Source organism: Oryx dammah, unplaced genomic scaffold, assembly GCF_014754425.2.
Source record: "Oryx dammah isolate SB20612 unplaced genomic scaffold, SCBI_Odam_1.1 HiC_scaffold_2, whole genome shotgun sequence".
Lineage (NCBI taxonomy): Eukaryota > Metazoa > Chordata > Mammalia > Artiodactyla > Bovidae > Oryx > Oryx dammah.
In genome coordinates, this window is record NW_024070186.1 from 40513755 (window position 1) to 40640671 (window position 126917).

The 126917-nt window shown below is 39.4% G+C and overlaps 3 protein-coding genes and 1 non-coding gene across 4 annotated transcripts; 1 reads left to right on the forward strand and 3 right to left on the reverse strand.

Moving 5' to 3' along the window:
- Positions 1-603: 603 nt before the first annotated feature.
- On the reverse strand, positions 604-50665 carry P2RY12 (purinergic receptor P2Y12). The gene is made up of 3 exons (XM_040234943.1): positions 50561-50665; positions 4302-4466; positions 604-2620 (listed from the first exon to the last, which is right to left on the reverse strand). Exon 3 carries the CDS (start codon positions 2596-2598, stop codon positions 1579-1581), a length of 1020 nt encoding a protein of 339 aa, XP_040090877.1. The 5' UTR covers positions 2599-2620; positions 4302-4466; positions 50561-50665; the 3' UTR covers positions 604-1578.
- Positions 11600-92430, forward strand: LOC120881491 (mediator of RNA polymerase II transcription subunit 12-like protein). Its single transcript, XM_040265207.1, has 29 exons — positions 11600-12135; positions 18621-18739; positions 19049-19192; positions 20028-20191; positions 23684-23815; positions 29500-29727; positions 30330-30471; positions 32095-32215; positions 32597-32698; positions 33419-33532; positions 37283-37482; positions 40382-40570; positions 41164-41238; positions 41356-41546; positions 42398-42559; positions 45528-45639; positions 48533-48622; positions 49665-49774; positions 49966-50101; positions 50896-51057; positions 53384-53746; positions 55876-56032; positions 60180-60391; positions 75653-75742; positions 77618-77847; positions 79485-79641; positions 82404-82517; positions 89124-89205; positions 90690-92430. The coding sequence occupies exons 3-29, from the start codon at positions 19145-19147 to the stop codon at positions 90740-90742; spliced, it is 3936 nt and encodes a 1311-aa protein (XP_040121141.1). The 5' UTR covers positions 11600-12135; positions 18621-18739; positions 19049-19144; the 3' UTR covers positions 90743-92430.
- On the reverse strand, positions 91091-121271 carry IGSF10 (immunoglobulin superfamily member 10). The gene is made up of 7 exons (XM_040234889.1): positions 120751-121271; positions 118347-118541; positions 116826-116955; positions 113876-114266; positions 103572-107882; positions 102213-103110; positions 91091-96565 (listed from the first exon to the last, which is right to left on the reverse strand). The coding sequence occupies exons 2-7, from the start codon at positions 118538-118540 to the stop codon at positions 94657-94659; spliced, it is 7833 nt and encodes a 2610-aa protein (XP_040090823.1). The 5' UTR covers position 118541; positions 120751-121271; the 3' UTR covers positions 91091-94656.
- Positions 101285-101356, reverse strand: TRNAC-ACA. Its single transcript has one exon. It is a non-coding gene; the product is annotated as a tRNA-Cys (tRNA).
- Positions 121272-126917: the final 5646 nt, after the last annotated feature.

Here is a 126917-nt window from a genome sequence, read left to right on the forward strand (position 1 = left end):
CCTGCCAATGCAGGCGAAGCAGGTTTGATCCCTCAGTTGGAAAGATCCTCTGGAGAAGGAAAAGGCAACCTACTCTAGTATTTTTGCCTGGGAAATCCCATGGACAGAGGAGCCTGGTGTGTTTTAGCCCACGGGATTTTAAAGGGTCAGACATGACTTAGCATCTAGACAACAATAACAACAATGAACTAATTGACATGAGATATCACCTTCAAAATAGATTTTGCCTAATCAGGTCAGTCGCTCAGTCGTGTCTGACTCTTTGCGACCCCATGAATCGCAGCACGCCAGGCCTCCCTGTCCATAACCAACTCCCGGAGTTCACTCAGACTCATGTCCATCGAGTCAGTGATGCCATCCAGCCATCTCATCCTCTGTCGTCCCCTTCTCCTCCTGCGCTCCCAGTCCCTCCCAGCATCAGAGTCTTTTCTAATGAGTCAACTCTTCGCATGAGGTGGCCAAAGTACTGGAGTTTCAGCATGTAATAAAAAGTATAGTATTGGTGACTATCCTTTCTTAAATAGATTCATTTGATATAGGAGTATAGAAAATATGAGTTATAGTATCTCATAACTTTGAACAAAGAAATTCCAACAAAGTATGTTTTAGAGTTTAATGTTATTTATTATATACACAAATGACAAACAGGTAATTCCCAACATTTTCATCACTTTCCTGTTAATGTTCATGCTGTTCAACTGCATAATCTTATTTAATTTGTTTTTCTCATAGGGGAAATGTTCACTAGCCCAAAACATAGGCAGTTTTTAGAAGCTAGTTAATAGAGATCAGTATCAATGATGGTACTCTATTTACTAAAGTTATCAAAATATGAGTAAACCAGTTCCTGTGCTGTTAAAGAAATATTCATAAGTTCCTGGTATTTGAATGTTGTAAAATAACTGTTTTAATAACTTTGCTATTTCTGCTGTTTTTCTTGAGTAGTTTTAAAACCTTTTAGTCTGATCAGTTACCATTTCAATTAGTTTAAATCCCTTAAGTTTTTCCTCATAATTGGAAGTTAGTAGTGACTGTTTTTACAGGTCTCAATTACTTAAATTTTTATAAAGAATATCACATAGGTCAGCATTTGGTTAAGGGACTGCAATATATACATATATATATATAAAAGCATGTATAAGTATATATACATATATTAGTATATAATAATTGGTGTGATTTTATCAGATTTATCATTCTTAGCTGATATAATAAATTCATAATAGGATGGTGATCAATGTATTTTTTTAAATTATAGTATACATTATTATGTGGTTACCCGTTTTGTCAAAACTCTACGTATCATAACCTGTGTGTAGTTTTGCATGTGGCAGGGTGATTGGATGCAGTTTGTTTTGCTACACAGCTACATGTTAGGTTACTTCTCTGCTTCTTAAGATTGCTTTCAGTATTGGACAAATAAATGAAAATTGCTTTCGTAGTCTTTTATTTATTACTTGTTTCAAGAGTTATTGTTACTAACTCAGCTACTTCTTAGTCAGTGTTAATATTTTCCACATAGTGCTTGCCTTTGGGGAGTTCTGTACGTGAATAGACTGAAATATTATCTCAGTTTATTTACATTGGTGTCTCCTCACTTGGGTCACTGCCGTCCTGTCCTTTTTTCCTATTGTCATGGGATGGAGATGATGCAGAATTGGAACATCTCAGCATACTCATCAGGGAATTTTTGAAGGATTTGCAAAGGAAAAAGTAGATGAATGGATCCAGGCATGCATTTAAGGACGTTAACCAGAGTGTGCTCTCTTTTACGTAGAACAGAGTATTCTCAGCAGTGCAGTCAAAGACGTCCCGGGTTTGACTCAGGGTGTAGGGAATTCGGGCAAAATGGAATGGAACAAAACATATAAAAAATACAGCAATGATAATGAAAACCTTGATGTTTACCTTTTTCTTGGGGACTTTGCCGGCGCCCCTTGTTCTCACATATGACTTGTACAGTTCTTTGGTAATGAGCGTATAGCATACGATGACAATTAGAAAATTAATCCAGAAAATGACTTGACAGACATAATTGACTATTTCATGCCAGACCAGACCAAACTCTGACTTCAGAAATGAGCATTTCTTCACAGTCTTGTCACTCGGCCTCCTGTTGGTCAGAATCATGTTAGGCAAGGAGATTAAGAACATGAACGCCCAGATGACAACCGAGAGAATCTTAGCCCCCAAGAGATTGTTGGGGTTGGCCGTCTTAAAGGGCCTGGTGGTCTTCTGGTAGCGATCAATAGTTATTAGTCCTAGGAATGAGATACTGATGTACATCGTGAAATAGAACACGACAGAGGTGACTTGGCACACAAAGGCCCTCAGATGTCCTGTTCCCAGTTTAGTATCGCTGAGGATTTTGAATGGAAAAGTCAGAATCATGAGGAGGTCGGAAATGACTGTGTTCTTAAGGAAAATAATAAAGTTGGATTTACTGCGGATTTGAAAGAAAATCCTCATTGCCAGGCTGTTTGTGATGAGTCCAACAAAAAACAGGACAGTGTAGAGGAGTGGGAAGAGCACCTGGGTAATCTTGTAGTCTCTGCTGCACTGGCTGCTGTTCCCAGCCACAGAGGTGAGGTTGTCCATGGCTCGTGTCTCTCTCTGCTACCTAGAGGGGGATGGAGGGAATGATTACTTTCAGGTCCCTGCTATCTGATTTTGCCCCCATCTCTGGGTAACGTTTTTGGAGAGACTTCTCTAAAAATTGAGGTGCCTGATCCTCATTGGGGCAGTTAGTAAAGAACAGAAAAACCAAATCAAAATATTTCATAGTGGCAGATATTCTATTTGCACAGTAGAATTGTCTGAAGAATATTTTATGAAGATGTAGTTGCTTTGTATTTCTTATTTTTTGAATGTTTGCCTCTTATAAAACATTTTTGATCTTAGGCAAAAGTGCATATACATAAAACCTAGAAGAGAAATACTTAGGCTATGCTTTATTCTCCAGTTTCATTTCCTTACCTTCTGACTTTGTTGTTTTTATTCATAGTCACTTTTCCTATAGCAATCCTTACTCCTGGACTCATTTTCTCTAGTACCTTCAAAGGGTTCTAAGGAGAAATGACTGATAATTGCGTATAGACTTTTAAACTAAAAAGTGAAAAGTTTGCATAAAATCACTTGTATAAAATTTACTGTTAAATAAAAAGCAGAAAACAAATTTTTCCCTTTATAATTGGAATGTATTTCTGCCTCTGTATTGCTCTGTCATCCATTTGAAAATCAGCCTCACAGAGTATTCTTTGCGTGCAAATATTTTAACCCATGTGCATCTCTTTTCCAGCTTTGCTTAGTAAATTTTAAGGTTTCACGTATGTTTTCTTGACTATCATTCAGGGAAGAAATTTTAAATGGTTAAAAAAAAAATGAGGAAATGATTTCTCTATGTAGTCATTAGATGGCATTCCTCAAAATACCCCAGGCCTACTTCCTAGGTTTATAGAGTGTATGATGGTTACGAAAATGAAATATCAAGATCATGTCCTTGCCTGGATCTGTAGGTTTTTTTACCACAGCAGGCAGCAATAAAGGAAATTAACACTTGACTTGAATATGTTAACTTGAATACATTATTTGGCATCTAAGTTTTGAAATATAAAATGAAATCTGTAAAATTTGAATTTATCAAAAAACCAATGGAATTGATTGTAAAGAAAATATTATTCCTAAATATAAGACATGGTGATATTAATGCACAGATACCTCAATAGCAAGAAAAAAATTCTAAGTTCCCCCAGATGTCAATGGAATTCTTTTTTCCATCCTTTTATTATTGAACGTTAAACAAATTAAGGTTTACGTCATACACCTCCTCACCAGTTTAACTTAAAAAAAAGACTAAATAAACTCTAGAATTTGATAGAAGATAACCGACTTAACCTTACTTGCAACTGCCATTTTTCTTTGTTTATGCCCTGATAGTTTTGGAAATTATACTTTGAGAATGCTCATTTTTCATAAACTGTTGCTTGTTTATCAAGTATTCTTGACATGAAGAGCTTCAGCTCCCCCTAACTATAGCAAATCTGATTTTATACTCAAGATAAAATAACTAAGACCATTTGAATATTTTTTCCATGTTCTGTATAATTTCTTTTTAATGAAGAAGTTAATGGTTATCTCCAGCATCATTAATGCAGCTTGTAGTTTAGTTTATATTCAATTTAAGTACTCATATTGATACTGCTATTAAAGGTTTCCAACTTAAGAAAACTTGAAATAAAAAGTACACACACATCATAGTGCAAATACATATGCTTGTCTAAAACTTTTAGATATAAAATTACCTGATTACTCTTGATTCTGAAGGATTTGAATGTGTCCAGTAAGTGGTAGTTATTACAGGCTGTAGAGTGGCATCTGTTATTTTCCTTTTAATGTCTTAGTTTAGCTGCTCACACTCTTTATGATAGAGAATCTGCTGAGGTTTCCTCAGTCAGGTCTTGAGTGTTCTGGAGAGAAATAGGGGGAGAGAGGAAGAAGACTTCACAGTCAGAAATTACCTTCAGATGCTGTGGACTCAGGGCTGTGCAGACACTGTATTTCCGTCTGGCCCGCTTTTAGGACTTCTTCTTTTATTTCCTTGGGAAATATGGGGCACGGAGGGTGAGAAGTCATCTTTGAAAAAGCAATTTAAAATCCTGTGGCTTTTTACTGAAACCTGCCATAGAGTTGATGCGTTGTGAGCTCTTTGGGTTATTTCCCATGCAAATGATAAGTCCAAGAGATCAAGGCTACTGATGTCTGCTTCCTGGAGAAGGCTGCAGACTTGCTTTGTCAGATGGTTATTTACCTGAAAACATATTGTGCCCAACACTGGAGATCTATTGCCTTTTAACAGGTAATCACATTAACTTGTAATGTGTGCTCATTAGGGATGTTAGGTCTCTTGCTCTTTGTTTTTTTTCCTGGTTAATAATGTCATTATTTTAAATCTGTATTTGATCAGCTCTTTGTAGGCGACACAATTTCCTCCCATTATAAAACTGAAGATTGTAAAATTACATTAAGAAAGAAAAAACCAGTTGTATCCATTGCTAGGCTTATTATATAGGACTTTTATGCCTATCTTGAATAGAGTTTAAACAAATTTCTTTTGACTTTGCCTTTGTTTTTTGGGGAAATATATCATTCAGTGAGGGCTTTCCAGGTGGCTCAGTGGTAAAGAATCTGCCTCTCAGGCAGGAGACATGGGTTCAATCCCTGAGTTGGGAAGATCCCCTGGAGAAGGAAATAGCTACCCATTCCAGTATTCTTGCCTAGGAACCTAAGAACCCCATGGGGTTGCAAAGGAGTCGGACATGACTTAGCGACTAACAACAAGAATCATTCAGTGAAGAGACTCACTATCACCTTTATATAAATATTGTGGATACTCATGCGTGTGTACACACTCACACACTGTTTCGAACTATAATGTCCTTCTGTTACCAGCAGATCCACTTGGGTAAGTGTCTTTGTTGTAAATATATCTTTTGGTTATTTATTTCTTCTGAGTTTTGAGTGTGTCTGTCTTAGTGTGGATTAGGTGATCTTCACGGACGGTTTTAAAAGTATAGAACAGCAGCGTCACCTGAGGAATCATAAGTGCACTTTCCTGGGCACCATTCTAGCCCCGGTGGTTCAGAAACTCAGGGATGCAGCCCTCATCTGTAGTTTCTTCACCTGTAGTTTCCTGTATGAGTGATGCTCATATTCCTTAAGGGTTGAAGGCCACTGATTTAAACTAGCTGAGAATTTTGTTGGCATTATGGATTTGAAATCAAGCTACAGATTTGGGTAATTTCAGTTGGAAATGTCAGTCACGTCATGGTCCCCATCTGTTAGTCATCTAGACGTCGGTTTGATGATATACTCTTGGAAAATTAATTTTATTTGTTGGTTTGGAGAAGAGATCATACTTTTTGCAAAAGCTTTTATGCCAAATACGCTTCAATAATAATAGCCCACTTTGGGTTTCTTACATTGTCATGAGTTAACTATTCTGTGAAGTAGGTAATCGTCTTATTTCTCTTCTCTGGATGAAAACAGAGGAGCAGAGCAGCAGAGTTAGAGACCCGATTCCAACTTATGCTCTCTAGTTCTAGAGCCTGCACCTGTGACCACTGTGTGCAAAAGTCTTCCCCATCTTACTGTCTCTACAACCCTTTGCCTGCACCGAGGCCCACCAGTGAGAGGTGAATGCCATGAATGGGATGGCTATACTCCTTTTAGGAAAATAGGAGTCATACTTGCCTTTACACCAGATTGATTGTCAGCTTTAAGGAATGTTTGTGAAGTGTGTCTAAGACCTTTGGATGAAACAAGGCTTGGGGGGTGGTGTGGGTGAAATCCTGACTATTTTCAACAAATTTAATATGCCACACAAAAGGAACACTAAACTCATTTATGTTTCCAGATTTCTATAGTGCTGTGACTAGGGAGTTGAGGGGTAAATGAAAGGCTCCAGATCTTGATCTAAATTAGCTTTATCTCTCCTCTGACTTTAACTCACAACCACACCTGTCTGTGAACCTTCTCTGATAATGTTTTGTCATTGGAAGATGACTGGAAAAGTGAACGAATTCTGTATACCCTAGAATTTTTATATACACATGGTTTAATTGGTTTCTTTTTTTTTTTTTAAATCTAGTCTACTAAAGGTAGTCTGTTTATCTGAAAATACATATTTGCTTCAAATAGGATTACAGAGAATGGAGAGGGCCATGCCCTGAAGTGGTAGGAACCTGTGGTCCTTGTGAAACTGGGTTGGGGAGGAGATGAAGAGGTAATGATGCCCTTGGATTAGCGCTTAATGCTATTTTAGTTTTTGTCTTATGGTTTTAAAATGCAGTTGTGTTGACATTAGTGAATGTCTGATGGAGCACATGGATTTTAACGCAGTTCTCATGTCATCTGGTTTGGCTTTACCTGTTAGAATGTAGAAATTTAGGTTAGATATTATAAGATACATTCAAAAAGTAAGGAGTATTGGGCATTGTGATGTTTAGCAAAAAAACAATAAAAGTATGCTATCTCTGGTGATCCAGTTTTGTCATCCTTGTCTTGCGTGTTTTGCTTGAAAGCAGAGGAGTGGCATCTATAATTAATCCGCTCGACAGCCATAATGCTCCTAGGATGCTCTGAGTTTGTTGGATAAAGGCCTCATTTTGGCCATACTGTTGACTATAAGCTATTATTGTACAAAGCTTTCCTTTAAATATCTAATTATAGGAGTCCCTGATTCTCTTGATTTAGAAAAAATTACTCCAGGTCAGGTGTCATACTACTGAGAAGCTGCTGCTAATTTCCTTCTTCTTTAGCAAAGCCTCCCTGCAGTGTGCACACCCATTCTCCTCCACCAGCCCAAGGCTTATTCCTGCTGTAACACTGATTTGAATATTCTATTCTATATAGAATAATATGGTCCATTGAATGCTTCAGCTGAAAGAAATAATGACTGGAGGTGAAAGAGTTCACAGCTCTAATCTCACCACCGTGGTCACATCCTTATGAACTCACACACAAGTTTTGGCAACATTTCTAGTCACTTACTTTAAAGAAATGAAGATGACTAACATCAGACTAGTTAATTCCAGTTTTCCCTTCTCAGAACGTTTGGCTTAAGGAACATTTTTCAATTGCTATAGTATCAATGCAACAAGCCTTCCAGAGTTTTTGGATGTGTATCCTCCTAATTGCTCTTAAAATCAATTAAGTCTTTGTGAGTTTGAGATATTATCTGAAGAAAGAAAACTGATTGATCAGGAGGATAAGATTTTCAGAACTCAGTTTATAGGGAGGTGACCTTCTTAACTCAAGGACAGCAGTGGGTAACCATGAAAGGGGATGGCTAGACTTCCATAGACTGTCCTGTGGATTTTTTTCTCCTGCCCAACAGATGTGTCCTTCAGGGTATCAACAAGAGAATAATCCTTTGATAATGATCTTTTGGGCTTCCCTGGTAGCTCAGACAGTAAAGAATCTGCCTGCAATGCAGGAGACATGGGTTTGATCCCTAGGGCTGGAAAAATCCCCTGGAGAAGGGAATGGCTACCCACTCCAGTATTCTTGCCTGGAGAATTCCATGGACAGAGGAGCCTGGAGGGCTGCAGTCCATGCAATCTCAAAGAGTTGGATATGAGTGAGCAACTAACACTTTCTTTGAGCTTTTACAGCCATGCAACTTCAGAGTGTTTTAATACTTAATTGAAAGAGCAGAACTTAACCAATATGTTTGGTAATATGTGGTCCATTTTCTGAGATTGACCTTATTCTCGTGTGTATGTTGCTATTTGAAGGCTTGTACATTTTCTACATGCACAAAAAATGGATGTAAACGAATCTTGTAGGCTATTGCAAGATGGTTTGCTTTTAAAAACGTTGCCTGTCTTCTTTGAAAGCTAGTAACAGCTATCATGATTTCCCCAGAAAATGTTAAATGTCAGAAAAGCTGTCTTCATGCCCCATGTAGAGAGTGACCAGTGCTTTGGGCTTTTTTCCCCCAGCTAGCTGCAGGCTTCTTTTTTTTTTTTTTTTAAATTCCATCCCCTGACTCTTACCTCATGACTTTGCCTCTGGCCCATTCCCTGAGCATAATAGGGCCAGTGAACTGATAAAAGCGTCTCACTTCTTCACCTCCAGATTTCCCTGTATTTTCACCAGTTTTCATTTCTGTCTGTGGTTAAGTAGAAAGATGTCCTCGTCTTTCTTCTGAAGTTAATCCAGACAAGAGATCACTGTTGCCTGTCTCCTTTGTCAGTATGATCTGCCTTCCAATCCGGACTTCCTTCCTGGAGACTCACTTGAAACATAGCTTTGAAATGAGAGTATGTCATTGGCCATCCTAATAAAGTGACCACTTTCCTCTCAAGCTATTTTTCTTTACACTTAGCTGCTAGTAAGTGTGGGCTACTTCCCTCACAGTCACCATTGCACCATCACTCTTACTCCAACCTCCTGTTTCCTCCTCTCTGCCCCTACCACTCTAGAGAAACTTCTCTTTTGAGGTTCACACAGTTTTTTGTTTGTTTTTTAAGAAACAAGTCAGGGAAGCCAGCATCCACTGTGATTTCTTAACTGTTTTCAACACTGTTGATGGCCCCTGTTATTAACTGTTGCTTCCCTCACTTTTGTGACCTTGACTTCTTTGGTTACTTTTTAATTATGGAGACTGTATATCCATCATTTGATGACTTATTTATCCCCTTCACTGTCTCAGCATTCTTCCCTCCCATACCCTTTCCAAAGAGAACATTTGAAACTTCCCAATCCTTTCCTAACTTCTTTCAGGTACCTCTTGATTTTGCTTCTTATTTTTTATTTCTACCATTAAGATCTAATTTATACCGTACAAACTTTTTTGGTCTTTCTCTCTGCCTCTCATTTCTCATCTTAAGTTTTTCAACACTTAGTTATCAAGCCAGCTTTTCTATAAAACCATGTTTTGTTCTTATCTTCACCCCTGCCCCATTCTTTTTGTTTTTTGGTTGATCTACTTAATTATTCCTTGTTTCACATATTTATCAAATATTAAGTGCCATTAAGGAGAATGCAACTGTGAATTAAATAAACCTGGGTTCTTTCTCACAAAGCTGACAGTCTAGTGGAGAAGATAGAGATTTAACAGATACTGAGAAAATAAGTGCTGTACACTGTGATAAATGCTCCAAAGTCTGTCCTCTCCACCCCTTCCCCTGTAGTGAGGGTTCTCACTAAACTCGGGTGACAGAAATGCTGTCATTGCACACAGCATTTCTACAAGTGCAGTTGAGGGTGTTGAGAGTATTTCAGGTGGCAAGAGGAGACCAGCAAAGGAAGGAAGTGCTCAGTGCCTTTGGGAAATACTGAGTGGTAATGTGGTTGTAGGGTGCTTACCGGGGGAGGTGCAGTAATATGAATGGGCAGCAGGGGGTGCTGTATCTGATATGCCACTAAGCATTTTTACAGACATATCTCAGTTCTCACCCAAACCTTGTAATAAAGGAGGTGTTATCAGTTTTTAGGGGAAGAATCTGAGGCTCAAAAAGACTCGTTATTCTGGACCATGGCATTGGCAAGGGCATACCTTGGGTGCAGTCAAAGCCTTCTCTTACCCTGATCTTGGGCTGTTACTTGATCAGTGTGGAGCCGTAGTACTCCGTGTCCATAGAACACATGGATCCTTCCTCTTCCCTGTTTGGGCCTCAAGCTCTGCAGATGCTGCTGGGATGACACTGAATCTGTACTCCTTAATCAGGGGACATTCATCCATGTATTTTTTCAGGGTTCATAGTACCTTGTCTTGCTGTAGGTAGGTACTCTCTAAACAGCTATTGCTAACATCTTTCCATCACCCCTCACACTCAAGGTTGCATCAGAACCACTTGACAGGTAACTTAACTGAAAACAATCACCAGGGCACATGACTGACATCTGAATTTTGTGCAGTTTCCTCATTGCCTTTCTGTTCCCTTTGTAGGGCTTATATTTACACATCCCACCAGACAAAAAGGAAGTATATCAGTAATGCTGTGGAGGAACAACAAAATCAGAGATTAGTGCAGTAGCTCAGGTCATAGAGCTATAGGAATCACTGTATATGTTGACTTCATGCTGGGATTAGGTCTGTCCGTTGAGACTTTGGAAGAGATTATGCAACTCAGGGTATTAAATAACAGCTTCTAGAAAACACTGCTAGCTTTTTTTTTTTAAAGAAGGGAAATTTGAGCACTTAAAATAACATTTGAGGCTGTGGTAGCAAGATAGATTGGCAGATTATGCAAATGTATGTTTCTGATAAAATGTTATAAAGAAGGAAGCGATGCAGGAAATGGTGCCTTGAATGCAGGCAGGTGAGAGAAAGACGGAAGGACAAAGAGAGACTGAGAGAACAGTCACTGAAACTGGGAGGAAACAGGGTCTCACTTCAAGACTGCAGGGGCAAAATGCTGCTTGTGCAGAGCACACACACGAGTGTACTCCATATTGAACATTAGTGTGCTTCAGGTCACAAGGACTCTGCTCTTTTTTGCAGCCACTGCTAATTTATATGCACAGAGTACAGTTTGTTTTTCCTGGGACAAATCTCCGTGAGCTTCTTAGGGATAGATACTAGTAGTGATAGTAAGTTCCTCACATGAGTAAATATGGGCAAATGGTAAGAAAAGGAGATGGGCTAAATGATAGAACTAGGAATTTTACCAAGAAAATTTAGTAATATAGGATCAAAGAGAAAAGATTACATAGAAAAATTCAAAACCAGGCATAAGAGAGGACATGTTTTGGATTATTTAACTTTGATTAAGGAATGTATTTTTGTGATGCTCTGCCTTAGTAATTTCCTCTCCTATGTAGGAAAAACAGTGATTGAATTCACTGTGTTTGGGATGGAGATGGGGCGGGGAGGGAGGTGGTGTCAGAGTGTGTTTTCATTTCCAACTATTTTTCTCACACCTAATAAGACCATGCTGTCTTTTGTTTGCAATTGGAAAGAAATACATTCTTGTGTCTTACACAGTCATGTTGGAAGTTAATGGAACTGTCTTTTTTTTTTTTTTTTTTTAAATAACAGTACTTGAGGATCCTAGCAAAAATATAAACTGTTTAAAAATGTTTAGTGAATATAGAAAACCGAGCTTACTAAGAAATAACATTTTCCATAAGGAAAAAAATAGAGCTAGTGTGTAATTAGGATGTGACATTAACACCATGTTAAATTTTAAACAATCAAGAGTCAAAACTTACTCTGTAAGGTACGCCCACATCAACTGCTTCTATTAAGACTTCAGGTCAGTTGACACTGTGGTTTTTTTTTTGTTTTTTGTTTTTTAAACTTTAGCAAGTTCCAAACTGGAAAAACAAGGGTGTTGCCAGTGGAGGTTGAGGTGGATTGAAAGGCGGGCCAGATGCCACCACCGCACGAGCCAGCATGGAGATGCTGTGGTTAGCGCATTTCATGTCCATGAACCCCACCCTTTAAACAGGGTTTTCAAAACGCGTTTTCTCTTTTTCAGGATGAATCTTCAAGTCATGAATGTAACCAGCGCACAATCCTTCTTTACGGAGTGGGAAAAGAGCGTGACGAAGCCAGACATCAGCTGAAGAAGATTACCAAAGATATTTTGAAAATCCTAAATAAGAAGAGCAACACTGAGACAGGGGGTAAAGAGCCCTCATGCATTTGCCCCCATTTGCTCTCTTTTGTCTTCTGCCTTAGCAGTCTTTATCAAAGTCATACGTGGCATGGTCAGCAGTGTTTCCTCCCCCAAATGACTGTTACATTGAAATATGAATAAGCACATTGAAATTGTAAGGCCTTGATTCCATTTATAGTTATATATTCCATTTATTTATAGGCACCATTTGAAATGGTGCCTTCCATGGATAGATAGAGGAAATTTTTACTTGCTCCTCTTTTTTTCATATTTCCCAAATTTTCTGCAATAGTCATACATGAAGTATTAAAAGAACTTCCCTGGTGGCTCTGAAGGTGAAGAATCCACCTGCGATGCAGGAGACACAGGATATGTAGGTTCAGTTTCTGTGTTGGAACGATCCCCTGGAGAAGGAAATGGCAACCACTCCTGTATTTTTGCCTGAAAAATCCCATGGACAGAGGAGCCTTGCAGGCTACAGTCAAAAGGTCACAAAGAGTCGGACATGACTGAGTACTAAGCATATGTGATAAAGTATTAAAAAATGGAAAACCCTTAGTCTAGAAGAGGTCTGTTCCCCTAATTCCATCCTTTCTCAAGCTTGCAGTTGGCTTATCATATTTTTGTTGTTGTTTCGTTGCTCAGTTGTGTCAGACTCTTGGCAACCCCGTGGACTTTAGCCCATGATGGTTCTTTGTCTGTGGGATTTTCCAGGCAAGCATACTGGAACAGGTTGACATGCCCTGCTCCAAGGGGGTCTTCTTGACCCAGGGATAGAACCCACATCTCCTGCATTGGCAGGTGTATTCTTTCCACTGAGTCACCAGGGAAGCCTCATCATATTTACATGATAATTTAAATTTGTGACAGTGTAGTGACTGATCTTTTCTTATGTTATTCAGAAGAATAGGTGCAATAGGTAGTGGAGGCTACCTGCATCTACAAACAATTTGTGTTAAGAATAAAATTGGGTCTTTGCTCCATAATGACTTTACTTGGAATGCTCTTTCCTCAATCTTTTTACATAGTTTTTACAGTGAAGTTATGCCTTTGTATTATGTCACCTTATTGCACAATTGGAATTTTGTAATTATCCGGTTCACATTGGCCTAATTACCCTTTCCAAAGTTTATTTTATTAGATAGTCATATGATTTAAAATGTGATATCATTTTGTGTACTCCACTACCACCAGTGGTGTTTATTTCTCTTTTACTTAGGTAACACAATGGGAAAAAAGTTTGGACTTTCCCTATGAAAATAGCACACTTCCCTCACATGGCATAAACCACCTCTAGGAATTCCACTTTGTTGTTCACTACAAAATAAATACTGTTTTATGAACCTTTTCCCAGAGGATCCATTCTTAGGACTTTAACTGAACAAAATACTGAAGCTTGTCCCCAGTAGATCTTTCCTACAGAAAATTTAGATATAACCAATGCAAATAGCTCTCTTTCCTCTCCGTCATTAAGGGTGCAGATGCAGAAACAAGGAAGGAGGGTGGCATGTTTTTCAGTCTTAAAGTGTGTTTTGGGCATCTGATGTATTAGAACTCAATGGGGCAGCTACCTTCATGTTATTTACATCAGATTCCCCAACTCTCTTCTGTGGCCACATAAGGAGCTAGTGCTGTAGGAGCTCCATGAGGTCGTGGAAGGGAAATGAAACCTGTTGCCATTATCGAGATTGTGAGGAGGGGGAAGAACTGCTCTAAAAAAACTGTCGATCTGCTATTTTTCTGTTTTCTCTATTAAAGAAAAGAGGAAATAGGCTGAATTTCGAAGCTCAGCAGCTGGCTAGCAAAATGTATCCGAAACTACTCTTTTGTATATTTGGGAATGGGATGGACACTTTCTCTTTAGGAGGTTCAGTAATACAGGCTTTTCCTAAATTAATTTTAACAAGTCTTTCCAGATCCTGTGGAATGTTTGGTGTTGGAAGGGTGAGGGGTAAGACAAGGAAGGAAGTGCTGTGGTGTCCTTTTCTGCTGAGTCCACTTCCTTTCTTTACAAAGAGTTTTTAAAAAATGTTTCACTATCGTCTGTCCTATCTTTGGATTAGTCTCTTAAATAGTCAGTTCTTGCTTGTGAACTCACCAGGAGATCATTGTTCTTCCATGCTAATTTTTGAGATATTTGGTACTAGAGGCACTGCTGAGGAGAGGGGCATCTTCATTGGTGATTTTGTCTTTCCCACATTCTAAATAAAACTCCTCATCAATCAGAGAAATATGTTTGTTAATTTGGGATAGCGAGCTGCCTTCTGCTAAGGAGTCTTAAGTTTAAGTCACTATGTAGACACTAGCATTGATATGCTGGTGAGGCCAAAAAACAGGTTGTGTTAGCATGTGTTTGATTTCTGGTTACAAATAAAAACATGAATTTGAGGAACTCATTAGGTATGCTCTCAGACCAACCAGACTTTGCCTGGGAGGGTGGGGTGGATTTATAATCTAATGTTGAAATGACATTTCAAGTCGAAGTAGGCAAGTCTCATTCTACATTTACATTGACAGGTCATCTTTGGATATGAATTTTCAAACCACTAATGAAGTTTATCATAACAACAAAAGCCCAAACTTCTAAGATTAGAGATTCAGTATATGTGCTGCTGAAGTGAGCACCAGGATTAGAATTGTTTTAAAAAATGGAAAACCAAAATTAAGCCACAGAAGAGCAATAATATATATTTTGAAAGCAAATGAACATAAAACAGACGAACATCTATGAATTACTATTATATTATTGCTTATGTAAATATCATTAAAATAAAATATTCCTTTGAGAACCAACAGTAATCTCTTAAATTTTTCTTCCACTTAGCTATGTGTAAGTAAATAGAGCCTATTAATATAGACGAACCAGTAAAGAGGCTCTTTTGAGTTCTCATACTGGGTCTTCATCCTCAATTCTGTTACTTTTCTTGATGACACACTTGGTTTTGGTCCCAAAAAAGACTGAATAAATATATTAACTTCACTTCCAAAGCTCATGGTATCCAAGACTATTGGTGTAAGCTTTCAGTCTTGGATCATTGATGTTAGTAAGTGAAAAATTCAAAACTTGAATATTTTAAACACACTTATGACCTGTGAGCAGTTATATTGAAGGCAAATATCACACTTAATTTCTACCTTTGAGAATAGATATTGAAAAACTAGTAGGTTTCATGGACTTCTTTATTCTTATTCTTTGCATTATATTTGGTGTTATTTGGCAAAAGTTACACATAATCTTGTACCTTATTTTACTCAGCACATTTTGATTCTCTGTTTGTTTGAGGAAATAAAACAGCCTGGGTTTTTTGCTTGTCTTTTGCCCCTAAACCATACTTGCTTGTTGTTGAAAGAGAAATCACCCAAACCCATGTCCATTGAGTTGGTGATGCCATCCAACCATCTCATCCTCTGTCGTCCCCTTCTCCTTCTGCCCTCAATCTTTCCCAGCATCAGAGTCTTTTCCAATGAGTCAGCTCTTCACATCAGGTGGCCAAAGTATTGGTGTTTCAGCTTCAACATCAGTCCTACCAATGAACACCCAGGACTGATCTCCTTTAGGATGGACTGGTTGGATCTCCTTTCAGTCCAAGAGTCTTCTCCAACATCACAGTTCAAAAGCATCAATTCTTTGGCACTCAGCTTTCTTCATAGTCCAACTCTCACATCCATACATGATCACTGGAGAAACCATAACCTTGGCTAGACAGACCTTTGCTGACAAAGTAATGTCTCTACTTTTTAATATACTGTCTAGGTTGGTCATAATTTTCCTTCCAAGGTGTAAGCATCTTCTAATTTCATGGCCACAATCACCATCTGCAGTGATTTTGGAGCCCCAAAATAAAGTCAGCCACTGTTTCCACTGTTTCCCCGTCTATTTGCCACGAAGTGATGGGAACAGATGCTGTGATTTTAGTTTTCTGAATGCTGAGCTTTAAGCCAACTTTTTCACACTCCTCTTTCACCTTCATCTTGGCTCTTTAGTTCTTCACTTTGTGCCATAATGGTGGTGTCATCTGCATATCTGAGGTCACTAATATTTCTCCCAGCAATCTTGATTCTAGCTTGTGCTTCCTCCAGCCCAGCGTTTCTCATAATGTACTCTGCATAGAAGTTAAATAAGCAGGGTGACAATATACAGCCTTGACGTACTCCTTTTCCTATTTGGAACCAGTCTGTTGTTCCATGTCCAGTTCTAACTGTTGCTTCCTGACCTGCATACAGGTTTCTCAAGAGGCAGGTCATTTGGTCTGGTATTCCCATCTCTCTCAGAATTTTCCACAGTTGATTGTGATCCACACAGTCAGAGGCTTTGGCATAATCAGTAAAGCGGAAATAGATGTTTCTCTGGAACTCTCTTGCTTTTTCGATGATCCAGCGTATGCTGGCAATTTGATCTCTGGTTCCTCTGCCTTTTATAAAACCAGCTTGAACATCTGGAAGTTCACGGTTCACATATTGCTGAAGCCTGGCTTGGAGAATTTTGAGCATTACTCTACTAGCGTGTGAGATGAGTGCAGTTGTATAGTAGTTTGAGCATTCTTTGGCATTGCCTTTCTGTGGGATTGGAATGAAAACTGACCTTTTCCAGTCCTGTGGCCAGTGCTGAGTTTTCCAAATGTGCTGGCATATTGAGTGCAGCACTTTCACAGCATCATCTTTCAGGATTTGAAACAGCTCAAGTGGAATTCCATCACCTCCACTAGCTTTGTTCATAGTGATGCTTCCTAAGGCCCACTTGACTTCACATTTCAGGATGTCTGGCTCTTGGTGAGTGATCATACCTTTGTGATTATCTGAGTTGTGAAGTTCTTTATTATACAGTTCTGTGTATTTGTGTCACCTGTTCTTAATATCTTCTGCTTCTGTTAGGTCCATACCATTTTTGTCCTTTATTGAGCCCATCTTTGCATGAAATGTTCCCTTGGTATCTCTAATTATCTTGAAGAGATCTCTAATCTTTCCCATTCTGTTGTTTTCCTTTTTTTCTTTGTATTGATCACTGAGGAAGGCTTTCTTATCTCTCCTTGCTATTCTTTGGAACTTTGAATTCAAATGGGTATATCTTTCCTTTTCTCCTTTGCTTCTCACTTCCCTTCTTTTCACAGATGGCTGTAAGGCCTCCTGAGACAGCCATGGTGCTTTTTTACGGTTCTTCTTCTTGGGTTTGATAGTCTTTTTCTTGATGGTTTTGATTCCTGTCTCCTATACAGTGTCATGAACCTCCATCCATAGTTCATCACGCTTCTGTCTGTTAGTTATAGTCCCTTAAATACGTTTCTCACTTCCACTGTATAGTCATAAGGGATTTGATTTAGGTCATACCTGAATGGTGTAGTGTTTTAGTTTAGTGAAATCTTTCTTAAATACAAAAATCTGTAAAACGACCTTTGTTCCCTGAAATTAAACTTTCCCATATAAGATGGTGTGTGAGGAGGCTTTTGTTTCAGTAGCATTTGACTACTTAGAATCACAGTGTTGGAAGAGAACCTTGAGATCATATAGTACAGCATTTTCTTGGTTTTAGATTTGTGTTTGTAAATACATATATTAAGAAGTATTTTTAAAAAGGACCTAATTATTTCTTGATCTTATCCTCAGAGCTGTCAATTACAAGAGCTCTTCTGGAATAAGCAATGTTCGTAGTATTTCTTACTGTTATTTTTTCCAAACTTCTCTATGTTAAATTGATAAAGTTAGCACTTTTCCAGTAATGTGGACAGATTTAATTCTTTCCTGTCCCCTAAAAAGTTAGGAATTGTGTAGGTTTCCCTTTTTACATATTAAGTTGTTAGACAGTCTCCTAACAAGATGCCAGTGGAGTTTTCTGTTATATTCATTTGAGCCTGGGTGATTTTTTTTCCCCATTCAATGTTGATATCATATTTTAAAAGTTAGTGAGTAAGAAATATTTAAGGAGGGATTTCTCATTAATCCTGGAGAAGGGAATGGCAACCCATCCAGTAAGTATTACTTGGAGAGTTACATGGAGAGAGAAGGTTGGTGGGGCTAGGGCTTTGGTTGCAAAAAGTCAGACACGACTGAGCAACTATCATTTCTCATTAATAGACAAAATTTAAGTATGTTACATAAATGAAAATAGTTAATGTTCAGAAAATAATTAGAATTACCTCCTCAATATGGATCCATCTCAGAAGAATTCTATTGAGTGAAAGATGACAGATATAAAAATATATATCATATGATTCCATTTGTATAAAGTGAGCAACACTAATCTGAGCCATTAGAGGGCAGGCTCTTGGTTCTCTGGGGCGAGGAGGTGACTGCCCGGAACCTGAGAGGGCTTCTAGGGTTTTGGTATGTGATTTTGTTATTTGAGTTTCATTACATTAATTAATTAATTTTGTGGAAATTCAGTGAGTCTGTATACTTTTCCGTATGTGTGTTACAGTTCAGTAAAAAAGTATCCCTGAAAAAGGTCAAGAGCTTCAATTAAATGAAAAATAATGTATCTGCTGTGTGTTTATTTAGTTGGAGATGAAGGACAGAAAGCCAGGAAGAACAAACAGGAAGCATTTCCAACCCTGGAGACTGTGTTCACAAAACTTCAACTCCTTTCATATTTTGATCAGCATCAAGTGACATCTCAGGTAGCCATTAAAGCTGATTTATTATTATTATTTATTAAGTAATATCTGGAAATTAATTAAGCATTTATAGTTCTACCTTTAGGAGAGTTAGGTCAAGATATTAATAACTGCTTATCTTATTTCTTAAAATTATATTTGTTTTAAGGATATTATTTGATTTGTACGTGATTTTCTTTTCTGCAGAAATATGTTTCAACTTCTAAGTAGAATCATGTATAAATTCACATTTCTTACCTTCCAAAATTAAAATAATACATAAAAGGTATTTGGAATATTGGTCTTCTAATTACTTTCACTTTTTTCACATAGATTTCTAACAATGTGCTAGAACAGATCACAAGCTTTGCATCAGGAACATCATACCATCTCCCATTGGCTCACCACATTCAGCTCATCTTTGATCTCATGGAGCCAGCACTAAATATCAATGGACTCATTGACTTTGCAATACAGGTATCAAAGGCATCTGCCTTTTAGCAAAGCAAACCTACTAGGCATTGTACAGTTTACAGTGAGCCACCCCATGCAGTTTTGTATAGTTGAGACATTCGATGTCAACGGTATCTAAGTAGCATTTTCAACTAGCGTCTGTGTCCATAATTTTCAAATAAATATAATTGGTGTTAAAATAGTAAAAATCATGAGAGTTTTGACTGTATTTCTTATTTGTCTTTTGTTGTTTTGCTTAGGGAAAGGTGAAAATTTGCTATTTATAATAGAGTATATTTTATGTAAGAGCAAAAAATATGAAACATGATTGATTTGATCCACTATTTTTCTTATACACATAGTTGAGTTCTTTTGTCAGTATATGTTGTTAGTGAGTAGAAATAAAACATATCTTTTACTTATTCTGTTGGAAGTGTTAGCTTTGTTAATAATAAGAAAATACCAATGAATAACTTCCATTTATTGAAAATGAGGTGTAAATGGAAGAAAATCAAGAGGCTAGGGGTGTTTTTTCCTGAAACTATCCAGTCCAGAACTTTGGGCCACCATAAAATTTTGGCAACTATTTCAGTATTGAATCCCTCTTGATGGCATGGACGGTGTTGCCCAGACAGAAGGAAAACTATAATTTTGATAAAGGATTAAAAGTAAAAGCCATTTAATTGCCTCAGGTACTGCGATGGTGGTTTTATTTTTTTTATTTTTCCTGCGGCAGAACAAGAAAGGGTATCAAGCAGTTTTCGGATGTCTCAGTATATCCAATGTGTGTAAAAATTAGCGTTTTTTTCCTGTTTGTTCTGGCAGCTACATGTTCATTCGATCGTTTTGCCTTTTGTAGCTCCTGAACGAACTGAGTGTTGTGGAGGCGGAACTGCTCCTGAAGTCCTCCAGCCTGGCAGGAAGCTACACGACAGGACTGTGTGTCTGCATTGTGGCTGTTCTCAGGCGCTACCACAGCTGTCTGATCCTGAATCCCGACCAGACAGCCCAGGTGTTTGAAGGGTTGGTATATCCTAAAATGTGTAAGGTGGCTTTTTTAAAGAAGCTTTATTTTGAAACAATAACTTAATATAAAGTTTGAAAGAAGAGCAAAGGCCTTCCTGTATACCCTGTTCACAGATTTAACAATAGAATGTGTATTTGTGATAAAGTTTTATAGTGTCTTTAAACGAAAATTAGTACTGTTTGTTTCATAAAAAGATGCATAGTTAAAGAAGGCTTCTGCCAGGAAGCGTTTATCAGAACGGTGATAAAAGCATAGAAAGCCTGCCTGCCTACTTCTCTCTCCCTGGTTACTGTCATCTCTGCTGACCAGAATCCTGAATTATTATGATTGGTGAATATGTACTTTTCAATTTCATTTCTTTTATAAATTAAAGGAAAATTTTGATGAGTTAATCTAGAATAAATGACTTTTTGATTCTTAGTCTTTTTCAGTTTGGGTGAATTGTAGGCTAAGGTTTTCTCTTCTACCATTAGAGAAGTTGGGCTAAGTAATTACATCACTACCATTAGAGGCTGAAATTACTGGGACCAGAGAAATATAATGAGCTGTCAAAACACTTATTCTCAGCTCTGTTTTGTCCACTGCAGACTTCTTTCTCCGGGCTTTATGTATATGTTCTTAAAAGAAAGGCTACCTCTTTTTCTTCCATTTTTCCCAATGGGCTCAAAAGACAAACGTGGAGTTCTTTGGTTTCACAGTGCTTTTTTATTGGTAATCCAGCACATGTAATCTATCTATTCTAGAGTGGCATCTATTTAACAGCAGCTTTTGGAGGGAAGAGGAAATGCTACCACATTAATTCTACACAGAGGTTTTTAAATTTGTAACTATTCTTTGAAGTCTTGAAGATGTTTCTGTAATAATGTATAAATTTAAAAAAAAACCCAGAACAAAGTAAATTCAATTATTGTTACATTCAGTTCATGTAAGAGGCTGTCTCTTAACTACATATGCTTTTCTTTAACTGCATTTCCCAAGATGAAACATTTTTACTTTAACATTGAAGTACATTTTGGACTAGATTTTAGGCTTAAGTAGAATTTTTGCTTTTAGACTTTTGCTAACATTGAACTTGATATAAGTATTTCTGTGCCTCTTCTCTATTTGCAGCCATCCTCACCTAACAAATACTGTCTTATCACTTGAAGACACCTCATTTAATATCTTCTTAATCTTTGCTTCAAGTTTGTGTCTCCTATTCTGGCCTCTTTCTTCAATTTTTAATCTGTGACCAGAGTCAGCAGATTTTTTTTTTCTCTGTTGAGCCAGTTAAATATTTTAGCCTTGATGAACCGTAAATTTTCTCTTCTTGTGAGAGAAAAGCCACAGATAATAAACACTTAGATTATTAATAAGTGGCATCTGAAACATCTCTGATATTCTCAAATGTAAGAAAATAGCTACCTTAGAATCCAGAAAATATAGAACTGTTTTACAGCCCTCAACTACCCTGTGGAGTTGAATAATTAGTACCATTTTACAAGTCAAGAAACTGACACTCAGGCCTGTTAATTGGAGTGGCTGGTGAAGTGTTGTACCCAGCATCTCATAGCTAATAAATCTGCCAGATTGCTGAAACAGTTAGCAATCATTTATGCAGCTCATTCATACTGTTTGATTTACACCATACTTTTTAAACTGTGAATGGAAATGCCCTAATTGGTCATGAAATGAAAAAAATTCTTTTTCACAAGTAATTTTTTTTCCCTTTATTTTGAAATTATGTCATTATCATTCATTTTGATATTTTAAATTTGTGTTCTATTAAATGTTTATAAAATCTTGTTTGATATTCACTTTGTATTTGTTTTTTATCATATATAGTAAAGATAAGTACTTTTCCCCATACTCTTATTCTGGGTTGGGGTTTTTTTTGGTACTTATATAAACATACTGGATCTCGATGTGAAATGTTTTGTTACTTCTAGGAAGTGGAGGGAACACTGACTTTGATAGAGTAAATGCCTGGCAATCTTTCAGTACATGTTTGTTTTCTTCAATCACAGAATAATTCTTTGCTTTTTCAAGGTATGCCTGGAGCTCTTTTGGTTTATATAGGTAACAAATGATTGAAGCACCTCCTTTTCTTCTTAACTTTGGGACACTTTTGATGTAACTGACAGCCATTTTCAGTAGTCTGCATCTGCTGCTGTCAGTTCACAAGCTTGGGATGCTACATGCTTATTTCTTTGCATGGTTTGCTAGTCCCACCTCTGATGTTGGGCTGGATTTCTTTCTGGATGTTGGCGCTTCTCTGTCTTATTTTGAAAGGCATTTCTCATTTACACCCACAAAGAAAAAGCCCACAGCCTGGCAGACCCATTTCAGGGAACACTGCTCTTCCTCTGCTATTGCCAGCTGAACAACAGAGCTATCAGGGTTCTGCTGCTCCCAGAGTGGGAATAACAAGTCCAAGTCTGTGTGAGCCTTCAAGTCACAGGTCTTGGGAAGGGTGCCCGGAGGTATTGCCTGTGATTCCAGTGTCCTTCTCAGCCTTGTCATCCCAGGCTTCCTCTCCTCTTCTAAACAGCAGAGAAGGCTCTAGACTGGGCCTCTGGAGACCCGAGTTCTCTTTTTGGATCTGCTATAAACTAGCTCTTTGCCTTGTTGGCAAATTCCATTACCTTTCTGAGCCTCAGAGCCCTCTTTGTAAGATAAAGAAGGTGAATCATGATTTCTGAAGCATGTTTCAGCTTTAATAATCTTGAGTCATATGTGACACTGTTGTAGTAGTATTGAACCCTGTAATCAAATGCAGCATGGCGGTGGAATCTGACTCTGATAGTTGGATGGACCACTGGGTGTCTATATGTGTCACGTGAAATTGTGTGCTGTATGAATTGTGGCCCGAGAGGCCATCTCTCTGATCTGGGAAATTGGAGTAGTAAACACTTCTTCTGAAGTGCAAGTGTCATATCACCAAAAAGAAGGAGTTGGGAATTCTTAATTAAGATTAACTAAAGTAAATTTGTTTCTAGTTTGGATAAACAAGGAGAATGTGACCTCAAACCATGAATTTGTCAGTTTCATGCCTGAACCAGCTTATGGTCTTAAAATTGAACTTATCAAACTTACTGATATGAAGAAATTGCTCCTTTATAAAGTGGACATGGGGTCCTTTGCATATTTCCTGAATTTATCAATCTTTTTACTCAAGAGAGATTCTCTGCTAAAAGTTTTATATCCTAGTACGGAAACTTTATTGATGGACTCCTCCCTATACATCTTCTGCATGGAGGAATTTCTTTCATTTCGTATTATTAATGGCATTTCTGAAGTTTGAAAAATACTTATTGTTTCAAGATCATAATAGAAAATGATATTTTATTCAGTTATTTACTTGCTATAATGATTAGTGTTAACCGTCTGATATATTTTTTTTCTTACTCAAAGTAATCAGGGACATATTCTCACTCTAAAAGATTCAAGCAATAACATATATATTGACAAAGTGTGTGTCTCATGTCCTCGTGTATTTTTCTCCTTAGATTGTGTGGTGTGGTAAAGCATGTTGTGAACCCCTCAGAATGTTCTTCCCCTGAAAGATGCATCTTAGCCTACCTCTACGATCTCTACGTGTCATGTAGCCACCTCAGAAGTAAATTTGGAGACCTCTTCAGGTGGGTAGAAGAAGGTCAAAAGAATAAGAATAGGTTTATGCACCGCCCCCTCCCCCCCGCCTTTTTTTTGTGTGTGTGGGCCAGCCAGTAGTGTCATCCTTTTTAATAATGAGAAATAATCCTAATTATATCTGCCAGAATTCCTGTTGAATTACATTTCATTGTACCTGTAACTTCCTATTCCAAATTACTATGCATGTTTAACTCTGATTGCAATTTTGGTAGAATAGAAAACATTCTGTATTTTGCAGTTGCTATTACCTCACTTAGAAAATTGTTTCCCCACCATTTGCATACTTCCTTTCTCCCTGCATTTGTTTCTTTGACTCCTTTTCCTTCCTACTTGAAATAGCATTTCTGGCTCCTTGTCATTCTTTGCAGTTTAGCACTTGTACCCCCAACAGATGGAGAGGTGCTGGAAACTCCTTACTTACTTAATGTTGTTTGAGGAAGTTTAGATGATTAATTATAAGTTTAGATGATTAATTATAAGGAAATGGTAATAGCTGACAAAATAAATTTGGAATCGAGAATCAGGCAAGGAAAGAATAGTCAGTTATGATTTTCTTCACTCTTTTGTACCTTGCATCCAGTTTGTTTGTAAATCTGAGAAACTCTGTCTTCCAGGTATATCTAGAATCTGATCACTCTTTATTGCTTTGCCACTCCCACCATGCTCATCTTTTGGTTGGACCATCACATTTTCCTTCTAACTGCTTTCTTGGCTTGCATCCTTGATTCTCTTAAGAGTATTCTCAACATGTCTTCAAAAGTCACCCTTTTGAAACAAGAATAACTTGACATATACTAGTGGCTTCTTATCTACTCAGAATAGAATTCAAAATCCTTCAGGATCTACTGGATCCAGCCCTGACTTATCTTTCTCTCTGTTCAGATTAACCACATGGAACTTCCTATTGGTTTCCAAACATTCTAAACACACTCCCATCTTGGAGGTTTTGCACTTGGCTGTTACCGCTCTTGTAAAGTTTTCCCACAGTTACTTGCTCACTCCTACAGTTCATTCAGGGCTCTGCCTCCCTGATCAGCCCCTTTGAAGTAGGACAGCCCTTGCTCCCACTCTCTGTCATTCACTGAGCTTAGCATGATTCCCCCTCCCCACTTCATACATTATACACTTATTTATGGCCTGGCTTCTTTCTAGAATATAAGCTTCTTGAGAGCAGAAGCTTTGTATTTTCTTCATTGCTCTATCCCAGTACCTTGAAGAGTATCTGGCTCATAGTAGGCACTGCAAAAAAAAAAAAAATCTGTTTAAAGAATGATGTATACCAAAAAGAAAATCTGTGATATTTTTAATGGTACTCATAGGGAAAAAAATGTGAAAGTATGTCTTTATGAAATGAATTAGGTTTAAAAATAATCCCTTATGAAATATTAATATTTTCCCCCAGAAATGATGTAAAAACAATGCCCCATGTTCTTCTGTTACTTTGCAGAGAGCTTTCAGTTTACAGTTTTCAGAGAGTTTTCTCATAGATAACTGGGTTCTTGCAACAGCCCTGTAAGTTTCTCAAGAAAGCCACAGTGTTTGACCGCTAATGCTCCTGCAGGGTAGTAAAGCATGTTAAGAGAGTTAATTCAAGTATTGCACTCTGGCTGTGCAGAAACTTAGGAGACCAACAATGAACTGAGGGGCTACTTAGCATTAGCAATTAAAGACATGGAAGAAAATTTCAATTCTCTTGGAAAACCTTCAAGTCAAGTGTTATTTATAGTCTAGGATTAAGAAAATGGTTGAAGAAAAGCTAGATATGCAGAGAGATGTCTATTAATATATTACTAAGCCAGTTTTAATGATTGGATCTGAAACATCATCTATAATGTGTATAAGTGTAATATTTGAATGAAATAGATCACTAATCACATCTACTTATGACTGAGCAGGCTTCCCTGGTGGCTCAGATGAGTAAAAAAAGTCTGCCTGCCAGTGCAGGAGACATTGGTTTGATCCTTGCATTGGGAAGATAACCTGGAGAAGGGCATGGCAACCCACTCCAGTTTCTTGCCTGGAGAATCCCATAAACAGAGGAGCCTGGTGGGCTACAGTCTGAGAGGTCAGAAAGAGTCAGACATGGACGGAGCAGGTAACATTCACTATGACTGAGCTGCTGCTGTGTGCCAAGGGCTTTGCTGGGTTGTTTTCATCAAGATCTTTAATCCTCCTAACAACCCCAGGAAGTAGAAATAATTTTTCCTATCAATAAATGATTGTTCTTCATCATAAGTTAATAAACGATGAAGCCTACATTTGAATATAAGTGATTTTGGCCTTGAGCTATGTGTTGCTTTCATTATTCTATCAGGTTTTTATGACGCATACAGCTTCAGAAGGAAATGAGAGTTTTTATTTGTTTGCTAACTGCATATACTCCTGAAACAGAGAGTGCTAAGACTTTGACAGTGACCTTGATGGCAGCTAATGTTTGATTAAAACCTAGAGCTCATCTGTAAAGAGTCTAAAGACAGACTTGGGTAGATTGTTAGAATTAAGTGGGAAGTTGAAAAAAGGTACTGCTTTGCTATTTGCAGAACTCTGTTTCCTTAACACTCAGAACACTGGGAGGTAGAGGAAACCAGGGACTGATAATAGGAAGGGGACCAGCAGGGAGAAAAATTGGTTTTTATTTCCTTTTTAGTTGAGAGGTAAAACAAATTTAGAACTATTGCTAAGTGAGAATGTATGAAAAGTTGAGTGGAAAGCATGGCAAGGGTTAAGACAGGGAAAAGAGAGATTTTAAAAGTGCTTGGAGGACTTGTCTAGTCCATTGGTTAAGAACCCACCTTCCAGTCCTGTGGACATGGGTTTGGTCCCTGGTCAGGAAAGATTCCACATGACGTGAGGCAACTAAGCCCATGTGAGCCACAGCTACTGAAGCCCACATGCCCAGAGCCTGTGCTCTGCAGCAAGAAAAGCTACCGCAAAGAGAAGCCTGAACATCACTACTAGAGAGTGGCCCTTGCTTGCCACAATTAGAGCAACCCTTCATGCAGCAATGCAGAGCCAGCATGGCCATAAATAAATACCATTTTAAAGTTAAAAGAAAATGAATAAAAGCACTGGGAACTATTTAAGATTTATCATTTTGAACAGGTCATGAATTCAGGTTGCAAACTTATATCCTTCAGCAACCACTGCCAAGCATTTATATAAGTTGTCTGCAAAGAAAAAGCATGTAGAAAGTTGTATTTGCTACCATTTAGTGGGTGGCTTTAGTCCTCCCTCTTGGCCCAATACTTTCCAAGTGTATCTGGGACTTAGTTTTACCTGTGACAGTTTTTTTTTTTTAAGCATACAGATTCTTTTTTTTTTCCATCTAAGCAGTTCCGCTTTATTTTTGTAATCTCTTGGTTTTTAAAGGAAGCAGGGAGGGGTTTGTGAGGGACTTTCCATAGTTGCACCAATCACATTAGAGGTCAAATCATCATGTGCCATCATTATAACAGGAGTCTATGGTGATCATGCGCTATCTATGTGCACAGAAGTCAAGAGAGCCAATCAAAAGTTTTGACAAACAACTTAGGCCGCGCCCTCATCTCTTCTGCCAGGCGCCATCTTAGCTCTAAACCGCAAAGCTAGCCCTTCTTTTTTAAGGTTTCCCATCTAGGGCCCTACATCTCCCCCTTTTTTATTTTATTTAAGCCCTCGAGACATTTATATTGATGTTTTGTAGAGCAAGGCATAAAGCTGTAAGCAGCCAACCTCCAGCCTCGCCAGCCCCTCTTGTGGCTGTGCCTGTCTTAGGTTACCCTCCTCTGAGGGTCTTACCCATCATTGGCTATCCAGCCACCCCTTGGGGGCTAGGCGGAATCTCTCTAGATGATGGGCATCTAGAACTCTTTTATTTATCTGTCTCGGTTAATCTCTTGAAGGGCTAAATTAATCCAGGGGTTTTGTGGGTGCCCAATGTGGGGCTCCTTGTCTATGACCTGGGCAAGCATAATTATTTTTTGCTGTAAGCGCCTATTGTGGGCTGTGAGATTTTTTACCTTTAACATTACAACAAGCAGGATAACAAAACAAGCAAATAGAAGGCATATTTAAACCAGGTAAATGGACTTTGTATCCAGTCCCATAGATCCATTGCTCCCTTTTTCACCTGTTAGAGCGATCGAGACGTTGAGTGTCTTGGCGTGCATAGACTGCAATGTGAGATACTCCAGCTTTTGTCTGACAGCTTTTCCAGTGTTAAATGAGACTCTAACAAGCATACAGATTCCATACACCTAACAGTGAGGTCCAGAAGTCTTTTAATTTTTACAAATTCCCCGAGGTGATTGTGAAGGAGAAAATCTAGAGTCACGTTTTGGTAAACACTGAACTGAGCAATCTCTGTTTTCTGGAAGCAGTTGTCAGTGGTAACAGTTTAGGGTAAAGAGTCTATGCTGCTGCTGCTGCTGCTGCTAAGTCACTCAGTCATGTCTGACTCTGTGCGACCCCATAGACGGCAGCCCGCCAGGCTCCCGGGTCCCTGGGATTCTCCAGGCAAAAACACTGGACTGGGTTGCCATTTCCTTCTCCAAAGCGTGAAACTGAAAAGTGAAAGTGAAGTCGCTCAGTTGTGTCTGACTCTTTGCGACCCCATGGACTACAGCCTCCCAGGCTCCTCTGTCCATGGGATTTTCCAGGCAAGAGTATCAGAGTGGGTTGCCAGAGCCTTCTCCAAAAGAGTCTATAGATCTTTTCATTTGTGAGGAAGTCATTCCTGGCTACTATTTTTATAGGTGCATAAAACTAGGGCATGTCACCTTGATCACAAATAAATTTACTGAAATTTATAAAGAAAAGATTTTCTGTTGCTTAAAACAGCTCTTTTGTAGAGAAGATGAAACGTTGTTTATGGACTTGTTAACCACAGCAAGTGGGCAAGGACAGCAATGTGCACACGGGGTCTGAGCTCCGAAATCAGGTCTTCCTTCAGCTGTAGCTGCAGCACAGGATTTGAGAGGATGCTTTCTAATTCCCTTTTATACACTTAGACAATATATTCTGTATATTATTCTGTATAATTCTGAATATTGTAAACCAGGTTCTTAAAACACCCTAGATACCACGGAGAAGCACAACATGATACATTTTTAGGAACAGTATAATGGTTTCTCTACTCTCATAGAATTTGTATTTGTGTATTATCCGTATCTGCCTTCCTAGAATTTAAACTCCTTGAAGGCAGGGAGTCAACCCTTCTTTCCCAGTTAGGCATGACACATGAACCTCCCTGGATATTCCGAAAGGAGAGGAATAGTTTTACAGGATATATGGTTAGGATAAAAACATTAAGTTATTGCTGGTGTGTAATCCAATCCATTTTTATTAGTCTTAAGTTATAACACTCACTGTTCAGAAAAGTTGTTGGATGTGTTAGTAGATTATTTTATTTTTAAAGCATGTAAAATGTAGAAACAACCTAAAAGTTAAGATTAGTACCCAAATGTCTTATTTTTGTTTTGTTCCTCTACCCAATTAGTAACTATTTTTTGAACTAGAACATTCTAGGCACCGTGTCTAATGCTTATTATTGGGAAGTTGGAATCAAGAATCCATAATGTGAGCTTTCTCTAGGAATACTTTACAGTTGCTATTTAATCTGTCCTTAAATGAAGTCACTTTCTAGTTATTGTAGTTTTGTTTTGTCTTTTAACTCTTCTTCTTGTAACCTCAGTAGTGCCTGTTCAAAAGTAAAGCAAACCATATATAATAATGTGATTCCTGCAAATTCTAACTTGCGATGGGATCCAGACTTCATGATGGATTTTATTGAGAATCCCTCGGCCCGTAGCATCAACTACTCAGTGCTGGGCAAGATCCTCAGTGACAACGCAGCCAATCGCTACAGCTTTGTCTGTAACACTCTCATGAATGTATGTATGGGTCATCAGGATGCTGGAAGGTGAGCTGGGCTTTTTGATTAAACACACAGTTGTTGCACGATTGCTACTTTGAAATTCAGATCTTTAATTTGAGACATTTGGCTTTGTTTTTTAAATCTTAGTTTGTTACTGAGTTTACTTCAGCTCTATTCTGGCTGCTTTTCTTAACCTGGCTTATTGATCTGACGTAAGATGCTCTAGATATAGTCTATTAGTTGTCTGATCCGTTTTCAAAAACATGTATGACAAAAATACCAATGAAAAATACACATAATTTTGGAAATGTTGGATTTAGGCCTTTTTACTTTTTTAAATGTTTTTTAAAAGCATGAATTCATAGGTCAGATGTGTTTACAGAACTAAAAATATGTTAATTGCTATCTGTACTGGTTATTGTTTGTTGCTAGACAGCATTAAATATTAGAAAACATGTGAAGACATTTCCTTTCTCTTCTGTCCCGTATTCTAGTAGGTAGTTTGTCAAGTGGATTTTTATTATATCCTTGAATCTAAGAAATGAATCCCATGTTCGATGATACTGAAATTATATGTTCGTTGAGTTTATCCTGTACGAATATTTGTCTTTTGTTACTTTCTCCTATGTTCTTTTTCTTCTTTGTAGGATTAATGACATAGCCAATTTCTCCTCCGAGCTGACGGCCTGCTGCACTGTTCTCAGTTCAGAATGGCTGGGGGTCCTGAAGGCTCTTTGTTGTTCTTCAAATCACGTGTGGGGGTTTAATGATGTTCTTTGCACTGTAGATGTAAGTTTTCTGTTTCATTTAAAAACTCAGCTGTGCAACAAAATATTCAATTAGTAATTTTTTTTAGTTGACTCAACTCTTAACTGAAATAATATAAATTGTTTTCTTCTCTCTCTGTGGAAGTGATAAACCAGAGTGTGATTGCCAAGGAGAAGTAAATGGAAAAAAAAAAAAAAAACTAAAATAGCTTAATTTAGAGTGGAGATGCCAGGAGTCTCCTTCTTTGTTAGCTGAGACTTCTTGTCTGTGGTCTCCTCAGAGTAGTCTGTTCATAGTTTACTAAGTGCCTTGGGTCCTTCATGGTGCAGGGCATAACTTAACTAAAGCAGTTTGTGTTCTGAAGTCAGCCAGTTTGTTTTCTTAAGGTGAGAAAAACTCTCCTTAGAGTATTGGTTCTGTTGTGTGGGATTAGGATGTCCAGGCTCAGATTTGTAGAGGTGTCCAATCTTTCTGAGTGACTGTGTCTGAAAGTTTTTGAAGAGATGTCCATTATAAAGTAACAGATATTTTCTCAATTATCACATTGCATCAGTGTGTGAATTTCTTAAAAATCCATCTTGATTCTTTATTTCTGCTTGTCACTTCCATCACTTCTTGCAGTAAATCATGTTACATATTAGTATATCTCATATATAGAAGAACTGTATACATTATAAAAACTGCCTCTCAGTTAACGTTTTATTTCCTAGTTCTGGTGTCTCAAGACCACATGGGCAATCCTATCTATCCTGTGGGCACCTAAGATGTAAAACTCATATCTGTGCCCTACTCTTCCAGACAGCAAAGACCCAAATTTCTGTCTTTAACATAGGTCCTTAATCTTTCAGTTGTTTTTGTTGCACTTTACCTCTGCTTGTTTCCTCATCTGTGAAGTTGGAATTAATAGTATGAACCTCTAGGTGCTGTACTCTTTCTCTGTAAATCTCTAACCATAGTTTTTGACTTACAGGACAACTTAATGTGGAGGCTGCCATTACAGCTGTTTTTCTTATTATTTTCTGCCAAAGTCTTGTGAGATCTCTAAAGGGTAGAAGTTTCACTCTGAGTGAATGATTTTTTTCTCCTCTGATTCTCCTCTTTCTTTCATTTTCTCCCTCACTCATCTTCACTCTTCTTTAAATTTAGGTGTTGATGAGAGTTTTCACAGTTGTTTTTAAAACTAATTTAATTATCTTACAAAATTAAGATTAGTTATTCCTGAAAGAAACACCAAAACACTCACAAGGCTTGTTTTTCAGTTAGGAGAACCTCTTTGTTTTCCATTGCTTCTAATGATCTTACCCTTCAATATCAGATTATACTGCATTCTGCCAAAGACTTACTTATGTTATATCACTTAGAGGTATCTTCATTTTGCTGTTTTATTGTTTGGTTTCTCGGTTACATGTACTCAAGGTACAGCTTAGAATTGTCTTAAAGCATTGGGATATGGGTGAATCTCTTTCTTTGTCTTAAAAAATAGAAAAAAGCCCAGAGGGTAATACTCATAAGCGATTTCCCTCTACTGGTTCCTTTTGGGATTTGAGATCTAATTGGTGTTGCCTACTTTCTCTTAGATATGAATCTTAAGATGTTATTCAAAAGGGTGTTAGGTATTAAAACATGTCAATGTTTTTCTTGAAGGTGAGTGACCTTTCATTCCATGATTCATTAGCTACTTTCATTGCTATTCTGATAGCACGACAGTGTTTCTCCCTGGAGGACGTCGTGCAACACGTCGCACTCCCCTCTCTCCTAGCCGCAGGTAAGGCTGCATCCTGGAGCTGCCCTGGTTATTTGATTGGTGTCTTGGTGCTGTGGTCTCTTACAAGTGGAAGGAGTGACAGTAGAATTTGAGCAGACATGCAGTGTGCAATAATACGTCATCAAGGTAGAGATGGTAGAATTATAATAATTGTTCCAAACAAAGTCACACTGATTTAAATGGAGAAGGTTGGAAACGGCTATCTTAGTACTTGTTTGTAAGAGAACTCTCAGGTGTCTCAGAAAAGAAATAGCCAGTGCTTTACTTTTTACTGTAAGGAGCATTTATTTAAATTATTCCAGAAACTTCAGCTTACAAGAAATGCGGAAGATACGTTCTTCAGTATGTTTCAAAACTTGCTTTTAAAATCCTCCCTCCTAGCTTGCGGAGATGCGGATGCGGAGCCTGGGGCAAGAATGACATGCCGCCTACTGCTTCATCTCTTTCGAGCTCCCCAGGCCTGCCTGTTACCTCAAGCAACCGGTGAGATGACAGTTGAAATCTTTCTGATGATGTTTTCATTTGGAGCTTTAGGTTTAACTTGACCAAGTAGGCTGTCCATTCTGTAATCTCCTTCCTGATTTTGGTGGGCTTGTTTCAAGGCGATGAAAGAAAGGGGTTGTCAGCTGTTGAGAAAGGTCTTCAGCACCTTTCTTTTACATAATATCAGGGTGTATTGAGAAACTCACATCAGGAGTTAATAAACAATAAAATTACCTCTGTTCCTTGGCCAAGTCATGCTGGTGGGCAGTGTGATCCTCCAACATACTCTTGTTGGTTAAGAACTATACTCTAGCAGCTTAGGGCAATGGCATTTCATTTATTCTTTCACTAAGGTGAAGGGATTAGGTAAAGAATTCTAGGGATTAGAATTTAGTGCAGTCTGTTCCTAAAGATCATTTCTATGTAAATGTGTGTGTGACATCAGCAGAAATGGATAAAAGTGCTACTGATTTTTTTTTTGATACATCTCTCTGAAGAGCAAAGCCATTGTCTTAATAATTAAAAAATACAAAACAAAACAAAACAGTACTGGATACTGGCAGTGTCTCTTAGTGAATCCATGAAACGTCAATTAAAGCTAGGTAATAGCAATTAAGCGCCCACAACTTACCAATGAAAGGCCCTGCTAACTGTAAATGGTTACAAACAGTGGTTAATGATGATGATGAATCTGTTAAAGCTTTGTTGTTTTTCTTATAGGCAAACCTTTCCCCGGAATAAGATCATCTTGTGATCGACACCTCTTAGCTGCTGCTCACAACAGCATTGAAGTGGGAGCCGTGTTTGCTGTCTTAAAAGCAATTATGATGCTTGGTAAGATTATCCTGGCACTGAGCTTGGTTAATCACTAGAAACAGAGGCAAAATAATTTCTATTCACTCGTTAAAATTATTAGAAACACATTTTTGTTTGTTTATTCTCTTGGAAAAATTAGTTGTTTTTTTTCCAAGTTTATGTTCACTTGGACTATAAGAAGTCTGTCCCTTACTTACAATTCTAGGGGAATTTAAATACTTTTTTTCATGTGGCATTTTAGTAGCCCATAGGGTTGTTAGGATTTCATTTGTTGGCAAAAGTCACACTTTGTGATGAACTCTGTTGAACTGGTAATCTCTGTAAAGGTTTACATTTTGTGTTATACTCCTGGACTAGAATACAAGAAAATCTGGGTTTTAATCTTAGTTTTTCATTGTGATCCTGAAAAAGTTTCTGTCCATCTGCCTTAGTTTTTTCATGCAGCAGGTGATAATTACAATGATATTGATACTGTTGATAAATCAGTTTTAGATATCACACTTTTTCATTTAATTTATAATGTTCAAGACATCCCTACATCTTTATTGATATCTGTTCTCCAGGAATAGTAGTACTGTGTTTTCTGTTCATTTACAGTGCAGTAGTTAAAACATTTTTATTCTGTAAATCATTCAGGATTTAAAGGATTGGGAAGGATTCTTGAATTCATATTGCCTAATTTCAACTTAAGGTACCCTCTTTTGGTCTTGACTAAACAAAAATTACCTCTTATGTTCCAAAGGAACTCCTTTTGGCTAAAACTGAATTTGCTGAGTTTAGATGAATTGTTTTAGGTGAGTCTTAAACGTGTTTTAGAATGTATCTTGATCCTTTTATACCTCTCTTTAAGAAGTATTGGGGCTTCCCTGGTGGCTCAGATGGTAAAGAATCTGCCTGCAATGCAGGAGATCCAGGTTCGATCCCTGAGTCGGGAAGATCCCCTGGAGAAGGAAAAGGCAACCCACTCCAGTATTCTTGCCTGGAGAATCCCATGGACAGAGAAGACTGGTGGCCTACAGTTCATAGAGTTGCAAAGAGTCAGACACGACTGAGCAAACAACACTTAAGTATTATTTGGTGATGATGAGGGTAGGTAACAAGAATTTTCATCAAACAAACTATTTAAAGTTCACCTTAACACAGACACACACACACGTGCACACGCACATGCACACGCACACTCTCTCCTATTGAAATGCCCAGGGATTTTGTATTTGAAATGGAAACGTAGAGCCATATGGAGGGCCACAGCCTCTCCTCTGAGCTCTTAGTACTATATTGCCAACATTAAATTGCTCATTTCAGTAAGATTTTTCTACTTTTAATGTGTTTGAAAGGAAAGCTGGCCAGTCAGTTCTATTTAATAAATAAATATAAGGACTAAGCAATCAGGGACTGACTTTTTCTTACTGGTATTTCTAATGCCCATCAGGGAAAGATTTTCCATAAGCTAATGTTGAAAGTGTGAATGCATATGTGATAGACATTTTCATAGCAGAAACCAAAATGTGTACCATAGAAACATTATATTTAATGGTTTAATCCCAAGTATAATTTGCCAACCTCTTTAAGTATACATATTTTAATATCAGTGCCTAATCACCAATTTATTTTTATCTCATGGCCTTTCCTTGACCTTTTTAATTGGCCCCAGTTCTTGGTGAATTCTACATCTTCCTAAGTGATAGAGGGTTCTTCAGGTCTGAGAAGTCAGGATGAGGATTGTTGAATGTCAACAGACCCTTGGACCAGGCAGGCACTGAACACTGTGTCTGTTCTATTGTCTCTGCCGTTGCAGAAGCTTCTAGCACAGCCTTCCTGACCTTCTCAGTCATCCTAACATCTAAATTGAATGAGGATCGCCTAGATTGGGGCTGGCAGAGGTGTTTCCTTGTTTTTGCAGTTTTATTTACCTTACTGTGTTCTTATCACAGTGTTCTCTCAAGTCCTGTCCGCTAGGATCTATTTTGAGTGAGGGAGATAGGACTGTTTTATGGAATTCAATTTCTAATTTCTCTAGTAGTTTAAGGTGTGGAAACAGTTGTTTATAGGGCTTCCCTGGTGGCTCAGTGGTAAAGAAAACTCCTGCCAACTCAGGGGATGTGGATTCTACCCCTGGGTCAGAAAGATTCCCTGGAATGGGAAATGACAACCCACTCTAGTATTCTTGCCTGGAGAATTCCATGGATGGAGGAGCCTGGTGGGCTACAGTCTGTGGGGTTGCGGAGAGTCAGACACCACAGAGCGTGCATGCACAGGCTATTTATGGGCTTCCCTGGGGGCTCAGTGGTAACGAATCTGCCTGACAATGCAGGAGACTCGGGTTCAGTCCCTGAGTCGTGAAGATCTCCTGGAGAAGTAAATGGCAACCCACTCCAGTATTCTTGCTAGGGAATTCCTATGGAGAGTGGAGCCTGGTGGGCTATAGTCCATGGGGTCGCAGAGTTGGACACAACTTAGTGACTAAATAACAATAGCAACAATAGTTGTTTATATCTTCTAAGTTTGGAAATAGCATGCTAAATGTTGGTACATGTAGAATTCAGTCTTTGTTCCAGCTTTTGAAGAGTTTGGTTGAATTAAATAAATGCCTATGAGTGAAGTGAACTTGGTGCTTTTTTGTATAAATATTTGAATGAGAAATGTATGATAATATGTGATAAGATATTGAGTTGAAATGTATTATGTGTTCCTCCCTCCCCTTAAGATTTTTTAAGTAAACATTTACTAAGCATTTCTGATTTTTTAAATTCAGCAAAGTCAAAAGTTTTTCTTGGCTGACTTAAGGGTTTTAAAAGGCTTTTTGCACTGACCTGGGGTTGGTTTCCCTTACAGTGAAGTAGTGAGGGCTTTATCTAAACTCATTTGTTGGTTACAGGAATTTTTCCTGTTCAATGCTTGTGATCTTTGTGCGTAAATAGACAAGAGTTTAGAGGCTCTGTTTCCATTTGGCAGTCTTTTTTTTTTTTTTTTTTTACCAAATTACATTAATTTTTCCTTTTTAAAATATGACAAATTTTTGTCTTTCATGGCTAGAGAATATTTCTTATTTCCAGCTATTCAATAATTCTGCTCAGTTTTTCCCCCAGAACTTTGTTGTGAGGAAAACACTTTCCTGAGCTTCATTTTACTAAGTATATGAGAGGCTGATCAGGTGAGGTTTTCTAATTTGGATGTTTACAAAGAGGAAAGTGAAAGACATGGGTTATTCAATGAATGCCCTATTTTCCAGGGCTTCCTTAGTATGCATTGCCCTTTTCCATTCCCAGGGAAATAAATCTCTCTTGTCAAGAAGTTGATAGTAAGGTGGGCTAAGGCAAAACTTTTCTCTTGACCTATGGATAGAAAATAAGTCATTCATTGTAAGAGAAGAAATGAAAAAGGGACATCTAGAAGGGTGAGTAACCAATTTTTTCCTTGTCTATATAAGTCAAATGAATTTGCATACATTTGTGCTTGAAATATTGGTGAAATCAATGTTCTGTGATTATTAAGTGTGATTCATAATAGCCTTTCCAAGTTTGGTGAAAGTATACTTAATTCTATAAATGAAATAAAAAATGAGCCTTGAACTTTTTTTTCCCGTGTCTGATGGAACTTCTCAGCGTTCCTGTATTGATCCCTTCTCTTTGTTGCTGAACAACTTACTTTGCAATAATGATCCCATTCATGTATTTTAAATCTCTGAATGCTTGCCTCATTTATTTTCCAAATATTTGGCAATATTTTGAATTTCTATGATTTTGCTTTTGTGATTCTGTTATGTAGGAGATGCCAAAATTGGCAATAACAGTGTCAGCTCTTTAAAAAATGATGACTTCACCATGAGGGGTTTACGACGTGATGGGAATGCTGAGGATATCTGGACTGCCTCACAAAATTCAAAATCCTGTGGGAAAAGCATTTCCATAGAAACGGCCAATTTAAGAGAATATGCTAGATATGTACTGAGGACCATCTGTCAACAGGTATTTTTCAGATTTAATTTGCCTTTAACTTTGAGTGTATTATTGTTCTTTTGGAGAGAAAGGCCCAATATTGTAGGAAACTTGTACATAGATAGTCCTCTTTTGCCTTCTCACTATATTTTGAAATAATTTCAAATTTTCTGAAAAGTTGTAATAATTTATAAAGAAGTCTAGTATACCCTAGACACAGATTCACTAATTTTTAAAATCTTACCATGTTTGCTTTATAATTCTATTTGTGTGCATGTGAGTATGGTCTCATATACTTTTTACTTCTTATATTTTTACTGAAGTATTTGAGAGGAGATAGAATACATTGTCCTTTTTTACTTTTTAATATTTCAGCATTTATTAACATAACTAAATACAGTTTTTAAAAGGAAGGAAATTTAGCATTGGTATCTTCAGTTTTTCTCACCTGTAGGCCACATTCCAGTTTGGTTAGTTTTTCCACTAATCTTGGCTTTGTTCAGTTTCCTGGTGGTTAGTGTCATATTATCCCTTCCTCACCATGATACTGATCACATCCAAAGGCGCCTGAGGCCCATTTGTACCTCATTGGTGATGTTAGCTTTGATCAAGCTGTCTCCACTGTATGTTCTTTTTTTTTTAATTTTTGTTTTGTATAGTTATTATTTTTCCCCTTGGAATTAATAAACAGTTTGGGGGACACTCTCTTAGACAGTGCAAGTGCAAGTTTTCTGCTTCTCATCACACTCCCTCGCCTCCCATAGTGCATCCATTTGGATTCTTGTCTAAACCAGGCTATACTGTGACGGTTGCAAGATGGCTTTTCCCAACTCCTCCACTTTTTTCACATTTATCAGTTTTCCTTCTACTCTAAGGAAAAGCCAAACCTTTTCTGCCTTCCCTTCCTTTCTTCCACTTATTTATTATCCACAAAAGTTGTAGTATATTGTCCTCAGTTATTATAATATTCAAATTGTTGCAGATTTGTCCAAAAGTGGGAATCTTTTCATGCTGACTCTTGTGTTATTTTCATCTCTCTCTCGCTCTTTCTTTTTTAATAACAAGTATTTTCTGCCTTTCTGGCTTATCTTATATTTTTCCTGCCCCAGACTAGATTTACTCATCTTTTCATGGAACTTGGTTCTGTTTAGAAGAAGATGGTGTTTAGAAACCAAGATCTGAGTTCTGTGTGTGCTTATTGATGTGGGCAATGTGCGTTTATTGCTTTTAGGCCCTTTAAGCAGGCAGAGCTGGGGGAAAAAAGCATCCATATACATAAATGTGTGTGTGTATAATCATGAGTTTATACTGATAAACGTCCAGTTCTGGTCAAACAGCTTAAGTTTTTGTTAGCATCCCTTCAATCTGTGTTGAAAGTGCTCTCTTCCATATTAAGAGTCCTGAATACCAATAACATCAATCATTTACTGATTTGTTGAATTCTACAATACACCTGAAGTAGTGTTAGAATTATTACACCTATACTACTATGAAAAAATGAGTCTCCTGAAAGGACTTGAGAATTTGCTTATAATTCTTTTCTCCCTAAGGTTTTACAGTATTGTATTAAAAAGTTATTTGACCTTTCTTTTTCAGTATGGATATATTACTCACTTAAAATAGAATTGATTTCATTTGGTTTTGTTTGTGTTCAGTTTACATTTCTTTTCCTATCATATCTATCTTTAGAATAACATACTCCCAAAGGTCAGCTGGGGTTTCCTGGTGGGCTCAGCGATAAAGACTCTGCCTTCCAATGCAGGAGATGTGGGTTTGATTCCTGGGTAGGGAAGATCCCTTGGAGAAGGAAATGGTAACCCACTCCAGTATTCTTGCCTGGGAAGTCCCATGGGCAGTGGAGCTTGGTGGGCTACAGTCCATGGGGTCACAAAGAATGGGACACAGCTTAGTGACTAAATAACAATAGCAACAACTAAACAACAGCAAAGGTCAGTCTACTAGTGAGAAGGTATGCTCAGAAATGTACATCTCTTTCCCTCATCTTTTCTACACTGTGTTCCTTCCTGCCCTAAGTAATTAATTTCATTATTTTCTGATTTATCTTTCCAATTTTCATTAAATTCTCCTTTCCTATTAGAAAAAAGGGCATAGCATATATGCTTTTTTTTCACTTTGCTATTGGTATAATATAATGTTGAATCGTTTTTCTTAAAGTATACTGTAATCGTGGTAAAAGTTAACTATTAGTCATATATATGTCTAGAGTGTGCTGAGTTGTGCATTGGTTTCTAATTGTGGGTACACATTGGAGTCACCTGGAGAGTTTAAAAACATTTTGATGCTTAAGAAATTACTGATGTCTGGATAGCATTACTGAGGTTGATTAACTGCTGTGATATGGGGACTGATCATCCTTGACTCAGCAATTGTACTTGTAAGAAATTATCCTAAGAACATAATTGTACAGAGAACAGATGTGCACAAGTATTTATAAAGGTAACATTATTCATAATGATATAAAAAAGGAAGACAGTTTTCTCAGTGTTATACTATATCCTATCTATTCAGTGGGATATATTACAGTGCATTCCATAAAAGTGAGGAATACATATTATAATACAGAATCACTACTGTTACATAGCAAGTTAAAAAAAAATGATTACAAAACAGTATTTAGAGCAAAGTTTCATTCTCCAACTGAAAACACATACTAGTGTTTTTTTTACTGAGCTTTCTCCCCCATCTCCTTTTTTATCTTTTTGCATATTTCTTTTCTGCATTCCTTTTTAAAAAAAATTTTTGTATCCATGATTCTACTTTATACTTTAAGAAGTCAAAATACTGGAAAATTTCTAAGCCTTTTCCCTCCTGCTTTTTCCATCTATTATTTTTTAAATGGAAAATTTCCTGTCCACTTTCTGTTGTGAGCCATGAGTTTAGTACAATCTAATTGCCATCTTATTTTTAGGAATGGGTAGGAGAACATTGTTTAAAAGAACCTGAGAGATTATGCACAGACAAAGAACTTATTCTGGATCCTGTGCTCTCAAATATGCAAGCACAGAAATTATTGCAGCTGATCTGTTATCCTCATGGCATTAAGGAATGTACGGAGGGGGACAACCTCCAAAGACAGCACATTAAACGCATTCTTCAGGTGAGTGAAAATAGTCTAAAGACTGTGTTTCTGTCATTTTGACATGTTCTTTGTGTTTATAACAGGAGTTACTGCATCTCTCTCTAATTCTTAACTTTAATTAATTCTGATTTTTATTCCCCCAATTTTCCATTTTGTGTAACAGCCACACTTTATTGCTGGGTAAATACGCACACTGCAAACCCTATACAACCATTATGTATCTATAAGTGTGAATATGTTAATTCATGTCAGTATTTATTGTGTTTACATGAGAAATAAGCTTTGTAGAAGCACTGTCTTCATTATGTTATTCATAAAATATCAAAATCATTTTGTAATGGAGTTGTTTAGATAGACTTTGGGTGAAGAAATGATTGTCTTATTCATTTCCAGTGCCTAGCTGAGTAAGGCACGTTATTTTAATGTTGCTGTTTTTTCCTTTGTCTCTATAATGAGTGTATGTAATAGACTTGGAAGCCTGTTGTGTCATATGAATCCCTTTATTGTGTGTGATCATTCGTCTGTTTTTTTGAGAAAGAGAATACTGCAGGGGTTTCTTATACTTTAAGACATGTTTGGTATTCTTAACGTGCTAACTTCATTTTTCCCAGAATCTTGAGCAGTGGACCCTGAGGCAGTCCTGGCTGGAGCTTCAGTTAATGATCAAACAGTGCTTGAAGGACCCTGTGAGTATATTAATGAAAGCATGAACGTGTGTGACATTTTATGAAAAGCAACACAACATTGATGCTTGTGGATAAAGTAAAACACAGGGGTGCTTGTTTTCTCATGTCTGACTCCAGGGCTCTGGTTCGGTGGCTGAAATGAACAACCTGCTGGACAATATTGCCAAGGCAACAATAGAGGTATTCCAGCAGTCAGCTGACCTAAACAATAACTCTTCTAATGCTGGCATGGGCCTCTTCAACCCAAACGGGATTGGCAGTACTGATACAGGTAGCACGAGGCAGAATGGAATAAAGACATTTCTAAGGTATTTTTTTTCCTGTGGTTTTACAAAGCTATCATTCATTTTTCACATGTAACTGCACATTTTACTTGGATAATGCAGACTTGTTTTTCATAAAGCTGTAGGAATGTGAGGAAAATAATTGCTTGTAAGTGTCCATTATCATTATTTAATATGTTAAATGGCCATGCTGCTGGGCTGCACGGTAGCTGAGCATTCCACATATGTGGTTGAGCAGGCCCAGACTCCTTGGAACCACAGTTTACGTTCCATAGGGGTGAATTTCTTTCATGTGCCCTGAGGCTGCCCTATTCTATTGTATTCTTAATATAGGAAACACTCTTTCTGCCATCTTTTTTAGTTGGCAGTTTTGCTCAAATGATAATTACAAAAGGCAGATAGACTTGTATTTCATCATTTTGGTGTCAAGTATAACTGGTAAATTTTGAAACTTTAGAAATTGGTTATTTAAATGCTTAAATGTAATCAGAACATTTCATATTTTAACCATGAGAGAAAGTTATATTGCTTGTTAGACAAAAAAAAAAAAACAAAAAACCAAATTGCTTGTTAGTGTTCAGAAAGCCAGAATCATAGAAAAACACTTTTCCAGACTTTAAAAAAAAGTTGAGCTATAGTATCCTTGCAGAATCCCACCTTTTAGTGCTTTCCATAAGCACGAAGAGAAGAGTGTGTGCAAATGTCTGGTATTTGGTGAGAGGAAACAGAGTATAGAAGTAAAAGGCAAATGTTAGAATAACCCACGTGTCCTGTGAATGTAAGTTTTGCTTTGGAGTTTCGATCAGAACTGTGGGAGCAGAGTAAAAGGATACCTTGGGTATATCCTTGGGTATAACATCTGTTTCCATTTTTAGTTCCTCTGAACGCAGGGGTGTGTGGCTGGTGGCCCCCCTAATTGCCAGGCTGCCAACTTCTGTGCAGGGAAGAGTGTTGAAAGCAGCTGGGGAGGAGCTGGAGAAAGGACAGCACTTGGGTTCTTCTTCCAAAAAGGAAAGAGACAGACAAAAGCAGAAAAGGTATGGCTGGAAGTTTTGTTTCTATGTGAGTGGTTAAAGAATGGTTGAGAAAATTCAGTGTCCTACAGATGTACATGCTCATTATACTCTGCTGTTGGTGGTTATTAATAGTTGCTAAGTCATGTCTGACTCTTTGTGACCCCATGGACTACAGCATGCCAGGCTTCTCTGTCCTCCACTATCTCTTGGAGTTTGCGCAAATTCATGTCCATTGAGTCTGTGATGCTGTCTAACCATCTCATCCTCTGCCACCCCCTACTTGTCTTCCCCTCGATCTTTCCCAGCATCAGGGCCTTTTCCAATGAGTTGACTCTTTGCATCAGGTGGCTGAACTACTGGAGCTTCAGCATCAGTCCTTCCAGTGAACGTTCAGAGTTGATTTCCTTTAGGATTGACTGGTTTGATCTCCTTGCCGTCCAGGGGACTCTCAGGAGTCTTCTCCAGCAACACAATTTGAAGGCATCACTTCTGCCCTCAGCCGCCTTTATGGTCCAACTCTCACATCCATACATGACTACTGGAAAGAACATAGCTTTGACTAGACGGACCTTTGTCTGCAAAGCGATGTCTCTGCTTTTTAATATGCTGTCTAGGTTTGTTACAGTCATTGTACTCAGAGTCCACTGAAATTTCGTCTTTGTATGGAATTGAAAATAATCTGATAGGCCAAGTTCTGTTAGATAAAGTCTCCAGATTATAACATGTAATGCACTAGCATTCAATTCCGGAGAAGACAATGGCACCCTACTCCAGTACTCTTGCCTGGAAAATCCCATGAACAGAGGAGCCTGGAAGGCTGCAGTCCATGGGGTCGCTGAGGGTCGGACTCGACTGAGCGACTTCACTTTCACTTTTCACTTGCATGCATTGGAGAAGGAAATGGCAACCCACTCCAGTGTTCTTGCCGAGAGAGTCCCAGGGACGGGGAAGCCTGGTGGGCTGCCATCTATGGGGTTGCACAGAGTCGGACACGACTGAAGTGACTTAGCAGCAGCAGCAGCATTCAATTCTGCCTGTGTACCCTAATCACTGCTGCACTATTAAAATACTGACTTCTCAGCTCTGCTTCAGACCTGCTGAATCAGGTCTGTATATCCACAGTCCCTGTATTCAACAGTTGTTTGGGTTTTTTTCTTTTTATTTAGGTACTTAAATTTCATGGAATAATTTATACTTCTATTATGCTGCACCCTGAAATAAGTCACTAATATTTTTAACATTTAGGGCTCTTGTTCTAGCCTATATGTTAGGCTAGATCCTAATATATAGGATCCTCCAAGTTGAGTCTTCCAAGTTGAATGTTTTTTAAGTTTTGTGGCCTGGAAAAGGTTTAAATAATTATATTAGAAAAATGATTGTTACTGAAAAAGAACATAAACACATTCTAATGTAAAACCATGATGAATTTAGTACCTCAGAGGTAAAAGGAAATTCCTAACATTGAAAAATAAAAATTCTGAGCATTTTGAACATTTTGGGTTTCTTATGCCCTAATCAATAATGATTTCTAATGACCTAATCGGTAGCTGCCATTTACTAAGGCCTTATGAAATGTCATCCTCAATATAGAATTCATTACATACATATGCGAACTTTTAAAATCTCCCAGCAGTCATACTGAGGTGCTTTCATTATGTCCTTTTTACAGAAGAAGAAACTGAGGCACTAGAAAGTTAAGTAAATTTATCAAGGACACATAGCTAAGAAGGTGTGAAGCTAAAACCCAGGTGGTCTGGCCTCTGAGTCTGTGCTCTTAACTGAAGCACATTTTGATTTTGGCCTAGCTTTGCACATATGTTGCTTGGCATCTGGTTGCTTCATCCCCTTTGCCAGTATTTATTAACCAACCAGATAACTCAATTTTAATTCTCACAGTTGATTGGCTAACAATGGCATGTACATTGCCTCACTTCCCACAGGAATCTTAGATGCTATTGCAGAGATTGAAGATGGCTCTTCCTAAGTCAGTCTCTCTAAGCTCTGCTAGTGTAAAATGAAGCAGATTGAAATATTTTGACCTCAATCTCATTTTAAGAAATCTTTCTTTGCAGTGTAGAAAAATTAGTTTATCAATATGTCAGCTATTTCTGATCATGTAAGAAATAAGACTAAAATGCCAATTTAAAATAAATTTTAAAAATCAAATATCTTAAAACTCTTTTACAAGTCAAGCCTGCCTGTGGGATGTAGTGGAGCAGCGCACTAGGTCACTGGCCGGCAGAATGGTTCTGGAGGCCTCAGACCTCGGTGCCCATCTCAGTTCTACTCATGCCCATCTAATTTGTCTTGAGAAATGTGCTGAAAAACAACACAAGCACAACAGTCCTAATAGGCCTGTTTCCTGGACTGTAAGTACGAATGGTGGCTCAGTGGTAAAGAGTCTGTGGCAATACAGGAGACAGCTTCGCTCCCTGGGTTGAGAAGATTCCCTGAAAAAGGAAATGGCAACCCATTCCAGTATTCTTGCCTGGAAAATTTCATGGGCAGAGGAGCCTAGTGGGCTAAAGTATATGGGATTGCAAAGAATCAGACGTGACTTTAGTAACTAAATAACAACAAAATACAAATACTATGTGAGAGAAGTTTAAAAGTTTTTCTTTTTATTCTGTGTATACAGTGATATCCTTCCTGCTATGTATCTTTAAGTTCAGTTTACTGATATGAACCATACATTTTCTTCTTCCTCCTCTGCCCCCCACTCAGATGCAGTATGAATTTATGCTCGTTTGCAGATGCCTTCAAGGGCAAGAGAACATATTAAATTATTTAGAAGCATTACAGTGATTTTAAACCTTATTAGTTAGAGATATGATTTAACTTTTCAAGTAGTCTTGGCTATTTACTACTTCCGTCTCTTTCCTAATAGTAAAATAAATAAGAGCCAGTAACCTGAGGGCAGGAAATCAGTGTTGCACAGGAAGTAATCTGTTCTCTCTAACTAGATCTGCTGTTATTACTTCCTTTATAGTATGTCTCTTTTGAGTCAACAACCATTCCTCTCACTGGTCCTTACCTGCCTTAAGGGACAAGATGAACAACGAGAAGGCCTTCTAACATCTCTGCAGAATCAAGTTAACCAGGTAAAGTACAGTAGAATATTGAGCTAGGCAAGTATTTTCCTAATGGCATTCATTTGTTTTCCTTTCAAACACTGAGCTTAAACTAATAAGGGCAAAGCATGTTTTGATTAGATGTAGGAAAGCGCCACCCATGTCCTGTTCTCCTACCTGGCATTCTGGTTACCATGAGATTAGCAATAGTATAATATGAATTAGGCATTGGACAGATGTCTATGAAAGTTACATTTTGCAGATTGCACATAACTTTGTCATATCTACTCCTCTCCTGACTTTGTCTCTTAGGAGAGGTCCTGGAGCAGTCTGTGTTGCAGGGCACATGTTAGTAACAAAGAGAGCTTGTCCTCTCTCCAGGTCTTCTACTGGGCTTCCACATGGCAGGGAAAGCCTCAGCTTGAGCTCTGTAGGTTCAAAACACAGTTTTACTGCCAGAACTATAGTGATGCTGGTCTAGGGCACAAGATAAGTGCATGCTTGCACATGCTACATCGCTTTAGTTGTGTCCGACTCTTTGCAACCTTGTGGACTGTAACCCATCAGGCTCCCCTGTCCATGGGATTCTCCAGGCAGGAATACTGTAGTGGATTGCCTTGTCCTCCTCCAGGGGCCTTCCCAACCAGAGCTTGAACCTGCATCCCGTGAATCTCAGGCGTTGGTGGGCAGGTTCTATACCACGAGCACCACCTGGGAAGTCCCAGGGCACAAGCCATTGCTGAATCAGAAGGCATTTTTAGTTCATTTACAAAGATTTTGGACTTTGCCTTTCCACCAGCTGTAATTCTCATGGTCACTATTTGAAACCCTTATGTTCTGTGTACCATGAGGAAACTGAGTGATCAAACTGGAATTTGAAAGTATAGAATGGAGAAGAGTGAGTAGATGCTTCTGTGGGATGTTTCATTCTATAGTAGTGCCTAATGGAGGCCTCCCACACGGCTGTTAATTCTAGACACTGTGTCTTCTTTACTGGTCCTGGATGAACCTGAATAAGACATTTATTCAGTTCTCTAATCATCTGCTACCTTTTGGATATGTGAGATTTATCTCTGCCCAACAGCCAGAGTGATCCTTTTAAAGTGTAAACCACACGTTTTTCTGGTGCCCCAAAATGTTGCAGTGTTTCTTATTGTGTGTATGTGTTTGTGTGTGTGTGTGCTCGATTGTGTATGACTGTTTGCAACCTCATGGACTGCAGCCTGCCAGACTCCTCTGTTCATGGGATTCTCCAGGCGTGAATACTGGAGTGGATAGCCATGTCGTCTTCCAGGGGATCTTCCCAACCCAGGGATCAAACCCACGTCTCTCTCATCCCCTGCATTGGCAGGCACATTCTTTACCAGTAGCGCCAATGGGGAAACCCCTGTTTCTTACTATACCTGGAATAAAACTTCCCCGTACAGGCTTATGTGACCCTCCATGATTTGTCACTGGCTCCCACCTCTATCTTGTTTCTTTCCTGACATGGCCTCACTCACTCCATTCTGTACGCAATGACCATGTTGCTGTTCCTTGATCTTGAAAAGCATCTTCTTGTTGCAGAGCCTTTCTCCCCTTCCCTGGAAGTTATCAACATGGCCAGCTCCCTCAGTTCAGCAGATCTCTGCTCAGCTCTCACCTCCTTAGTCCCCTCCCATCCCTTAGTCCCACCCCCATCACGCTCTAAAACGAGGACCACAGTTATTCTCTGTCCCCTTGTCACGATTCTTACCACTTGCTCTACTTATCTTGATTTGTCCTACTACCAGAATGTCAGCTCCATGACAACTTGTGGGCTTTTTTAAAACTACCTTGTACCCTTCACCTGTCTCAAGGGAGATTCATCTATATCTTTTGATGAGATTTGAGAAGTGCTCCACATTTACCGTGTGGCATACTCACAGATCATCTGTTGGACTCAGTTACTTCTGCATATGACTCATTTCAGCTCTTTTGAGATGATTGTCCATAGATGCCCTACTTCAGAGCCCCCCCCTTTTTTTTTGCTTATACATCTGATTCAGAATTTCCCACTGGTGGTTTGCCTTCCCTAAGCAACCTGTCCCTTCCCCAAGCAACCTGTTCCTTCCCCAACATTTGTCTGAAGAAGTGAGGAAGCGTTTATTTAATAAATTGGTATGCAACTCGGCTGATGTCCAAGATGTCACATTTTTCAAAGTTGGTTACATTACCTTTATCAAGGAAGATACGCCTCCCCTTCAATGAAACATCAGAATAATGCGTTTGCTAGGATTCACAGCCTCTCCCTAGAAATATAAGAGACTGATATAAAATGTAATTCTATTTCTCTTTATCTTTATGGTGGTGGTGGTAGTGCAGTCGCTAAATTATATCTGACTCTTTTGTGACTCCATGGACTGTAGCCTGCCAGGCTCTTCTGTCTATGGGATTTTCCAGGCAAAAATATTGGAAATAGTAGGTTGCCATTTCCTTCTCCAGGATATCTTCACGACCCAGGGATCGAACCCACATCTCCTTCATTGGCAGGCAGATTCTTTACTGCTGAGCCACCTGGGAAGCCCCTTTATCTTTACACTTATCTTTATAAGACCGGTGTAATGATGTATTCTTAAAATATTCTTTATTTTTGTTAATGCTTAACCTCATGATCCTCTAAAGCATTTCCTAAGACTTATCAACAGTGTATGTAATTACATAAGATTTGTCTTAACAGGGTATGTAATTAGATAACAAACACACAATAGCTATATTCCTGTCTTTGTGGAGGAAGGGGTAGAAAGTGAAATTTTATCCCCCCCCCGCCGCTTTTTTTAATTTATTAAACTAAGAAGTTGTCTTCATCACTTAAAAACTCAGTTTAACTTTAAATATGAGCAAAAATCAAATTTAAGAGGGAAAACAAGTATTGGGGTTTGTGTTCATTTATTTTCTGGTTTAGATTTTAAGTAACTGGAGAGAAGAACGATACCAGGATGACATCAAAGCACGACAGATGATGCATGAGGCGTTGCAGCTCCGCCTGAATTTGGTAAGAGACCCTTCTAGCGCCCTTCCTCCGTTAAATTTATCTCCATGTGAAAATAACTCCAGCTTTCCACTCCTGCTGTGGTCACAGTCTCGGTTACAAGGTGAAGCCCACTGTTTGCTCTCTTTACTACTTCCTTGACTCTCAGACCTTCTGTTTTCCTTGCCATTGTCCTTCCTGCTGGTCTGGCTTCTAGACAACAGTAGATATTTTTGGTATCGTCTTGTCTTCTGCATCCCACCCCCAGTGTCTCTTTCTCTTTTCCGTTTGTGCCAAGAGTAGGTCATAGGGAAGTACTAACTTGAGGTGAGCATTAGCTTTTACTCTACTTGCTTAAAAACTGTATTAAAATGTTCTTTAAGTCAAAATGTTATGAAACTTTCCGTCAAATTGATCATAAAGAGAAATCCCATAGGCAGGTTTTCTAGAAATTTAACATTTCCCTCTCCGGCAGATTCTTTTGACTCTTCCTTTTCTCAATGCACAAGACCAGATAAAAGCTACTCTGGAAGATGGCTTGCCTGATGCTTGATATAAGTTCCCACTTGTGAATGAGCAGTCCTAAGGGCCAGGCCTTCCACTCATCATTAGTTCTGTGTTACTGGCTCTTTCCAGGTGTTATTATGACAACAGACTTAGATGAAATAGTTAACTGACAACACAAAATTTGTAGATACTGAGTCACTTAATTTACATCTATTCAGATTTAATTGGATGAAAGTTACATAATGAAACTGAATATCATGAAATTTAGGAACAACAGAGAGCTAATTTTACTAGTGTGTAATTCATGTTGATGACGTGTCTATACTCCATACCTCCTCCTCCTCCTTTTTTTTTTTTTTTTTCTGAATGTCCAGTTCCTGTGCTAATGGAACCAAAAAGACTGGCAAATATATAGCTAGTTGACAGAGAAGACAGGATAATCTATAGCTTAGAGCAACTTTAAAATTTTTAAACCACTGAAAATGTGGTTGTGTAAAGTGGTTGTAGTAGTCTTTGTAACACTATGCTGATTTTTTTCATTGAACTTTTTATGTGCTAGGTGGGAGGAATGTTTGACACAGTGCAGAGGAGTACCCAGTGGACAACAGACTGGGCGCTTCTCCTCCTCCAGATCATTACTTCTGGAACCGTTGACATGCACACTAACAAGTAGGTTCTTATCATTTCACATTGGCTTTGCTTCTTATATGTATAGTGGAGGCTTTCATATTCTGGCCACAGATTCTTCCACATCATATACTCTGAGGTTACCATTAACGTTCTATGCCTTAAATAAAAATGCTCAGTTAGTTAACAGTATCTTGGTTTTGCTTTAAGGTGCAAATCTTTTCTCCTTCTAGTGAATTATTCACAACAGTTCTAGACATGCTGGGTGTTTTAATCAATGGAACATTGGCCTCTGACCTGTCGAATGCATCCCCAGGGGGATCTGAAGAGAACAAACGCGCATACATGAATTTAGTCAAGAAACTGAAAGTAAGTTTGTGGCCTGCTTAGGAGTTTCTGGATTTGTTATTTAGCGCACGTTATTTTATTACTCCTTAAATCAGATGTTATTTTTTGCATTTAACTTTGTATCAGGTGATTATTTTGCTGTTTGTTTTACCTCAGCTTCTCAGTACCCCAAAGTTAGAAGTATATATAGCTTGAAGATTTTTCTTAAAATAACTATACTCATAAAACATATTTAATTTTTTAAGGGACTGTAGAAGTCCATTATCAAATATGTAACCAAAATGCCAACATTAGATTTAGGGTAAATTTCATCTTCCACTGACAACATGCAGTTGAATATTAAACATTTGCATTGCTATTTCTAAATTCAATTCATTTGCCTAGCCGCTAATACAGTTTTTGAAATAAATTATAAACAAACAATGCAGGAAAAAAATTAATATATCTGATGACCTTACTAATAAAACAACCAATGGTTACCTTGTGGTCTGACTCTGGATTGGAGAACGTGTTCCGTGCCACAGCTCCTGTCTTCGGGTTGCAAACACTACTCTGGGTTTTTGTCATTTCAGCACTGTGATGTTTGTTGTGTAACAAGGGTGCCTTCATATGTGTTCTATTTTCTACTTAAATAGAAGAAATGAAACATATGCATCACTGTAAATGAGAGCTGCCCCCTAGACCCTGTTGAAGGTCAAAGAACATTCCAGCTATAAAAAGGAAATGTTTCATAGGGGAACTTCCTCCTTGTAAACATTTGCCTTTGTTATAATTTCTATCTCACTTCTGTCTCTCTCACTGTCTCTCTTTTTTAGAAAGAGCTGGGGGACAAGCGGTCAGAAAGTATTGACAAAGTTCGACAGCTGTTACCTTTGCCGAAACAGACATGTGACATCATTACCTGTGAACCTATGGGCTCCTTGATTGACACGAAGGGAAACAAAATTGCTGGATTCGATTCTATAGATAAAAAACAGGCAAGAGTAAATGTTTGTTCCTTATGTATATAAATGCATGCACTTATACTTTCTTGTCTTCCTATAGGGCATATGAAACATCTTAATATTATTGTTTCTTGATTTTTTAAAGCATATCCTTGTCATTTAAATGCAGTGGTCTTTGGCATTATCATACAGATAATGATGTTGAAGATCTTCATTTAAATGTTTTCCTGAATTTAAATGAGTTTTTGAAGCCTATCAAGGGAAAAGTAAGTAGAACCTTGTTTAAAAAAAAAAAAAAAGAATATGTTTAGTAGATGAAAAAATTTGTATTAATAAAAGTCTCCATATAGTTTAAAATTAAAATTTAAATTGCTTTAAAATTTAAAGCTGTTAAAAATTTTAAAAGTGATAGCACTTAATTTTCTTATCAGCTGAACAACATTTAATGAACATTTGATTTATATAAGATATTAAATATGGCTCTCTAAAACTTGAGTCAGTCTAAAGCTCTAAAGCTGAGCTCAGTTACTCAGTCATGTCTGACTCTTTGCAACCCAATGAATTGTAGCCCAAGGCTCCTTTGTCCATGGGATTTCCATGGAACAGTACTGGAATATTCCAAGCAAGAAAACTGGATTGGGTAGCCATTTCCTACTCCAGGAGATCTTCCCAGCCCAGGGATTGATCCCACGTCTCCCCCATCTTCTGCACCGGCCTGTGGATTCTTTACCACTGCATCAGCTGGGAAGCCCAAAACCTGAGCAACACTGTCAGGCATTCTTTCCATGAACATTGAACAACTGTGGGGTTCCAAGGTAACAGAGATGAAAGACGGAGCTCCTACCCTTAAGGGAAAGTAGATAGACAATTACTGTGTCATGCTTCCCCCATGACACAGTGGTAAAAGAACCTGCCTGCCATTGCAGGAGACGCAGAAGGTGTGGGTTCCATCCCTGGGTTGGAAAGATCTCCTGGAAAAGGAAATGGAAACCCACTCTGGTGTTCTTGCCTGAAGAAGTCCAAGGACAGAGGAGCCTTATGGGCTACAGTCCGGTCCATCGGGTTGCAAAGAGTTGGACACAATTAAACAGCTAACACACACATGTCGTGAGATTTTGTGTGTCTTGGTACAGAGTGTTAGAGGACCCTGAGAAAGAGCCATCATATTCAGATGAGGGATAGGTAGTCAGAGCAGGATCCTCAGGAAAATTGACACATCATTTCGGATGAATAAGAGTTAGCAGGAGGTAGGCAAAGTGTGGTATAGGCAAAGGGAAGTGTTTATGCAAAGACCTGAGAGACTGTAGCTCATAGGCAAAATGCCGCTCATCATAAAGCAGAGAGCTTTGAGAGTACTGATACCCACACAGTTGTGGAGAGAGAAGACTAGAGTCAGGCACAGGTTGACTTTGCACCACTGTCCTTTCCAGTGGTGACACATCTGGAACCCATTTGGATACATGGTCTTGGCACCCAGGAGAGAGCTCTAATGTCAAGACCAGATATTGGGAAACAATCAAAATACAGGTGGTAACTGAGCCATGTTTTGGATGAAGCCACCCATGGAAGAGTATGTGTAATTGGGAACAGGAGCATTCACAAGTTATTAAAGATGACTTGAGCAGTTATCTTCAGGGTCACTTTGGAGAAAAATATTTTCTGATTGGTATGGCAGGGAAAGGACCAAGGGATAGCACCAATTTGTGTTAAAAATCAGAAACTTGTAGTTTCAGAAAGAGAATAACAGTTCCTCTCCTCAACTCAGTGGAGATAAGCTTGAATTGAAGGATTTTATTTGTACCTGTTGGCACACGTTAATTCTGTAATAATATTACTTAACTACTTAAGAGACTGCCTAATTAAGTACGTGAAAGATGATTGTATTGAACCGAGTCCATACATGTTTGGATTGAAGTTAATTTGAGCCCAATTAGAGGTTGAATGTAATTTGACTCTTAAGTTTTGTTTTATCTTAAAAACAATAAATAGATTCCAAAGGTTTTTAGTACAGTAATATCAAATTTTCAGTGTTTGGGTTTTTTTTTGGGGAGGGGGGCTGGGGGGGGAGAACCTAAATGGAGAAAATGGCATTTACAGTAAAAATTATCTGGTGTCCCAGCCTCAATAGAGTGTTGTGTGTTATAATAGACTGTAGATCTGGACTTACAGGCCTGGAATATAGCCACTGCCCTCAGTGATCTAGTATCAGCCTGGACTCATTAGTCAACCTGACTGCTGTGTGCTAGAGTTAAGGCCCCCTCGAGCCGGAATGCTCTCTGAATCTGTGTCCTAAGCAAGGCTGGCCTCCTTATCAGCAAAAGATCTGAGCACGTGGTCATAGCTCCTAATTCCACCACAGGGTCTCCAAGTCTCCACGAAGCAGAAGGTGTCCCCGTGGGATTTGTTTGAGGGTCAGAAGAACCCAGCTCCTCTGTCCTGGGCCTGGTTCGGGACTGTCCGAGTGGACCGGAAGGTGATCAAGTATGAGGAGCAACATCACCTTCTCCTGTATCACACGCACCCCACGCCCAAGCCCCGGAGTTACTACCTCGAGCCACTGCCCCTGCCTCCCGAAGAGGAAGAGGAAGAGCCCACATCTCCCATCTCTCAGGAACCTGAGAGGAAATCAGCTGAGCTGTCAGATCAGGGAAAAACCGCAACAGATGAAGAGAAGAAGACAAAGGGAAGGAAGCGCAAGACAAAGTCCAGCTCAAGGGTTGATGTGAGTATGGGAAGTAGAGATCGTGGGTGTGTTGGCATCCCACAGAACATTTACTAGTTCCTGAATTACATCCCTAAGAAACATTCTGAAGTGCAGTGTAAGCCTATTTGTAAGTTATCATAAAGGCTCAGATAGAATGAACAGAACAGCACTCAAACTTTTCACAAATAACAGGGTCATAGTTTCTGATTTTGCCTCTTCTACTTTTCATAACTATGTTTAATTTTATACTTTGCCTGTGAATAATATTGATTTACTATTTCACTGTCTCACAGTTTCTGAAATTTAGAACTTGAAGTTTTTGACCTAATAAAATCTCATCCTTGTATGTATTTTTATTATGAGGCATGTCTAAAATATTTTTTGTATTTTGAGCAGTTGATATCTGTAGTAAATTAACATAATAACTGTTTCCTTAGATAGGATCCTATCTAACATATCTAATAAGATGGTTCTGAGGTTTCATCATTTGCTATTTCATCTTACTCTCCTATATATTTCTACTTCTTTACCATATTTTTAGATTTTATAAGAGAGAAGGTGAACATAATTTAAAGCAGTTTTACTTCTTGTTTCCCTGATAGCCTTCCCTATCTAGAATAACCTTTTCTTGAAAACCTCAGAAATCTATGAGATGGTAATTTAGAAATAATTTCATAGAATCAATGTGTAAAATGTCTTATCATTTAAGTTTACCTGGAAAATACTCTAGAGGGTATTTGTGATGTTTTTCTATAAAATTTAAGAGTTCTTATTGTGCAGTGGAAGAAATATTCACAGTTTGTTGACCTGTCATCATGACTGCTTATTCTTATTGTCCACCTAGGTCAAAACCAAGACATTTTTTCTTAGCTGATAGCTTGGTGATTAGTATTATTCTAGAAATGATCACCCTCCCTTTTGGATCCCCACTTGAATGCCACTGCCCTCTTCTCATGGAGCCTTTCTGTGAGTGTGTCTCTATTTTGAAAAAGATGTTTTGAAAAAGATGCCACTTCTGCCAGTCTGGGTCTCGTCACCTGTTTATCCACATGGATAGATTTCTGTTCTTTTCAGATGCTTTAAAAGACATCAAGCCCATCTAATTCCCCAAGTGAGTCCTGGTCATGTTCTTTTCTCCCACACTTCTCCTGAAGGTGCCTCTTTTCAGTCATATATATTGCAGGGAACTGAGCTTTATTTTCCTTCATCCTTCATGCCTAGAGAAGGAGGAGCACTGGGGAAAATATTCAGGTGTGATCCTTAGAGTCTCTGCACCTACTCTGAGGAAGAGAAAGCCCTGGGCAGGAGGTGTGGTGAAGGGCAGAGGGGACAAGATGGGGAGAGTGGAGTGGCAGGAGTCTGCTTCTTTACAGTGCTTTCTTGAAAGCTGTAACTAAGACACTGTCTAGGCTGGAGACTAGTTTCAAAGTCCTGTGTGCGTTTCTGGCTAATTCTCATCCAGGTCCAAGGTATCAGGGAAGCTTTCTAAGATGAAACCATCGGGAGGCTCAGCAACTGAAGATGCGTTTTCTACTGTAGGTGATGGTCAGCATTGGTGTTCTCAATGTACTTTTAGTATTAAAAAACAGATTTTGGAAAAGATCCTTTTCCATCTTCTCCCACTGTTGTTGTTGTTCAGTTCAGTTGTGTCTGACTCTTTGCGACCCCAGGGACTGCAGCATGCCAGGCTTCCCTGTCCTTCACTATCTCCTGGAGTTTGTTCAAACTCACGTCCACTGAGTCGGTGATGCCGTCCAACCATTTCATCCTCTGTTGTCCCCTTCTGTTCTTGCCCTCAATCTTTCCCAGCATCAGGGTCTTTTTCAACGAGTTGGCTCTTCGCATCAGGTGGCCCAAGTACTGGAACTTCAGCGTCAGTCCTTCCAATGAATAGTCAGGGTGGAATTCCTTCGGGATTGACTGCTTTCATCTCCCCCACTGTAGCCAAGGCCATTTTAAGTCGAGCAAGAGTTTCAACTTAAAGGAAATTTTTGCAGAGAATACATTGAGACTTGTACCCTCTGTCTTCCACTCTGTCAGAATAACCTTGTCTGCTGGGATAGGAGCTCTCTCAAATAAGGAATTTGCATTAGTCATCTATGTGGTGTGTGGAGTAAGTAACTTTTGTCTTTAACTCTGTGTTGAAGGAGTATCCGCAGAGCAGCGTGTACCGAGTGCCTCCCAACTACTCGCCCATCTCCTCACAGGTGATGCACCACCCACAGTCCACCCTGTGGAGCTACAACCTCATGGGTCAGCCCCAGCAGCCCGGCTTCTTCCTTCAGAACCAGTCCGTCACTCCAGGTAAGTGAGGACAGAGCCAAGTCGGCCGACTCCAAGATGGGAAGTAATAGCTTGGGGTTCTCTTCACTCTTACAGAATTTGTATATTTCAGGGAGTGAGTGAGTGCTCAAGGGACATTTCTGTAATTCTCTCCACTCAGTTTCTTCCTTCTTCTGAAAGAAGGTTTCAGTAACTAGTTTATGTGGCACTTTTGCAGTTTTTATCCAGTGTTAGAAGGGAATTAACCACTGATCAATATCTCAGGTATAACATATAAACCTGATAAAAGTTTTATGCCGTGAAAATTTCATTCACTGTTATCAGATATAATTCTTATCAACATGTTAAAAGATTAGACAGCATTTCAGTCTTTTATTGTTTCCTCATGTTATGAATTTTAAATTGTTTATACCATGTAGGATCTCAGAAATTTGGTGCAGCAGATAGATTTAGATATCAGTAATAAAACCTTCCTAAATCACAGTAAATGTTAGTATTGCTTTGATTTAAGCCCAAATAATCTTTATATCTAGAATACAGATTTTCTAAATAAAAAAAATCTCTTAGAAATGAAGTTTTTCTCTAAATGAAAGTTTGCCTGTTTTTGGAAAATAATTTCTTTTGAAATTTCAGTCTGCATTTTGTTAGGATGTGCCACTCTTAACATATAATATTTTTCCTCATTCTGTGTTATATTGTGATTTTTTAAAATTGTATGTTGAATATTACATTTTGAGGCCTCAGGAAGAAGCCCTTTCCTGGAGCTTGCTCAAACTCATGTCCTTGAGTCAGTGATGCCATCCAACCATCTCATCCTCTCTCATCCCCTTCTCCTCCTCCCCTCAAACTTTCCCAGCATCAGGGTCTTTTCTAATGAGTCAGCTCTTCACATCAGGTGGCCAAGGTATTGGAATTTCATCTTCAGCATCAGTCCTTCCAATGAATATTCAGGACTGATTTCCTTTAGGATTGACTGATTTGATCTTCTTGTAGTCCAAGGGACTCTCAAGAGTCTTCTCCAACACCACAGTTCAAAAGCATCAGTTCTTAAGCCATCAGCTTTCTTCACAATCCAACTCTCACATCCATACACGACCACTGGAAAAACCATAGCTTTGACTAGACAGACCTTTGTTGGCAAAGTAATGTCTCTGCTTTTTTAATATGCCGTCTAGGTTGGTCATAACTTCTCTTCCAAGGAGCAAGCATCTTTTAATTTCATGGCTTCAGTCACTATCTGCAGTGATTTTGTACCCTGAAAAATAAAGTCTCTCACTGTTTCCATTGTTTCTCATCTATTTGCCATGAAGTGATGGGACCAGATGCCATGATCTTAGTTTTCTGAATGTTGAGTTTTTCACTCTCCTCTTTCATTTTCATCAAGAGGCTCTTTAGTTCTTCTTCGCTTTCTCCCATAAGGGTGGTGTCATTGTGTATCTGAGGTTGTTGATGTTTCTCTCTGCAATCTTGATTCCAGCTTGTGCCTCATCCAGACTGGCTGGGGCCTTAAAAGTAGGTTGTTGGGTGAGTGAATATTGACTATAAAGAGCAAACTTTTGTTGTTGTTCAGTCTCTAAGTTGTGTCCAACTCCTTATGACCCCATTAACTGGAACATATCAGACTTACCTGTTACTCGTTATCTCCCAGAGTTTGCTCAGATTCATGTCCATTGTGTCAGTGATACTATCCAGCCATCTCATCCTCTGCTGCCCTGTTCTCCTCCTGCCCTCACTGTTTCCCAGCACCAAGGTCTTTCCCAGTGAATCGGCTCTTCACATTAGGTGGCCAAAGTGTTAGAGCTTCAGCTTCAGCAGCAGTCCTTCCAATGAATATTCAGGGTTGATTTTCTTTAGGATTGACTGGTGTGATCTCCTTGCTAACCAAAGGACTCTCAAGAGCAAACTCTCAAGGCAGTAGTAAGTGTGGAAATATAATACAAGCTCATCCTCTCTGTTGACATTCTCTCCTTACTTCCAAGGTACTTATGAATTCAGGCATTTTTAAACTTCTTAGATATTGAAGTCAAACACAAGGACCGTCTCTAAATTGAAAGTTAATTATTTTCTATAGGCACGTACCCTTTCCCCTCACCCCAGAACACTATAGAAGGTGTTCATAAGTAGGCAGACTTTAGGTATTAGGTAAGTCTTAATGTTTTATGATGTGTAAGAAAAAAAATTTGAGGAAAACAGTTAATTATGAGGATTTTACATTCGTGAATTGATAGATTTTCATAAAGTTATGTATCCTATGGAGCTGAAGAAGAGTGTATACAGTCTGCTTCCATTCATACATTTTAAAAATTTTATTTTTGATTGCACTGGGCCTTTGTTGCTGCATGGGGGCTTTCTCTAGTTTTGGTGAGTGGAGGCATCCTCTCGTGGAGCATGGGTTCTAGGGCATGCAGACTTTAGTAGTTGTGGCACATGGACTCTGGTTATGTTGCATGGGCTTCGTTGTCCTTGGCATGTGGAATCTTCCCCGACCAGAGGCTGAGCCCTTGTCCTGTGCACTGGCAGGTGGATTCCTTACCACTGGGCCACCAGGGAAGCCCATTCGCACATTCTTAAAAATGCAGAAGAGTGCTGTTCACAACACACACACACACACACACACTCATCTTTAGCAGTCTCTTTCTGTTTCCTGTATACACACCAGGATGGTAAAGTTTATAACGAAACATATGTGAATAATAAACACCATTTGGTGAGAGTTGAGAAAGTTATGTAAGAAAATAGAGCAGAGTTCAGGAGAATCCCAGGGACAGAGGAGCCTGGTAGGAGGCTGTCTATGGGCCCACACAGAGTCGGACATGACTGAAGCGACTTAGCAGCAGCATATTTGTTCTTATTTCTTTAGGTGATTCAGAGATATAACATTATATGAAAGTTAGGAAAATTAAAAGAGAGTAGACCATAGTCTAATCTTGAAAAAGTATGTCTTGCATAAAATGAGTCATTCAACTTCATATGTATTAGTGTACATTCAATTCTTGTTTCAACAAAAGTTACCTTGCCACGTAACTCAAATTGACCTCTAACCTTTTTCCAAATGTTCTTCAGATGCTGTTGAATGACTTCATAAGCCATATTGTTCATTTTGATACTGAGTCTTAAAAAATGTAGGCTTTTCCAGTGATCAGTGTTAAAATGTTTGTTTTTATCATACCACATGCTTTATATAGAAGTTTTCTTACAGTAAAGAATACAAACTGTATGATGAGTTGAGTATTGGCAGCTATTTGAAACCAGCAAATCTCGTCATTTTTTTCCCTCTTAAAGGCATTTGACAGATTATGTACGCAAATGTATTAAGGTTTTCGTTTGCTTTTTTTAGCCTCACTATAATCGACTGTTTCTTATTTATATTAGTTATGCACTTCAAAAAAGATGTGTTTTGTCTTTGGAATTGTGGCATTTGAAGTTTCCAAGCATTTCAAGTTTTTGAATTATTGTCATGCCTGTCTACCACAAAACAGGCATTTTTATTTTGCTGTGTTAAAAAAACTTCAATACCATGAACATCAAAAGGGTCTCTCTGCCTGGCTTAGCGCACTTGACAAAAGAGACCACAAAAGGCAGCACGTCTTGTGAAAGTAACGTGTTCCCGGGCTTCCCAGGTGGTGCTAGTGGTAAAGGACCTGCCTGCCAGTGCAGTAGATGTCGGAGACTTGGGTTCAGTCCCTGGGTCGGGAAGATCCCCTGGAGGAGGGTATGGCAGCTCACTCCAGTATTCTTGCCTGGAGGATCCCGTGGACAGAGGAGCCTTGTGGGCTATAGTCCATAGGATCAGAGAGTCAGCCGTGACTGAAGCGACTGAGCACAGCATAACACTACATGTTCTTGGGGGCCTCACGTAATTTAAACCCTGCATGATTCTGAAATTTTACCAAGGATTCTGCATCTCAATGTGTTTCACTTGACCAAGCAAAATGGGCCCTCTGATGTCATTCAGATAGTGTCATTCACTGGACGTCGCCCTCCCCATTGTCTGGAATTTATGCAGTTCATAACTGATCTTTCAAATTTGTAGAGGGTGGGGCAATACTCTACTTCCCAGTGTGCTCCTAAAAGGAGGCTCAGAAGGTGAGATTTCTGTGTTTTGATAAAATCAGGAAGAGTTGCATCCGCATGCGCAGAAAATCCTTCCTTCTGATTGCTTTTGTAGGTGGCTCCCGGTTGGATCCTGCTGGCTCCTTCGTCCCCACCAACACCAAGCAAGCTCTGTCCAACATGCTGCAGCGGCGCTCGGGGGCCATGATGCAGCCGCCCTCTCTGCACGCCATCACATCGCAGCAGCAGTTGATACAGATGAAGCTTCTGCAGCAGCAGCAGCAACAGCGGCTTCTCAGGCAAGCCCAGACGCGGCCTTTCCAACAGGTTTGTCCAGATCAGCAGTGTCTTCCACATTTCATTAGTTCCTCTAGCCCGGAATGGGTGTGGGCCTGTGACTGATTCTTTCTGTGCGGGCATCCCTGATTACCTGTGTGAGTGCACGTATATCTCTCTTGTACAGGTTTATACATACTTCTCCCCTCCTTGTATTTTACCATTATCATTGATCAAAAAAGAACTTGAAATGTCTTAAGTTGGTTAAAAGTATGCCTGAAAACAAAAAGAAGAGCTAATGATTTTCTGATCACTTACAAGCGGCAAGACTTTTATCCTTGAGATGATCTTATCTGAGCCCTCACTCCCTGTTCCAATTAGCGTCATACTCAGTGCTCCTTTGAGCTATGCTTAAATGATTCATTCATTATTTGCTGTATTACTTTGAGGTTGTATCTCTGAAACACTGATGTTCCTTAGGCTTTCTCCTACAGTGCCCTGCATTGCCCTGACTCTGGCTTTATACTTCTGGATATATACCTCACCAAAATCTATAGAAGGCAAAGAGTAGACTACAAGTAACAGTCAGGATATGGATATCTTTAATTATTGATTTGTATTTTTTCTACTTTTGCCCTATAAAAATAGAGATAATCTTTATTTTTTTCCTAATTTTTTTTTAAATGTTTGGGATAATAGTGATTGTTTAACAAAGCATTGGTGGAAGTCACACAAAACTTCGTACAGACTCAAACTACAAATCTGCACAAATACATGAAAGCAAAAAGAAGGAAGTAAGAATATGACTTTTTCTTTTGGTTTCTGTATTCATTTTGTGTTTTCCAAGTTTTCTTAGGAAAATTTTACTTTGATGATGCTAATGATAGCTGCTAACACCAAGAGAGCACTTACTATTTGCCAAAACACTTGTACGCATTGCACTTTCATGTACTGATTATCTTAGATCTCACAGCAGTCCTAGGAGTAAGGCACTTTATGATCCATAAAGGCAGTAGCCAATGTACAAGTGCATCCTGCTCTAAGAACAACCACAGATTTTCAAATTAGCAAGGAATTCCAGTGCTTTTAGAAATAGTCTTTGTATTTGGAGTAACTTTCTAAATGTACCTCCATTGTACAACTCACAGCAAGCATGTCCCCATTCAGTCCACTTAGCGATTTGGGTGGTGGGAGTGGTAGGGTTAGGTGTGCAGTCTTAACAGAGATTCATTAAAAAAAAATTTTTTTTTTAACCCTTGTTTTAAGAAGGACAGGAAAGAGCAATCTAGTTTGAACCACACAAGAATGTAAACAGCAGTCACACTATGCTCATCTCCCCCGACCTCCCAGGGAGATCTGATTGTTCAGACTCCCTGGGTATTAGGAAAGATGGGCCCAAGTTGCTTCTTACACAGAACTGATGAGAATTTGATGAAAATATTTTAAAAGCCTTGGTTTTTCTCTAAACAACAAGTGTGGAGTCATTCAAAACCTCAGTGGGATTTTAGCTGTTTCTGAGGATGAAAAAAAAATAGTTATACCACTGTTTCCAATCCTCAAGGAGAAAAAATTTACTAGAAGCGAAATAATCAATCCACTAGAATGAATTCATCTCCCTTTCAAAGTAATAGAAGCCTAAGTAAAATTTACTTTACATTAAGTATGATTTTTTCTTATCTACTTTTCTATCACAAGGTGTTATTTGACTTATTAATAGGCAACATTCAGACTGTTACTGGCGAGTTCAGTTTTGAATTTCTCTTAAGTGGTTTTTAACACTGGGGAGCAGCTTGCCAGCCTGGTTATAGGTGAAACGTCTCTCTTCAAAAATTCACTTCCTGATATTAGCCATGAGAAGCAGTTTCCCCTGAGGCAAAAGACTTTTATTAAAAGGGAATTCAATAGAAAAATCTTCATGTATTCAAAAATGTCTTTGCATTTTTGGAGGTAGATTTATGACCTAAAATGTACCTATAGGACCCCATCATTCACACCACTCAAAAATACCTGTTACTCTATTCTTTTATGGGCTTCTCAGGTGGCGCTAGAGGTAAAAAAAAAATCCAGCTGCCAATGCAGGAGACTGAAGAGACACGGGTTCGATCCCTGGGTCTGAAAGATCCCCTGGAGAAGGAAATGGCAACCCACTCTAGTATTCTTGCCTGGAGAATCCCATGGACGGAGGAGCCTGGCAGGCTACGGTCCATAGGGTCGCACAGGGTTGATACAACTGAAGCGACTTAGCGTGGCATTCTTTTATACCATATAAGGTTGTACAGCTTATACTAACAGGAATTCACTGATAATTTGTTAACTGATTCTTCCGTAGTAATTTTATCACAGCTTAGATTTTTCTTTTCTTTTTTCTTTTTCCCCTTGAGAAATCAGGAGTTCTTTCTTCAAGTGGTAAAAGCTCAACTGCACAACAGTGATTGTATTGGCACACCTTGTTTAGCTGTGCTTTGCTTTGTTGTACTTCACAGATAATTGCACTGACTACAAATTGAAGGTTTGTAGTAAGTACAAATTGACAGCCCCGCATTGAACAAGTCTCAGGACTGTTTTTCCAACAGCATTTGCTCACTTTGTGTCTCTCTGTTACATTTTAGTAGTTCTTACAATATTTCAACCTTTATTATTATTATATTTGTTATGGTGGCCTGTGATCAGTGATCTGTGTTATTTCTATGCCTCTCTGAAGGCTCAGATGGTTACAATTTTTTTAGCAATAAAGTATTTCTTAATTAAAACATTTTTAAAAGACACAATACTATTTCTCACTTACTAGATTATGGTGTGGTTTATTTTTTAAATTTTTATTGATTTAATTTTGGCTACTCTGGATTTTCATTGCTGCACCTGGGCTTTCTCTTGCTACATGTAGCAAGCAGGGGCTACTCTTCTAGTTGTGGTCCTTGAGCTTCTTTTGTTGCAGAGCCTGGGCCCGAGAGTGTGCCGGCTTCAGTAGCTGCGGCTCACGGGATTAGCTGCCCTGCGGCATGTGGTATCTTCCTGGACCAGGGATTGAACCCACATCCCCTGCATTGGCAAGTGGATTCTTAACCATGGGACCACCAGGGAAGTCCTACAGTATAGTTTAAATATAACCTTTAGATGCACAGGAAAATAAAAAAATTCAGATGACTCACTTTATCCAGGGGATCTTCCCAACCCGGGGATTGAACCCATATCTCTTGGGTCTCCTGCATTGGCGGGCTGGTTTTTTACCACCAGCGCCACATGCGAGGCCCTACTTTATTGCAGCACTCGCTTTATTGCTGTGATCTAAAACCAAACCCACAGTGTTTCTAAGGTGTGTCTGTATGATAGTCACCTCTGCTCCTCTCCTATGTTCTTTTTTAACAGAAGCAGGTAATTTTTTTTTTTTCCTACCTCATCATTCTTTAAGTGTTGGTTAATCAAGAGAAATAGTATTCTTTAAAGGAAGAGGAATGCATACATGATGCAGACACAGGGTGGAGTGGTCCTCCATAGAGCAGATGAGATCGTATGTAGCATTTCTAGAATGCCTGCACCAAGGAGGTTCTGAGGGAAATGTTAGTGCCTTTTCTTTCTCCCAGTAGATCATGCATTAATATACATAGATGCTAGCTAAATATGGTATTGTGGCAGAAAACAAATTGTCGTGTAATCTTTAAAAACTCAAGGTAGAATTATATGGAATATAAGTGATATTGATACATTGTTTTCATATTTTATTCTTGATGCAATTAGCTGTTTTCTAGTAAGTGCTGACTGACCTATGTGCTTCACAGTAAGAAAAGTTGATTCTGATTTTGGCAGCAACATTTTCTCAAGTTAAATGCATACATAAAATGTGATTCTCTCTAGCTGTTTAAAACTTGTGTTTTTTTTCTTTCTCAGTTTTTGGCTTCTTTTAGAGAAGATGAAATAGGTATCATTTTCCTCCTTACCTTGCCAATTTCCTAATTACAGATATCCAATTTTTTAAACGTAACAAGCTTGATGGAGAATTTCAAATTATCTTAGCTTTCAAAATTGATCTTGGTATTGTAACAGATCCTTTTAAAGACTAACCTGTTCCTCCAAACCCTGGATGTGACTGCTCCTTTGGCTGTTTGTACAGTGACACCCTACCCCCCTGCTAGCTGACCCTCTCTTCTTAGCTCAAGCATTGGGTCTTTATAATACTTTGTATCATTTTATTTACTGAGCAGAGGGTAGAAATCTATGAGATGTTTATTGAATGAATTCATGTTTTGAGCAGCTATTTCCAGAACCCTGAAACAAATGTTTATTTATGTTGACTGTGCTGAGTCTTTGTTGCTGCAAGCAGGCTTTCTCCAGTTGCAGCGAGCGGAGGCTACTCTCTCGTTGCAGTGCACTGGCTTCTCACTGCAGTGGCCTCTCCTGTTGCAGAGCACAGGCTTTAGGGAGAGCGGACTTAGCTGCAGTGTGCTGGCTTAGTTGCTCCATGATGTGTGGGATCTTTCTGGACCAAGGATCGAACCCATGTCTCATATGTTGGCAGGTAGATTCTTAACCACTGGACCACCAGGGAATTCCAACCCTGGAACATCTTTAGCAACCTTAATCCCTAGCAATGTGATTTTTATCCACAAATTCATCTTGTAGCACTTCCTTTGAGTGCTTCCAGAAACTCTTCCCAACAGTGACCTCTGCTACGCTTGTTTTGAAAACAAAGATGGGGCAGAGAAAGCCTAAGCTCATGAATTCGAGATATGTCTCAGACCTGGCAGAGTCATCCTAGCCTCTTTCCATCTAATGGAGAGAGTTGATGTGTAATGGAATCTCTAGCCTTAGATGGTGCATGAGGAAAACTAGAGTCCCATATAAAGTAACTGATTCTGCTTCAGAGGCTGAATATATCAGCTTCAGTTGGTCATGCAGTTTTCTGTTATGAACCATCTTATATTTCCTCAGGAGTATATTAATAGTGTTGTATATTAACACTAGTGCTAGAAAAATGGTGCTAAATATACAATAGCATGGATATTGTATCAAATTATTTGATGTAATGACTTACTATAATCAAGTGTATTTTCTTATGGCTTTAGTGCATATTGACATGCATAAAGATGTTTTGGCGAGGAAACTTGATTTTATTTTTCCCAGTTACAGTCTTCATACAGAAAAGTAAAAATGCTCTCCCTCCATTCCTTACTCAGTGTCCCTTATTGAAATGGGACCCAGTGTCATGATTTTTGTCATCTTTCTGCTCCAGAGGCTCATCTATAAAATGGAGCTAATGTGATACTTACTTCATAGGCTTCTTGTGAAATTAAAGATTTAACGTGTATGACAGCCCTTAGAATAGTGGCTACCTTATAGTGTGTTCTCAAAAAATGTTAGGTGCCATACTTCATGTTACTGTTTTATTAGTATTATTTTATGGTTGTATTATTTCAAAGGACGTCCTTGCTCCATAAAAATGATCTTTATTTTCTTAAATATGTTAAGGGCTAAAAATAAATGTACATCCAATGCTTTACTTGCATAAGTACATTCATTGTCCTGTTATGACTGGTACTTAGTGGACACCAGTAGAAGATACCAAGAAAAAGAAACATTGTTTAGTTTTCCTAATAGTCGTTTTGGCTTCTTGGAGCATTTTGTTTTTACCATCTAAATTCTGTGATATAAACTTTAGAACCATGATTCCAATTTCACTATTAAAAGTAGCACTGTTGTATTTTATTTCCCACATATCCCATGAGAATTATTGTAAAATATATAATTTTGGTTATAATAGTGCCAAATGCTGCTTAAATTGCTTTCCAGTTACCTTTTTATTATTTCTCATATTTTTCTTCTGATAGGAGATACCTTCCTTCCCCACCCCCCACCATATCAACCTTCTAGGGAAGGAGGATTTGAAGGGAATTTTAAGCTTTGACACAGGAAGAGGACCTAATTTTCTACCTTGATTTATGATATCACTTAATCCTGATTTCTCCTTTTCAGTGTACACAGTCATCTTCTGTTCTTTGGAATAATGCTAGAGAGTTTGAGAGTCCAGCGAAAGATAGACAAAAGATATGTTTATCTTAATTTGATTGAGCAGATTTGGAAGAAAGCAATTCACTGCTGGCTATAAATAATGAGTCCTAAGGATATTCATGACATTAAAGAGGAGGATTTCTGCCAGGCAAAAATGATGTGCTCAGTTATAGCATATGGTTACTTGGATATTCTGAAGTTGGCACTGGGTTTGCTTGTTCTCATGTTGGCGTTGGATAAGAACTGAAGAGTGCGGCGCCTTACAGAAAGTCTTATCATGTGCCCTTGCCAGCAAGCATGGCTGGGCTCAGAGAAGGCTTGGAGACCCTCCCAGAAACTGTGTGGAGGAGAGAGGGATTCAACAGGCCCCCACACCAGCACAGCGTTCTCTGCAGGGAGTCCGGGTCGCCAGCAAGGGGATGGGGCTCCCTGCAATAATGGCAACTGACACCCTTCTAAGATTTTAATGGAAGAATACTGAGTGAGTCGGAGCCTTCTAGAGTTCTTGGCGCCTTGGCAGAAGTGACCCTGTAACATCCTGAAAACAGGCCTCTCGGATTGATAGAGCCCATTTAAGTTAAGCAGCATCCTTTTTGTCTGGTAACTGATCTCCCTTATGGATGTGGTATCACCTTGCTATATGTTTCCTTCCTCTGATCTTTCACTCCTCCTTACTCTCTAGCAGTGTATCTCAAACATACAAGGTTAGATAATAATAGAGCAAACACTTTTATACTTACCACCTAATTTTATTAAATAATAATGTTCTGCCACATTTGCTCTAGATTTTTTTTTTTAACATAAAACGATATTTTATGTTTTTTAACATAAACGATAGACATGGATGAGGCCCTTGGTCTCCTGTCATTTCCTTTCTTTCCTGTAAAGAGGTAATCATTATCATGAATTTGTGTTTTTCTTTCTTATTAATGTTTTTATATTTTTGCTACTTATTTTTACATCCATTGATACAAACATTATATAATATCACCTTCAGATTTCAAACTTTATGTAATCACCTCACATAGGTATTATTGTATTGTTTGGTATCTTTTTAATGTTGACTAATTTTGAATTATATCTACTTTGTTATACTTCCTTGATTTTATTTGCTTGTCTGCTTAGGTGCTATTTCATTATGAGTGTTAACATGTATCCATTCTGTTAATGATCATTTAAGTTATTTCCAATTTTTTGTTACTGTTAACCATGCTACAGTAAACATTTTTGTACACTTCTTCTGTTTGTGCAGAGTTTTAGGGTATGTATGTGGAAGTAGAAGAGGAGATTTAATTTCCAAAGTGGTGGTGTTTCCCATCAGTTATAAATGAGTGTTTTACTTTCTCCACATTAACCTTCAATTTTCTCACTCAGAGCTGGTGAAATGGTATTGTATTATGACATTTTAATTTGCAGTTTCTGATTACCTGTGAGGTTAGGCATGTTTTATAACTCTACTAGCTATTTAAATTTTCCCTTCTGCAATTTACCAGATTGTATAATTTGAACATATTTCAAAATAATTTGGTTCTTATTTGGTAAAGGTATGCAGATCAGTCTTATTGAAACAAATCTTGAGTTTTGACAAGAATCTTTCATGCACTTACTCAGAGACTATCATTTTTATACATCTCAGTGACAAAAATGAGCTTATAAGAGCAAGACCCACTGAGCTAATAAATATGCCCTAACACCTATCACTTTGTTCTTTGGGTGGAAACTGTGTCCAGGAAAGTGGATGCTCTGCTTATTACTTAATAGCTGGTATTTCTCTATTTACTTGGATGATGAGGAAGGTACCCATGTCATTTGCTGAAGTTATGATTGTGCAAATATAGTGATCCTGAAGGTAGTGTACACAGCTTGATTTTATGAATGAAGTGAAGATGGGATAAGGGTCGAGAAAGTGAACCACTCATACAAAGGTGATAGAGTTGGATATAAGACAAATGAATAGATACAATGAATTATGTACTTAGCCCTAAAATGGTGAGAATAGATATTTATTTGCTTGGGAAATTCCTCTTGTTATTTCTAGTTCTTATTATAGTAAACTGCTTTTATTTTTCAATTAAGGTTGTGAATTTTTAATGTTATCGCTATTTCTAAACCTCAGTGAACAGAAAAACTTGAATATCTCAAACAAAATGTCACTTAGAATCCATTTATAAAAATGATTAAGCAAGGAAATCATTGACTTGAAAGAGGAATTTTTTCCCCCAGCAGGGAGTTTCCTATTTGTTAATAAATTAGATTCCTTGTTGGCATGTAAACACGAGTGGCCCTGTAAATAGTTTTTGTCTATTTTGGTTGGTTGAATGTGTGGTTAAAGTGATGCTCTGTTTTCATTTGCATTTACTGGCAATGGAGCAATCTAATGACCTCCTCTAATAATATATGACTTGTTCACTTAATGTCTCGTCTGTTTCATGTGACCCAAATGTCCTGAGCTCTTCTCCCCTGATTCTGGGCTGGGAAAGTCTCAGGCACTGTTTGACTTACACTGCGGGGCCCAGCATCCTTTTGTTTTGGGAAGTTATCTGGTTCTGATCACTTCTCTACTTCCTGTCTGTCCCCATTTAACCTCCAGGTTGCAGTATTATTCCATTTTGTGACTGTTGTCATATTATTTGTGCCCCAGCCTGTGGTGGTATTGTTTGGCGTATAAATTAATATAACCTATCTTAGGGCCTGGGGTTTTAAGTCTTGACTCCCTGAAACATTGTTTTAAGATGAACTGATTCTTATGTGTTTTGGCTACCCACATCATTAGGCTAAAAAATCTTATCTGTATTGTCTGCCGTTTTCTTGCTGTCCCCTTTCCGTAGGACTTCTGTAACTCTGCTGTCTCCCTTCTGGAAGACTTTGACAACATAATGGTAACACCCCTGCTGTCATTCCTTATACTTTCTTTTCTTTTCTTTCTTTCTTTCTTTCTTTTTTTTTTTTAAATTAAGTAAACATTTATAGCATTACTCTTTGAACATCAAAATGAGAAGCAGGTTATTCCTCTATAGCTGGTAATAATTAAAGTCTTCATTTCACTGTTACTCACTTGGTTTATGTTTGAGACCGTGACACAAAATCATGAATGCATTGCCCATGTTCACTTCAACAGAATTTATTTCTGGAAGTTGGCCCCTTTGATTGCCTCGTGCTTCCCATCATATATGTGTATGGTATAGAAACCAGTGAACGTTTGTGGCCTGGGCTTGGGAACATAGGCGAGTTCGTGCACCATCATCTCAGTCCCACTTTCAAACCCATCTATTCCCGAGCTCTTGCTTTTCTCTGTGGTAACTCACATCATTAGTGGAGGAACGCATGGCATGCTGACTCATAGGCCAATGCAAGATAATGAAAACTGTGGTTATGACAGTGCCCTACTCATCACATCCCACTCACTGGTTCTTCCTAAATTCTCAACAGAACCCATCATCCCTGTTTTCTTTCCGGTATGGAGAAGATTTTTTTTTTTTTTTTGGAGCATAGGTCTTGTGCATGCATGTCATAAGACCTCATCTCTACCGCTTTGCCTGGGCTAGCTAAGAATGCATGTTTTGCATTAAATTACTTATAGGTTTCTATATCAGGTAGCCAACCCACAACATAAACCCAAGAAGCACTAGAATAAAACAGAGCACACATCTCAGATGTGAATGTAAGTCAACTTGTTTCACTATGAATTTAATGGGTAACATTTTCTGTACATTGGTGAAAATATCCTTAACTGCAAATACAACTTTGACAATATTTAGGTGATGAAATATTGCCATGTAGGCAATTTCATTAATTGTTCTTTAGGCAAAGGAAAGTTTGCAGGCTTTTCTGAAAACAATTTTTCTATCAGTTTTTCCTGACATTTGTAGTATACAGAGAGCAAGCAAAGTTTCTGTTTAGAAACTTGAATTAAACTATTAAATTTAAAAATACCTTGCATATATAGTTTATGTTTGCTGTAATTATTGTTCAGATGATAATGTAATTTAAACAATATAATTTGCATTTGTCATTGATTTTACTTTTTAAAAAATAGACAAAATATTTTATTCATCAAGTATTTAAAGTTAAAGGGTTATATATAACCTACATATTCACTCAAATAAATGGAAACGTGTGTATATATTTTTGCTGTCATTTCACTATTCTTTCTTTAATAGTCTCCAATATTAGAAATTTAATGAATGCATATATTCGACTAATCAGTATGCTTAAGTCATCATTTATGAGCACATTAACAGTTGTTTATTGTTATTGAGATTTATTATTGAAGTGTGTTTATTTCAAAATGAACCTGTTTGTGCCAGTAGTTAATGTTACTGTTAATTGATCACCAACTGAGTTATATTTGATGTGAAAGCTTTATGAAAGAATCAAACACAATGGTTGACAAGACCTCTTTTAATTAAAGAATTTTCTGTATATTTTTGTCTGCAATCAAAATATACCCATGTAATGTGATGCCAAAGCTTTTAGTTCACACTGTTTGTTGGACACCTTGGACACGATTACTCAGGACCTTCCAAACAAGTAGTTTGAAACATTACCCACTGGTTCTCATTGGGTGACCTTTATTATTATTCCTAAATGAGCATTTTCAGAAACACAAAACAGCATTTTCAGAGTCACAAAATCTGGCTGTGGTTTTCAGGTACAACACTGTCTCTCCTCACAGCCCTTAAATAGTATTGGCAAGTTACTAAATAGGAATTTGAAAATATCATTACTAGTGAATTAAGTGGAGAGAAGTTTCCTGGTCCTGAAGTGCTGCTGATTGTAATGCTTACTGTCTGCTAATTGGAGTCACAACCAATTCTCTTTTAGAAAGAGAGCCTCACATTTTCTCAGTTGACTCAGAGAGTGAACTAATGAAAAGAAGAAGACCCAGAAGATTGAAAATTGTCTTTGAGGGTGATTTATCAAAAATTTTAAACTTACTGCATTCATTCATTTCCAGTCATGCAGGAGGTTTTCAGTCTATGTCTGTCTGAGCTCAGATACTCTGTCTAATTAAAAATAAAGAGACTTATTCTTATAAAGGCCAGGAAGAAGAGTCATTATTGAAGAGCACAGCTTTTTAAAAAGTTTTTAGGAAGTGGAAATTTTAGAAAATAAAATAGATTGCGATTTCTTTTCCAGAGCCAAACCTAAAGCAAAGTGTTTAAAAACAAACATGGTAGGAATTTACCTTGTAGGAATTTACAAGGTAAATTTATCTTGTAGGAATTTACAAGGTAAATTTATCTTGTGGGAATTTACCTTGGGTCTCAGGGTAGAGATGGGTTCATGTATTGCTGTCAGAATTGCCCAGTTAACTGTTTCTTACTCCCTTGGCACTTGTAAATTGGGTACCTGAGCCAGGGGAGCTGAAGCCAGACTACAGTGTGGCACCTGGCTAGACACAAATGCTTCATCAGAATCCAGCCTCCTGAACTGCCCTTTATACTCACAAAATGAGAGGGCAGTTGAGCTACTCTCTAGGTACTAATAAAACGAAAGAAGAAATCATTAGAATGACAGATGCTAAGAATTGAATTGAAAAGTGAGTTTTTAAAACAAAAGCCGATACTCAAAAACATGGGGCACTTGAAAGCACTTGGTAAACTAATTTATGCTGAGATATAAATCTCAATTTACCTCTGGATCTCTTCTTTAGCAGATAAACTAAATTAAATCTTAGATTTCCTCAATAGATATTTATTGAGCACTTACTATATGCCAGATACAGTGCTAGGAACTGATTTTGTTTTAATGAAATAAAGCCTAGATAGTTTTCCGGAAATAGCAGATAAATAGATTACATGTGAAAAGGTGACCCTAAGTCATGATTTTCCAGGAGTGGTCTCTGCCCTGTTCCCCTGGCCTGTCCCAGTGTGGATGATACGTTATGTAGTCCCTTCTTGAATGCAGCAGAATCATCCGATTAATATTTTAAGACTTTTACTAACTTCCAATTTCTAGTTCTCTTATTCCCACATTGGAGAATTGGTCCTCATTCAGCATCTTTTAAGTTAAACTCCAAGAGATAGTGAAGGACAGGGAAGCCTGGCGTGCTGCAGTCTGGGGGTCTCAGAGTCAGACGCAACTGAGCGGCTGAACAACAGCAAAAACAACAAAAGTTACTAAAGAACTTCTTGGTCATCTATTCTTTACTCAACAGATTGAGTATCTCTACAAATTGAAATAATTTGTTCCTGGCATTATTCTGGGATAAACCAGATAACAGCAGGAAGTCATTTCAGTTTGGAAAAAGAGGGATATTTTTCGTTCAGGGCAAATAGGACTATAAAGCCCTTAGGGAGTGCTGGCTGATGTGAGGTATTTGTGATTTGCTCAGGGAGACTATTGAATGTTAGAGCCCTTACCTCCTGCACTTAAGGAGTGAGTTGGGCAAAAAATAGCACTGGGAAGAAACACAGTCTATTTATAAATAAGCAGTTTACCTTTGGATTAAAAGTGGTTCACTGAACACATGAATTACATAAATTTTTTTACCCCTTCTTGCTTTGTTTTCAAAGTTATAATGCTTTTTCTTGAACATTAATTTTGTGATTTTAAGAATGGAAATAGTTTACAATACCTGGTTCTTAAATTTCCACAATCTCAACTATTTGTCAATAAAAGAATGTTGCCCAGTAACTCAGATACTTACCCTATTAGTGTTTTGATCCTTCTGTCCCCCCACATATAAGTCAGTTTCTTTTATAAGATTCTTTAGGAAGCAAAGGAAGAGTGAAGAGCTAGAAAAGATCTGTAGATCTTACCTTGTTTACCTCCAAGCCAAAAAAGGGCATGGGTATTTTAGACCACTTGGGGATCTCAAGGTTCTAACTCACACAAATAATTCATTGTTCTTGTGTAAAAGTGATAATTTACATATGTTGTCCCCACCAAGAAGCACAGCAGTATGTTTCAGGGACTTGGGATGATGCTGTCAGCGAGCACAGATTCGAGAAGTGTCATGTAAAGATCTGGTTGATTTAATGACTCCCTGGCTTAGTGTTTGGAGGACTGAGCGCTACTTGGATGGGTCAGGGTGATCCTTGTATGCTCTGGATGGCCACACTGCCCTGAAATGTGCTCTCCTAGAGGGAGCTTGGGGTATTTTTCTGTGGAGAATCACTGCAGGCGGAGACTGCAGTCACGAAATTAAAAGATGCTTGCTCCTTGGAAGAAAAGTTGTTACAGACCTCGACAGCGTATTATAAAGCAGAGACATCACTTTGCCGACAAAGGTCTATCTAGCCCAAGCTGTGGTTTTTCTAGTAGTCATGTGTGGATGTGAGAGTTGGACCATAAAGAAGGTTGAATGCTGAAGAGTTGATGCTTTTGAATTGTGGTGCTGGAGGAAACTCTTGAGAGTCCCTTGGACAGAAAAGAGATCAAACCAGTCAATCCTAAAGGAAATCAACCTTGAATATTCACTGGCTGACTGATGCTGAAGCTTACGCTCTAATACTTTGGCCAGCTGATGTGAAGAGCTGACTCATTGGAAAAGACCTTGATGCTGGGAAATACTGAGGGCAGGAGGAGAAGAAGGCAACAGAGGATGAGATGGTTGGGTGGCATCACTGATACAATGGACATGAGTTTGAGCAAACTCCGCAAGACAATGAAAGACAAGGAAGCCTGGCGTGCTGCAGTTCATGGTATCACAAAAGTCAGACACGACTTAGTGACTGAACAACAACAAGCAAATAGAGATATAATTACACTTAGTAAATTAATCAGCTAGAATCTCAGAGTATCATCATGGTACCATACACTGGAATGTTACATTCTTGTTGAAGCTGTTATATATAGATATCATAGTAGATACTTGCAGAAATTTATGTTTGGTCCGTATGTGTGGTCAGTCAGTCACCTTAGGAGAGGCCAAAGTTTCTTAACTGCTCTCAAGTGATTTTATATGTGGGGATCAGAGAAAAATGCTTCACCATCTGATGTATGCATTCATTTCAGAATCTCACTAACAAGTCTTAATAAAGATTATCCTTTTGTTTTCTTATTGGGGTGAATTTAAGAGGCTATATGTCCCTAAAGAATAAGCACCAGATGAAATTTTAAATATTTTCATTCTTGATATCACATATGAAAGCATCTTATCATCATGGAAAAAACCCTGGGCTTTGGAGGCAGGCTCACATGGACACTAAGGGCTTGGCCAGATTTAACCGGGTGAGTTAGCTAAGCTGCCTAGGCTCTCTGAGTCTGACTTTTCCTACCTGAAGAAAAATGGGGACTAAGTTCCCTCCTTGCAGAGTTCCTGTGAGAAAATGGAAATATGAATAAGAAGCCTAGTCCCTGGCATATAATAGATGCCTAAAAAGTGTTAGTGTTTTCCCTCTTAAGCTAAATGTTTATACCTTTTTTTCTGCCAGAAATATCTGTGCTTCTTTCCAAGAACATTAAAATTTGTTTTACATTACTATATTTTAACACTTAAAAAAAATGAGAACATCTAGAATATAATATGACACTAAAATATCCTAGAATAAATCCTATTTTTTTATAATTAGTAAGTCCTGGAGAAAACCAAGGGATGGTCAGAAGTTAGTCCTCTTTCTTGAGTAATACTGCACACTTCTGTGAAATGGCTTCTGCTGCCAAAAAAAAAAAATACATTTAGCTGCTTTTAGGAATATAGTTTCCCCAGGCGAAAACATGTATTAAATTAAGGCTGGTGAACAGATGTTAATTGGTTTTATTTTATATTGCAGTTGGTTAGAATTGCATTTGATATTAACTTATTATAAAATTTAATTGGTTCTATTGGTTATAAGAATCATAAAAGATAACCAATTTCTTCCCTTGCATACTTGGCTAAATAGGCAATTTTCAGGTCCCTCTGAAGAAATATCATTAAAAAGTCATGAAGATTGTATATGCCATTTGTATGGACCACGTGTTCTCTTAATCGATGGGCACAGGATGAGGCAAGTCTGTGGTTTCAGATTTCACGCTTGAGAAACTCACGCCTTTTACTCTAGAGGGGCCTTTGTACCCTGGAGTATACAGGAAAGCTGTCTCAGATTCTGTCTGATGAGCAGACCATTGAATATTTTGACTTGTGTTTCTGTATGTCTTACCATCTGGGATAGCTGTAGTCTTCTTTGGAAGAAATAATAAGTGCGACAATCTCTAGTGTCAATAGGAAGTTGATGAAAAATAGTATTTAATACCACTTGGAATCTGCAAGTGCTGTTCTCACGTAAGGTTTGGTGTCATGGGTTTTGGGGGTTATGAACCAAGAGCTCGAATCACACCCTTGCTGTCATGATCAAGAGCCACCTTGGCTTTGTTTTCCAGGGCCAGCCAGGGGACCAGGCTGCTCTCTTTGCTGCTCAGGCACGGCCCTCCCCTCAGCTCCCCCAGTATCCAGGACTGCAGCAAGCACAGGTACCCATGTTTGCTTTGTAGATGCTACTGGGATTTTTAATGCTCTTTATTTGAAGGGGGGAACTGAGTAAGTAAGGTATCAGTTCCCTTATGGGGTATGGGACTTAGTCACGTCTTCTGCCTATAGATTATAATGGACATTTCACAGAAATCTTTACCAGTGATTATTAAACAAGTCTGGGGATTGATTAAAGGGCATACAACATTTTAGGAAATTGTTAGAAATGAATTAGAAATATCAATTCATAACTTTATGTTAATAATGATAGATATTGAAATGGTTATTAGTCCTATAGTACTTACCTTGTAATACATAATGATGTAATTTATGATGGAATTGTATGATAGTCAAAGATAGCTTTGAAGAGGAATCATGGTAGAATAAGAAGAAAATTGGCCTTGGCATCATACCTTGACAAAATTCCTGACAACCTCTAAGCTGTGTAACATTGTGAGAGTTAAGTCTTGATTTCTGTCTCTGTAAAATAGAAATGAACATTGTGGGGATTTAAGACCACCTATAGAACTAGTGAGGCACTAGATACATGGTAGTTATTCAGCAAATGATAGGTTTGCCTTAATATAATGCAAATCCTAAGCTATTTGTTTTCTAATAGTTTTGTTATTTCTGCCTCCGCATCCTTTTACTCTACCCCTCTCATAATCAGGAAGCCAGGGATGTTGGCAAGACCTCTAGTTGGGGCCAGCAGTTCACACTGTGTCCACAGCTGAAAGGAAGGCTGAGATTGGCCTTCATGGGCACCAAGCCCCATGGCCTGCATCCCTGCGTGCTGTCTGCAAGAAAGTCATTGTCCATCACTCTATCTTCCAAGTCAGAGCCATTCAGCTACCTCGAAACGTGGTATTTAGAGGACCCAGAGAGTGGTCCTCTTCTATTTTAATCAGCACTCTGTTCTGTATATTATAGATGGTGATCCAGCAGAACCTAAAGCTTTTCATTTACATCAGGTGTCAAGATTTGAAGAAACAGCCACTATATAATGTTGAATGGAGAAATTGAGTATCCTGATGGTATTATAGAGTGCTGAAGCAGGCTACTGTCCAACCAGAACTTAAGGATATCAAATAGTCACTAATGACACCCTCATTGGGCTTTCCTGGTGGCTCAGACTACCAGTAAAGAATCTGCCTGCAATGCAGGAGACCCAGGTTCAATCCCTGAGTTGGGAAGATCCCCTGGAGAAGGGAATGGCAACCCACTCCAGTATTCTTGCCTGGAGAATCCCATGGACAGAGGAGCCTGGCAAGCTTCAGTCCATAGGGTCACAAAGAGTCAGACACAACTGAGCAACTAACACTTTCAGTGACACCCTCATCCTCTGGTTAATTGACTTTTCTTCTTTTTTGTTAACTGGTTCGTTACTATAGGCAAATTCATTAGGCCCAAGGAAGTGTAGTTACATACCATACTAGGAAAGTGTACTCCATTATTTTTATTTGCCTTGAGTATGTGTAGCTTTTCTGAAACAGCATTAATGATGCTTGAACTCTGCTGAACACTGATATCATGTATGCACTAGAGGTATGCATGCTTGCCTGATTATTTCTATGCAGAAACATGCCTTTCCTTTCCTGAAAACAAGCATCTGAGCTTAAAACTGATTGCTTAACCAAATGAGGATTCATGTTTTGTAATTGAACTTTCTGGTGAATCAGTACGCAAGTTCATCCTATAATTTTCTGACTCTTCTCTTGGCCTCCAGAGTAGTCTTCCTCATATTTTGAGTTAAAAGAGCCTTGGAGAACAGCACATCTCAGGGAGCTCCTCCTGGCTTTGTTTTTGCCCTGTGTGTCTTAGTGATAGGAAAGCTGGTAAATGGAAACGTTGACTTCTTCCCTTGTGCCTGCCTGCAGACCATGCCCCAGGGCTACACAATGTATGGAACCCAGATGCCTTTGCAGCAGACCCCTCAGCAGCAGGCTGGCAGCGTGGTCCTGTCTCCTACCTATAATTCCAGAACTTATCCGGCTGCTCACTCCAACCCAGCGCTCATGGAAAGACTCAGACAGATGCAGCAGCCGCCGAGCGGCTACGTTCAGCAGCAGGCGCCACCATACCTGCATCCCCTGACCGGCTCCCAGAGGTGATGCATGTGGAAATGGTTACAGTGGTGGCCACTCAAATCCTGATCTTTACTGTGCTTCCCTCAGGATGTGGTGTTTTAAATTGTTCTTATGAGCTTGCATATTTCCACATCATCTTCATTCTGTCATCTCATTTTTAGCAGCATCCGGATTGTGATTCAGAAGAAGCAGTGTCTCACCTTGTTTATTTTATTCAAGGCTTGTTGTTTGACTCACATCTCCCTTAGTATTTGTGTAGTATTTTTTAGTGATAACACTGTGTTAGCTCCAGTGTTCTTTTTTTCCTTCTCTTTTATAAGAAGGTTTTAAATTGTTAAAACCTTTTTTTAATTCAGTGCCTTACTAGAATATGTTGATTGGCACCTTAAAGCCTGTGATTACAGTTCTCATCGTACGTGGTGTGCAAACAGTTCTGTTACATATTTCAGTTTTTACCTTTTCCACTTCAGAAATGGCTGGCAAAACAGGGCCATGAATGTCTCTTACTCAGTTCTTGCTTAGCTGGAAGTTGTAGACATAGTGTATAACTGAACTGTCCATTAAAGTAGCTCCTAGCCACGTGGGCAGTTTTAATTTAGACTAATCAAAGTTTTAAAATGTTGTTCCTCAGTTCTCAGTCACAGTAGTAACATTTCAAGTGTTCATTAACCACATGTGGCCAACAGGACCAGCTTTGAAGATATGTGATCTGTGCAGTCAGGCAGGACTGTGTATTTAGAGAGGCCTGTGTGGTTGCTATTAATGCTCTGCTGTCACTCACTTGAAATTCTTACTCATTTTTGATCAGAGAGCCCTGCATTCTTTTTTTGCCCCGAGACCCAGTAATTGTGTGGCCGGTGGCCAGTGGCTGTCTTACTGGACAGCACAGATGCAGTCAGCATAGAATGTTCTGTTGCATGGCATCGGTCTAGGGGAATTGAGTTTCCTGCAGAATGTCGGAATGTTGCTCTCCCATGGACAACAGCTTTGCTCTTGTGTGTTACCGTCAAAGAGTTCAGGTCAATTCCAAGTAATCACTGTTTGGAAAATTGGCACGGTTGATGGCAGCACATTTGGGAACATGAATAAATTTAGAAAACATGCATTGTATTTATTATTTGTCTAGTAAGTGGCAACGTACCATACTGCCTAAGAAATTGAACTTCAGAGCCCCAAAGTTCTGGGTTTAAATCCCACCTGTGCCATTTGCTGTCTTACTACCTTTGGTAACTACTTCTCTAGCTCTGTTTTCTCACTTTAAAAGTAGGGCTAAGAAAACTGCTGAACACGAAGGAGGGCTGTGGGGGTAGTAAATGAAATAACAGATTTCAAATTTTTCCCACAGGGCCTGCTCCAGGTAAAATGCTCAGTTAATGTCACTTATTAGAAACTATCAGAACATTTTTAAAAAGTAATTTATCCACGTTGCTATCTTACTGTAAGTAGTAAGTATACTTGCTGTCCTTTGTCAGATGATACCGTGTGTCCCTGAGAATCTAGGTGACCTTAACCGCTGGCCTTTATTGCATTTGAATTGTACAAAGTGATTATTGAACATGATGGTTTATTTGTGAGTGTATGTACGGCTCCCACGGCACTGATTAAAAACTTCGACAGTGCACTAGGGCCTGAAAACAAGTTCGTTCTTCTTTACCAGGCTGAATCATCAGTCGCTTCAGCAGAGCCCTCTGGTGGGTGGAGGAATCGATGCAGTGCTGACTTCCGCACATCCAAACCTTCCCTCAGTGCCCTTGTCTCAGGACCCGATGAGACCCAGACAGCCACAGGTTCGACAGCAGCAGAGGCTTCTCCAGGTAGGGGGCTGAGAGTGAGTGAATTGTGGGTAGAATCCTCAGCAGCCTTAAGAAATAACAGACACTTCAGACTATAATTTCTGACTTCCAAGGAATCCTGTGTATTGGACACTAGGAGCTAAATTGGTGTCATTTAGCTCCAATTTGGCAGAGGTCTTCCTCTGTGCATCCACCTGGTTGTTGTAGGCAGGAAAGTATATAATGTAGATATCCCTTTGTTGCTCCCAAAGGTTTGGGAGGGTAACTGGATGCCTTTATCTTAATAGTGTAAGCCTCAGTTTCCCCAGTCACTGTTTAACTACAGATCATGTGATTTGAGTTCAAAATTTCTTGTGTGTGTTTTTCTTTTTTTTGTAAATTGAGCTGTCCAGAGTTTTCATCATATTCTAGAGGGGCCTGTAATGCCTATAAATGTTCTGTTTAACATCTCTAGTCTGATTGGGCTATGAAGTTGGAGTGATGTAAGGAGGATGTTTCAAAGGGATATTTCATCTTGTCTCTGGTAGTATCCAGACAGTTGTCCCTTTGCTTCTTCATCATAAATATTTGAGTCTCCTAAATAAAGAACTCTTCTTCTTGACACATTCTGACTTCTTCCTCTCTTGTTTAGGGTATGCAAGCTATTATGTTTGCCAGTTGCATTTGTCTTTGTTATCAGCAAGCTTGTCTTGTGTTACTGGATTGGAAATTTCTTGATGAGTCTATACAGTGGACTCTAACCTTACCAACATTCCAACTTAAGGTGCACTGTCCTTTTATGTATTTCTAAGAAAGGAGAAGAAAGCAACACCAGGAATGGGAACTCCAGTAAAACTTGGGTACCCAAGGGTTATAGTATTCATGTGAGGTCAATGAGAAATAAACCAGTCATGCAGAAAGGGGCAGCAGAGGAACTTTCATGTCTCAACCTTGACACTGATGGTGGGAGGAAAATATTTGGACCATTAGCTGGAATGGGTTTCAGATCTGACTTGGGTATGATCCGAAGAACTCTGGTTGGCAGCGCCATCAGGTGGACAATTGAAGCCAACACAAGTCTTCAACACAACTGCTTCACAATTATAAGACGCTGTGAATTACATCCCCGTTTTCACTGTTAACGTGGAAAAGTTAGAAAACATATGGTAATTGATTTCAGGGAGCGTGGCCTGCAGGTGGCCAACCCCACTCACTGCATACATATAATCTCCAACGTGGTCAGAACCCCTGTAATCTTTAGCTTTGTCATAGGTAAAATGGCAATGATTATAGTGCCCAATTCGTACATGTATAGTGAAAATCTAATAAGAAAATACAAGTAAAGCACTTATTTGGTAATACTGTTGTTAATATGACTATTAATACTTGTGATATTTTCTTGAATCACAGTTTTCCCCAAGTTCTGAGGATAGGTTTCAGTACTTTCTATGATTGGTGTTTACATTTTCTTTGTTTTAAAATTTCAAATTTCCAAATCATGGAGGAAAGTTGTTACATTATTTGTTTACCACTGCCTATTTTCCACTAGTATATTTTACTGCAAATTTTGAGAATCTTTCTTATTGGTCACTGTGTACTTTTTAACCCAATTCACATGATAATGTCCTTCTAATACTTTTTTCATTACCAGCACATTCTTTGGAGATTAGGAAAAATGATTTGTTTCTGCATCCAATTTACACTTATTCCTTTTTTGGTGGTTAGCTTCCTCCATAAAGAGACAGATTAGGAAAAGTCAGGCTTGCAGAGAGCCCAATGGAGAATTGGCTTCCTATTGCAGTTGCTGTATTTCTGATCTGACTTGGGTTTTTCATGGTGGAAATGGCCCACCCAGACCTAGCTCGGATTCCAAATCCAGGACCCTTGTCACTTAGAGAAAATTGCCATCTGACAATAGCCATTGATTACCTTGCCCTAAAGATAATTTGGGAGAGAGTATGCCAACCAAGTGGAAAATGCAGAGGATGAAGTCTGGTGCTAACATCATTAGGATGAAATGTTTGGGTGGAGGAGACTTTAAAGTTTGAGACAGACTACCTCCTGATATTTTCTGCTCCTCTGTGGTGTCCCACCAGATGGACGTCTAGTTTATATTTCTTTTGTGACTTGGAGCTGTTTTCCAAGAGCCATATATTTGAGCCAACGTTCATGGACATAAGCTTACAATTTTATGCTGGTAATTTACACCAGAAGTTCTCACATCTAAATCTTCTTTAAAAAAAAAAAAATTCAGGAGTTCCTTTGGGTGTCATAAGGGATGAAAAGGTAACTAGTGAGCAGTCCTTGTCTCACTTGGTAGCATAAGATGGGATGAAATGTGTGGAAGGGCAAATGGCACTAAAGGAATGGAAATGGTTAAGTACAAAAAATGTCCCTGGACGGTGTCAGATGGTTTAGACTGATCACTGACTACAGTAGAGGAGCTCCTTAGTGTTGGAGTAGTCTGAGAGTGTGTGGAGGAGCAGACTTGGGTATTGCCCTTGAAGATGAATGATGTGTGGCAAGAAAAAGATGGAGGAGGCAGGTGCATGTCATCTTTGTTAGAACAGAATAATCAGAAGGTATATTGGGGGAGGAAATTGGAATGATATTATGGTGGTGATTTAGTTGCTAAGTCGTGTCCGACTCTTGCAGCCCCATGGACTGTAGCCTGCTGGACTCCTCTGTCCTTGGGATTCTCCAGGCAAGAATACTGGAGTGGGTTGCAATGGCAATGGCATTCCTTCTCCATGGAATGATATTAACCTCCTACTTTAGCTGTAATTCTTTTTCTTTCTTTCTAGATGCAGCAGCCCCAGCAGCCCCCGCAGCCCCAGCAGCCCCCTCAGCCTCAGGGGTCCTCACAGACCCAGAGTCAGACCCTTGGTCTCCAAACAATGCAGCCCCAGCAGCCTCTGGTAAGGTCTAGCATTTCAAAACCAAACATGCGGGTTTCTTCTTCTTTTTTCTTTTTTTGCTGGGGTTCTTCAAAGGCAGATTGCGTTTTTTCATGTCCCATAAGATTGTTAAGAATGGAAAAAACCTAAATATACCCTGCCAGTTTCCTCCCTTGAACTTTATCAGAGAAGGATTGTGTTACTGTTGTAGTCAGTATATTTGTTTTCATGGAAGGTATAAATAAATATTTAGGGTTCAGTAGGTCATATAATTTTTCCTCTTCAAATTTCTTTAGACCTCTCCATTCTGTGGACTAAATGTTTATATTGAGAAACCAAGTTTTTTGTAAACAGTGTTAAAATGATAACTTACAGTGGGTATGCTTAGAATATTATCGTACTTGGCTTTGAGTTTCCTTTGAGTAATCCCAAAGAAACGTGAGAGTACTTTCTAAATAAAGTATTATCTTTATTGATGTAAAAGAAACTCCCAATTTTAGCCTGTGTTAGCATTTGCTGGAAGAATTTTCATGGAATTCATTTCATGTAATTTCGTGAATTTTTCATGTAATCTTATAATTTGCCTCTGTGGCTTTGTAAACCAAATTCTGAAATGTTATGCATAGTATCAAGCAACGTGTGCCAAGCCTCAATAGCTTTTACTTTTGCCAGTACCATATCCCTTCTTTATTATTTACCTACTGTTTTTCCTTAAATTGCCTCTTTTCCTATTTCCTTGAACATATTCTAAAAAGAAGCGTTTTATCACTGCTGTCAGTGGTAGTGGGCACATCACTTTTCATGTGTTGGAAATACCTGTGAAAATAAGTACTTACTCTGCAGGTAATTCAGCCATGGGAGGTGGGTGAGTGAGCACCATGCTTGAGATGAGCTATATGACTGCATGTCTCTGACACTTTGGAAAACACTGATGTAGATTCTTTTCCAAGACAGAATTTGAAAGATGGGTGGTTTTTCAGTTTTTAGTAAGAAGGAACAGTATGGCCAGGGCTCTAGTGTATTAGGTGGGATAGAGTGCAGTTAGGTGGTAATGGGCTGATAATGCCCCCATAAGATGGAAATAGGACACCCCGAGGGAATTTAATACACCCCTGCATTGGCCAGTTTGATCTTCATTTTTAAAGAAATCCTTGAAATGTAATAGACTGCAGCCATGAAATTAAAAGATGCTTGTTCCTTGGAAGAAAAGCTATGACCAACCTAGACAGCATATTAAAAAGCAGACACATTAGTTTACCAAAAAATGTCCATCTAGTCAAAGCTATGGTTTTTCCAGTAGTCATGTATAGATGTGAGAGTTGGACTGTAAAGAAAGCTGAGTGCCAAAGAATTGATGCTTTTGAACTGTGGTGTTGAAGAAGATTCTTGAGAGTCCCTTGGACTACAAGGAGATCCAGTCTGTCAATCCTAAAGGAAATCAGTCGTGAATACTCATTGGAAGGACTGATGCTGAAGCTGAAACTCCAATACTTTGGCCACCTGATAGGAAGAACTGACTCATTTGAAAGACCCTGATGCTGGGAAAGATTGAAGGCTGGAGGAGAAGGGGATGACAAGGATGAGATGGTTGGATGGCATCACTGACACGATGGACATGAGTTTGAGTAAGCTCTGGGAGTTGGCGATGGACAGGGAACCTTGCGTGCTGCAGTCCATGGGGTCGCAAAGAGTCAGACACGACTGAGTGACTGAACTGACTGGAAAAAAAAATTGATTCTATCACAAAGTTAAAATTATATGACTGAGGTGGAAATTAACTTCAAACTATTTTCGTTATAATTGTTAGCAGAGGGTCCACTTATACAGAACTGAGAGGAGATCCAGGTCCCATATTGCACTAGAATTAAGCATATCTCATACAGCGAAATTTAGTACCTTTCTACTCTTCTAATAGTTTCATAAATGTTTAATAATTTTTTGTGTGTAGAGAACATATATCACACATTCAGGGTTGACTTCTAGGTCAGTATTGATACGTTTTAATGCAGCAGGTTGTATTTCACTCACTGGCTTAAGACACTTCCATCCCAGGGACTTAGTGGGTCAGTCAAGTCAGGCTCAGGATTCTTCTTCATTGTATTCCAAGGAAAATAATTCCAGAGAAACAAAGACCTCCATTCACAGTCATTGAAATAGAAAGTAAAATTCACAGTAGGGTTTTTTTTTTTGCTTTTAAAAAGCTACCTTGAGAAGCACGATGTTCTAGTTTGATATTTAGAGCAATACATTATAATCTGCGGCTGCCACTTAGTCGCTTCGGTCGTGTCTGACTCTGTGCGACATCTTGGACTGGACCCGCCAGGCTCCTCTGTCCATGGGAGTCTCCAAGCAAGAGTACTAGAGTGGGTTGCCATGCCCTCCTCCAGCGGATCTTCCCAACCCAGGGATTGAACTCAGGTCTCCTGCATTGCGTGCAGATTCTTTACCACTGAGCCACCCGAGAAGCCCAATACATTATAATCTAGTCAGCAGCTATTCGTACAAAGGCAGATGTGTTGTACATCCTAACTTTTAAGAAGAACTGAGAAACTTATCACTTAGAGTGATAGACTTCAGATAATTTCCAAATTACAAGTTATAGGGATGACCAGTGATCTTGGACTTTTGCATACTTAATTACAGCATGCTTATTTACATATCCTCTTAAGCTTATTAATATAATGCATGTTTGTCATTGTGAATAGCTGTGAAGAAGTCAGTCCGTTGTATTGTTCTGCTATTACTTGTTTAACCACCCTACCTACTGTTGAACATTTAGATCATTCCTAGAAGGCAGTGGCATCCCACTCCAGTACTCTTGCCTGGAAAATCCCATGGATGGAGGAGCCTGGTAGGCTGCAGTCCTTGGGGGATACGACTAAGCGTTTTCACTTTCACTTTTCACTTTCATGCATTGGAGAAGGAAATGGCAACCCACTCCAGTGTTCTTGCCTGGAGAATCCCAGGGATGGGGGAGCCTGGTGGGCTGCCGTCTATGGGGTCGGACAGAGTCGAACATGACTGAAGCGACTTAGCAGCAGCAGCAGCAGTTGCAAATTAGTGATGCTGGGGATATTTTGTTACATATTCCATTGCTCTTTTTTTCCTTTCCCCTCACAGTGAAAGAAAATAGAATTATAAGAAAAAGGTTCTAGTTGTATATTTTCAGAAGAGCCATGACACAAAGCCTCAGCAATTTTAACACAATTTATTTCTTTTTATCTTTAGGTACAGTTCCTTTTCTTATTAGTTCTGCTAAGATTGATTATATGTATTATATTTATTATAATCGTCTCTAGCAGATCCAGTTCTTGTTACCGGCTAATGTTCTTCCTCTCCTGCTTGTTTGCTTGCTGGTGACCAAGTGGTAAACTGGCTTTTGAAGAGATGCCAGCTCTGACTCACTCACAGCTGTCCTTCCTGCAGACTCAGGGGAGAAGGGACGGTGCTAATGTGGCTACCACTCTCCTTATTACTTGCCCTCCTGCTGTTTGGTGACATTCACAAGTCTACATGTGTATGCTCAGATGTGCAGTGGAGGCCAGCACGGTGCCTAAGGTCGCGGAGCACAGAGGTGATGTGCCAGGCTCGCATCCTGCCCCCGGATGGCTTAGAATCATTGAAGGCTGTTAGATATCAGCCTCGGCCCCAGAAAGTGGTGGAAGCCTAGTGTGATTGTGTGTGTTTGCCAGAGCTGTTGTAATGATATACCACCAAGGGTGTGGCTTGAACAATCAGAAATTTATGGTCTCACCATTCTGGAGGCTCGAAGTACAAGATCATCGAGTCGGTGGAGCCAGTTTCTCTGAGAGCCTGAGCCACACCTCTCTCTGAGCTTCTGATTGTTTCCTGGCAATCTTGAGCATTCCTTGGCTTGCAGACACATCACCCGATCTTCCCTTTCATCCTTTCATGATGTTCTCCCTGTGTTTGTGTCCAAATTTCCCTTTTTTAAAAAAAAGACTCTGTTTCCAACTGAAGTCACTTTCTGATGTACTGATGGTTAGGATGCCAGTGAATCTTTAGGGGGGAAAATAATTCAACCCCTAATGGAGAATCCCAGGGACGGGGGAGCCTGGTGGGCTGCCGTCTGTGGGGTCGCACAGAGTCGGACACGACTGAAGCGACTTAGCAGCAGCAGCAGCAGCAGCAACAGAGGTCAAGAGGAGTAGGAGAAGTACGGAAAGCTTTGAAAGAGGAAATTGAATGCAGGGGACCTCAAAATGCATTTGTATTTGATTTGCTGCTTTTGACTACTAGTTCCTTATCAGGCTGTTTCCTTGTTGACAACAGCAGCTGGGTCATGTAGACAGTCATCATCAACACCCCTGTGTGCAGGCTCGTCATTTCTGTAAGTGTACCTAAGAGTCAAAACGGACTTACAACAGAACCAGTGCTTTTTCAGAAAGTGTCATCAGAAAATAGAACTTTCCTCTAAGAGATTAAATATAAGAAAAGCCCGTGCTTAGAAATTAAATCGGGAGTTGTCATTTGCTTACTTAAGTCACTTCTGTGAAGGAAGAGCATCTGGAAAAGAGTGGGTGCCCTTGCTGAAGAATTAGATTTGGCATCTCAGGCTTTGGTGTATATTATGGTTATTGACTTGAAAAATACTTACAAAGCTCATGAATTGTTATGATTAAATTAACTATGTTAGCAGGCTATGATTTTTTTCTTTAAAGTTGCTTCCAGCTTTAAAGAAAATAGTGTTTACAGTATCGTGCTGTGTAATTTCTTTTCATCTTGAATTCAGGTTGCCATAGTTGGGTGGCCAGGAAAACATGCTAACAGAAAGCTTTGGAAAGATGGCTTTTAAAATTAACTGATCGTTATGTCAATATCATACTGTGTTGAACACTTGCTTTTAAAAATGTGCATAATGGCAGAAATAGATACTTAAATAGTTGCATTAACTTTTAATCAAAGATAAGGGTGGCATTGTCATACAATTTTCCTCAAGGAGTTCATATGTGCCAGTCAGAAATTTTTCAGAATGCCTCTGGAATTCCAAATTAGCCAGATAATATTATTATTATTTTCAAAAAATTGGGTCCATGGAACTTATTGAGCCAGATTGCCTTCCTTTGTATGAATATGAGTCCACGCCCCGCCCCCCCCACCCCCGCCCCCCCCCAACCTGAAGGAAAAAGAGAAGTCATATTTATGGAAGGAGGTATGGGGAGGGCTTTCTTGGGAGATTTGTGGTAACAGCACTGATACTTTTGGTTTCTTTTTTTCACTGAGAAGAAAAACTAGTGGAGGTTAAAAAAAAAAGGCTCAGTGGAAGTTGCTAGTTAGCTTGCAAATGAATACATGCTAAATACTCTGAAATCCACTGGCTGCTGATCCTGTCTGTGTTTGCCGTCCGGAACACATTGTTCCACCCACGTGCTCAGAAGAGGGGCCTGGGCAGTGCTGCAGTCTGTTCTGCCAAAGCTGGTAGAGAGGAAGGTTTGTGTTCTGTCAGTCAGAGGAAGGCCTGTCTGTGGAGCCCCAGTGGGCAGTGCAGGTTTAAGCTAAGTGTTGCCTTGTTGCTTCGTCCCTTTGCTCACTGATAGTGGTGTCACAGTGTCAGGACACAGCTGTCAGGAGGCAAGGACTGTGTTTACTCACTTTGGTGTCCTGGGATCCAGAAAAGCACCTGGATTTGGACAGCTCATTTGTTGGATGTCATAGCAATGGAGGAAAACACCCAACACATTATTCCTAAGCAAAGGAAAACACCAGAGATTTGACTCTGCTTCTGCCCTGCCATCTTCAGGGTGCGCCCCACCCCTGCTTAGAGGTCAGGAGGTCAGTGGGCCAGCATTCCAACCCGAGGTGGGTGGGGGATGGGCCTGTGGAGGTAAGTTAGTTCATTCCAATGTGTATCTGATTAAGATAACCTTGCATCAGAATGCATCCTTTGTTAGGACAGTCATAGGCCCTGGCCGAAAGAAGGGGTGGGGAGAGGTAGAAAGAAAAGGAAGACTAGAGTGACACTCTGAAATCTGAAGGTTAAGGAAAAAAGTAAATCAACACTGTGAATGATGTTAATCAAAGGTGATTTTACTTCTGCCACATAGGTTTTTTTCCCCCTCTTTGGAATAACTACTGCAATTTCTTGTATCAACTTAATGGCTGGAACCAGGGCACTCAGGCCCTCGGATTGTTCTGCACATGTAGAACTCTGGAAGCCAGCGCCTCCTCGAAGTGTGGTCCTCCTCTGTGTCTCTCTGGTCTCACCCTACCCAACTTCTCTCCTCCACCAAACAGGAAGGTGCAGTCCCAATGGGGTCCAGGCCTCTGTGCCCACGCTCTTGTCTCCATTCACCCAAGGCCAGGCCTGTGGTACTTGACCCAATCCTCCCACCAGGCAGCTTTCAGTTTGCTGCTGCAGATGGTTTGTAATGTAGTGACACCAACTAGTTGGCTGGTGGTGGGTGAGGGAACTAGGACATGTGAACCACTGGGCCCCGCTGGACTCTTCCTCGGGGCTCCTCCGGTACAGGCTCCGTCCCCACCTGGAGGTGGGCTTGGGATGGACCAGGCACTGTCAGGCGAAGGCCAGGCGTGGAGCAGGCGTGGAGCAGGCTTTCTCTTCTTTTCTCCGATGGGTGCTGACTCTCTCCTTTCTCCTGATGACAGTTCCCCAGGCAAGGCTTGCAGCAGACCCAGCAGCAACAGCAGACGGCCGCCCTGGTGCGGCAGCTCCAGAAGCAGCTTTCCAGTAAGTATGCTCCCTCAGAAACACACGGCTTCCAGGAGGTGGAGCTACACATGCTCGGCTGCTCCTCAAAAACCACAGTCTTCCTCGCCGCTTTCCTGTTCGCTTTAGTCCTGGCTGTCCCTACTGTGTTCAGTTTTGGTTTGAAGGCTTCTTTTCCTGTGAAAGCCCCAGTCTTTTCCTTAAGTTCAGCAAAGATGTTTTCCTATTGCTTCCATCTGAGTCTAGGAATGTTTCTTTCCATCTGGGGGACCCCAAGAAACAACAGGTTCTTTTCTTGTAAAGCTAGATGCCCCGGAGAGCATCTTGGCTGATGCCCTCAAGTGTACTAGGGGGCAGGTTCAGGGCCCCCAGGCACTATGACTTTACATGTGTTAATTCACTTAATTTTTAAACCACCTCATGTTAGTCGCTCAGTTGTATCCGACACTTTGCGACCCCATGGACTGTAGACCGTCAGGCTCCTCTGTCCATGAGATTCTCCAGGCAAGAATACTAGAGTGGGTTGCCATGCCTTCCTCCAGGGGATCTTCCCAACCCAGGGACTGAACCTTGGTCTCCCACATTGCAGGCAGATTCTTTACCTGCGATAAGGTATTATTGCTATTCCCATATTACACATGAGAAAACAACTAGAGAACAGGGACACTGACATGTCTCCCAAGATTACTCAGCCAACAACTGGGACTAAAGCTGAGAGTGACTCGTTCCAGAGCCACCTTTTAACCACGGTATAGATTCTGCTGCCTGACATTAGCAGTGACGCTGGTCTCCTTTGTTGAATAAGGGCGACTAAGCTGAGCTGCCCATTGCACATCTCCAGAGGGCTCCATTTATGGCATAGTCTGTTTGCATGGGGCCTCTGGATTTGAACAGTCCCACCAGAGTTGTGTGAGCAGTAGCTGTTTCAAAGCCTGTGTCATTTTTTTGAACCTGTGCATGGTTCTTTGTCTGTGTGCATAGACATATGTGCATAGGCATACACTTGTCTCATACACGCAGCCTCTCTCTCACATGCATACACTCTTGCCTAGTTCTCTCTGATGTATCTATGGCCATTTGCAGAAAACTGCCCACTTCAAGCTACTTCTCTTTCAACTATTATAATGTCAGTGTTAAAGTAGAATTTCTGGTGTACTTTTATGAAGTTTTGAGAACCTTTAATGTTTTATGATACTTAACAGTCCCTTTTAATGTTAGCATTTAGGTGGTTCAGGGATAGAGACTTTTGATGGGCCAGTTACCCACATCCCAAGGCCTTTTTCTGGCAGGTATGGGACCGTGATGTAGAGCTGGCCCCTCTGCAGAATGAATCCAAGAGTGCTGTTAAGACCTGGCCACTCAAGTGTCTGTCTAGTGTTAGACTCCCAGGCCAGTCTGTTCTCCTGTTCCTGAGGCTGGTACTGAAAGCAGTGACACGTGCATACCATCTATCTGTAGCATAATTTTGTATCTGCAATTTTGTTTGAATTTTTTTCTCTCACTAGGTAACCAGCCACAGCAAGGAGTGACTCCCTACGGGCATCCTTCACACTTCTGAGTCTGGAAGAGGACAAAGATATCAAACTTTTTTGTTTGCACTGAAAAATAGAAAATCACATTTAATGCATTAGTCATCTTTGGAAATGTCTGTTTTTTCATTTCTCTGAAGTTTTCCTATATTTTACGCCACATTTCGTACAAAGGTGTTGAAACAAAAAATAACAGAAAGGGTGTGGTTTGGTTTCATTTCATTCAACTTGAAAAGTAGGTTTAAAAATGTAGATCATGTGGGCCTACTGCAGGAAGAGTTTGGTAGCAGACTTTTTAAAACTGGTGCTCTTATTGAATCTCGTAGTTACAGAAAGGAGGAATTATGGTGGATTTAAAATATTTATGTATTCATTGATTTTTTTTTTTTTTTTGGGCAAACTGTGCTGGACCAAACTACTGATTTGAAAGGCATGTCAGAGCTTGACAGGAAGGTGATCCATTTACTCTGCAGTCACCTTTGGTGGTGAAGTGGACATCTATTTGCATTGCTCTAATTTAAAATATTTGTAATTTCATAAGCACTTTATGAACTTTGTTCTTATTTATGTAAGATTTTTCTTTGCTTTTGTTGTGGTCAAAAGGTGCTGAAACAGATTGTTGCTTAGAACTTAAACTTCTTAGACCAAGAACTTAACCCAAGGCTTCTGTGAGAGCCACCCTGAGGTACATGGAAACCCGCTAGGAGTAGCTGTACTAAATTTTTCCATGGCAGGAGCATTGACCAGAGTCTTTGTGAAGGTACAGCATGTAAATTCTAAAGGCTGGAAAGAACCGCAGTGGAATTGATCCAACTATTTGCCAGATTTGGCAAAAATGACTCTGTCCAGTTTTGGTTCTCCTGAACCTTTATGCCAACTTGAGGGGAAAAAAAAAATCTCGCAGCTGGCCTGAAATTCCACAGTGCTCAAACTTGACATGGTTTCCAGAGTATGGCCCCCAAGTCCAGAGGGCTCTGGTTTTCATAAGAGATGTATTTGCTGTTTATTTTATATGGTAAGTATTTGCTATTTTGAATTTAATTATTAATGTTGGTGTCTGTCTTGGTTGTGTATTGCATATACTGTATTTATAAATTGGTGCAAAAAGCACAAGTAAAGTAAATTATACATCAAATTTATTATAAAGAAATAGTAACTATTTTAACTTTGTTCAAGTATGTGGTAATTTGCTCCTATTAGAGTAAAAAATACAGTAAATTATTATCAGTTTGTGTAACTTAAGAGTATTCCATATAATATTTTTTTAGACTTAGATGCATAAAATTTTGAATGTGAAAAATTGCAGGGCATTTTAAAACATGTGGGGGATATTTTCCCATGTTCTGTGTTAATTCATTTTCTTTTGCCATATGAATTTACATGTAATATAGTCGCACATACTGTGAATAGATTTGTCTATAATGAGCAAACCATGTAGGACTACTTTTTTTAAAATGTAGCTGGTACAACTTCAGTAGATCATTTCCTTTGCAAATCATTATATAAATAATTTATATCTTCCTAGGTGAGTTACTCATTGCAAAGTTTGACTCATGCAAATGACCTCAAATCCATGTCCGCTTACTTTGCTGTGGCAGCATCCATGTGAACTGCTTTGTACACTGTGAAACAATTTCACTCCAGCCCACTCATTTCATGTTTACTCTGGGCTGAGAAAGACTTTGCCAAAACATTAAAGACCATTCTTTTCACTAAATTAACATGTTCTATCTGCTTTCAGATGAATCTTGACATTTCAGCTAGTTTTGTATATCAGGTTTGGTTTTCTTGTTTTTTTTTGCCCTTTTCAGAGTGATAGAGTTCATAAAGTTATTTTTCTTGAAAGTAATATATAATGACTGCCTTGGCAAAAACAACCGAAATGTGAATGTCTTGCCTAGTGAGTATGAGTCATGTTCTGTCCTGATTGTTATTTTTTGTCTTTTCAAGAATTACTGGTGTTTGAAATGCCACTTTCAGTTTGAACCGTATATATTTCTAGCTCAGTATTGCAAACAGCAGTAAGACTGTTTCAAGAATGAGTGTTATAATTGCATAGCATTTGTATGCACTTTATATTTTACAGAAGTTAGTGAAATTAATTTATTAATCATTTTGCACATGAAGGCCTGTGGGGCATACCTTTTTGTTGTCGTCTCCTATTTTTTAGGTGGGAAAGCTAAAGATATGGTAAGGCCGTATGATTTGAAGATTCTGCAGAGAGTTGAGGAAACACCTAGAACCGGTTTTCCCTTGTGTACTATACAGAGAGAAACCAGAATTTTCTATCTATTCTTATATTTCCTCCCACTTAATCCTCTCTCATGTGAGTTTTCTTTTCTTTTTAGAATATGCATTAATTTATTTTGAAATGATCACAAAAGGATAACCCTATCCTTTGGAAAAAGCTGATGATTTGCTTGGTGAGACAGAGAGGAAGTTATCTTAGGAAAAATGGAGCCCCCAGTTCCCCTTAAAGACTTCAAAATAGAATGGAGCTTGACATAGGAAGCCCTTCCATATACCTGTTTACACTGTAGGCCCCTCCGTAAAAGGATTCCATTTGTCCTCTGATTGATCCCTCTTGGCCCGGAAGTAGAATGAGATCTCTGTTAGAAAGAGTATCCTTCGACCACTTGTGGTCACTGGATACCAAAATCAGAGAAAGTAGGAAACAGGTTACCTCTTTAGGTGGAGCAAGCCGAAACTTGGTGTGATGAAGACACAGTGAAGTGTCCCCCACCCCCCATCTTCCTAAAATGATACACAGGGGCAAACATAGTTCTCAGTTTTGTGTGCTGAGATACTTGAGCAAGACAGATGGCATTTTCTCATTTTTCATTTATTAAGGCTCCTATAATTCTTAAATAATAGACAAATATTTAAATAGATGCTGGAGAAATTACACTGGAAAATGCTAGCCTCTAGAGTTAAAAAAGATTAATCATAATGTCCTTAAATTAATTCAGTTTGAATTAAGCACGTGATATAAATAAATTCAGTGAATTACAAAAAGTAAGATTTTGTAGAGTTGATCAGATTTTCAGTACAGTGACACTCTATTATATGTATTCAATCCAAATTTTCCCAAACATTTCCCCACCATGTAAAGGATGCTCACTTAATGAAATAAATGCTCATAAAGCAGTGATTCCGCCTAAGAAGATTTTCCTTATGAACAATTCCAAACCAGGGGTGCCTGAGCTAGAATTTGCAGTTATAAAGAATTGTTGATGTATTTTAAAAGCTTTTTAATGGCTTTATTAAGGATAGATGTTATCAACCCCCTTTTCACATTTTTGATGTGTGGGTGTTAAGTTGCTTTTTACAAGAGGAAAAGTCAGCCTGCATTTATTTTTAAATGCAGTTATTAAAACATTTTTTTGTATTCCCCATCAATGAAAATTTTCAGTATGTACAAAATGGTGAATTACATATCAGTGCTTAGTTTCTGTTGATTTTAGTAAAATATTTATAAACCAACTGCAATATTTATACATCAGGATGGCAAACTTACACCAAGACTGCAAATTTAATCCTTTCCATTGTGTCTTGTCCTCAGTGCCATGCTTGTAACATTGATAGAAGGTGGACACTAGGCAAACAGTAGTGAAAGAAAAGTCCATTCTTTAATGAAGAATTCAGGTACATTAGACATTTGTTATTTTATGGTCAAGAGTTTCCTCTTACTGTTCATTGTTATCTGTTGGCAAAATAAAAGTGCCTTAAGTTAAAAGTTTGTTTTGAGATCCATTTAAAAAAAATCGGTATCAATTCATAATGCATTTATTTATAAGTCCTTTTTTTTGCATGTCTATTATAAATTTAATATTGTAAATGTATTCAAATTCATTTACATGCCTATGGCTGCCTTTGATTAAACTTCTTCCAAAAACTAAATTCTGTCCAGATGTTGACTTTGTTCAGGCAGTTTTATGTTCTGTTAGATTACTTGAATGTAAGTTGTTGCATAATCGCTTCCAAGTGAATTCTTTGCTGTGCATTTATATATCCCAGAATCCGAGGTTTGCGGATTCCGAATGACTAGGGTACCTTGTGGGTGAAAAGGCCGAATTCTGCGTGTCCTCCCTTTGTTTGCCACTGAGAACAGGGAGTGGTCAGGCAACTCCCATGTGATTTCTGGCTTGGGGATTCCCAGGGCCTTACAGTGGAGCTGAATGGCCACACCTGTCCTCGTGAGGACGCTCCTGGGTAGGCGATTTGTAATCCGGGGAGGGTAGGCTACAACCATTACTGGAACAGTAATCAATGCGTGACCAATACTATTTTGAGCCTTACAGATGTAGTTTCCTCTGTCATAAGCTGTTGCTTCTTTGATGACTAAGGTGCCATTTTCATGCAATATGTATTTTCCATTAATTTGAGGCCTATCTATTATGTAACCACTTGGCAAAGTCCATTTGATATGTGGCTTAGGGCTTCCAAGAGAAACACAGTGCAGCAATACAGTGTCTCCACTGAAACTATAAACTGTCCCTGGTTCATAAGTTAGAATCACTGGCTTTCGGCCAAGTTCTAGTACAATTAATTTCTCGATGTAACCAACTTTATTTCTTGCCCCACACCGATATTTTCCTGCATCATCCCATGTTGTTTTATAAATGATAAAAGAACCGTTACTTGCTATTAGATACTGAGAATTGTGTGGTCCACTGGGAAACTGTGTGCCATTTGGTAAAATCCAGATTATTTCAGGTGGTGGGTTTCCATCAACAGAGCAATTCAGTGCTGTGGACTTTCCAAGCTGGGCAACTATTTTTTCATTAAATGGATTTCTGAACGTCGGCCTTCTCAGCATTTCCACCACCTCTAACTGTATCACTAGCACACTCTCTCCTCCTTCATTCCGAGCTACGCAGATGAAATCGGCAGAGTCTGAAAGCCTCACATTCCTGATTTCCAGGGTTCCATTTTTGTGGACGGTGATTCTGCTCCCATAGTATGGAGCCGTGAGGAAAATATTCTCGGGCATGATCCACATGATTTGAGGAGATGGTGTCCCTTCCGCTCTGCAGTCAAAGTGTCTTTTGGAATGTCTCACAGCTGTGGCTTTAATGACAGTTCTGTTTGCATACAGACCATTGATTAACGGAGGCTTAGAGACAACATCCAGCTTGTACGCTTTGGTGTCATCCCCGCTGGGATTCCGGGCCACACATACATACTCCCCAGAATCGAGCAGTCTCACTTCATTGATGGACAAAGACCCATTGTTATGGAATGTATACCTGTCCTTAGAGAATGAAATCATGTCATTGGAAGGCAGCAGCCAAAATATTTTTGGCTTGGGTTCTCCAACAACCTCACAGTCAAGGACAGCAGTGTCTCCTGCCGTGATTCTCGAGTTGGTCTTGTAACTCTGCTGGATCCGCGGGGCGGCTGTTATGACTGTTAGGTGGATTTGCATTTCATCCTTCCCTAGGGTGTTCTGGGCATAGCAGGTGTAATTTCCTTCCTCTGCTATCCCAACTTTGTTGAAGTATAAGGTTCCGTTGTGGAAGAGGGTGAGCCTTCTGGTCCTGTGGCCGCTGTCATCGGCCTGCATGGCGCTGTTTATCATCGTCCCATCAGGCAAACTCCAGGATATCTCGGGCACTGGTGAGCCAGAAGCCTTGCAATCGACCTGAAAGTCTTTCCCGTGAAACACTTGCTTTTTAAAGTGGTGCTTGTGGTCAATTTTGGCCGGTTTCCGTCTTAGGCTTACGTGCATCAGGGTCAGGTCATCGCCCATTTTGTTTCTTGCCACACAGAAGTAGTCCCCACTGTCTTTTTCTGTTACTGACCCAACAAACAAGGATCCATTTGGGTAGACATGGATTCGGCTGCCCATTCTGAGGAAAGAAGAGACTGACTGAGGTGTGCAGCTATTAGCAAGAGTAAGAGAGTTATATTAATTGACACAGGACTAAACGTTGCAGTGAAATTAAAATTAGTACTGACTTCTTTACTGTCTTTTAAGCTTCTTTGAAAGATGAAATTAACTGAACAAATTTTGTGCAAACAAGTAGTATTTCTTAGATGGACTTCAAATGCACCTCCTTTGCATTTCAGTTTAAAAAGTTTTTAATGATGACGAGAACGTTAGAAATACCAGTTTCCTAGACCCATGACTGTCTTGACCACTTTACATAGCAGATGATCACTTTGTGGTATATGTCAGTAAAGAACAACTCTCATACAAATCTACTTGCTCAGAAAAGATACCAGATTTTCCCTTTTAAAGAGTATTAGAAGCACAAGCTGGAATCAAGATTGACGGGAGAAATATCAATAACCTCATATATGCAGATGACACCACCCTTATGGCAGAAAGTGAAGAGGAACTAAAAAGCCTCTTGATGAAAGTGAAAGAGGAGAGTGAAAAAGTTGGCTTAAAGCTCAACATTCAGAAAACGAAGATCATGGCGTCTGGTCCCATCACTTCATGGGAAATAGATGGGGGAACAGTGGAAACAGTGTCAGACTTTATTTTTCTGGGCTCCAAAATCACTGCAGATGGTGATTGCAGCCATGAAATTAAAACACACTCCTTGGAAGGAAAGCTATGACCAACCTAGATAGCATATTAAAAAGCAGAGACGTGACTTTGCCAACAAAGGTCCGTCTAATCAAGACTGTGGTTTTTCCAGTGGTCATGTATGGATGTGAGAGTTGGACTGTGAAGAAAGCTGAGCGCCGAAGATGCTTTTGAACTGTGGTGCTGGAGAAGACTCTTGAGAGTCCCTTGGACTGCAAGGAGATCCAACCAGTCCATTCTAAAGGAGATCAGTCCTGGATGTTCACTGGAAGGACTGATGCTAAAGCTGAAATTCCAATACTTTAGCCACCTCATGCGAAGAATTGACTCATTGGAAAAGACTCTGATGCTGGGAGGGATTGGGGGCAGGAGGAGAAGGGGACGACAGACTCGATGGACATGAGTTTGAGTGAACTCCGGGAGTTGGTGATGGACAGGGAGGCCTGGCATGCTGCGATTCATGGGGTTGCAAAGAGTTGGACATGACTGAGCGACTGAACTGAACTGAATCAGTTATTTGGTTAGAAAGTAAATTTTACTTTTTTTAAAAGAAAGTAAATGCCAAGGTAAAATTCCTTAGAAGCATACTAAAGCTTTATCTGTCTCTGCAGGCAACTGTACAGTGACTTGGTCTCTGCATTATGTTGAACTGCATGAACATCACTGTTCTCTGAAGCACTACACGGCCCACTGTTATCATACAGAACCACCAGATGGCAGAATTTCCCTGATAAAACTAAATAGTTTTTCAGAAAGACCAGTGGAAGCTGAGTAACTGCTAACAACGCAATCAAAAACACCTATAGGTGAAAACATTCATTACATGTGTTTCTCCTAATTTTTTGGCAACATGAGCTAAGAAGGTGGAGTGAAAAAGTGTGTATGACCTTTCATAGCATAACTGCTAAACAATTCCAACAGCCTCAAGTCATTTATCTTCCAGCAAAAAACCTTAGTTAGGAAGAGTATTGTAGGACAACTTACAGCTGCTGATAGCCTTTTTTTTTCTTCTCTCAAGCCTGGAAAGAATTCATCTGGCATGTAAAGCAAAGGAAAGTCATCATTATGGATGCACTTAAAAGTGGAAACTACAAGGGTCTTTGCTCACCATACAGCTGAAAAAAAAAAAAGTACTTAGAGGTAGTTACTTACCCTTTTCACCATGTTACATCGCTACCTGCTGTCATTCTTTCCTAATGCTAAGAACAGTGTTTCTCAAACTTGGGTGCACATTAAAAGTATTTGCATAAAGTAGTGCTGATGCCTGGTTCCCACCTCCAGAATTTGTGACTTATGGTGTGGAATGTGACCTTGGACTCAGTTTTCCGAATGACTCTCAAGTGCAGCAGCGTCTGAGAACCACTGCTGTGAATCTTTGTCCTCAATGCAGTTCCCTCATCACCTACATCAGAGTTACACAGGGTCTCATTTAAGATGCATATTTACTGGTTTTCACTGTTCAGAGATTCTGATCCAGTAGATCTGGCCACGGATTGGGTAACCCAGTGTTTAACAAGCTTCCCAGGTGACTCTGTGATCAATTAAGTTTGCAGACCAGTCTCAAATTTGAGTGTGCACCTGGACGGCTTTTAAGAACACAGATTGCATGTTTTGATAGAGAATCAGGTTCAAGTTCTCAGGTGATGCTAGTGCTATTAGTAGGCGGACAACCCTTTGAAAACCAGTGACTTAAAATGAACTTCCCTGACCTTTAAATCTGATACTTCTGGAAGTTGTTTTATATATATAAGAGAATTGTGTTTCCTTTTATAAGCTGATGTTTTTAAGAGAAAACTGACTTTGGAAAGTGGAAGTTTTCCTTGAGTAAAAGAAAGGGAATTCTTTTAGGAAGATTAATGGACAATGAAGCATTTGCAATCTTTTTAAAGCAGTGTTTCTTGGACCTTATTGTGCATGTGATTCAGCTGGAGATATATATATTTTTAAAGAACCCTGGGAGAATTTATTTGTCCAAGTAAACAACATGCTTCAGTGATCACATGCTGATTTAATGAAAATACTTTTAATTAGTTATATGATATTTTTGTATCTTTTTAATAGAACAGATATATTACCATCCTAACTATGTTTTTTCCCCCAGACTTTAAACTTTTTATTTTGTTTTGGGGTATAGCCAATTAACAGTGGTAGTTTCAGACTGAGTGAAGGGACTCAGCCATACATATATATGTATTTATTCTCCACCTGGGGATATTTTTAAAGTGCAAATTCAAATTCTGATTCTGCCCATCTGGGGTGGGGCCTGATGTTTTGTTGTTGTAACAAACTCCTTGAGGAGCAAAAATCTGAAGCAGAGGAAACAGAATTCTGTCTGAAACATAGGTCAGGTAAGTCCTATTGAAAGTCGTGGAGGTAGACCTATAGTGCTCTAAGCCTGAGACAGTTTAAAAAAAATTCAGAAAAGGCTTTCTTAGTTCAGATGACAACTAGGCTTTTAAAACAGTAAAAGGTTTTGCTTATTTCAGTCATGGTTGAGTAGACTTGTGTGAGTGTAGCTATGTTTTCATTTTTAGAATCTAAAATTCAGACTTCTAGAACCAAGAAATGGGAATAGCAAGGACTCTATTTAACAGCAGAAGTGCCCTTTTTATTTCTGGTAATATCTTAAGCACCTAACTAAAGAGTATTCTTGCCTCGTTGAATGGGTTACTTGCAGAATAATCACTAAAAGTGTCCAGTTAGCAAACAAGCTGTGTAGTTCTTTATAAAAGAATGCCAGTACCTCTGGTGGGCCTTTGATAGCATCTGTGATCTTATACCGTCTATTGGCTTTTCCATATTGTGAACAATCTTTCCTTGTTCCATAAGTGCTTTCCCAAAATGAAATACAAACAGCCTGCCTGATTTCTTTGCTATTAAACTCTGGAGGATTTGTTGGACTGTTTAGGTCAAGATTTATTCTGAGAATGCTAATGTGTTTTAGACATTCCTTTGGATTAACTTTTTAAGACATTCCCTTACATTTTTTCATACCTCTTCCATTCTTAAAAACCTACTTAATGTCTAGTAAATATTTTGGACGTTTTCTTTACAACGTAAAATTGGAACTTTGTTTGTAATTCCGTCACAGGTGTGATATCTTCTATGCCTGCATTGGTTTCTTCTTGCATAGTGAAACTGTGTTAATGATTACACAGAATAATGAGCAGTTTCTAGGTAAATGAGAAGCACCCCCATGTACTGCAGGGTGATTAATAAATAGACATGCTGATACAATTAAATGTAAAAACTGGTAAACTGTTGAATATATTTGATGCCACAAGTGGGTATATGTACAGTAGATGACAAGCATAAACATGGGGTCTTGTGAAGTTTACATTTCATAACTCAGCATTTTTAAATTTTAAATCTAAATTTCAATTTAAAATTTAGTTTTTTTGAGATTTGAACAACATAAGTTTAATTTGATGAACATATTATAAAATTCTGTACTCCACACTTATCAAAGGTATCTCTGCAATGATTATTTATAGATATGGTCTATATTCTTGTTGTGTTAAATATCCCTAAAGTTTAGCCAGTACCCATTCCTGAGTCGTGCAAAGTTATCACTTGTTTTCCAGGAACATTATCTTGGGCCTGGTTTATAGGAACTCAATAATGACTGACAGAGGCATGTGAAGAGTTTTTCTTGTCCCTTCAAGATTCTTATTAGCCACAGCTCAAACTCATAACCATGACTCCTTCAGCTGAAGATAAGCTTGAATTAGTTCCTTAGAGACTACTGGAAAATTTAGGTAATTTTGATGACTTATTTGAAAAGCTTGAAAATTAACATTTATTTTGGCATTAAAGATCACAAGTAAAATTCCTTAACTATATCCATTACCAACTCATACTTTGAGACTAGAAAAAAAATATCTATTTTACACATAAAGTGTGAAAGTGAAGTCGATCAGTCGTGTCCGACTCTTTGCAACCCCATGGACTGTAGCCTATCAGGCTCCTCTGTCCATGGACTTTTTCAGGCAAGAGTGCTAGACTGGATTGCTATTTCCTTCTCCAGGGGATCTTCCCGACCCAGGAATTGAACCTGGGTCTCCTGCATTGTAGGCAGACGCTTTACCGTCTGAGCCACCAGGGAAGCCATTTTACACATAAACTGACTTCATGCAATGATTTTTCATAATATGACAGAAAAGATGGGCTGAACATTTCCATTTAATGTTTATTAGTAGAAACTACCCATGCAAGTAAAATTATATGTGTAATTTATCTTTTCTGTCATATTATGAAAAATCATTGCATGAAGTCATGCAAATAGCAAAAATTAATAATCTAGTAAATTCTTATTTTTTCCAAGAGATTTAATTGCTACAGAAAACAGATAAAAATTAATATGACTGAATCAGAACATATTGGAGAAAGTCTGTATGTGTATATGTGTTGTCTGACACCATCAGCGTGATGGAGGTCCTGAATACATTTCACTTTGTGAAGCCTTAACTTCATAAAGGTGCTTTGCACTTTTAGGGTAGAATAAAGGAAGTACAGATTGCACTAAAATTGAAAATGCTTTACTAGGAGACTCTGAAGAGTAAATTAATGAAGTGCATCTCTCCAGACCTTGTTTGCATTACAAAATTCCCTCTTATTTTTTGATAGAAAGATTATAAATACATTTACACAGTTACTGTTTTAAAAACCTGTCAGAAGTATGGAAGAAAATGAGAGTTTTTTAAAAAATCTTTTTTTTAACTATATAAACTCAACAAGAAATTGGCCCTTAGAATATAGCATGTAAAACTTTCTTTTTACATAATCTATATTTTACATATATCTATATACATCTCAAAAGGATTAGGTCTCCTTAGAGCAAGTTACTTTTATGAGCAGAGTCTCCCTAACATTGCTGCAAGCCTCGCTCTACCACTTTCTCCATTTCAGAAGTTGTAAAGCTAAACAGACGAAGATAATCTCAACTGAAAGGTAGGGTTTACCTGTGCCACTGGCCGATGACAGCCCTTGACGGTAGCCTCCAGATGATTTCCGGTTTTGGCTCCCCAGTGGCTGAGCAGTTCAGCAGTAGTTTGTCCCCCAGATTCACCTCAGTCCATTTCTGGGATGCAGATTCTATCCTGGGGATGGTCTCTTGTTCTTCCACTGTGATGATTACCACCCTTCTCTCTGAGCCAGTGGAGCTGGTAGCAATGCATTCATAAGTGCCCCTGTCTGAAGAGGCTACATTTCTAATAATCAGAGTTCCATTTGAAAATAAGAACTTAGAGTTGACGAATTGTAATGGTTTCACTTCAGTGCCATCTGAGAGTACCCAGTGTACACTGGGCTGAGGATTGCCTTTTGCAGTACAGGGCAGTTTCAAACTTTCACCCCAAGTCCCTGCAATAACTTGCCTCTTTTGCTCTAGAATAACAGGTGGGGCCGCGATGACTTGTATTTTAACCAGCAGTGCATCCTGGCCCACTGAGTTGCTGGCTACACATTTATAAAAGCCTCGGTCATAAATGCTGAGATTGTGGATGACCAGTGTTCCGTCAGATGTCACTAGGGCCTGTCTCTTCCCCTCAGATGATTCAGAGATCACCGTCTGGTTTGCAAGAATCCAGGAAATTGTAGGGCTGGGCCTCCCATCAGCTCTGCACTTCAACTTGACTGTGCTTCCAGAATGGACTGTGATCTCCTTAGTATGTCTCTCCCTGATCCGAGGGGGATAGGAAACCACGGACAAGGTGACGTGAAGGTGGTCTGTGCCGAATGGATTGGATGCCGAGCACAGGTACTGTCCACGGTCCTGAATGTCCACCCTCTGTATGGACAGGGTGCCATTGGCGAGCACCTGGAACCTGCTATTCAGTTTCCTCTTAGATAAATCAAGTCCTGATAAGAAAGAAATTTATAGTCATAGGTCATCAAAGTTTAGATGGAAAACAAATTGCCCATGTGGAAGTCACAAAAGGAGAGCTATCTTTTTGTTAGGCTGCTGGGAACAAATATATTTAAAATTAAGATCCTTAGTCTTCAGATTGATAAAATTATTTCTGGATTTTAAAAAAACAACACCCTAGTTTTCATGTAAAAGCCAGATGGTTCAACACAATGACTTTTTTTTTTTTTAGATCTGCTTTAAAAGCATTTTTTAAAAATGATCTTAACATACGTTTTGAAATTTTCTAATGAGAAAAAAGTCATGCATATATCAAATGAGGATATTAATAGTTTGTGTGTCTTGGAGAAATTTCATGCTGATGTTGACTCTGAATATGTAACCCTGAAATGTCACACAGTATTTTCTTTGTTTTGTTACTAAAGACTAAGTGTAAAGAAACCGTTTCAAATACCTGATGAGACTCTGGTCCAGTGGATAGTGGGCACGGGATTTCCAGCAGCCTCACAAGGAAGAAAGGCATCTGAGTTAGCTGGAACAGTAAAACTTGCTGCTTTTCCTCCGATTATTCTGGGCCTTTCAAATACATCCCTAGATAAAGCATCAAAGGGGAGGAATTCGGAAGTTGTTATTTTTTGAACTGCTGTTTTATCAAAGCCACTTTTCTTTGCATTCTTCTGTATATCCCAGTTTGAAGCATGAGTGGTGACCTCTGGCAAGCCTGGAGTGGGCAGTACATGCACTACTACTGGCTTTTGGCCTTTTTCAGCAATTTCTGGGTGTGACTTGTGCCAAAAGTGGTTTTCTGACCAGGGAGAGTGAGTATGCTTAGAATCCTGTGGTTTAACTGTTATTAGTGCTGGCATAGGAGTAGAAGGTAACAGATTGGAGTAGGTAAAGTGAATGGTTCCAACTGCAAATTTGGCATTTGGGTGAGTTTGGGGAGATGCTACTGCCAGTTGCTGTGGAGTAGCATTGTGCTTTGAGGATTCATGTGCCTCAACCATTGTACTTGTCATCATCCTGAAAGTGGGCATGGCCATATTGTCAGTAACCTCACTTTGATTACTCAAGGGAGGGGAGGTGGGAATTGGCATTGGAGTGGCACTGGAGCGCAGGAAGGTTGGCATGGTTGAGTGTCTGATTGTGTTCCTAGTAGGGGTACTCTGTAGTTTGCTGGACAAAGTGGTTTCAGAAGCAGTTATATTCTTCAAAGCCTGAGTACCCTCCTGGGATGGTTGTCCAAGTACAGCCGTCAGATTAAAGGCTCCTGGATGAAGACCAACTGTGCTTGAAATTTCTTTTGTGTTCTCTAGAGGAGAATGAGTGAAAGCAGACACACTGGGCTTGGTTGAAGCTTCAGCTGTTGTTGGAACAGGAGATGTCACAGTGGTGGATGTAATGAAGCCAGAAGTCTGGGTGGGAGAGGTATTTGGGTCCCTCATCGTCTTCTGAGGCTCCTTTTTCCTTTGTACTTTTCGTACCCTGGGTCTGTCTATCTGGGCTTTGTTGATAATGATAGATGCAGGGGCAGTAGGCGTGGTCGTCAGCATGTCTGTTTGCATTGATACGGAATTTGCACTTGATTCTTTGCTTGAGCTACTAGGAGACATAGGGTAAATGGGTAGGGAGGGCAGCTCCTTCATGGATGGGAGACTTACAAGGCTGTGTGTGTTACTGAGGTGAGTTGTGGCTGGTGTTATAGATGGGATTTTCATTACACTAGCTGAGAGTGTTTTGAAATGGAAGGGAGAAATTTTATCTGTGGGCAAAGCAGGAGATATTTTAGGAAGCACCGTGTCTGTGCTGCTTTGTGAGCCAAATTTACGCTGATTCTTTAGCTTTTCTCTTCGGATGTGGTTACTTACAAAGATCTGATGCCAGGGGATTTTCCTTCTTGAAAATCTGGTAATAGCTAGAGTGGTAGGCACAGGTGACTCGATGGTGGGGCCTGGCAGTGAGGATACAATCACAGAGTATCTGGTGGTTTCATTGGCTTTAGACCCACTTGGGTAACTAATATTTGTTGCGTGAGTCGTAACTGCAGTAGTTGGAGTCTCTTGGGTACTTTCAGCACTGAAGTATTTTATCATAGGGGTGGTCTTCTCAGCATCTGCATTTGGTTTGTTCTCAAGCCGTAACGATGGGTTGTGAACTAGAGTTGTAGGTTCTTCTGCTGTGATGCTGGCCGTTTCAGTTCTGGGGAGGGTGATGAGGGATAAGCTTGGAGAAGACAACGCTGCCTCATCAGTGGTGAGCCTTTCTCTGGGAGAACAGGATGGGCACACTGCACTGAGCTCTGCGGCTGGAAATGTGGTGGTGCTTTCTTCTGAAGAGCCTCTGAGTGTGGGCCTTACAATGCTGAATCTATGCTGTCGGAGAACTGGCGTCCTATATGGGCTGATAATTCGCCCCCTGCTCCAAACTTTTCGCCATCTTCCAAAGCGCCTGGACAGCGGACTGTTCATTGTACTCTTTCTAGGAATGTGTAACTGAGAAGGAGCAGCAGTGTGTGGGCCTGAACGGAGCTTAGTGGTGCTAGGTTTGTGAGTACTTTGAGAAGGAGAGTGATGGCTTCTGGGTTCACCAACTCCTGTTACAGATCTCTGATAACTATTTGTGGCATTTACTGACTCTAAAAATATACCAGCTTTGCCCACAGCATTACTCAGCATTTGGATATGGGTATCTTTGATCGCAGTAGCCCCCACTGTAACTGGGGATGCAGTTTGCAAGGGCTCTTTTTTTCTCTCCATGTCGTCAGCATCCTGAAACAGAGTTGCTTCAGTTAGCAGAGGAAACACATTAGGTAAATTTGGGTTGGTTGTGTCTTGCATTTCGCTTGATGCGGTTGGGTTTATATTCTTTGGCGTGACTTGAGTTCTAATAGTCGTAGATGGTCTGAAATCTCTTGGTTTTTCAGGTGATAGGGTCTGTGGACTGACAATTGGGGAGACTGGGGTGCCATCAGTTTTACTTGTCACAGGGCTGTCAGGTGATTTTCTGGAATCTGCAGTCACTGTCCTTGTCAGAACGTCTGCAGCGTTAGTTGCTGGGACCGTAAGTTGCTCATCTGGAGGGAGCATGCCTGATGAGTCTGCTTCCTCACCAGGTCTATCCAGGAGTTGGGTGACTGGTGGAGGCGGCTTTCCTGTGGTATTTTCTTGCTTTTCTGGCATAACATTCTTTTTAGCTTTCTCCAAAAGCGCTGCCCAGTGCCGTGGGTCAATTCTCCGGGCAGAGGGAGGGAATTGCCTCCTGTGCTCCCTATAACGCCAGCTGGTTGACTCTCCACGCCTCTGGGATATTAATACCCGCTGTTTGGGATTCTTACTTGGGCTCAAGACATGTGTTCCAGCCTCAGCCCCCATGGGAGGAGATGTGGGGAGATGGGCAGCTGGTGGATCCTGAAGCTGACCCATGGAATTGGGCTCATCAAACCCTGATCCATCTGTTTCTACATTATGCTCTGCTGACTTTTGCCCTTTTATTTTGACTAAAACTTGGTTCACTAAAATATCAACCCCTGCTGGGTTGGCTGCTACACAGCAATAGTGACCCTGGTCTTTCTGAGCGACCTGTAATAGTCTTAATGTGCCATTGTTAAGAATTTGCTTCTCTCTTGAGGACTGTTGAAGCACAGTGTTTCCTGGGAGAACCCAGCTAACAGAGGCATCTGGGATACCGGTAGAATGGCAAGGAAGGTCAAGTGTTTCACCAACAGAAGCTATATGACGAGCTCCATTTTCCCGATAGGCTTCTACGTTGGGCTCTACCACGGTAATCCTGTATGTGAGGATATCTGCTTCATCGTAGTTCGTGCTTATGCAGTGGTATAGGCCAGTGTCAGAACTATCAGCCATCTGGAGTCCCAGTTTTCCACTTTTGCCTATCAGGATTCGTCCGTCCTCACTCACATAAGGGGCTGTCACTTTACTTCCATCAGCTAGAAGCCACTCCAGATGTGGAGGAGGCTCTCCTTGGCCAGGGCAGTCTAGGTCAACGGTCCCACCGACCACAACAGTGCGTTCCAGCTTAGTACTGTTATCTTTGGAAATCATGGTCCATCTGTGTGTCTCTGGCTTTATCTCTGACCTTGGTAAAGTGACTTGGACATCACTGGAGTACTGGATCTGCAGTGTACTGAGGGTGGTGGCAGTTCTGTTTAGTTGCAAGGAAATTCGGTCTTGCATTAACCACGGGGGATCTGCTCGGAGACCAGCCTCAATGTTGGTAAAGATGTCTTCAGGCTTCAGTACCACCTGTTCATATTTGTAGCAGAGTTGTGGAGTTTCAGTGAACAAGTGACTCCTTTGTAGGATCAGAGGAGAGTCACTGTACAAAGCCAGAATCTGCCACACTGGCTGAATGTGGCTGTAATCTATGTCACACACCAGGAATGTTGAAAACGAAGCATTTAGCATGATGTAGTCATTTTCTGCAGTGAACGCAATGGATGAGGTCATTGCTGGCTTTTGGATACTGCAGATCATGTTAGCTTCATTTCCAGTCTGGTCTGTTACATTCAAAGTCAGAGAGCCAAAGGGAGCCATGAACTCTTGGGGAGAGATCGACACAGAACCACTGTCTTCCAGAACAGTCAGGTTCTTCAGCTTCAGAGAGGGGTCAATGGTGGGTTTGGCACACAGGAAATCTGCAGCTGGGACCCTAACTAAGGGCTTGCCTTTAGAGGTCCTGGGGTTCGTGCAAAGCGGACACTGCTGAGGACTGGAGGGACTTCTGTCCTTTTTGCATTTTATGATATCTAGAAAAAAATGACAATTGAATTATTGCCCATTGTGGCTTCTTCATGAATTAACATTTAAACATTTTGAATAAGTAGCTTTTGCTAGAACTTGAAACAATTTGGAAATTTTAGTGTTTCTTTTTTTTTTTTTTGGTCTTTGGATTGATTTCTGAAAATGTTATTGTCTATATACCCTGCCACAATATTACATCCATAGGCACAAGGATTTTGTTTCTCATGCTCACAGCTATATTTTCCATGCCTAAAAAGCATGTGGGGTACATATTTGGTTCTCAGTATTAATTGAGTAGTTCCCTTATCTGGCAAAACAAAATGATATGTTTATCACTTTTTATTAGCTTATTATTTAGTTCTGTTTCCCCATTTAATGTTTTAAGGCTCAGAGAATTTCAGTGTCCTTTAAATGATAACTTGTTTAATGAGTTACCATTTATACATTCTTGGATATCATTAAAAACCCAAGTTTCTGTCCATTACTAAAAAGAATGATGAATGAATTACAAGGTACCTTGGCCTGGTCTAGCTTGGTTGCAATAGGAATGGAGGGAACAAGATGGATGCTGGAAATAATGAAGCCGGTAGAACCAATCAAGAAAGAGGTGAGGATGTGGCTGAACAAGGAGGGTTATTAAGAAGAGTGCAGAAAGACACAGTATGACTTTGGCACCTGAGGTAGACTCAGTTGAGGAGGATCAGGTTTAATGTGGAGAGAGGGAAGCTGTGCCCAAGCAACGGGGCAGCCCATGAAAGGTCTGACATATATACTATATATAGGTATGTACAAAAGCTTTTTGTTTCCGCTCATTTTATTTAGTATGAATAGAATGTTAGATTTCTAATTTATATTACCTGAAAACTTTGATATAGTTCCATGTATTTTGGCATCTAGTATTACTGCCCTCACGGTCAGACACGCCCTCCTCACTCTGGAACGCTTAGGCCACGTTGGGCAGCACACAGCAAGCCAGCATGCTGGCCAACGTGGCCCAAGTGTCTGAGAGTGACGAGGGCATGTCTGACGGCGAGTGCGACAGGGTCAGCCTCTTCAGCTTGGCCGCTCAGCTGTCGCCCAGCGGGCAGGGCAATGCTGAGACTCTGACTGTGATGCTTCAGGAGCAGCTGGACGCCATCAACAAAGAGATACGGTTGATCGAAGAAAAGGAGAACACGGAGCAGCGGGCCGAGGAGACTGAGAGCAGGGAGGGCAGGGGGAGCTTAGGCAGCCTCCGTCGTTTTAAATCAGTGAGCTCCCTCAACCTGCATCCCGCCCCTGCTCAAGCCCAGAAAGAGGCGGCACTGCCCAGCACGGGAGGGAGACCGGCTGGGCATCATGACTCGGTTACAGGAGAAGGCAATGGCAACCCACTCCGGTACTCGTGCCTGGAAAATCCCATGGACGGAGGAACTGGGTGGCTGCAGTCCATGGGGTCGCACAGAGTCTGACACGACTGAAGTGAATTAGCAGTAGCAGTAGCATTACTGCTAAAAGTCTATAAAATTTACTAGTGATTAAAAAAAAAAAAATTGAGTGAGGCTTGAGGCTTTAATCCAATTCTGAGAATATAAAGAAATACTATGTTGTAAAAAAAAATACAAAACAAAATTAACAAGTGATATAGTATTATTTAAAGTACAGATTTTGTTCAAATTTCACAAAATTTTATGCTAGTGACCATTTGTTTTCATGTCTTATTCAAGATTCCACATTGTATTTAATTGAGCAGCTTCAGTTGCATGCAACAAATTCTGGTAAGTTCTCTTTTCATTTTTATTCTAATTTTCCTTGTCATGGCATCTTAGATACACCTATCATTTAAAAGTGGACATTTAATTTCCAGATACATGGGATTTTTGTTTAAAGTCTCTTTAATATTAGTCTCATTTTGATATTAATATGTCATTTAATTCTTCTCTGCAAAAAAATAAAAATACTACTCTGGTGAGCCTATTTTAAATGGCTGGTCACAGCAATACTTGATAAGAGATATGGGTTTTACCTTATACAAAATACAGCTAGGGACTTACATCCTGTTCCATATCATGCATTTAGACACAGCATGTAAAAGAAGCACTGTACTTCTTAGAAGATCTCATTTGACAAAGTGACTGCACAGGGTCAAATCATCTTCCTGTAATTGTGCAGTTCCTCAAAGGCCTGAGACAAATCTCTCTGATCACTGACTCCAAACTCTTCAGTGTGACAGGCACTGTCATATTTATCTGGCTCCTCAGCATTCTTCAGCAAATTGTAAAGTGCCAGCTTACCCAGAGGAGGTAGTTGGCAAGCCTGTCAAAGAGGCTTTTATCAACCACCTACTTACCAACGAGCTGTGACCTTTTACTACTTCCCAGTAGCCTGGGGTCAAACCCTGCTATGGCAAAAAAAAAAAAAAAGAAAAAAGAAAAGGCAGACTTCTGGTTTAATTAAACCTCATCATAGAATTATACTCACATCTTGGTTTGATAATTGCTCAGCGCTGGACATCAAGTATTTTAGCTCAGTTGCAAATCTGATCACATTATTTCCATTCTCTCCATCACACTAGATTCCATTCACACAGAAATGCCTTCCAGTCCTCAACTCTGCCATACCCTGTCATGCTCTTAGCATATGCTGTCCTTCTACTTGCAATACACTTGCTGTCTGATAGGCTGTCTTCCATTACTGCTTGACTACTTACCTTCTTCGTCAACAAGCTGGAAGAGCACTCCTCAGTGGGCTCCCAGCTTTATGTTCTCCTAGTACCTTCCACTTCCCCTATCCTAGCTCTCATCACCCACTAGTAGAAAGACCTGTCTAGTCTGTTTGTCTCCAGCCCTGGTAAATGGATGGAAAGATTAGAGAAAGGGAGGAAGGGCAGTCTAATTCTAAGACCACATTTCTTCCACATTTTAGCTTACAAATTGAGATGTGTCTTACAGTTGAAGTTGTCTTACAGTAGTGACTGACCAGCTGGCAGTCTTGCTATAGCTACCACTGCTGGCACACACACCAATACTGCCATCAGTTCAGTTCAGTTCAGTCACTCAGTCGTGTCTGACTCTTTGCGACCCCATGAATCGCAGCATGCCAGGCCGCCCTGTCCATCACCAACTCCTGGAGTTTACCCAGACTCACGTCCATCGAGTCAGTGATGCCATCCAGCCATCCCATCCTCAGTCGTCCCCTTCTTCTCCTACCCCCGATCCCTCCCAGCATCAAAGTCTTTTCCAATGAGTCAACTCTTTGCATGAGGTGGCCAAAGTACTGGAGTTTCAGCTTTAGCATCAGTCCTTCCAAAGAAATCCCAGGGCTGATCTCCTTCAGAATGGACTGGTTGGATCTCCTTGCAGTCCAAGGGACTCTCAAGAGCCTTCTCCAACACCACAGTTCAAAAGCATCAATTCTTCGGTGCTCAGCCTTCTTCACAGTCCAACTCTCACATCCATACATGATCACAGGAAAAACCATAGCCTTGACTAGACGGACCTTAGTCAGCCAAGTAATGTCTCTGCTTTTGAATATGCTATCTAGGTTGGTCATAACTTTTCTTCCAATACTGCCATAGCTGTTTATATATTTTGTTTTCTCTCAACTGAGTTACATGCACTGTTGGTATTACATAAAGATTATACTGTGCTTGCCGTTAAAATAAGTTATGTATATAGAAAGGCTTGGAAACAATAAAAGGACATAAATTTAATATTTGTGATAAAACTGTCAGAGAAAAGGCCACAAATCCATATTTCCTAGAAAAACAACACCTAGAGCTTTGTGAAACCCAGAAGTGGAAGATAGCCATAAACAGATGAAGCTGTGTTATATTTGACTAGTGACCACATACATACAAAAGGACTGTCAAATGAGGCAATTGAAGGTATGAAGATCAGTCTCTTGAAATAGATGGGAAAAAAATCAAAGCAGAAGCTGATGTGACTAGAGAGGATGAAGAGAAAAGGGAACCCTCCTACACTGTTGTAGATGATGTATCCAGTACGTGGAACACTATCTAGGTTCCTTACACACAACAAGAGAGTTAACATATGATTCTGCAAATCATACTCCTGGACATATATCCAGAGTAAACTCGAATTCAAAAAGATCCATGTGCCCCGGTGTTCATAGCAGCACTTCTTACACTAGCCAAGACATGTCCATTGACAAATGAATGGAAAAAAATAATGTGGTGTATATATGATGGAATGGTATGCAGCCATAAAAAGAATGGAATAATGCTATTCGCAACAACAGGGATGGACCAGAGATTATCATACTAAGTGAAGTAAGTCAGACAGCAAAAGACAAAACCCCATGCCAGTCTATACTACCCCATGCCAAGCAAGCTGGGCTACTTACTGCGCTCTTCATGAGACTTACCCTGTTTATATGTACAAAGCAGCATGATAATCACGTTTGTTGAATGCTTATGTTATGTCATATATTTTGCTAAGCACTTTATATGTATTATTTTAATTACTTTTTTCAATTATTGGTATCCCTATGTTACAGGTGAGAAAACTGATCTATAAGAATCTAAATAACTAGCCCAAGATACCCAACTTTTCTAGCCTCAATTTCTTCATCTCTAAATTGAGGATTAAATAGAAAGCAGCAAGCACAATGTCAAACACAAACTGAAAATATGTTACCTTCCTGCTCCCTCCCTATTATTCCTTCCTTTTCTTTTGGTATGTTATTCAAGGCAGAAGTAACTTACTGATTCTGCCTCCTATAGAACTAAATTTTCAGTATAAACATTTTGCTCTTTTTCATCCATGCCTCATTGTCTTTTTATGGGTTGAGCATATTTACCTACAAGATTGCAAACTCCTGGAGCGCAAAGGTGGTATCTTTTGGCCTAAAGCAGTTAACTTTTTGACTAATTATATTGACTAAGTGTATATACACATACATATATATGTGTGTATCTATATATTTCACCATAGCAACTGCAGATTTTTCCCACTTTTCTCAGACTTCCAACCTTGACCCCTTCCTAGCACCCTCCTTAGTTTCCTCTCCTACAAAGAAGGAAAAGGCATCAGGTAAGAACTTTCTTACGCTCTCCATTAGACCCATGAACTCACTTGCCTCTGTACCCATCTAGTCCTTTTCTCTCCTGTCTCCTAAGGAAAACCCCTCCACCCACCTAAAGGCTGGGTCTGTTGCCATCCAGCCTTTTCAGGAGGCTGGCTCAGTTGATGATCTGCTCTTTCTGCAATGTTGCTACCTTCTCTCTCTCAAAAATCTCTCCTTAGCTTTAATGTGCTCATGTCTGTTTGATGCTCAGAGAGTCCTGAGTGATGGCATATTTCCATCTGGCAGTCACCCTTCTTCCCTCACTTCAAGCCAGGTCTCTCCAGGATCAGCTGTAGCCCTGCCTCCCCAACCCCTGCATAACAATCCAGCTCTCATTGCTCTTTCTAATAGCCACCACTTAGATGTCAAAACCAATGGGCTCCTTTCAGTCATTCCCTACGGACTGAATTAATTGAAATAGTGAGATTAGTTGTTAACCCATTTTCTCCAAGAGTGAAAGCTCCACAATCACTTTTGCATCCCTATGTTCTCTCTGACTTCTTGTAACTACTTGTTGACTGAATGCATCTTGCCTCTTACTTTGCTGTCAAAGCACGTTTTACATTCTGATTGCTTATCTGTATCACACCAGATGTGTAGTTCAAGCAGACACAGAGCTCTTGGTGGTTGCTTTGCTGAACACAAGGCCTTGAATAAAACTCAAAAAAATATGTATTGACCAAATGACTGAAAAGAAAATAAGAGGGAAGGGTTTCTATGCCTTGTGGTAAGTAGGGAAGAGTAACACATGATACATTTTTTAGCTCCCAATCTTGCTAAAAGCCAGAAGTGATAATTGACCTGAATTAAAGATTATTCATTAATGAATTAAGACAGTTCATTCTCACTGAATTATTGAGATTTCATTTTCTTTCAACATCTCCATGCAGATTTCGTCTATTGAATTATAACAAAGAAATAGTCTAGGTACCTGGCTTCTCCCGTAACCAGTCAGACAGCCATTTCAGTTGACAGTCGCAGATCCAAGGATTCCCATGAAGATAAAGGCTTTCCAGATCAGACATGTAGGTGACCATCTCTTGAGGGATGGAGCTCAGAAAGTTATCAGACAAGTATAGGTACTTAATGAAAGATGTTTTAAATATCCGGAGGTAGCGCAAGGAGACAAATGTATCCGGATGAAGCTTAGTGAGGTGGTTCCCTTCCAAGTGCACCAGTCGGAGAGAGGTGAGTCCATAAAAAACCTCTGGGTTTATAAACTCAATGTTGTTGTGGTCCATATGCAACCGTGTCAAGCTCCTGAGGCCATAAAAAGTGTCCTTCTGAAGTTTTCGAACTTTGTTATAGCTCATTTTTAAGACCTAAGAATACAAAGAACACGCTTATTTTGTCAAAGGAATTACTACAAAAAGGACAAGCATATTCATAATAAAACATACACTGAGATTATCCAGTCCTTGTGTGGATCCTAATTTGACAAACTAGCTGCAAATTAAATATGGGAATATCAGGGAAATTAGAACACTCATGAATAGTTCGTGATATTGATGAATTAATGCTATAATTTTAAGGTAAAACAATATTTTACACTTACTTTTAAAAGACTAATTTTGATGATATATACAGAAGTACTTACAGATGAAACATGATATCTCAGGTTTATTTCAAAACAATGCAATGAAGTAGAAAAGTAGTGGGGTGGCAGTACAGGTGAAACAATTTCCCCCCCTCCTCCTAGACCTAGAAAACCACTGATTTACTTTGTTTCTCTGGATTTGCCAATTCTCAATATTTAAAATAATGGGTGATACAATATGTGGTCTTCTGTGTCTGCCTTTTTCCAACTAGCCTTATTTTCAAGACTTACCACTAGTTTAGTGTGTAAGTCAGTTATTCATTCTTACTATTGAGTAGTAGTCCACTTTATACATGTAACATGTTTTGTTTATCCATTTATGAGTTGATAGACATTTGTTTTTTTTTTTTTGTTTTTTTTTTTTTTAGTTTTTAGCTATTAAGAGTAATGTGATTTTAATTGAAGTTAAAATAATTTTTCAGTATTTCAGTAGCACTTGGGTATTCTCCAATTCCTTCTCCAGCTACCAGCTGAACATACTTTTTCCCAAAAAGAAAAAAATGCTAGTAAAAACAATGATTTCTTATCATATTTTCCTGATTTGACCTAATCTGTCATCTCTGTTGAGGATGCTTTTTTGGAATGTTAAGTTTCCTAATAAAGAAAATTTGGCGACATGGAACAACTTTGCCCCAAATATTACCAAACTCAATGTTCATCAATATCTATGGGAAACTTAGTCAAGAAAAACGTGTGAATTCCATGAAGAAACTCCATCTAATCTGCTGAAGATATATCTTCCAAATAAAGCCTGATTAAACCAAGTCAACATAATCACTTATCTAGACTTAAACCTATGGCTTTACACAGCCTTGATGTGGTGTGAAAAGACTCACTGTGCACTGGCAATTTATCTTTTCTAAGGGTAGAACTGACAGTTTGTTTTACTGTCATGTATGAGGACCTTTGGGAGACATCTTTTTCTAATTTAAAATCAGGTATCGTTGTACTTCTGAACAGTAGTTTTACTTTTTATTAAAAAATTAATAGACATCATAAATTGAATTAACTTCTCTAAAGCGTCAGGTCCTACTTACAGCAGACATACCAATCTTTATGCCTGATGTTTCCTGCGTTACCTTTGTTCTTGTTCCTAAGAGTTCTTCCTACTTTTTACTTTCTTGCCTCTGGAGTAGTAATTCTTAAAATATTTGATACATTCTTAGAAGTCCTCAAAACTTAAAAAAAATTTAAATAAAGCAATGCAAAAGTAAAGTGAAACTTACAAAATATATTGCTCTACAACCAAACAGTATGGCGGTTCCTTAAGAAACCAGGAATAAAACTACCATATACCCCAGCAATCCCAGTGGTGGGCATATACCCTGAGAAAACCATAATTCAAAAGGACATATATAACCCAATGTTCATTTCAGCACTATTTACAATAGCCAGGAGGTCCATCAACAGATGAATGGACAAAGAAGATGTGGTACATAAATACAATGGTATATTACTCAGCCATCAAAAGGAATGAAATTGTCAGTTGTAATGAGGTATGAACCTAGAGTCTGTCATACTGAGTGAAGTCAAAAAGAGAAACACAAATACCATATATTAACACATATATATGGAATCTAGAAAAATGGTACTGATGAATCTATTTGCAGGGCAGGAGCTTGTGGATGCAGCAGGGGAAGGAGAGGGTGGAGAAACAGTGGCACTGACGTATATACACTACCATGTGTAAAACATAGCTTTGGGAAGCTGCTGTATGGCTCAGTGATGCTCTGTGATGACCTAGAGGGCTGGGATGGGTGGCAGTGGGAGGGAGACTGAAGAGGGAGGGTGTATATATGTATATGTATATATGTATATTTATAGGTGATTCACATTGTACAGCAGAAACAACATTCTACAGCAATTATATGCCAATTAAAAATAAAAACATATTTAAAAAGTTTAAAATACATTGCTTATAAAAAGCTAACTTCTGTGTAAAGATAGCAATTATTTTACAAACTACATTCAATTCCCAGATGAACATGACTAGAAGTGGCCTTTTAGAATTACATTTTTCAGTTCAGTTCAGTACAGTAATCCCTGGGCATTGATACTTCTTTCCATGAGCCTAAGGTTTAATGCATTGAAGAAGGAAATGGCAACCCACTCCAGTGTTCTTGCCTGGAGAATCCCAGGGACAGGGGAGCCTGGTGGGCTGCCGTCTATGGGGTCGCACAGAGTCGGACACGACTGAAGCGACTTAGCAGCAGCAGCAGGAACAGGTAGGTTTTGGAGGCACATCTCACCTCGTTAACTTGCCCCTTCTCAACATCAGTCTCACCTGCAAGGCTTGCAAATCTGAGAAGGTCTTCGCAGGGATTGTGTGAATGCCATTGCTGTGTAGCATTAGTAACTCCAACTTGTTCAGGCCAGAAAAATCTGCTTCTGTTAATCTAACCAAGCTGTTGTACCTGAAATAAAAACATCATTCTAGACATGTCTGTCAACTAAAGTACAAATGTCAAAGCAAAACCCAACAAATGCACACACAAAACTGAATTTCACTCCCCACCTCTCAAACACACACCCCACTAAAGATTCCCTGTGCTCTAAGGAGATAACCCAATGCTTGAAATACTGGAATTCATCAGATGCCATGGAAGGTCAGCCCCTTCACCCAGCCCTTGCATTGTCAGTTAAAATTATTCTACTCACATTCCTGGAACATGCTACATCCCTTCTCATTCTCAAACCTTTGTACGTTATGTTGTATCTTCAGGTTGGAATGCCCTTGACTCCAGCCTTCTCTATTTGTGAACACTGTTAAGACCCAGCCCATTCTCTAATGACATTGCTCCTCGTTCTCCCAGGTGGAATTCATCATTATGAAACAATGGTTAAGAAGCCTGGGCTCTGAAGTCAAATGTTTTAGATATGATTATGAACTCAGGTACCCTGCTCCTGGGAGTAGGGCCAATGCTGGGTTAAAAAAAACAAAAAACAGTAACCTTTCTTTGCCTCAGTTTCCTTGTCTATAAAATGCAAATAATAGAATCTACTTGAAACAGGTTTTGAGGATTAAATGAATGCATTCATGAAGAGTGCTTAGCCCAATGCCAGGACACAAGTAATGTTAGTTGTTATCAGTAGTGATTGATTGTTCCCAAGACACTTAGTATGCTGTATTACAATTCTTGGTAAACTGTACTGATTAAACATCTGTCTTTTCACTTTAACTGGTTTCTACGCATGAATAATGTATACTTCATCATTGTATCCCTGATACCGTCCTTGTGTTTGGTCCATAGTAGGTGCTCACTAATGTCAAAAGATGTTAAGTCTGCCTTTTCGTTCATTCACACACGTTTTTTTCACAAGCCTTTAAAATACAGTCACTTTTTAGCAGATTTAATTACTTATGCATTTTTAAAGTATTTTAAATAATTCAGTTTGTGTGGGGAAAAAAGTCCAAAGGCCTTAAAAAAAAACTAGTTAACTTTTCATATATATATAGGAGGACATTTACCTCTTATGGATATTATCATAACTCTTAATTCTTAGCAAGAGCTATACTGTTACTCAGCAAAAATAGAGCCAGAATGAAGCTTTTCTATAATCATGGGGGTCTCAGCCTACCATGAATGACTTTGGGTTCTAGAAAAACTTTCCCTTAGTAAAAGCTTACAGGGAAAATTTTTTCTTATTGCCCCAGAAAGCTTAAGATCCTCATGCACTCATTTCAGAAGGAAAGTAGTAGTAACAGAATTGTGGTTAATCTACCAAAGTCACAACTGTTTTGGGGATATCACTAGTGTACTCAATCCCTCCTTGAGAATGAAGCAAGACAAGCGCCCTCACGCACCCTAAATTGATACGTTCCACGTTGGGTGGGATGCTCTCTGGGATGGAGGTGAGGTACCGAAACGTGCAGTGCACCTCTGTAGGCACGTAACAGGCACAGCGGCGAGGACAGGCCCTACCCCCAGGGAGGGCTATCAAGCAGATTGCAGTGAAGGAGAGCAATAAGCTGGTGTTTCCCCTGCCTTTCGGCTTCATCCTGAAAAAAAAAAATCATACCTCAGTTATAAATATGGTTTGAGCAGAGTTCCAGTAGACCACACACGGTAATGGGTAATCTGGGACACTGTCCTGTAAGGTTCGGTTCAGTTCCTCAGTCGTATCCGACTCTTTGCGACCCCAGGAATCGCAGCATGCCAGGCCTCCCTGTTCATCACCAACTCCCAGAGTTCACTCAAACTCACATCCATCGAGTCAGTGATGCCATCCAGCCATCTCATCCTCTGTCGTCCCCTTCTCCTCCTGCCCCCAATCCCTCCCAGCTTCAGAGTCTTTTTCAATTAGTCAACTCTTCACATGAGGTGGCCAAAATATTGGAGTTTCAGCTTTAGCATCAGTTCTTCCAAAGAACAACTAGGACTGATCTCTTTTAGGATGGACTGGTTGGATCTCCTTGCAGTCCAAGGGACTCTCAAGAGTCTTCTCCAGCACCACAGTTCAAAAGCATCAATTCTTTGGCACTCAGTTTTCTTCACAGTCCAACTCTCACATCCATACATGACCACTGGCCTTGACTAGACGGATCTTTGTTGGCAAAGTAATGTCTCTGCTTTTGAATATGCTATCTAGGTTGGTCATAACTTTCCTTCCAAGGAGTAAGCATCTTTTAATTTCATGGCTGCAATCACCATCTGCAGTGATTTTGGAGCCCCCCAAAATAAAGTTTGACACTGTTTCCCCATCTATTTCCCATGAAGTGATGGGACCAGATGCCATGATCTTAGTTTTCTGAATGTTGAGCTTTAAGCCAACTTTTTCACTCTCCTCTTTAACTTTCATCAAGAGGCTTTTTAGTTCGGTTATTAGGGACCAATTTCATTTGCAGCTTTTATGGTAAAGCTAACTACAAAGCGATAGTATGTGCGGGCCTCATATGGACTCTTGTGACAAGCAGGGTATTTGTTGTTGTGAAAATTCCTTTACAGATTTTCACTTCTTAATGAAAAGCAGGAATCCCTTTTACTTAGGGATTCCTTAAAAAAAAAAGAAAATGGAAAGCATAATGGGGATATTGTGACAACTGAAATACATAAAGTTTAGTTTCCTGTTTATGCATTAGTTCTTTTAGACTTAAAAAAAAATTGATTATAAAGCTAATACGTGTGCAACACTGAAAAGTCAGAAGTTGTAAAGTCAAATAAAGAAAATTACTTATACTCCCCACCACCCAGATATAATCAATATCATTTTGTTCTATTCCTTCTAGCCTTTTTTTTTTAATTGGATGTGTTTCTGTGTATGTGTGATCAAGTGAAATTTCATAATACATGTTTTATCACTGGGCATGTTTGGTTTTTCATTTTCTTAAACCTTCAAAAACACTTTTAGTTAGAGCTGTAATCACTGAAAGGATGAAAAATCTCTTCCTATTGTCGTAAGTCTTTGCCAAAAAAAAAGACAAATTATACACGTCACTGCCAAATGATGACTATAACGAATAGTAACTGGACAGCTGAGAGGGCTTGAGCCTTATACCTGCCCTACAGTGGGCCACGCTGACCCCTCGCAGGCATGATGTTGTTTTTGCTCTGCTTAGAACATCCCTCTGCCTCTTCCCTTGGTCCCTTCTTCTCACATCTGCTGTTGGCTGGGGGGTGGGGGCATATGCAGGGAAGAAACATGCTCAGCTTGTTGGAAAAAATGGTATCTGGTACCCACATGTGAGGCAAGCCCAGGGAGCCAAACCAAATTTTTGCCTGCAATTCAGAACATACAAAGACGTAATAAGATCTCTATTATGCTTTTCTAAGAAAAGTGATCTTCATAGAATTGTTTCTTTTAGATTCTACCAGCAGCCATCCTTTAACTATAAACTACATTTAAAATAACATGAATGCTGAATTGCTTTATCTTCATATAGGTAGAAATATCATGGAATTACAATTTAGCCCAAATTAAAATCTAATACTGGTTTAATCAGATGGCCACTTCTGTCATTGTAACCGTCTGGTTACCAAATATTTAAATAAATATGTGACTGGAGACAGCATTTCCACCTTCTTATAATTAGGTAAGCAAAGAAAAGAATAGGTTGAAGGCAGTTCTGTCGTTCAGCTAGAAAAACAGAAGTTCTGGGTTGGCCCACTTGAGAGTTACTGAAAAGACACCCAAAAGTTTGAACACATGGGAGTGGATTCCCATAAACTTAAACCTGAAAATGTATATAATGAAATAGAAATTGACAGTACCTGAGCTCTTCTGTCGTCGTCCCGAATCCTCTCCTGACATAGGCAAAGACTGAAAATCTTCCCAAGAAATGTACCCCAGCTGAGTGAGGAAGGGTTTTCTGCTCCCCAGGTGGGCGAATGGCTTGACCTTTCTGGCTTACGGCTCAGGAGTACTGCTCTCACGAGAGAGCTGGAGGCGCCTGGACAGCTGCAGCGTAGATAACCCAAAGTCGCCAGTCAGAAGTGCTTCTTCATAACTGCTGTTGTTACAGAAACAAAACGCAACGTGGAGGTTTGGAAGTGTTCTCTCTCCTCCCTCAACAGTGCGCTTCAGTTCCCCTTAAAGCTGTCAATTTAGGTATATCTATTAACATCACTCCATTTTACCGCCAAGTCCCAGGGATTTCTCCTCCCTTAGCCTTTACGGGCAAATCTATCACAAATGCCCACAATAAGGGTCTCTACCTACTGACGAATCTTTACTAAGAGTGTGTCTTTTGTCCGGCAGCAGTCACTGAGGAGGTGATTTTTTTTTTTTTTTTTTTTTTGCTTTAACTCCTTTCCCTCATCGGTCCTCGCTCCACCCCTCCCGACCCTCACCCTCCCTCGCTGCTCCCCTTGCCCAGACTGGGGCAGAGGACTAGCTGCATTCCCATGCCAAGCCCCTCGCTGGCGCGGGTATCGGTCCTCTCCTCGTCCCAGCAAAGGACTGACGGAGCCGCTCACCTCTCCGCCCAGGTGACCTAGGGGCTCCCGCCGCTGGCATTTCCCGAGTTCAGCTGCCCGGGGGCAAAGGGACCCTCCGCAGCCGAGGAAGGGATGGCGGGGCGGGGCGACGCTGACTTCCGTGTCTGGGGACTGAGCCGAGGCTCCACGGCACACAGACAGATAAGACGCGACCACCCAGGTTTATTTTTGAGAACGCACGGATGCCTGCTCGCTTCTCGTTTCCTCCGCTTTTTTCTAATCCCCAGGATTTCTCAGGCGCATCCTGACTGGTGCGCAGGGCAGCATCAGCCGCGGGACCTTGCCCACGCTTACCTCCTCCACCTGTTGAGTGTAAGGACTTGGCTTTAATCACCGTGAGCTCTTCTCAAGTCTGAGGGTCCCCAGAGTTAGGTCTGAAGGCTGAGAGGTAGCGACGATAACCTGTGATACCTGCAGTTTGATTTTTGTGGGCCAATTTTGGAGAAACCTTTCCTTTTGAAAGGGATTACCAGCACACTGGGTTTAAATGCTGTTTTTCTTCTGAGGGTGTGGTTTTGGGACCAGCAGCGTCAGCATGATCCTAGACCTTGTTAACAAAACATAAATGCTTAGGCTCCATCCCAGACCCACAGAATCAGAAACTGCAGGGATGGGGCCTGGGGTCTGTGTATTAACAAGCCTTCCAGATTGTTCCCATGCAGCAAATTTTGAGGATTTTTGCCGGTTTAAGGAAATAACTTCTTATAATGACAACAGGGTTTACTCTGGCAATATTATTATAAGCATTTCCCAAATACCAACTCATTTAAACTTCACCAAAAAAATCTGAAAGGAAAATGTTCGTGTCATTTTACAAGTTAGGCACATAAAGGTAAGTGACTCACCACAGGTCATTGCCAGCTTGTGAGTAGAGAAAGTTGATTCAAATCCAGGCAGCCTGGCTCTCCAGCCTGAACAGTTAGCCACAAAGCTTCGGCTGCCTCACTTAGCCCACTTAGCCAAACACTGGGAATGCCCCCACATCCAGCAGCTAAACGTTCAAGTGATTTATAGTTAGTAATAAGTGAGTCAGCGACCATGGTTGAATTATAGAATCGGGAACTCAGAAATAACTCTAGAAGTACGTGTGATATTAACATGGTTTTTAAATCTGCAGAGCTGACATGGTTAAGTTAAAAAGTCACATGTGATGTACAGATTTAGACACTTGCTTGGGAAATATGGCATATTTGTGGGTTCTTGGCATCCACAGTTTTTCTTCCAAAGCTCCTTGGCGACCAACCTCATGGCATCACACTCTTTTGTTAGTTTCTAACCCAGGTCTGGACTTGCAGACCCTTGCTAGGATGAATCACAGAAAGATAACCGTGGCATGTTACAGAGCTCTTTATTTTCCCAGGATGGTTACATGGGTCATTTTTTGTTTTTATGCTCTCAGTTTTAAAAAAGAACTATTGTTAGGAATGTTTGCTTCTTTTAAGAGTTTTTATAAGAGATATTTCTACAGCTGCTTTGTGTCAAGAGTTCTCCATGTATTTTCTACTTTTATTTAATCTGCCAGAATTATTAGAAACTTGAAGGCATGTTGGGACTAATTCTAGTTCAACTTGCCCTATTTAATAATGCATGCTGTGTGCTAACTCACTGTCCGACTCTTTGCAACCCCATGGATTGTAGCCCGCCAGGCTTCTCTGTCCATGGGATTCTCCAGGCAAGAATACTGGAGTGGGTTGCCATGCCCTTTTCCAGGGGATCCTCCAAACCCAGGGATCAAACTGGAGTCTGTTAAGTCTCCTGCATTGGTAGACAGGTTCTTTACCACTATCACCACCTGGGAAGCCCTAAATAACAACAATAGTAGTAGTAGTAGTATTAATCATTGCTATTATTGTCAGAGCATGTATGTGCCAGAGGCTTTACATGTGTTTTTTAATTCTCAGAAATATTCTCATCAGGTAGGCATTAAAGTTATACCAATTTTCAGGTGATATTCTAAATAATTCAGAGCCAGAATATACTGTTGAATTAATTTTAAAACTCTAAGGCCCCATTCCTAAGACCCATGTTTCCCAGCTTCTTCCACTTCCATTCATATTTATACTATTGAAAAATTTGGAGGGTCCACAGCATATGAAGGATTAAAGTTTGACCATTCTTCTTTATAACCATACTTTATAGTGTTTCTATGGATTCTTAAGGTGTATAGATCAATTTCATGCTTGAATATGGCTTCATTTAATGTTTACAAGAAATAAGTAAAATTCAGTCATAATAATTCCATTTTATATAAAAAGAGACTGAGGTTGACTAGGTATATGAATTGCTAAGATCTCATATTTGAAGTTAATCTGAACTCCTAATGCTGTACTTCTTGGACTGTGGACTGTATTTCACCCCCACCTTCCGAATGGTTTGCCATTTTAATTACCTCCCACTATACCTAGTATTTTTCTTTAAATCACTCCTCCCTTCTTCTTTTTAAGTCTTTCCCTAAACAATAAGATCAGTAAATTCATAGGTTTGATATTTTTTCTAGTAAACATGACAATAAATATACATCTTTTTTACCCTTTACATCAGCCCCGGGGAATTTACATCTCCCCCATCTCTATGTCATTTGCTTGACTTGTTATCATTTTTGGTATTTATGTACTTCTTATACTTCATCTCTAATATATCAACTGTGCCACTTTTCATTTCACCCCCAAATATTTCAGAGCAAATAATACCAACAAATCAAGTCTAAGATATTACATCATATAGCACCTGACAATTTTTAAAACTCCTTTTGTTTGTTTGTTTGGCCATGCCCTGCAGGATCTCAGATCCCCTACCAGGGACTGAACCCAGGCCATGGCAGTGAAACCCCAGAATCCTAACCACTAGGCCACCAGGGAACTCCTGAACTTATGTATTTTTAAAAACTCACTCATATGTATTTTGGGCTTCCCTGGTGGCTCAGATGGTCAAGAATTTACCTGCAATGCAGGAGACCCAGGTTTGATCCCAGGATTGGGAAGATCCCCTGGAGAAAGAAACAGCAACTCACTCCATGGAATTCTTACCTGGAGAATTCCATGGACAGAGGAGCCTGGCAGACTACAGTCCATGGGGTTGCAAAGAGTCAGACACAACTGAGTGACTAACACACACACACACACACAGATATGCATTTCAACAGATAAACATAATGTTAAAATTACTGTATCTCTTAATTAGGGCTGATCATTACTAGCTCCCAACCCTATCATTTTCTTATTAATTAATCAGTTACTCAAACAATCAAGTCATATGCTTAGTGAATACAACAGCAGTGAAGTAGACTAAAATCCTGGCCACTTATTTTGTGCAATTTTATGAACTTGCCTAATAGAGCAAGTGATAAGAGCCACGAAGAGAAACAGTGCAGAAAAAGGAGATTGAAGTCAATCAGCATCACCCCAACCCAATACGATTGCATCTCAGTCAACCGAAGTTAATCTGCAAACCCTAAGGCACTTATTTATCAATGAACAATTAGTATTTCAGGCTCCTAACCATTTAGACTTTAGAAAGCTATGTATGGGTACAATTTTGGAAGATTTAGAGGCATTTTGAAATGGATGGTCCTCTTGTGAGTCCATAGGCTCCAGATTATAGGAAATACAAAAGCTACTTAGAAGTCAATTGTAATAGTACTATCTCAAAATGACAAATTAAGTTAGTGGTTTTGAGAGTAAAGAAAGAGATAGAGGAGGCATGTAGGGGCCAGAATGGTTAAGAATGTATATGGAGAATAAAGGAGAAATAAAAGAGAAATGATAGGTGAATTTTAACATTTTTCATTGCTGACTTCCAAGGATCCTGGGAAAACTAGGGCTAAAGCAGATAAAAGTGAGAGCCCCACACACATGCAAACCTGAGAGAAGACCAAGACAGAAGAGGGAGCACTATAATGATCAAGTATCCACAGTTGTCAAGACTTTAGAAGTAGATGTCTATAGGGCAGCCTTACTGACTGTAACATTGTAAACTGATCACTAAATGCTACATGTTGCTTTTCTAACAGGTACTATATCAAAGGCCATCATTGGTGGGTATTTGCAGCTTGTCATGATTTCTTAAGGATGGGCAAGATATACACCTAGGAATTCTCACATCTGTGAGATGACATCTCAAAAGCTGTCCAAAGGTGAATGTCTTGTGTGTGTGAAAAGAGGGTGGTACAATGTTGGTTGAATTCCACAAGCGTTTTCTAAGAGCAAACAGTGTGTGAGCCAGTACTTATGGAAAACTCAAGAGCATTATAGTCAATCTCACTAACAACCCTAGAAGTTGATTTTCGAGGATGAACAACTTTGAGGTGGTTTCTGAGGTCAGCCACTGGGAAGAGGAGTGAGGAATACAAAACTGTAATTATGGGTAGAGCATACACAATGTCTCGTTAAGTCACTGGCCACTGTATGAAGCTTTTCTTCTCACTGAGGTATTCTGGTGTTCGAGTTTTGTTTTCCTGATACACTTGGTAGGGATTCTGGGTGGAGTGAGTTCTAGAGAATCACATCCTTGTCAGTCAATGCCTTATAAATTATTTTTTTAAAGATTTTTTTTGATGTGGACCATTTTTTGTCTTTATTGAATTTTTACCATATCACTTCTGTTTTATGTTTTATTAAATTTTTTGGCCACAGGGCATGCAGGATCTTAGCTCCCTGACCAGGGAGCTCACCTGCTGCATTGGAAGGTGAAGCCTTAACTACTGGACCATGAGGGAAGTCCCTGAAAAATTATTTTTTAGAGCCAATGACTACACTACTTACATTCTTATCACTCCCTTCTACTATGCTCTTATCTCAGTTTGAGTCTTTGCCTTAATTCTATATTTTATTAGAATCTTGCCTTTTCTTCACAGATACCAAATGCAACATTTTCCAGATCCAGTCTCTCCAATGATAAAGAAAAGTAATAAAGCCATATATATGTGTGTGTGTAAATATATATATACAGACATACATACACACATATACATGGCTGCATTTTCAAGGACTTTATAGCATTAAGCATAGATAGGATAAGTGAAGGAGTTTCTTAGGGGATGGGTGTCTTGGAATTTTAAAATTTATTTTACATACATCATAATGACAAAAAATATAGATGTTTTTCTTTTTATTCATCACTATTATTAAGTCACTAAACATAGTTGTAAAACATATTAGACACTCTCTTGGAATAAGCTACAGACATGTGAGGACATTATGAAAGAACAAAGATTTATGTGGAAAGATTCAGTAAAAAAGATTCCAAAGACCACAATCATCACACACTCTATTTTTTCACTTCTTCCAATAGAGAATTTTATTAACACACTCTGAGAACAACCACGGAATGCAGAGGAAAGTCTATGGTTTTAGAGCAGAGTCAGAAAATTTTTTCTGCAAAGGGCAAGATAGTATATTAGGCTCTGTTGGTTATAGAGTTTCTATCACAAGTACTCAGTTCTG

Coding starts and splice junctions, on each gene's coding strand:
- P2RY12 (XM_040234943.1), bottom strand. CDS start 2,598: ATGGACAACCTCACCTCTGTGGCTGGGAACAGCAGCCAGTGCAGCAGA.
- LOC120881491 (XM_040265207.1), top strand. CDS start 19,145: ATGGAGCCAGCACTAAATATCAATGGACTCATTGACTTTGCAATACAG. Junction 45,640..48,532: donor TGCAGAATCAAGTTAACCAG/GTAAAGTACAGT, acceptor TTTCTGGTTTAG/ATTTTAAGTAACTGGAGAGA. Junction 48,623..49,664: donor TGCAGCTCCGCCTGAATTTG/GTAAGAGACCCT, acceptor TTTATGTGCTAG/GTGGGAGGAATGTTTGACAC.
- IGSF10 (XM_040234889.1), bottom strand. CDS start 118,540: ATGAAGCCGAAAGGCAGGGGAAACACCAGCTTATTGCTCTCCTTCACT. Junction 114,267..116,825: donor CAGATTTGCAAGCCTTGCAG/GTGAGACTGATG, acceptor TTGTATTCTTAG/GTCTTAAAAATGAGCTATAA. Junction 103,111..103,571: donor CTGGACCAGAGTCTCATCAG/GTATTTGAAACG, acceptor CTTTCTTATCAG/GACTTGATTTATCTAAGAGG.